The sequence below is a fragment of the Schistocerca gregaria genome, chromosome 7, assembly GCF_023897955.1.
Source record: "Schistocerca gregaria isolate iqSchGreg1 chromosome 7, iqSchGreg1.2, whole genome shotgun sequence".
NCBI classification, from domain to species: domain Eukaryota; kingdom Metazoa; phylum Arthropoda; class Insecta; order Orthoptera; family Acrididae; genus Schistocerca; species Schistocerca gregaria.
Window position 1 is genome coordinate 88532643 of NC_064926.1, and position 138067 is coordinate 88670709.

The 138067-nt window shown below is 42.5% G+C and overlaps 1 protein-coding gene and 1 non-coding gene across 4 annotated transcripts; one reads left to right on the forward strand and one right to left on the reverse strand.

Moving 5' to 3' along the window:
• Positions 1-7601: 7601 nt before the first annotated feature.
• On the reverse strand, positions 7602-7673 carry Trnai-aau (transfer RNA isoleucine (anticodon AAU)). The gene has a single exon. It is a non-coding gene; the product is annotated as a tRNA-Ile (tRNA).
• A 9127-nt stretch (positions 7674-16800) lies between these two features.
• LOC126281587 (leucine-rich repeat transmembrane neuronal protein 2-like) lies at positions 16801-99341 on the forward strand. Of its 3 annotated transcripts, none has more exons than XM_049980669.1 (3): positions 16801-16898; positions 77482-77788; positions 95203-99341. In XM_049980669.1, the coding sequence occupies exons 1-3, from the start codon at positions 16876-16878 to the stop codon at positions 95911-95913; spliced, it is 1041 nt and encodes a 346-aa protein (XP_049836626.1). In that variant the 5' UTR covers positions 16801-16875; the 3' UTR covers positions 95914-99341. The 3 variants fall into 3 exon arrangements, 2 of the variants coding, with proteins under 2 accessions (XP_049836626.1, XP_049836627.1); XM_049980670.1 differs by having other exon boundaries at positions 95285-99341; XR_007551287.1 differs by lacking the exon at positions 16801-16898 and adding an exon at positions 43331-43397.
• Positions 99342-138067: the final 38726 nt, after the last annotated feature.

Sequence of the window (138067 nt, forward strand, 5' to 3'; positions counted from 1 at the left end):
TGCCTGTATGCAAATTTTATGTTGGTGTGTGTCAGCAATGAACTGGCATGTGTGATATTGTTGCTAAATGTACATAATTTTAGTTTTGTTGTCAACACTATTTTCTTATGTATGGTTGCTTCTATAGGCTTAGTGTATTTATCAATAGGTATGTGACATTTTTAGGATCAACATTTCGTTCTGCCGCATATTTTAGGATTTGAATCTCTTGTTATGTGATATCATGCTACAAAGGTAGGTTCATTAGCCAGTTAATTATAGAATGAATGTGGTGTCAAGGAATCCTGCGTCCTCGGTTCGTTAGCAAACAATCAAACAAGCCGTGTTAATGAGTTTTATTACAATAAGAAAAAGATATAATACTTAATACTGTAACTACACAGATGTGTCGCTAGTAAAAGGCGACATACGAAATATACAATCCCCTTCAGTATAGACAATTCCAAATCTGTGTTACATAGAGCACAAGCGAAGCGATATGGCAGCGATGCTGCTACCCAAGTCAATAGTCTTGAAGCAGCTATTGAACTGCCGTCACCAGTCGGTCACGGCGCTTATGTCCTCTTCACACAGGGGCCACTGCTGTTGCTTTGTCGTCCTGGAGGGAGGTCTGGTCAGCGTGCGATTGGCTGACTTCTTCTGACAGCCTTCCCTTCCCTGTCGTTCCCGACTGGCGTGCCGGCGCTTAAATTCACGCCGTAGCAGTGAAAATATGCATATTTTTGCGATTTTGGATGACAAGGATGTGCACTAATAGTTTTGTTTTGCGCGGCCGGTTTCCGACAAATCTCGAATAGTAATACATAGTAATGATATTATGAGAGATGCTAAGACTTGGGATGAACATATGAACTACTGGAGCAAGTGAAATGCTTGGGGCATATTGTTAGTGGAATAGCTATAGAGCCAGTTTCAAGAACAGAAGCGATTGCAAACTATGCTCCTCTCGCTTCTAGGAAACAATTAAAGATTTTCCTAGGGTATTTAGGCTTGTATACGCTGTATTTATCAGCCCTTGAAGTCATCCAACATGACATATTAAACCTGTTAAAGAAACTAAAAATGGTACTAGGGAGGTAGGGAACAAGTAGCATTTGAAAATATAAAAATCGATGATGGTATAAGCTAGAATTTTACGCCACCCAGTATTCCGAGAAGTCTTTAAGATGGCAACAGACGCAACGTATTATGGGATAACTTCTGAAATATTTCACTGTAAGTTTGAGGTTTCAGAAAACCGTTGGAGCATTGTTTTCGCACTCTGTCTTTTAAGTAAACGTGGTATCAGTTATACTGTTAATGAGAAGAAGCATCAGCTGTTGTTTGGATTTCCAAACGTTGCTGTTATCTCCTTGCTGGACCAAAAAAAAAAAAAAAAAATCAGATCATAAAGCCTTGTCGCAGTTAGCTAATAGTAAATTGTTGCACGAGAGATTACAAATATGGGTACTGTTCCTCCAGGAATTGGATTTCTCTGTAGTGTAGTAGAAGTGAAATAAAATGTAATTGATGATATGCTTCCACATTTACCAGTAAGTTTTGGTTAATAAAAACGTGGGGAAAATGTTTCACATCTGTTTTATGACGCAACAAATTGAAAATGTCAATGAACATACCGTAGCTCTCAAGATAACGACCGAACAAAGAATGGATCCATATTTGTCACAATTATTTCAAGTGTTGGAGTGGGGTAGCTGGCCGTGTCAAGGATGCGACATTGGTTAATAGTTCAGGGCGTGTTGTTTTGGAGAGAATATTTCACCTGTCTTGAAATAGGAAATTTGTGTTGTTTTCCAGCAGCTTTCATTTCAAAATGTATCTGGTTTGGAACTGGTTTTTAATAATACTGGTGGCTCATTTGATTTCTATGGTTCAAATGGCTCTGAGCACTATGGGACTTAACATCTGTGGCCACTAGTCCTCTAGAACTTAGAACTACTTAAACCTAACTAACCTAATGACATCACACACATCCATGCCCGAGGCAGGATCCGAACCTGCGACCGTAGCGGTCACGCGGTTCCAGACTGAAGCGCCTAGAACCGCACAGCCACACCGGCCGGCTCATTTGATTTCTCATAGTGAATGTTATTGGACCGTAGTAGGGTAATAATGTAACAGTTGGACTATTAAATACCATATTCAAAGATTTCCACGACTGCTACGCTTTTAAATTTCAACTGAATATTTATTCCCAGGTACAGACTCATGTGAAACATGTTTTCACATTTGGCTAAATCTTAATTTTTTAGCACGATTTTTGTAAATTCGGAAAAAGACTGCAGCACGTAAAAAGAGATGCTGTCTTTAAAAAAATGGAGTGGTACTGAGACCGGCACGACGAGAAAGTCTGAAAGATATAAGAAGGTACAATACCCCTCCCCACGTTGTCACCCACTGTGCGCGTAGTTGGATGAATTAATCTATCATGTAGAGTGAAATTTTCACTCTACAGCGAAGTCTGAGCTGATATGAACTTCCTGGCAGATTAAAACAGTGTGCCGTACCGAGACTCGAACTCGGGACCTTTGCCTTCTTTCTGGAAGAAGTGCTAGTTCTACAAGGTTCGCAGGAGACCTTCTGTGAAGTTTGGATGGTAGGAGACGAGGTACTGGCGGAATTGAAACTGTGAGGCCTGGGCGTGAGTCGTGCTTGGGTAGCTCAGTTGGTAGACCACTTGCCCGCGAAAGGCAAAGGTCCCGAATTGGAGTCTCGGTCCGGCACACAGTTTTAATCTGCCAGGAAGTTTCTTAATCTATCATGTGCCAGATTTCTAGCCAATACCTTTTTGTCGGTGTGCTGTGATGCAGTGGCGCATGCCGTGCAATGTGCTGCCGTAGTGACCACGAGGTGTCGTGGTAGGGCGCTCAGCGGTTCTCACCTGCCGGATGGCTGTTGGCACATGTGGATGCGCTGCCGTGGTGCTGGATGGATGTAAGTCGCCAGAACGGCCAGGGAAGTTCATTCGCCGAGTATCCCCTCATTCCAGGGGTCCCCCTCCTGCGCTGTCCGACGCGATCGCGTCCTTAAAGACGAAGTCAGAGCCGGGTGCAGCCGTCAGACAACGCCCCTGGGGGACGTTTACAGTGTCACAACAACGTTGAGCGACCTGTGTGTACTGTGTTCAAAGATTTGGAAGTCAGCACGCCCGTGCCACACTACGCCTCGTCGCACTACAGCACCAGGACAACAAAAACGACCGTGTTCGGCATCGCTGGGCGTACCGTCATGTGGCCGGAGGTACGAACAGGTAAAGCACCCAGGAACAAATCGGGTGACGAATTATACTGTGCGTTAATCCTTCGTGCCGCATCGTGAGTACTTCTGTCCGCTGGAAGAGATCACAACCTTTTAAAAGTTCCCTTACTCTTTATGTTATGTTATCAATGCTAACCTCCTCTTGCAACTTCGACATTCACTTCTTTCGACCGAAATATGGATATATCTAATTACATTTTCCACCTCGTATTTAGGGGTGCGTAGTTTTCAGTATTCGGCATTTAGACAAGGCCTTCGATTCTACATTTTCATCTTGGTTCTTTGATATTATCACCTTAAGTATCTCATTCCTGTTGGTCTTAATGTTGTGTAGAAAATTTTTAATCTCTGTTTCGTCTTCTGTTGCGCTCACAAATTTAATTTTAATTTTTGTCACTCTTGGACTTTCTCACCTTCCGTCGATCCCAAAGAACATTCAGACGAATAGTGCATCGGGCACGACATCAGACACGCCCAGAAAACAACGAATTTAATAATCGACTTCTTATAGCGCCAGCGCACGTCTAGAGAGGCAGTTGTGCATAAATTTACATTTGTACAAGACGCTATGGCTTCACGACCCGTCCCGACAATTGTGTCTCCCAATAAGAAACACTCGCAATATGTCGAAACCCCACACGATTACTAAGATTGCTTCTCAGTCGCACTATGTTTTCGTTCCCATGAAGATAATACTCAGTGTACACAAGCGGTAGCATGCTGGAAAGTTGCACAAGTCACATCAATATTTAAGAAAGGTAGTAGTAGTAATCCACTGAATTACAGGCCCATATTATTAATGTAGATATGCTACAGGATTCTGGAGCATATTTGTGTTCGAACATTATACAGTACCTTGAAGAGAAAGGTTTATTGACACACCATCAACACGGATTTAGAAATCACTGTTTTCGTGAAACGCAACTAGCACTTTACACACACCAATTTTTGAGTGTTTTTTACAAGCGATTTCAACCTGATTCCGTGTTTCTAGATTTTCAGAAGGCTTTTGAGATTGTACCACGCAAACAGCCTGTAGTGAAATTAGGTGCTTATGGAATATAGTCTCAGTTGTGTCACTGGATACCTGATTTCCTGTCAGAGGGGTCACACTCCGTAGTCATCGACTTAAACAGAAGTGATTTCTGCGGTCCCCATGGTAGTGTTACAGGCCCTCTGCATATCTTTATCTATATAAACTATTTAGGAGACAATCTGAACAGCCGTCTCAGGCTGTTTGCAAATGATGCTATCGTTTATCGACTAGAAAATTTATCAGAAGATAAAAACAAGCTGCAAAACGATTTAGAATAGATATCTGTATGGTGCGAATTGCCACCTAATCCCAAATAATGAAAAGTGTGAGGTCATCCACACGAGTGCTAAAAAATCCGTTAAACTCGTTACACGATAAATTAGTCATAACTGAAGTTTCTAAATTCAACTAAATACCTAGCAACTACAATTACGAACAACTTAAATTGGAAAGAACACATAGAAAACGTTGTAGGGAAGGCAGATAAAGGACTGGATCGTATTAGCAGCACACTAAGAAAATGTAACAGATCTACTAAACAGAATGTCTACATACGCGTGTCCGTTCTTTTGTGGACTACTGCTGTGAGGTCAGATCCTTACCACACAGGATTGACGAAGTACATCGAGAAAGTCCAAAGAAGGGCAGCACGATTTGTATTATCGAGAAATAGGGGAGAGAGTGTTGCTATCACGATACGGGATTTGATGTGGACATCACTAAAACGCAGGCGTTTCCCGACGCGGCGGGATCTTCTTACTATATTTCAATCACCAGCTTTGATCCGAATTCGAAAACATTTTGTTCGCGCTCAGCTGCATAGGGAAAAACGATCATCATGATAAAATAAGAGAAATCAAAGCTCACACTGAAAGATATAGGTGTTCGTTTCTGTCACACGTTATTCGAGCTTGGAATAATAGAGACTTATTGTGAAGGTGGTTCTATGAACCATTTGTCAGGCACTGAAGTGAGACTGGCGGAGTATCCATGTAGATGTAGAGGAACATGTCGCCAATAGCTGCTGGTGACATCGAGACTGCTGAGATACTTTGTGCCAGTGAACTGCTGAAGAATCTCTTCACTGTTTTTAGGTTTGCCATGCGGGCGAGAGATCCGCACCACCATACTAGGCAAGATGCTAGTGGAGGTGGTTTGCCATTGCCATTCTCCGACCGTAACGGGGATGAATGATGATGCAGACGACACAACAACACTCAGTCATCTCGAGGCACGAAAAACTCCAGACCCCGCTGGCAATCGAACCTGGGACCCTGTGCATGGGACCCGAGAACGCTACCGCAAGACCACGAGCTGCGAACAGCAAAGCAAAGGAAAATATGGAATAGGAATTGAAGTCCAGAGAGAAGAAACAAAAGCCTTGAGATCTACTGATAACACTGTAATTCTATCAGAGACAGAAAATGACTTGAAAGAGCAGTTGAATGGAGTGGACAGTGTCTTGATAGGAGGATATAAGATGAATATCAACAAAAGAAAAACAAGGATAATGGAATGTAGTCGAACTAAATCAGGTTATGCTGATGGAACAGAAAGAAAACGGAACTACCAGCAAATATTTTGTGTGCAGCCTCATCATATGTAGAATAATCTGAACCACAGCATGATCATATTTAAAATTCATATATTATAGAGCATAATTAGGCTGAACAATATTTATTTTCATTTCTAAATCTTTATTAAGAATATTTAAATTATTTTTACTTTTAACGTGCACTGGAAAAGAGTAAATTGATAGAGTACAAGTTAGTTCATTTATAAAAATTAAAATGTAAAAAGATTAAAATTACATAATAACTTTTTTTTAAATACCCAACTAGTATTAGAATTATCAAAACCAAGCCATTTAACTAAGACTTTATGATCTTTCTTCTTATAACTTTTTCTACAAAATATACATCTCGATACTTTGTTTTTCGTTGTTCTTGTCCATAAAACTTTTCTTTCACGTCTTCTCCACCTAGAGCTTTTAATTTCTATGCGATTGGATTAGAATGAATAAAACATTAGATTTCAAAAATATCCCCCAAAGGGGATGTGTGATGAAAGCACATTCTACGGTTCGTCCGTTGCTAAAAGATTTTTTCAGTGGGTTGCTTTAATGTCCTGTAACCCCCTCCCCCTCTCTTTGAGTCCAGAATCTATTTACACTTTTCTAGCACTACAATAACTGGAGCCAAGAATTCTCTGCACAATTAAATATTAAAATATGCATGCCATCAGGTACTATCAGATGAGGAAATACGTATAATTCATCTTTTGTTCTGATGCATTTTATTTTATTTGGAAACGATGTACAACAACCAGTTTTTCCAATTCCTCCTCGGAGCAGGATAGGTCTGCGCCTTGAGGTGGTGAGACAGGAATCCCTGGGGTTAGGAGGCGAGGTGTTTCGCATCCGTTTGTCGGCAACCTTCAAAACGGTTTTCTGTGGTTTCCCATTTTGAATTTAGGCAGGTGCTTGCGTTGGTCCCTTACCGTAGGTCACAGCAAATTCCTTCCGAGTTCCTTTCTCTTCTGACGGATTACACTCCCTTGAGACTGCAGTCTCTCAACTTAAATGAAAAGAGCTGCACGAAGGCGAGTCGAATATTTCTTCGGAGACTTCTGGCACTAAAAGTCATATTTATATTGGAAGGCTGCTAGCGACATTCATTTTTTACTAGGTATCTGTGCGTAAAGATGGCTCGCTTTTGGGACGACTAAATATCATGTGTTCAAGTTTTTCTATAAGAACGATGTTTCACTGTGAAATGCTTTATTCGTAATATCCTTGGACAGTGTGACTTAGCGTCACAACAGTAACGTATCTGTTAATAAATATCATATGGAGAACAATCTCTGTTGTACGAGTATATCGCACAGGAGTTTATTGGGACCATAGGCACTAAGCCATATTATCATGTGCAAATACAAAATTATTAATGAGGTCACATACATGAGAATGAAATTAATGCGTGATTCAACTGTTATATCCACAGATTAACACACGCGCGAACAAAAAAATTTTATTAGGTGGCGCAAGGCCACCGCTTAATTGTACAAAAAGATAAACTTCCTTCAATAACCAAAAGGCTTCTTCTCCTACCAAAATTTTATAACAAGTCAAAGAATTATGCCACCTTATTGAATTGAAATATTAGCAACTGAACTGAAATTAAGTTGAAACTTACTGTCAGATTAAAACTGTGTGCCGGATCGAGACTCGAACTCGGGACCTTGGCCTTTCCCGGGCAAGTGATCTGACCAAACACGCTGAGCTACCGCGTGCCGGCTTAATTTCATTTGCCTCCTGTGAGGATCGAACTCACGACCTGTGGTTTATTAGACCAACGCCCTGCCACTGAGCTAAGGAGGCGCCTCCTAACCAACTAAGCTACCCAAGCACGTCTCCCGCCCCGTCCTTACAGCTTTAGTTCTGCCAGTACCTCGTCTCCTACCTTCCAAACTTTAAAGAAGCTCTCCTGCGAACCTTGCAGAACTAGCACTCGTAAAAAAGAAAGGATATTGTTGAGACATAGCTTAGTCACAGCCTGGGGGATGTTTACAGAATTTAAGTTCCTTTGTCGGGTTTTCTCCCGACGCTTTCCGGCGGATGCCGAGGAAGTAGAAGTTGTGATCATTTTATAAAACCAAAAGGTTTTTAATGGAATGAAATATATTAATTTGGTGTATAAGTTGGTAGTGTTATGGTTTTGCATGTTGGTATTCTGGTTGCTATGGTTTTATTTATCGATTGTTATTTTATATTTGTAGTTCACTTTTGCTATCTGAGCTTACATATTATCATTTTGTCATTTGGAGATAGTGACTGGAGCTGTGGATGCGAGGAAATGGAGTACCAAGTGAAGAAATCGGAACATTTCAGACATATTCTTCTGTTTGAGGTCAACAGAGGGATGACAGCAGTGGATGCAGCCAGAATCATTTGCGCCGTGTGTGGAGACAGTGCCACTGGGCAGAGAACGGCTAGGAAATGGTTTTCTAGTTTGAAGGAGGAACATTTTGACGTAAGTGATTTTTCCGTGTTCAATAAGAACTTCTGGGCCTGGTGATGATCATTCTAACCCGTTAATCAGCAATGATCCACATGAGTGTACTCGAGAACTAGTAAATGTGGTGAACTGTGATATTCGATCGTCGTGCGGTATCTGCATGCAGTGGAAAAGGTTCAAAAATCGGGTGTGTGGGTACCGCATGCTCCAAGCCAAGATAACAAAAATCAGCGAGTGGTCATACGTGCATCGCTGCTTGTTCGTCCACAGTTGACTCGCGAAGAACGCCGACCATTTCTGCCCTGCCTCGTTGCTGGTGACGACTAGTAGTGGTTTATGCTAACGTAAGCGAAAGAAAGGAATGGTTTAGCCCATACAATGCAGTTACTCCCCGACAAAGACCTACTCGCGTACACAAATATAAAATAGCGGCGGTCTTGTGTGCTACGTAGTGCTTCCTCGAGGTATAACTATTACTGCTGAGTTTCATTGCCGACAACTAAGACGTCTTGCAGACGCAGTCCAAGAACAACGACAAGGAAGACCGTGTGGAGTGATGCTAAGCCACGATGACGACTTCCAGCTGGACTTCTGCTGGGCTAACGAAAACTCAGGATATGGCTTGGCAAGTCACTCCGCACCCACCTTATTCGCCTGATCTTGAGCCCTCAGATTTTTACCTCTCCCGCTCTCAATCGAACAGCCTTCAGAGAAATTCTTTTCCAGGTCAAATTCGCTCCGAACGTGAGTCGTCTAGCTACCTCAAAACGAGTGGTTTCTGGAATCACGGAATCGAAAAGTTACCCTAGCGTTGACAGACTGTTGTAAACAGTAAAGCATAATTTAGTATTGATGACTGAAAGCTATGTTATGTGTATTCGTTGTATTTATTAAAATTATTGAAAAACTTTACGAACTTACGCACCAAACTAATACTTCAGTAAAATTTGAGATTGAATTGAGGACTTTGGGATGCTTTGACATGCTGAAAAAATTGTGACTTAGTTTCAAATAAGTTGTAAATTTAAATATAAGACTGCACCAGGATAAATATAGCTACTGTAAAAAAAGGATTTCACCCTTTGTATGTTATTCAATCTAAGGTTAATATTCTTCTGCTCTGCGGTGATGAACCTTGTATTAGAACACAAGTGTAATTCATTATATTCGAATTCTAAGTTGTTTACCAACAGACAGGAGTTATATTGCCAACGAAAGAAATACTGAATTGAACATCTGAGTTTTTCTTGTACATGGACAAGTGTTTCCTTGTGGCCTTGGTGTGATGCAAGTATCGGCAAATGTATTGCTGGTAATAAGTATCCATTTTGTAGCAGTAATGACTTTCGTTTTATTGTTTCTTAAAAATAATTTCTCTCTTATCTTAAGAGATTACTAAGTGGAAAAGTGGGTAGTGTTGTATAAACCGCAAAACCGGTTTGGCCGAAGTTTGCAAAACCACCATTGGGGCCATCTTACTGATATAACTACGAATTGTACTAGTTGTTTGCGAATCTGCCCTTAATTTAATTAAAAAGTTTGATTTCCCAGTGCGAAATAAATTATCGCAACTAAACGTTTCAAACAGTCACGTTCACGAAAATGCAAAACCAAGCCAGTTATTCCGAAAGAAAAACATCTTGTGACCCAGTATTTTTAAACTCGTGGACCTTTCGCCAATTTAACTCTCCCAGTTCTTAGTAAGGTGAATTAAAGTGGCGACCATTCGCAGGACTAAGTTACTAGATCAATAATATGCTGTATATGTAATTTTATTTCAAAATATGTATGTATATGTCATGATTGTTTCTTTTACATGTAACCCAACGGGACATTTACATCAGTATTGAAAGACCATAAAAATTAAAAAGGGAACGACGTTTACCGAAAATTAGTAACCAATTAATGGAAAGGTCCAAAATAAGGAAATGTCATGAAACCTCTATAACTGATAAATTTTTCTCTTACCTCGTTGTTGGCGGCTACATTTAAGGTAAGACAATACCCACTCATGCCACTTAGTTTTGCTTTCCTACTTGTTAAATTATTTATTTGAGACTTTAAACGTAAAAAAATTGCTCAGTATTAAAACTTGTAGTTACATAGTCTACTTTGCAAAATAAGGCCAAAAGTTGGCGAATTTTAGTAGTTACGTGCGTCCAGCTTGCAGTAGCCATACTGGCTTGCCTTTGATTCATAGCAGTAATTTCATTTTTCAATTCGAGGAGTAGTTCCGTAATAGAATCTGTTGCTACACTAATAAGTTCAGCAATATTCTCGTCTAAAGCCGGCGACATAATTTCATTTGTTGCAGCTATCACGGTATTTAAATTCTCAGTGGTGAATTCACCTTCTGGTATATGATTAGGCTCGGTTTCTGTATGAGAAGAAGCCATTATAAAGTGCTCAAGGGTTATCATTATACTACAGTACAATTCAATTTCACGAGTCTATTACTTATCGGGAATGATACATCCCATGCAGCTCAGATAGCCGAGACTTGTTATGTCTACCATAGTCTAGTATGCAATGGAAATACCAGAATGATATGCACTGTAGTAACCTGTCACCACAGAACCATACAACTAGGAGCATACCTGCGGAGCCAACTATTTCAGGGCAAACACAATCAACTTCAACTGTTCACTCTTGTGACAAAGTACCATAATAAGAATGACAAAAACTATAATAACCGCAGCGGCGCAGATCTTTTCTCGCAGCTGCATGTAATGTTCTGTCGGCGCCCTGCATCACGAGACCGGTACGTCAGTTCGGTGACGCAGGCAATGACGCCTCCGCTACGCTACACTCGTCACTCTGAGCGTAACCCTACTTGTTTCAAAAAACCAGATTGATGGAAACCCTAACGATTATGACAATTACAAACGCTATGAGACATTTAGTCCCCTAACGTTGACTATTGCATACAGGCAATTTAATTCCAAAGCAGTTATTTGTTAGCATATGCAACTACCGGTAGGATTACAGGATTTTATTTTCACCGAGACCTTAAGAAATACTTGTCCCAAGCACATGTAAGTCTTTAACAGTTGAAAACCAAACGGCAGGCACACTGCCTGCAGTTTAGGTGTTCAGTTAACCATCCCTGAATACATTCAAACTACGACAGAACTAAGGTAAAATAAAAGAGAACTAATGCTCTCTGAAAATGAGTGATCTTGTATGTATCTACTTAGGCACATGGCTGCCAAGGAGGGGAAGAAAGCCAATGTGCACTCCGTGAGCAAAGTGGGTGAAGTTATTCCAGATGTGAAACGGTTCCTTCCGGGTGCCATGAAGAGGACAGGGTGCACCCAAGTGCAGGTGATGGTTCACGCCGGTACCAATGTTATGTGTCGGTTTTGAGTGGAAGACATTCTCTTTGGTTTCGGGCGGCTAACAGAAGTGGTAAAGGCTGCCAGTCTTGCTTGCTAGATAAAAGCAGAGCTGACCATATTCAGTATAGTCGACAGGACCGATTGCAGACGTCTGGTACAGAGCCGAGTGGAGGGTCTGAACCAGAGGGTCAGGCGGTTCTGCGACCGTGTAGGCTGCAGATTCCTCGGTTTGCGCCATAGGGTGGTTGGGTATCGGGTTCCGCTGAATAGGTCAGGAGTCCACTACACGAAGGAGGCGGCTACACGGGGTTGAGCGGTTTCCTTTAGGTTAGATTGTCTCGGGGAAACACAAAAAGGGCTTCAATCTCACAGGGTGCAGGGGTGAACACAGGAAGAACATAGATACAGGAACCATTGGTATAACAATTGTAAATTGTCGTAGCTGTGTTGGGAAAGCACCGGAGCTCCCAGCGCTAATAGAAAGCACTGATGCTCTAATCGTTATAGGCACAGACGAGGGGTATAGTCGGAGATAAGTACAACCGAAATTTTTGCGAAGGGCCTAACGGTGTTCAGAAAGAATAGATTAAACACAGTTGGTGATGGCGTGCTTGTTACTGTTAGAAGTGGTCTATGTTATAGAGAAACTGAAGTCGATAGTTCCTGCGAGTTAGTATGGGCAGAGATCATTCTTGGCAACTGGAATAAAATAATAACTGAATCCTTTTACCGACCTCCCAAGTAAGATGATAGAATTACTGAAAGGTTCAAAGAAAACTTGAGTTTAATTTCGAACGCGTACCCGACTCATACAATTGTAGCTGGTGGTGACTTTAATTTACCCTCAATATGTTGGCAAAAATAGATGTTTAAATCGGGCGGTACACATAAAACATCATCCGAAATTGCACTACACGCTTTCTCTGAAAACTATTTCGAGCAGTTGGTTCATAAACCCTCGCGAATAATAAGCAGTTGTGAAAACACACTTGGCATCTTAGCAACAAATACTGCTGCGCTAATAGCGAGCATTAAAACGGATGCAGGGATTAGCGAACACACGGTTGTCGTAGCGAGATTAAATATTGTAACGCCCAAATCATCCAAAATTTGACGAAAAATATGCCTATTCAAAAGAGTAGATAAAAATTCACTTGACGCTATAACGAGAGAAAATCTCCACTCCTTCCAAACTGACAACGTAATTGTAGGCCAAATGTGGCTTCAATTCAGAGAAATAGCATCGACAGCAATTGAGAGATTTAGACGAAATAAATTAACAAACGACGGAGCTGATTCCCTTGGTACACAAAACTGGACAGAAGACTGTTGCACAAACAACGAATAAGACATGCCCAATTTAAACGAACGCAGAACCTCTAACATTGGAGATCTCTTACAGAAACTTGAAATTTGCGCGGATATCAGTGCGAGATACTTATAATAGTTTCCACAAACTTTGTCTCGAAACTTGGCAGAAAATCCAGAGATTCGGGTCGCATGTAAATTATGCTAGTGGCAAGAGAGCAGGAGGAACAGGGTCTATCAGTTCTTCCACATTTGTCGGTGTAGTAGAATACACGAGCTCCGTCAAGTGTTCCCAGAGGAAGATATCCAGGGAATTTGGGTCAGGTGAAAGCGGAGGCCATAGAACACCCCGTCCAAGAAACTTCCCTGCAGATATTCTGTCTAAATAAAATCGCATTTTATTTCCAAAGTATGTGGGTGCACCATCGTGTTGGAACCATAACCTCTGTCCAACACGAAGTGGAACATCTTCCAGTGCGCCAGGCAAATAGTATGAGAGGAATGCACAATACCTTCGTGCAGTCAACCAGTCAGGCAAGAACTAGGGGCCAAAACTACTGTTTCCCAATATTCTGGCCAATACGTTGATGCCAAAGCGAACCTGATGTCCACGGTCGCAAGTGTCAGACGGCTTAACGTCGCAGCAATGACGAGTATTGTGCATATGGAAGACATCCACATGCGTGAATGCTGCTTCATTCGATCATGTTACAGTGTATATGAAGTAGTTGTTGGCCTCTTGTTTTTGTTGGAACTTTCACATCTGCAGAGCTTCCTCAGTAGAGTATGGCGAGTCCGTGGAAGACCTCTGTCACGCTATGGTGGAAGGAGAGAATTTGTGTCCCAGCATAGCACCAGAGGACGAAATACATGACTATCTGGATGACGTCGATCAGGACATCTAGCGGTGTATTTAAGAGTTGCAACACCAGATGGTTACCAGATGCACCAATGACCAGAAACATACCCACATGTTCATCGTTTGTGTATGCCACTGTTTTAGAATAATACAAGAAGAAACTGTGATACATGTATGAATGTACGAGGGTTGCCCAGAAAGTAATGCACACCATTTTTTTTTCTTCAACAGTTCTTTATTGAACATCAGGAGAATTACACACAAGAAGGAATGGTGTTCTATCTACACACCCTATTTTTCCATGTAACCTCCATCCCATTCTATGGCCTTCCTCCAGTGCGAAACAAGGGCGTGTATGCCCTGTCTGTTACAATGCTTGTGCTGGTGGTGGAGCCAATGCTTCACTGTGTGAATCACCTCCTCATCGTCCTCAAAATGTCTTCCACGAATGACATCCTTTAATGGCCTAAACAACATTAGCTCGTTGTAACATGTCACGTGTGACAGCCGTGGAATGTCTCCCCGACCGCTGCAAATCGTGAAGCTCCGCCGAACCGCCTGTTGATGCTCTCACCCTCCGTGCCCAGCGACTAAGTGTGTTTCTTTCGACAGCAGGTGCTCCACAGACTTTGCGCAAGCGTTTGTGAATATTCCCAACAGCTTATTTCTCTGTAATGAGAAATTCAGTGACGGCACGCTGCATGAGACGTACATCACCTACAGACGCCATTTTGAAACTGTCCTGCAGCTACGCTATCTGTCGGAAGTGATGGAAACTTGGCACGCTCACTGAGGAGACTTAAAATAATTTATACCTAACGTTTAGCATTCATAGCCTTGTTTTCAGCCGAGAAAAAGAGTGCGGCGCATTACTTTCTGGGAAAGCCTCGTAAATGGATTCTGTCACCTGCGCGTTAGTCCGATAGATAGCAACTAGTCCCCGTTTGGTCAACATAGCATGCAGTATAAATACGTCATTAGTCGGAGCGGGCTGTTTCACGTAACTTACAGCTTCTGTTCCGCATGATTCATCCGATATCGCCACTTGTAAAATGTTCGTTGTCGAATTACACTATTCCGCTAACGATAGTGGACGTGGTGTTCCCACATTTTCATCGATAACAATAATAATAGTAACCCGTGGATATGCTTACTAAGCAGCTTGCGCTTATCAGATTCAGTGTTGTAAGGTGTGAGGCAAATCTGAAACGCGATGATTTTTCTGTTATATAGTTATTGAGAAGGCACATCAGCTACTGTAATTTACGACAAGTTAGATAAGTAATTAAAGATAATTGAGGGTCACTGTAGACCATTTTGATAGTTTTCTCTTTTGGGAAACTTAATTTAAACCTAGATAGTAGATGTGATATGTCATAGGTCACCTTCGATCCATTGTAGAACTTGGAAACCCACTCAGGGAATATTCGTTCACATTTCTGTTGAAGGCCATTGGTTTTTACCACCCTGTATTAAAAAATTTCCTTTTATCAATAGTGCAATTTATAAACTATGTTTTGTGAGTAAAATAAAATTTCCAATGGTAAACTTAACTGCTTTTTCGACGTTATTTTACCAGCTAACTAAAAATAGGAAAGCTTTGAACCCCTTCCATTAAATTTAGTTAGTATTAAGATTCTTTTACTGGGAGTGCAGTGGAGCTGACTCTGAAATCATTAAGTATTTGGTTATATCATCGCTAGTCTCACTGAATTCTTCTCAATTCTACATGTCATGTGTGGTCTGGCGTCTCCTTACCAGCAACAGGCCCCAGGTTCAAACTAGTCAATTCCCTATAAAACACGCGCAGAGCGTCGTTGCGCGAAAGTGGTAGGGAGACACGATATAGAACAAACAGACACCACCCAGAATGTTTAGAGTGTTGAAAAACATAATTAGTGGTTCGTGGAGACAACACATACAAACAGCAACCGAGTTTGGAAATTATTTGCAAAGCACAATGCTAGCCCTGCTGGTGATGTAAGACTCAAACGAAACGTAATGAACCTGAAAGTGGCATTTATAATAGTTGGTACTAATCGACTGGACCGTTAGGTGAGGGTTAACAGAAAACAGGTTTGGAAACTAGCAGATGCAGTGGTGCGAAATAAGACCCGTCCACAGCTTGCAAAAAGCTTCTTTCAAAGATGACAAATGAAAGCGATTGTACTTCTGTATTCGTAGTACGTAAGCGCAAATGTTTTTTAGAAGACCTCCAGTAAGTGTTGTATGACTATTAAGACGACAGACACCGTACCACTCAGACTACGTCAGGAAATAAAAACAAATACTCCGCGAGCCAGAATCGAACGCTCGACCTCCCGCATGCTAACCCTAAGCGTTGTCCACTGCATCAACTGCAGAGCAGTGCTGCGATGTACTGACTAAGGTAGTTACCATAAGTGTGATTAGAATGTTGCCAAGTTGCCAACCTTTGAGGTCCATTTACTATCGGAAATATGCACAGGACGATGTTTCGTGAAAGACATTGGGTATTGTGAGTTCGTGAGGGATCACGCTGCCAAGTCCGAGTGCGCGAAATTTTCTTTGCCCTTTATATTGACGTGGTACGACTACGGAAAAATTCTTATCAAAGGGATGTAATTGCTTACATATTCAGAAAATGAATTATATGGTTCTCGTAAGTCAGACATCACGTGGAAGTGAAAAGATTTTTCACGTTGTGTTAACAGTGGTTACATTCGATAGACCTTGAAGCGTCACTAGTTCTGCTTTTACTGTTCGCCAGTGTTCTGTTCTTAACTTTCAAGAAAGCGGCTGTAAAGAAAAACGTGACTGCAGTACGGGTGGGGGGGGGGGGGGCAGTGCATACAATTGACGCCCGCTCTTTGTTCTACCGGTGCACAATGCTGCGATTGCCAGTAAACTCCACTCCAATCTTATCGCTTCTACGAGGAAAAGATTAAAACAATCTACCGATAAAATGAGCCAATAAAATACTCCGAAGCGATGAAGTTCGGACGTTTTTAAGACTTACTGGCACGTGTCATACACCGGGCTGAGAGGAATATTACTACCTCAGTCCATAGCGCGAGCAACATGCTGTCTTGTGGGAACGAAAGGTATGTAAGCTGTTGTAACATGCGACTTATCTGCATGACCTTTGTTGTCTATGATCTCACCCATTTCCTCCAACTCCTCAACTTTATCTCCTAAATCTCACTATCCACCCCCCCCCCCCCCCCCTCCCACACACACACAAACACACATACATCTCGCATTCACTGCGCACATCGTAGAACAGTCGACGGTAGCTGAAACTCCTATGGTTTGTTCAGTTGCCGAAACTCGTTTTTTACATTTCTGGGTAAGGCAGCTCACGTTCCGCTTGCAGAAGCAGCGTTGTTGTGTTTACGTCAGGGGAAGAAACGGAAAGAGTGGAACATAAACCGTGTTATTGCAATTGAACTTTGTTACGACCGTCCCAAATGAATTTACGGCGGAGCTGCTATTAGATTAGAAACTGAACTCACAGCTGTAATTATTTATTTGTTGCTTACTTTGCCAGTTTCTATTCTGTTTTTCATTATTTTACCATGACCCTCATTAGCCATAACAGGCTATATCTCTGCTGTTGCTAGGGGATATGGTGACGTTTCACTTTGTGACGTTCTATAGTAATCTTTACAGACTTTTCTGACAAGTTGTACCGCTTATTTAAAATCACCCAACTTAACGACAGTATACTTTGGGTCTGTCGTTTGTAGCCTCTTAATGGCGAATGGAAGATAGGAAAAGCTATGCTATCGGATTAACCTGCTTAAAAGAAACAAAGTAAGTTGTTTCCTGTTTCAGTCATACACTGTTTCAGTCAGGCGTATTTCGGAGTGATTAAATCGTTTTTAGCGCAATGTTGACTGCTACTGACAAGACAACATATAAACGTCTATTCGGGTTGCAGGGTTGCAACGATATAGAGTACTGTCTGTCTTTCCGGCACTGCTGTACTATTTGTGTGTTAATACCAATCTTTCGTGCTTGACAACCTCTCCACTCTGGAGAGAAATCAGATGCTATTAGCCACCATGTCTTACTGTTTATTTCATACGTTGCACTTGGTCGTCTTAGTTTAATGTGATAGAAGAGTAACCATTCAAAATGGTTCAAATGGCTCTGAGCACTATGGGACTTGACATCTAGGGTCATCAGTCCCCTAGAACTTAGAACTACGTAAACATAACTAACCTAAGGACATCACACACATCCATGCCCGAGGCAGCATTCGAACCTGCGATCGTAGCGATCACGCGGTTCCAGACTGAAGCGCCTATAACCGCACGACCACACCGGCCGGCGAGTAACCATTCGTATTTGCAGTCGACAAGTTTCTTTTTTTCTTCTGATTATCAATATATATATATATATATATATATATATATATATATATATATATATATATATATATATATATATTAATAATTCTAACAGTAAGACGTTGCTCTTAGCAGTGAGCTCATTTTCTGCTAACAATTTCTGCGAATAAAAATGTACAACATTTTGCAGTTGAACCCGACTCTTACTTGTCAAGTAGTTTATCTTATTCCATTCAATGGTAGGGATAACTACCGATTTGTCTTTTAGTACTTAATCATTCACAGTGTATGTCTGAAGCATCTTAATTGTAGCTTTTCAGAATGGGCGGTTCTAATAAGCTTGTATAGTATATTATATTATGTATGCATTATTCAAGACGGAATAGGAAGAAATCAGAATGTAAATTGTGACAATGTCACGTACACTGTTTGAATAAGCAAGCTCGCAGCGAACCACTATTCCTTACGATCGTAACTGAAACACGAGCTCCTATTTTCTGTTGTTCCTGAGGCTCTCAGGAGAATGCAAAATTTAAGCAGCTGAAAATGGAGGTCACAAGCTCTCTGCTCCTTGCTGCCCAAATCCTAGAACTGAAAACTTCTTACATGTTGAGCATTCGAACAAGCTACCTCTGGAGAAGAAACCCGATCGCATTTAAGGAACCGGATAGGATAGATGTTGAAAAATGGCGTTTTGACATTTCAAAGTCAAATAATTCTCAGTTATCTTCTGTGTTACATATTGTATATTTTGTCGTATTTGCGTAATTACCGATGAAAAGTAATTTAAATACGTTGCCATTCCTTGAAAAACCGTATTTTACACGCTTCTTTGTTTAAAATGGAATATCTTCGGCAGTTTTTAAGCTGAATTCATTGGTGGTATTTTGTTTTACTTTTACATGTTAGATGTGTGGCTACCCTGTTTGCCGGCCAATGTGGCCGAGCGGTTCCAGGCGCTTCAGTCCGGAACGCGCTGCTGCTAGGGCCGCAGGTTCGAATCCTGCGTCGGCCGTGGATGTGGGTGATGTCCTTAGGTTTAAGTTGTTCTAAGTCTAGGGGACTGATGACCTCAGATGTTAAGTCCCATAGTGCTTAGAGCCACCAATTTTTTTGCTACCCTCTTTTACGCAACACGATGTTCGCTCGTTTCAATACAGTGTCTGTGGTTTCTTTTCAGCTTTTAAAGAGAAATGTGTTGTATTTCAAATCCTACTCTGGCCCTTGTTTTCCATGTGGATATGTTTAGTGCTTCATAATGGCCTTTCCTCTTTTAAGCGATTTTAATTGTTTTCCTATTCCTATGTCATCTGTTTCGATATCTACCATTTTGTCATCTCTGTGACAATCTAGAGAAGCTACTACAGTGCAGTCTTCCTCTGTGAAACAGCTTTGGAAAAAGACATTTAGTATTTCGGCCTTTAGTCTATCATCCTCTGTTTCAGTACCATTTTGCTCACAGAGTGTCTGGACATTTGAGAATGGTTTATGGCATGGGTGCACTGGCAAAAGAGAGAGTAGTGCAAAATTGTTATGTGGAACGCAGAATCTGCCATCACCACCTTCCAAGTTTCCCAGTTACTATGATGTAATTTTAAGAAAGACGAGTGCGAAGAGAGTATGAGAATGTCTACACGCGAAGCTGTGTCAACATATGGCCTACATCTGCATCTACATCGACATGGCTGCTCTGCAAATCATAAGTAAGTGCCTGGCAGAGGAGTCATCAAACCACCTTCACAATAATTCTCTGTTATTCCATTCTCGAACAGCGCGCGCAAAAAACGAGCTTCTACATCTTTCCGCGAGAGCTCTGATTTCCCTTGTTTTGTTATGATGATCGCTACTCCCTTTAGATTTGATTGATTTATCGTCAAACCGAAGTATAACGGATTCCTTTTATAATTCATGTGGATGACCTCACACTTTTCATTATTTAGGGTTAATTGTCCATTTTCGCACCACGCAGACATTTTATCTAAATCATTTTCCAATTAATGACTCTGATGACTTTGCTAGACGATATACCTTAGCAACAACTGTAAACAGCCTATGACGGCTTCTCAAATTATATTATAAGGAACAGCAGAGGGCAAATGAAACTACCTTGGGGAATGCCAGTAATCACTTCTGTTTTATTGAATGACTTCCCGTTAATTACTACGAACTGTGACCTCTCTGACAGGAAATCACGAATCCAGTCGATAACTGATGCGATATTCTATAAGTACGCAGTTTGATTACAAAGCCGCTTTTGAGATACAGAGTCAGAAGCTTTCTGCAAATATCTCCTTGTGAGTAAGGAGCTAGTTATGTTTCACAGCAACGACGATTTCTAGATCCATGTTGACTGTGTGTCAATAGACTGCTCTCTTCGATGTGATTCATAACGTTCGAACACAATATGAGTTCCAAAATCCTGGTGCATATCGACGTTAAGGATATAGGCCTATAATTTTGTAAATTACTCATATTGCCTTTCTTGAGTGGTGTTGTGATACGTGCAACTTTCCAGTCTTCGCATACGGATCTTTAGTCGAGCGAGCGGTCGTATATGATTGTTAGGTGTGGAGATATTTGATCAGCACAATCTGAAAGAAACCAAGATGGTATACATTCTGGGCTGGAAGACTTGCTTTTATTAAATGATTTAAGTTGCTCCATAACTTCGAAGATATCTACTTCTAAGTTGCTCATGTTGACAGTTGTTCTTGGTTCGATTTCTGGAATATTTACTTCGTCTTCTTTGGTGAAGGAATTACTAAAAACCGTGTTGAGTAACTACTTTAACATTCCTGTCATCGATAGTATTTCCATGTGCATCGCGCAGAGAAGACATTGATTGTCTTCTGCTTTAAAAAGGGCCAGAATCTCTTTGGATTTTCTGCGAGGCTTCAAGACAAAGTTTCATCGTGGAAACCATTATACGCATCTCGCATTGAAGTCTACGCTCAATTTCTAGCTTCTGTAAAAGGTTGCCAATCCTGGGTGTCTTCCATTTGTTTAAATTTGCATGCTTTTTTCGTTTTTTTCTTCAGCAGTCTCCAGGCTTGCCTTGTGTACCATGGGGGATCACCTCCGTCGTTTGGTAATATATTCGGTATAAGTCTCTCAATTGCTATCGATACCATTTCTTTGAATTCAAGCCACAGCTGGTCTACACATTGTTAATTTGGAAGGAGTGAAAATTTTCTCTCAGGAAAGCACCAAGCGAATTTTCATCTGCTTTTTTTTTTAATAGGCATATTTTTCTTTTACTTTTGGAGGATTTGGGAGTCTCGCTACGACAACCTTGTGTTCACTAGTACCTGTATCTGTTTCGATACTCGTTATTAACTCAGGATTATTTGTTGCTAAGAGGTGAAGTGTGTTTTTACAACGGTTTACTATTCGCGTGGGCTCATGAACTAATCGCTCCAAATAATTTTCAGAGGACGCGTTCAGCACAATATCGGATACTGTTTTTGTGTACCTCCGGATTTAAACATGTATTTTCGCCAACATATCGAGAATAAATTAAAGTCGCCACAAACTAAAATTGTGTGAGACGATTGCGTGTTTGAAGTTAGACTCAAGTTTTCATCGAACCTTTCAGTAATTGTATGATCTTAGTTGGGAGGCCGGTACCACGATTCGATTATTATTTTATTCCGCTTGCCAAGAATACTCTCTACCCATTCTAACTCACAGGAACTATCTACTTCAATTTTGCTACAAGATAAACTACTTGTAACAGCATCAGACGCACTACCGCCAACTGTATTTCGCTTATCTTTTCTGAACACCGTTAGGTCCTTCGATGGTGTGAAAGACATCTGTGTAGCTGTCGATGGAACCTGGCAGAAACTTGACCACACTTCTTAGCATGGTGTTGTTGTTACAACATTTGATATCGGTAAAATTACTAATGTATAGGTCTTAACAAACTGTTGTCGAGGGTGTAGTGATGAAGTGTCTAACCAAATCGTGAGAAAAATTGGAGTTGTGGAGGTCCAGGTGCTGCAGAGATTTTCATATGAACGTAGTGTGCGTTGCTGACACAACCCTTTGGTAGTGGATCTGAAAGTGTAAAATTGGAGTGTGTAGGGTATGTCCAAAATGATTGGGAGCAAGGCTACGATGGCTGAAGTCTCAACTACGTGACCAAAAATTTAATGACAAAAAGGTATTCTGTGGGGCTGGCCGACTTACAGAAAAATATATTATGAAAATATATTATAGTAATGCCATTGAACGTAATATGAATGATCTACAAGCTATGAATATGCAGTGTGGGCTTCCTTGTTGCATAAAGCTTCAACAGATGCAAAACCTTAGCGTATTCTTGTGCCCTAAAGGAAGTGAATCTTTGTGTGGTTTTCAACGAGCTACAGTTGCTGGTGAAATGTATAAGCATAATAATTCACTTCCTCTTGCTGTCATTCAGACAGTAACACCTGTGCATAAGGAACTGAGCGACGAGAAATTGCTGAGAAATGTCTTCACGGACGAGCCCAGAACTTGTACGAAAGTTTCAATGTAGGGAAGCGCGGGGCAAAAACTGTGTTGCTGAAGTGGAAACTATGCAGTTTCGAGTGTATGATGCAACTTTGTGCTTCAGTAGTTGTGCCATAAGCAGGAAAAAATTTTCTACGAACTTGGAACGAAGGAAAACCACACATCACAGAACGCATTTATACTCCTTAAGGAAACTTTGTAAAACGAGAAAACATTGATGCTATGATGTCCGACTCATCCTTAACAATTCGTTGTGCTGTTGTACGATGTGTGTTACTATTCTCACCAATCACAACGTTGAATGCACCAGTTGCATGTGCCCGTAAAGCAATCAGAAGTCTGTTCACCGGCGAAATTGGGTTATTTCGATTAGTACGAAATACTAACATATCATTAATTTGATTTAATAACCACCACACCTTTTCTCTCGAGTGACGAAATCCCTCTTAAAACCTCCTGTCACCATAATCTTCAAAAGGGTTTTCCCTTTCCACAATCACTTCAACACGGTTTCGGTCACGATTTAAATGGTCAATGAATAACAGTTCTTCCTCAGTGCCATACATAACGTCAAATGCGCCGCCATATTAATAGTTTATGCCTCCAAAACCTCGGTTATCTTGAGAAAACCGGGAAAGAGCCACGGTTAAATGTAACCGCAGTCAATTCCCTCGTTTAACTTAGATCGACGATGGTGCACCTGAATTTTGTACTGAAAGGGGTTGTATGGCGACTTAACCGTGGTTAACTTTTCATCAAAGCTGGTTCACTTGGCCATTAGGGGTTGAATTTCCAAAAACAGTGAAAAATTTATTTTTTCATTTCTAACTGAGAAGCCAGACACCAGTTTTCAACGATGTAGCTTTAAAGTGCTTTCGCTTCGAAGTATTTTCATAAAACGTTTCACTACCTATTTCACTCACTTGATTGAATTTCCAAAAACAGTGACATACATTTTTATTTCTAACGGGGAAGCCAAACATAGACTTAGCTTCAAAAAAATCTTGCAATGAAAGATCTGCATAAAAACTTTCATCCCCCTTCTTCCCTCATAGGGGTTGAATTTCAAAAAACAGTGAAATAAAGTATGTTCACAAAAAAATTCATCCCCTGGGGGTCCAGTTTTCAAAAAACACTGGAACTTTTTTTTGTAATTGAGAAGTCAGTTCATAGTAGCTTTAAAAATACTACAGCAGTTCTTTAGTAATGATTTATTTTCAAAAAGTTTTCACCCACTATTTCACCACCATAGAATCAAATTTTCAAAAATGCTGAAAAATGTATTTCTTTATTTCTGACCGAGAAACCAAATACCAGTTGTCGTAGGTCTAGCTACAAAATTGCCTTAATAGCGACATTTTCCAAAAAAAAAAGAAGAGAAGAAAATACCTTTACCCCTTATTTCACGCCCTTCGTGTTGGAATTTCGAAAAATTCCTTCTTAAACCTCGTCTACACCTTTTCCAAATTTCAACTTTCTAGCCTTAGCGGTTTAGACTGGGCAATATTGAGTCAGTCAGTCAGTCAGGACGTTGCCTTTTCTACATAGAGATTGTGCTTAAACAGTGTAGTTGGAAGAATAAATTATTAAAACTGTAGGTGGTTTGTGGGCTTACAGGACTGCCAACTGTTAGTGGAATGATGGACAGTGAGTAGAATTGGGATTGGATGATAAATTCATGTACTTCATTCCATGCTGGCTCACCTCTATGGACACCAGTTGTGTTGGTTGGCGTGTGATGGCATGCAAGACTCTCAGAAACCCGTGACCAGATGCTCTCAGTGGGCCACAGATATGGGCAACGTGCTGTGTTGATGTTGGTCAGGACAGTATGTGCAACACGTTGGAAGGAGATACCGTTCAATGGCAGCTGTTACTGGTGCTGCTAGGGCAGCCAGGAGAAACAATAAGACATTTGCTTTTCGTAGTGATGAGGTTTCCTGTAAAGTGGTAATCATCGACGGTGGATGTACCATGTGATTTCGATGTTACAGGCATAACGTTGAGACATTTCAGGTCGGAACGTCAGAGAAAGCTCATCTTAATTTCCTCGACGGTGAATGGGTAGGGGACCAGAATGATGTCCTCTTACATTGGTGTCAATCCTAGGTATGTGGGCTGGTCCACAGAACTGTTTGATGGCTGCATTTGGGATGCCCTTGCATTGCGTCTTTGTGCCATCTCCTGAAGCTCCGTCTCTGGAAAAAGAGTAGTTGCTAGTCCATCTGTGTTTGAATTTCGGCCTTTGTGGGATGGCATTTGACTTGTGATTCTGGTAGATTATACCGTTTTTCAGTATGACTTTAGCCATGAACCTTCCATGTTCGTGTCTCCTAGAAAAAACAGTGGTCCAAAAAGGATCTTAAAGGGTGCAAATGTGGTGATAGCTATTGTGACCTGACGAAACAACTACCGTCTGGCCATTAACTGTGGTTTCTTTTATTGCGATAACAGAAGCCTCATCAAACTTAAACACTTCATAAGTTCTCATTATTGCATAAATGCCTAACAGCTCATGTAACCTGGCGTTGTTAATTAGTTCAAATGGCTCTGAGCATTATGGGACTTAACATCTATGGTTATCAGTCCCCTAGAACTTAGAACTACTTAAACCTAACTAACCTAGGAACATCACACAACACCCAGCCATCAAGAGAAAGAGAAAATTCCTGATCCCGCCGGGAATCGAACCCGGGAACCCGGGCGAGGGAAGCGAGAACGCTACCGCACGACCACGAAATGCGGGCTGTTAATTAGTAGATCGCTTTGTTGTCACACTCCCACTGCTATGGAAACCTGTAGCAGATGGAACAAAAACATCTGAGAAGAAGTAGGTAGAGGCTGTCATGTGCCACACTAACCTCACCTTTGTCCAGGATAAAGTAGTGGATACCTGGCAAATTCCCAGGTGTTGATGTCTGTAAGATTGATTGACTAATTAATTAAATCGATACCCTTTGTGTGCGGCGAGTTTTTCCTTGCAACCAACTGGGGGATACCAGGATTGGTATCCCCCAATTTAACGTGATTCAATCCCATGTTTACCTAGTTTCGGAACCCTACTCTTCCCCTTTCCCTCCCTCCTATTTATGGGTACTGGCGAAGTTCATTTGGCAGGAAGATCCATTACATTGAAGGTAACTGAAAATTCCAAATTTCAGCTAGATTGCATTCTAAGTCTTTAAACAACTAGAAGGAGGGGGTGGACACGTGTGTGCTTGCAATACCATTACTGGAAACAATAATTGTATCAGTTGGGAATTTGACGTCTCGATTGGAAGCAGTATTGTATAAAACGATATTTGGAATTTCACTTTCGGCGTGAATTTATACCTTCAGGGATGTTGAATTCCTGATAACTAAAGGTCTGCACAGCGTATTTTACAAAGCAGTACAGAATACCTAAGTTTGTTCTCTAAACTACCCCGGGACGAAGAAGGACAAGGAAAGGTTCTACATGATAGGGTAATAAGTAATAACAACTACAAATACCACCATAAGACAGAGTGCGCCGGTCGGAGTGGCCGAGCGGTTCTAGGCGCTTCAGACTGGAATCGCGCGACCGCTACGGTAGCAGGTTCGAATCCTGCCTCGGGAATGGATGTGTGTGACGTCCTGAGATTAGGTAGGTTTAAGTAGTGCTAAGTTCTAGGGGACTGATGACCTCAGACGTTAAGTCCCATAGTGCTCAGAGCCATTTGAACCATTTTTGAACAGAGTGCACTGCAATGTGTTGACAACCACTAAACCAGATCCCTGATCCCTGAAAACATTCGTACATACAGCTCACTCACGTACCACATATCCACACGCAGCAAGCCCTCCCAATGTACACCATCACTACGAACCCTCAGAGACCGGAGAAAAATGAATGCATCCGCAGCTGTGGGCGCACGTGGCTGCCAAATGTCCCACCCCAATGACGAAGGACATTGGGGGATAAATGGATTGGTAAGAATTCGGATGTCCGGTCCTTACACTTGGTAGCGATTGATACTGAATCACTCAATTTCCACAGAGAATAACTGCAACACACGCAGTCACGGAGATGGCCCAGCACATGCTGAGTATTAGTTCACTACTCAGATATCAAGACGGCACAGCCGCCAGGACTCCTCCCCGCAGCTGTGGGCAAGAACTGACTAGCCAACCGGCAGAACTTTCCTTTGTACCCGACGCCCATGACACCGTTAAGCCGGAAATGTCAATTTGTTCCGACCACCAGCACCTCGGCCACACGCCCTGCTCGCCAAATGGTATCATCCTAGGAAACCACCCACATATTTATCACTCTAATTACAATTAAATGTTACGATTGCAGAGCCAGTCTGATTGCATTCGACAATGAACTAAGTATTGGAAATACCTCCTCCTGATAGCCGTGGCTTTATCCTTTTTAAGACTGAGCATAATTTTCGACGTGAAATCTTTTATCTCCCTGATGGCTTTCGCTGCGTTGAAATTGCAATTTCTCACTCCAAATCCACACCTCCCTTATGACTGGACATAGTAATAATCTTTGCACATGTCAGAATGGCCACAGCAATTTTACACCTCAACACACACTTTATAAGCCTGCCGATCATAGCGAATCTATCACACATCCCCTATTAAGTATAATACTTCGCCAGTAGCTGAATAGTGGTGGCACCAAAGAATAGTGAGCGAAAGTCGGCGATGGGTGGGCATGATTGATTTGTTTTCCTTGCAAGTGGTACCATTGTTCTTAGAAAGAGAGACAAAATCTTCTTATAAGCGACCAGCTATTAAAAACACACTTGCTACCACTATGTTACTTATGAATAAAAAGTGGTCTTCATTCTACAGGTACACACAAGTGTCATTAACGATGTCGATGATAAAAACTGTACATGTTTGATAAATCGAGGTATTGTATTGCATCCTAATGTAGTGATCTCCCACACGAATACCGCGCATTTAACATAGACAATGATTGATGGGAAGGAGGGGCGTGTATATTAACAGACCGAAAGTTCAGGTGCACGTCGCCAGCAGTGTAAGCTCGTAATGAAATCACCCTTCTTACCGAATTTACAAAATAATTCAACTAAGGAACGTGGTATTGAGCTGCTATTTGCAACTCCCTCATGTCGCTGATAGATATTTCCCACATTAACAAACAGTATTTTTGACACATTCTGCCTTGGTATCATGTAGACAGTGTAAAAGAGGTTCTGTGGTATATCCATGGGGTTACAGTCGGAGGAGGGTGAGGGCTGATTGAGAATGATCACATACAGTAGACGGTGTGCTATGTGAGAAACCATTAAAATACGCAATGCTAGATTGAAACCATAAGAAATGTACAAACTTCTAGACCAATACACTGGTTTTTCACATCTATGGTCTCAAGCTGTCTGGTGGAAATTCTGTCTGCAATTTGGAATGAAGTTTCTCTGTTTAACAGCACTTTTGGATTGGGTCCTATGGGGACGCCTTTTAATGATTGCAGCCACTGATGAATAATATTTGTGGCACTCTCATATCTCGAAAAAGTCGCCTCTGCTAAAGGTCCCATACAGCAAAACTCCAGCTTAGATTCAGACAGTCTGTCTGCATCTTGCCACTGTTCCTCAGTCTCCGCCATGCCCTCCCCGCAGATTTCTCCATGTGATCGTGGCAGTCTAAGTCAGAACGGAGTGGAAGTCAGAGAGTGGTATAACTACCACCTTCTGCATCCCACAGAGAAACAAGTTGAGCTCAGTTAATGCAACAGGACAGCGTTTTGACCACACAGTGGGAATGGGAACATGTTGTTGTGGCTCCTCCAATTGTCTACAATGTGTAAGGCCAGTGCCAAATGAAAATTTCTTCTACAACACAAGGTAGTAGTGTTTCTTGTTGAAAAAATTAGGAAGACTTCACATCATATGGCAACTGGGAGAAGTACGAGAATTTTGCGACTGCATTGCAGTACATTTCCAAACTACATAAGGCACTGCAGTCCGAAGGAGATTTGGGTCTTTCAGGCTTGTGAGTTAACGAGCATTGCGCTCTCATTTAAATATATGGCCAAAAGAGTCCGCCTACAGGAATTGTGAAACGAACGCTGTCGCCCAGGGCCACATGCCACAAAGGGCGCAGATTCACTACGAGATGGGGAAACTCACAGGCGTCTATTGTCTATTGAGGCCTAAGCGCTGTAGTGTGCGAGTGAGACAGACGAGAACCAGCGTCATAGGGAAACCCAGTAAAAGGATTTTGTGGCCACGGAGACGTAGCAGTGTTAAATATGGCGTACCTAAGATCAGCCATAAAGGGAAACATTTATGAAAACCATTTAATTCTGTAATAGTGCAGGGAATGAAGCCACAGTAATTTTAATCTGCCATCGTCCACAAATTTTCATGATGATCCCAATAAAGCTTGAATATTGATGATATCTATAATAGTTTAGGATTTACTGTTAAAGTGAAATTAACAAGTTTTGTAACAAAGACCTGAAAGCTAAAATCTGAACGCTTTGGTCGATCTTAACTATCGAAGTTTCATATACGTGGTGCATCATGAGAATGAGAAATGTTGTAAATATCAACTCAGTAACTTTATTTGTTTAAAACATACAGTAAATTTAAACTATCAGTATTTGCAGTTAAGCATCAGATCATCATTTCCTCCACACAAAACACATTGAACGATGACAGCATGACACCTTAACGAATCATTAGGTAATAGAATATTTGTTGTAAGGATTAGTACATAATAGTTACTTTTGTTCTTTGTTTATTTATCAGAAAGCACATTGGTGCAAGGCTACTGGCCATGGCATTCAAAGCTAAGAAGGAAATTGCATTGGTTTTATGTAAAAGAATTTAACGTTTATTATGTAATTGATATTATTGTTACTTTATTTATAATGTAACCTTATTGGTGTATAGTAGATGCAATAGAAGCCTGATACATTTGAGAGCATTGTGGTGATATAACAGACGATTAAGAAGAAGAAAAAGAAGAAACGTTTGAGTTATGCGTGATGGAGCTCCAGACTAAAGGAGTTTGAAATATTTTACATAAATCACTTGTACTATCTGTAGAATGGTTGTAGTGCCGGCATTCCATACCAAGTAAGTGCTGGGAAGAGAGAAATGATCGTAGAACATATTCAGAGTCAAACAGATGTGGTATTTGGTAAGTGAAATTATACGCCATGCTACATTAACGTTGTGAACAGAACACACTCTCTTCCACACATATAATACTTGCCAAGTAAATGTATAACCAAGGATTGCAGTACCTCACAAATCCCTGTCACTAACTTAGAATTGCTGCAGTAATGAGGCTGAAGGCTCGATTTATGTTCAAGATGTAGCAGAGAAATGGAGTAGGCCTACTTCTCATACATCTTCGTTCATCTAGAGGATGGTGCTGAAACAGGAAATGATTCGTCACACATGTGTTGAAAGTCCTCTGCTGACCATTGTATGGGGAAGTTTGCTGTTAACGATTACAAGTAGATAGTTCTGTAACTCACACATAGAACAAGAAGTTGTGTATGAGCTGAATGCAAGTGGTAGCAAACAACTGATGGGACCCAAGAGCACAACAGAAGAAAAAGTTAAGTGTATGATACCTGACCTGCTGCAACATCTGCCTCTCTCTAGAACGCATCGTCACTTTACCATCAAATTATACTTCGTCACAGCTCCTATCAACTCATCGCTCTATCTATTTCTATCATCCTTTAACGCAGATTCGTGTCAGTTTAGAGGCAGATGGTTCTCTATTCCAGAAAAGCGCAAACACAGCAGTGAACTTGCATGTATCCTTATTATCTCAGTAGACATATAGCAGAATGTTGTTAAAAACCATGGGGAAACTGTTCTGTAACGTATGTGTTAACTGACACCTCATGGTTGTGTCCGGTGGAGAGTACAGAGATGCACATTGTAAAAGCTGTTCGCTAGGGTTTAAAACACCTAGATAGTCTTGCACAGGATTAAACTCGCAATCCATTTTGTAGTTAAATGTTGCAGTCCCCCAGCTGGTAATACAATGCTCTTTAGCTTAGGACACTTCATAAAAATCTATCAGGTGGTTGCTCTGGGCTCACACTCTACATTTCGCGGTCATCCATGTTCAGCAATCTATTCCAGCCGTCTTTACGCTGTCAAAGAAAAATGAATGTTTCCCTGGTACGTGGTGCTCCTATGTCAACTTTTCTTGTATTTATGTTGCTGTCACATACTCATTCCCATATACAAGAATTTCCTGCACCAAGCAGAGACATACAAGTACTTCCTCATTCCCCCTCAATTTCCCCGAAATTTTGCGTAATTTCCCTCAATTTATAGGTTTTTTCGTCAATTTTCGTAATTTTATCCGTTTTATGTCACTTCTGCCCATGCGATGCTGACATCACTTCTCGCCACGTAATCTAAAATTGCTTGTAAATGTGGTAAGTTGTCAACACCTATCGCAAATGCACTATTTTTCAGAATTTTGTGCCTATATCGGTTTCATATTGGTACGAAAAGGTAGTCGCTACGCTTTGAACTACCTAGTTTAAACTACTTTTCAAGGCCAAATAGACAAGCAACTAGGTAGTTGAAAGTATACTAACTCTCGTTTCTTACCCATTGCTATATCGCAGAACGTCTGTTACTCTGTCTAGTTGGTATAGAGATAGAATGCGTCACAAATAGAGTTTTTTAACGTGGTAAATAGATATCAGTATTGTTTGGTCCCACCAGCATTCACTTATTGACGAGGTATTGTGCTTATTAGGGAGTGTTGGATAGAGTTTCTGTGATCAGCAGGCTTATAAAGAATGTGTTGAGGTGTAAAGTTACTGTGGCCATTGCTCCAACACATGCAAAGAAAATGACTATGTCCTGTCATAAGGGAGGTGTGGATTTGAATTGGGAGAGTGCAATTTCAGCGAAAGCCATTAAGGGGATAAAAGATTTTATGTGGAAAATTATTCCCAGTCTTAAGAAAGATTCAGATATTGATATTTCCAGAACCACAGCCATGAGGAGGAGGTATTTCCAGTTCTTACCTCATTGTCGAATGTCATCAGACTGGGGCTGCCATCGCAATATTTTACTGTAATTACACTCCTAGAAATTGAAATAAGAACACCGTGAATTCATTGTCCCAGGAAGGGGAAACTTTATTGACACATTCCTGGGGTCAGATACATCACATGATCACACTGACAGAACCACAGGCACATACACACAGGCAACAGAGCATGCACAATGTCGGCACTAGTACAGTGTATATCCACCTTCGCAGCAATGCAGGCAGCTATTCTCCCATGGAGACGATCGTAGAGATGCTGGATGTAGTCCTGTGGAACGGCTTGCCATGCCATTTCCACCTGGCGCCTCAGTTGGACCAGCGTTCGTGCTGGACGTGCAGACCGCGTGAGACGACGCTTCATCCAGTCCCAAACATGCTCAATGGGGGACAGATCCGGAGATCTTGCTAGCCAGGGTAGTTGACTTACACCTTCTAGAGCACGTTGGGTGGCACGGGATACATGCGGACGTGCATTGTCCTGTTGGAACAGCAAGTTCCCTTGCCGGTCTAGGAATGGTAGAACGATGGGTTCGATGACGGTTTGGATGTACCGTGCACTATTCAGTGTCCCCTCGACGATCACCAGAGGTGTACGGCCAGTGTAGGAGATCGTTCCCCGCACCATGATGCCGGGTGTTGGCCCTGTGTGCCTCAGTCGTATGCAGTCCTGATTGTTGCGCTCTCCTGCACGGCGCCAAACACGCATACGACCATCATTGGCACCAAGGCAGAAGCGACTCTCATCGCTGAAGACGACACGTCTCCATTCGTCCCTCCATTCACGCCTGTCGCGACACCACTGGAGGCGGGACTCCGATGGAGCTCCGTATGCCAGGGCTAACTGGCTGACACTGACGGCGGCGGTGCACAAATGCTGTGCAGCTAGCGCCATTCGACGCCCAACACCGCGGTTCCTGGTGTGTCCGCTGTGCCGTGCGTGTGATCATTGCTTGTACAGCCCTCTCGCAGTGTCCGGGGCAAGTATGGTGGGTCTGACACACCGGTGTCAATGTGTTCTTTTTTCCATTTCCAGGAGTGTATGTGGCTGGTTTCCTCGGCTGACAACGTTTACCATTCGGGGTGCGTGACGGAGGTAGACGGTAGATGAACGAATTTTTATTGCTGGCTTAAGGTCACCGTGAGCAGCAGGTGCAGCGAAAAGTTCTGGCCAGACGGCTAGTCGGTTTTTGCCTGCATCTGCGTGGACATGTATTGCCAGAGGTGCTTTATGGATATCTGAATAGTGAACTAATACTCAGTATGTGTTGGGCCACCTCCGCTATTGCGTATGTTGCATGTGTTTTCTGCAGAAAACTGAGTGATTCAGTATCGATCACTGCCAAGTGTTAGCACTGGACATATTGAAAACATCCAGATTCTTACCACTCCAATCATCCCCAAATGCCCTCCATCGTTGGGGTGGTGTGCACTCTGGCAGACTCACAGGCCCACGACTGCGGCGGCAGTTTTCTACGGCCTCTGAGCATTGGTGCTCATAGTGTATGATGGGATAGGCATGCCGCGTGTGGAGATCAGAGAGGTGAGTGGGGTGTATGCACGAGTGTTTTCAGGGATTTAGGCTCGCGATTTAGTGCTTCTTAATACATTGCAAAGCAATCTGTCTTATAGCGATATTTGTTGTTGTTACTACCCTGTCACGCTGTAGACCCATTCCTCCTCCTTCTTTGTTATGGGGTAGTTGACAGAACAAATTTAGGAATTGTACAGTGCTTTATAAAATACACTTATCAGGCCTGCAGTGGTCAGAAATTCCACAACTGTGATAGTATAAATTCATGCCGAAATTGAAATACCAACTATCGTGTTATACAGCATCGCTTCCAATCGAGACATCGAATTCCAGATTAATCAATTTTGCAATCATGTATCTGTCTAGCCCCTCCCGCAAATTGTTGGAGGACATAACATGCACGTAATCTGAAATTTGAGACTTCAGCACCTCCAACGTAATGGACTTTCTACCAGATGACCTAACTGTACCAATGTCACCAACAGGAGGCAGGGGGAAAAATATGGAACGGAATAGTGGGTCTGGAAACCGGACAGTTGTGGGATCGAAACCTGCCAAATCGAATCAGCCCTAGTATCCACCAATAGGATGCAAGGAAAAACTGGCCACACACCAAGGGTATCGATTTAATTAATTAGTCAGTCAATCTGATAGAGTGTGGGAATATTTCCAAGACATACACAGCTGGGGATTTGCCAGGTATCCAATACTTCGTTCAGAACAAAGGTGGGGTCAGTGTGACACATGGAAGATTTCCATAGAAGTGGAAGTCTATGTACAATGGAATGTACCGACTATCAGCGCCAGATGTGCATGAGCGACGAGTAGGGCAGGGGGATAGAAGAAAGAAGGCATGGGGGATCTCTTGGTCTGTTGGTGTTTGCATACGTTGGTTCACACAAAGATGAAGCAACCACTTGAGACAGGGAGAGGGGAAGAGAGAGAGAGAGAGAGAGAGAGAGAGAGAGAGAGAGAGAGAGAGAGACAGGTAGCGAGTCTGGTATCAAATTTCAAGAGGATGCCGCTAGCTGATACTAGGTTTGTATAGGATTCGCATGGCTACGAGCTTCGGGGTCTCTGACTGGTGGAGATGGTGCACAGGGTGGGGTGCGATTGACCTGGTAGCCAGTGATATGATCAGGTGATTTTTTTCGCCAGATATGTTACCGCGATCTGTGAATGTGTAATTACGCGTGATGACTGATTCATGACGGTATTCGTTGTGCAATTGGAATAAAAAAAGCGCTGAAATTGTTTAAATACTTCATACTGCATTTCAGCTGCAAATTGTTTAAATAAACAGAATTACACACACTGCAATCATTTCCTGACAAATTGTTTAAGTAAGTGAACAAACTGTGTTCCATACATTGCTTTGTAGCCCATAAATTGTTTAAACAAACAAAGCTCCACACATTGTCTTGCCTACCAGAAACTGCAAGAATATTCCATAACTGTAATCGATTTCCCGCCAAACTCTTCGAATAAATAAATAAATTATGTACCATACACTGCGATGTATCCTATAAATTGTTTAAATAAACAGTATTCCGTACACTGACCAAGGCTACCAGAAGTTTTTTAACATGGCACAGGGAAATTTCGAGATAGGATCAGGATAGAGCTTGAAGGTGAATCCACAGCAGGTGTAATTACATAACTGGAACATGTAGTTGTTCAATGTGAGCTTTTCCTGCCAAATAAATGAGAGCCCCAAACCCTGCAAATTGAATTTTGTAAGTAAAGAATATATCCTCTTCTGTGTGACAGTGATTTCAATCTTGTGTCATGAGATCCTTCCTCTTCAGCACTGCTTCAGTCTTTCTCCCATCAATTTCCAGATTGGGGTGGGGGAGCTGAGGGATTTTCCAGGAGGGGGATGGGGGTAGTTAATTGATCAATATAATTAGTCAATTAATTTTATATCAAAAATGTGCTCATATCAGTGAGGGGGAGGGGATTTCCCAGAGAGCTGGAGGAAGGAAACAGGGGAGGGGTAGGGGGGCTTGTCATAGGCTCATAAATCAACACCCTGGACCTCATAAACCACTTAGCAGAACTGTAGGTTAGGGTCGAAAACCAATCATGTTTTCCCATGAGTATGCTTGCCCCTGATGAGGCAACCCACAAAGTGGGGTATAGCGGACCTTGTCTCCCTACTCTGATGATTTGCATTTCCGCTGTAGTTGCCTTTTGCGACTTCTTTTTTTGCTGAAAAGATGGTTCATCTGCCCTTTCCATCGTTGAGATATTACATATTGCTCTCTTCCTTCGTTGTAGGCCATCCAGCTTGAGAGGGACAGGTTGGAAAATAAAAGATGCAGTAGCCTTCGAGACCTAGTAGCATTGGGGTTGGAAAAGGACAAGAGGAGGCAGATAATGCCCGGATAGGGAAGGTAATAAGAGAGGAGGCTTGTATAAGTAAATGGTGCTATACCAAACAGCTCGAGACCCCATGGTCGCCAACCACATACTCCCTGGGTGTGAGTACCTGAGAGATTGTCCACACACTCTATCAATAGACTAATTTTATTTTGACTTTCGTAAATTTTACCTACCGCCTTGTCTATTTCACTGTTCGTTCACACGAGTCATGCTCAAGTGTAATCGTAGAGTTTTCTAGTCATTCACTAATATTAATTGACTCCTGCCTGAACCAAACAGGCTCTTCTTAACACACTTCTGTTATCTTCTCCTTTTTATTGATCCTTTCGTCCTGCTGTTCGAGTTTACTCTTTTGTTTGCTGAATCGCTGATTAATCATCTGATTCTGTTCACTGATTCCTTCTTCAAATTTGGAATGGCCCCATTACTCTGTAACTGTTCACGTTTTACTTCGTCTGTCTCCTGCTCCTGTTCATTGAATCTCTGCTTTGCGCTTGCAGGCTCTGTCAGGTCAGCACTGCCACATCGCCCTGTGAAGCACTGTCAAGAAACGCAGGCGACTGAAGGGAGCCGCCCATCTGTTCTTGGGGGCAGGCCCCCCTTCCCAAGGCTAGCCGCCTATCCCAAAATTCCATTTCACTCTCAGTACTGTTGAGTCGCCATGCCGTGTCCGTTTTGTCTATAGTACAACGGTCCCTGCTCCTCACTCGCGTCAACATTAAGGAGACTCAATTAACCCATTTGCGTCTCCTCTCTGCAACACAAGTGCTGACACGATGAACTATCTGATTTAACGAAGATGGGTAACAAACCAATTTACAAAACAATACAGAATACACAATTATCCCCCAAAGTAAACCAAGTAAACATCAAAGAAAATATAATACGCAAGTCAGTTGGCTTTTCTTCTGCAATCTTTCAGTATTACCGAAAATTATTTTACTGAAGACAAGTCACTGTTGGTATAAATGCAAAGCAGGAGAAAGAGGGGAACGTCCTACCTGCTTTTCACAAGTGTCTACGACTGTAACAAATCCTAGGCAGGACCGTCTATGTGCAAACTCATCGCTACTTGCCGTTTCATTTTATGATCTGTTATTATCGAATCTGGGTTAGATCCTCACCTACTACAGGCGCTTGTCTGTGTCATTTGTTAATAGTTTTGGTGGTTATAGCTTGAAGCTACTTCCCGCAGTTGCTACGGGTATTACTTTCCAATTATGGATCCACTAATTAAATGAATAATACTAATTATTCGCTCAGTTTAATATAAATAATGCACAACGGACAATGCTACGTCACAGTAGCAACAGCCAGAAAAATCAATATAGATGAGGGGAGGGGGTAGAGATTTGCTTTTGGTCTAAGCTATTTTAATTCCTTACCATTATGACTTTCATTTCTGTTATTTAATTATCCTCCGGAATCAACCGTTACCGGAATTTACTTTTACTGGGAATAAATGAAGATTTCCTCATCAAAAGCAACACGGGGACATTGATATAAAAATTTATTTTTCAAGTTTTGTCACCTTTATATTAGACCTTTTACATGTGCAAGGGTACATTTTATAATCTATAGTTATGATTAAATTGGCCTTGGTTTTATACAATGGAAATAATTTACTCTCACAAACAGTTCTCACCGGCATGCAGGTGTATTAACGACTGATATCGGAATATCACTGGCAGTCGGAAAGTTAAGCATCAGAGATCAACAAAGTACGGTTCAGGCTACCAGATCTCATAACAAAGTAAGTGAATTAAGAAATTCTACCGTGCTACTTCAATGATTAAAGAACGCATCCGTCAACGGAAAACTGCTCTTGAATAAATTAACAAGGAACTGAATGGACTTTAAGATTAGTAATCACTTCAGAGAAAGTATTGAAACATGAATTGTCTATAGCATCACTCTCGTGATTTATGTTAAATATAACTAATTGAAATTGTCAAAACTGAATTAAATGTGTGGGCTCTTCTTAGACAATTTACTGTGGTGCTTTACGGAATCGACACAAGCATTATAAGATTCAATTTTATGTCAACTACCACAACGATTTTTAAATTAAACTAAAATTCAAGCAGTCAAAATTCAAGCACAGTTCACCACACAATAATGGTTGCATAGCTTCCACACAAAACGTTTCCTCTAGCTGCTTGTTTCACCTTCTGCTCATTGACATGCATTATGTAGGAGCAATATGTTAATACCGTCGATTGAGTGTCATCCCTTTTGCATTACATACTTATAGGCAAATCTACTCATGACAGCTGAAGTAAGTTAGATGTCATCTGCACCTTCCCGTTATGATGTATAAAACTCTTATGTGAGGTGCGAAATTGACCTTCATTTATCCTGCCACCTTACACCAGTAATCATAGAAAGCAAAATTATACTCAACACCCAATAATAACAGTTACAATCACGATCATTACATGATTCAGTACTGAGATGTTACTGCAGGAAGCGTCGAACTAAAACAGGACATGGAGGGTCTTCATACTTAACTGACATAAAAATAACACAACTAAAATTAAATAAGACTACAGTTACACTCTTTATATTCCCATTTATAGCACTGCAACAGATTTCTTTAGCAGATATAATATTCCAATTATCTTTCTAATATGAGAAGAATATGCTGGTGACTCATAAACTGATACTATATCACTAGTCAAACTCTATGAGTATTTCAGTACTACGATTAAATACAAGAAAGTTTAATTCTTAGCCTCACTTCGAACAGTTTATGTTTTCATCCTTCAAAACAAATTACCTAGCACTGAGCTCGACTGAACGATAGCAGTCAAAGCTAAATTATGTTTCAAATAAGTTTAGCTTACGTGCCTTCTTCATGGCCTGTGAAGCAGGTTTTATAGAAAGCAACATTTACAGTTTCTGGCAGTGAATTTTTCCACATTTAATAAACAGAAGTAAATTACTAATTTCTTTGAAACAGGATACTCGGTTTTCTGAACACTTAGGAGGGTATCCTGCTTATGTTCATGATTAGGATAAAAGATACGGTTCTAAACACGGGTTTATAGCACGTGGATTATTATTAAATCAGTCACACAAATTAACTGGTCCATGCTCTGATACATATCTGTATGCATGATGCTGTGGCGACGTAGTGGTGGCAAGCGACGTGGCGGCTGACTGTACTCACGGCTCTTGATGTTTGAATGCTCTTTACAACTTTAACGTGTTAGAGCCATTCCTTATTGCCGAGAGTACCATGCAACAGCAAATTCCACATCCGAGGCAAAATCCCTTGCAAAACGCCTTCCAATTGCCTCCCTTCGCATCGATGACGTGTACCTCGCACCGGCTAGTCACTGACTGCATACCGTTCCCACCAAGAGGCCGCCCAGTTCGAGCGCCAAAACCACCTTTTACGTCGTACCAAGCCAGTTCCGGTGCGGAGGGAGTTCCCTACATCTTTTATGTTATACAATACAAGTGTCCTAAGCATGAACCAGCTTCCAATACACAATGTTTTCTTTATAAACATACATATATTATAAAATTTCATTACTTTAAACACTATTTATCTTTTTCTAAACATACAGTACAAACTTAAAATTTCCTGTCACAAATCAATGACCTTAACTAACAAAGAACAAACACTTCATGATTACAGATAAACAGTAACATAATATAAACCTACTTCTAATCGATATAGGTGTTACAAGTTTGAACCATTGGAGGAGGGAGAGGGGAATAATCTCCCATTGGATGAGCTACATGATGCACTCTAAACTATCTATACGTTGTGGAAACCTCTGCAAACCTCTTTGCTCAACGTTGTCCACAGATTTATCTTCGCAAAACCACCACTCGTTTTTCATCTCTGATTAGTCCTATTCTTTCTACAACCCAAACAACCACGTTTTGGTTCACTCATAGGTATGGGAAGGTAAAGAGAGGACTAACGAAATGTGACTAGTGAAAGAAAACATTGTTTAAATGCACTTTCAAATCCAAATAGCCACGGTGTGAACGAATTACTTCGTTTAGCTTCTCCTTGTGCTACCACACACTCCGATCATCAGTATAACGATATGTTACATTACGAGTCCAAATGGCTTAAATGTGTACACAAACAGAACTGCTTCAACTGCTGTAGCTGAGGTCACGAATTGCGGTAGAGCTCTTGCGCGCTCGACACTACGTTGACCTCAGTGGGAGGGCGCTGCTATGCTGGGGGACTGGTGTGGTCTTCAGGAGAGCCTCCTCTACCTCAGTGCAGACTGCAGTGAACTCTCTCTATTGTCTGTGCTGACTTGCTGTAGCATATGTGAACGATATCAAAATAAGTTTTCTGTGATGGCTGCTGACTGATCGACCAATGCACAATTGAAAGTTGCAATCCATGTTGTCGACCGTGTAATTTTTCTGCTGGTGTGACTCCATCTTGTGGAGTGAGACGATATGAAGCTAGGAAAAAGATTAAGGATTCATCCGGAGATTGATGATGGTGTAATACAGAAATTTGATTTTTAAACATGCAGACAATCTTCCTGGTAAGCCATTGTAAGGCAGATGGAAAGGTACTGCTCGTATTTATTGTATGACACTCTTTTCACGAAAGGAAGTGAATTGTGGCCAATTACAAGTTTCTTAGGTTTCTGGGAGCTCAGCAGTCGAATTTTTTTTCCCATGGTTTGGATGGTTCTGAGAGGTCATGCAGACATTTAACTAACCCATTCACACTAAAGGTTAGGCCAGAGATGATTGTCTTACCTTATCACAAAAAAATGTCGTTAAGCATTGAAATTCTCTGCCTCAGAGATTTTGTTACCCTGGCCCAAGCATTCACAGTGATATAAATAAATATTATGGCAGATTCTAAACAAACGTTCAGTAAATCTAGGTATGTCAAGAGTGTGTCCTTCAGACATGTATCATCTCTTAACCTTATTTCATAGTAAGGTGTCTTTCTGTTCTATTAATACAACAGTGTAAATAGTGTTAACATGAAGTAAACAAACATTTAAACGGCATGTGAAACATAGTGAAAAACTACACAAATGACAAAGAAAAAATAAAAACACGAGTCAGTTTCAAAGAGTGGTTTGAATATTAGTGTATTTTTTTGTGTGATCTTTTGTCAATCTTAAATTTCAGGTGAGAGTGACCTTTTACCGCAGTACACATCTGAAAATGGTTTTGTTCCTCATGACGAACATAATGGGAAAGCAAACTAAAAAATTACATTTAACTTAATAAAATAAATACAGCAAGGTATGCCGGCCGAAGTGGCCGTGCGGTTCTGGCGCTACAGTCTGGAGCCGCGTGACCGATACGGTCGCAGGTTCGAATCCTGCCTCGGGCATGGGTGTGTGATGTCCTTAGGTTAGTTAGGTTTAATTAGTTCTAAGTTCTAGGCGACTGATGACCTCTAAAGTTAAGTCGCATAGTGCTCAGTGCCATTTGAACAGCAAGGTACGAAAAATGAGAATAACAGAACTCAAACATATTTTAAGTGTCGTGCTGCTACCGAGCGAGGTGGCGCAGTGGCTAGCACACTGGACTCGCATTCGGGAGAACGACGGTTCAATCCCGTCTCCGGCCATCCTGATTTAGGTTTTCCGTGATTTCCCTAAATCGCTTCAGGGAATGCTGGGGTGGTTCCTTTGAAAGGGCACGGCCGATTTCCTTCACCATCCTTCCCTCACCCGAGCTTGCGCTCCGTCTCTAATGACCTCGTTGTCGACGGGACGTTATACACAAATCTCCTCCTCCTCCTCTCCTGCTGCTCCCTTCTCAAGGCTTTTTAGGGAGTCCAAAAATTAACTTTAAAATAGTCACATGAATAAACACAGCACTACACTCACGACGTGTGTAACAAGTTGGACATGGTATCTACAGGGTGTTACAAAAATGTACCGCCAAACTTTCAGGAAACATTCCTCACACACAAATAAAGAAAATATGTTATGTGGGCATGTGTCCGGAAACGCTTAATTTCCATGTTAGAGCTCATTTTAGTTTCGTCAGTATGTACTGTACTTCCTCGATTCACCGCCAGTTGGCCCAATTGAAGGAAGATAATGTTGACTTCGGTGCTTGTGTTGACATGCGATTCATTGCTGTACAGTACTAGAATCAAGCACATCAGTATCTGGCATCAACAGGTTAGGGATCATCACGAACGTGGTTTTGCAGTCAGTGAAATGTTTACAAATGCGGAGTTGGCAGATGCCCATTTGATGTATTGATTAGCACAGGGCAATAGCCTTGGCGCGGTACGTTTGTATCGAGACAGATTTCCAGAACGAAGGTGTCCCGACAGGAAGACGTTCGAAGCAATTGATCGGCGTCTTAGGGAGCACGGAACATTCCAGTCTATGACTCGCGACTGGGGAAGACCTAGAACGACGAGGACACCTGCAATGGACGAGGCAATTCTTCGTGCAGTTGACGATAACCCTGTCAGCGTCAGAAGTTGCTGCTGTACAAGGTAACGTTGACTACGTCACAGTATGGAGAGTGCTACGGGAGAACCAGTTGTTTCCGTACCATGTACAGCGTGTGCAGGCATTATCAGCAGCTGATTGGCCTCCACGGGTACACTTCTGCGAATGATTCATCCAACACTGTGTCAAACCTCATTTCAGTGCAAATGTTCTCTTTACGGATGAGGCTTCATTCTAACGTGATCAAATTGTCAATTTTCACAATCATCATGTGTGGGCTGACGAGAATCCGCAAGCAATTGTGCAATCACGTCATCAACACAGATTTTCTGTGAACGTTTGGGCAGGCATTGTTGGTGATGTCTTGATTGGGCCCATGTTCTTCCACCTACGCTCAATGGAGCACGTTATTATCATTTCATACGGGATACTCTACCTGTGCTTTTACAAGCACGACACAACATGTGGTTCATGCACGATAGAGCTTCTGCACATTTCAGTCGAAGTGTTCGTACGCTTCTCAACAACAGATTCAGTGACCGATGGATTGGTAAAGGCGGACCAATTCCATGGCCTCCACGCTCTCCTGACCTCAACTCTCTTGACTTTCACTTATGGGGGAATTGGAAAGCTCTTGTCTGGGCAACCCCGGTACCAAATGTAGAGACTCTTCGTGCTCGTATTGTGGACGGCTGTGACACAATACGCCATTCTCCAGGGCTGCATCAGTGCATCAGGGATTCCATTCGACGGAGGGTGGATGCATGTATCCTCGCTAACGGAAGACATTTTGAACATTTCCTGCAACAAAGCGTTTGAAGTCACGCTGGTACGTTCTGTTGCTGTGTGTTTCCATTCCATGATTAATGTGATTTGAAGAGAAGTAATAAAATGAGCTCTAACATGGAAAGTAAGCGTTTCCGGACACATGTCCACATAACATATTTTCTTTCTTTGTGTGTGAGGAATGTTTCCTGAAAGTTTGGCCGTACCTTCTTGTAACACCCTGTATATTTTTGCCGCTCAGTGAAAGACACTGTCGACTTCCTGGCGTCAGGAGAGGGGCGCGGGGAGGGTGGAGTTAGAATCCTACCGCCACTAGACATGTGTGCTTGCCCCTCTGTCCGTATCGTCCCAGCTTCTAAGATGAGAATGTACAGAGCTTTATGACCTTCCTACAGTCTGCACAAAAGCTCAGTTTACCAACAGTCCCTCTTAAATGTCTTTCTCCACTCACTTTCAGCCATCCGTTTATCTTCCATGATGGACTGGTGTATGGTCAAGGTAAAATGTTTTGCAGACTGGCGCTCCCGTCCGACCCTAGGCAGAAGGGCGAGAGAGCTTTGGCCAGAAGTCCCTCTGCAGGTAAGAACCACTGAAAACTGTTTTCCAAAATCACTAGTACGGCCCACTCACTGTGCTCAGTATTTATGGCCTCCAATTCAGCTCGCTCTCTGTTCTTGGTGGCCTCCACTAGGGCCTTGGCCCACTGCCCACAACTTCCTAATATAGAAAAAGTCTTTAACCACACAATGCAAATGTAGTATCGGGGAAAACCTAGATCGAGCCCTAAAATATGGAAGTTAGCCTAACAATGTTGTTAAAGTGAGAGCTCCAACGTTAGGCGGGTGATGGAGCCCCTTAGGGAAATAGCGGAAAGGTCGGGGAAGAAGGCCAGTGTTCACTCTGTCTGCTTGCCGGGGGGTCTCATCCGAGATGTGGAGGAGGCCCTACCGGCGGCGATAGAGAGCACTGGGTGCACCCGACTGCAAATTGTTGCTCATGTCGGCACCAATGACTCTTGCCGTCTGGGTTCAGAGGTCATCCTCAGTTCGTACAGGCGGTTGGCGGAGTTGGTGAAGGTGGAAAGCCTCGCTCGCGGGGTGGAATCAGAGCTAACTATTTGTAGTATCGTTCCGAGAACCGATCGCGGTCCTCTGGTTTGGAGCCGAGTGGAAGGCTTAAACCAGAGGCTCAGACGATTCTGCGGAGAGCTGGGGTGCAAATTTCTCGACCTCCGCTATCGGGTGGAGAAATGTAGGGTCCCCCTGAATAGGTCAGGCGTGCACTACACGCCGGAAGCGGCTACGAGGGTAGCGGAGTACGTGTGGAGTGCACATGAGGTTTTTTTAGGTTAGAGAATTCCCTCCCTAGGCCCGACAAGACGCCTCCTGAGACGCGGCAAGGCAGGAGTAGGCAAAATGCAACAAGGAATAACAATATTAATGTGCTAATAGTAAACTGCAGGAGCGTCTATAGAAAGGTCCCAGAACTGCTCTCATTAATAAACGGTCACAACGCCCATATAGTACTAGGAACAGAAAGTTGGCTGAAACCAGACGTAAACAGTAATGAAATCCTAAACTCTGATTGGAATGTATACCGCAGAGATAGGCTGGACAGTGAAGGGGGAGGCGTGTTTATAGCGATAAGAAGTGCAATAGTATCGAAGGAAATTGACGGAGATTCGAATTGTGAAATGATTTGGGTGAAGGTCACGGTTAAAGCAGGCTCAGACATAGTAATTGGATGTCTCTATAGGCCCCCGGGCTCAGCAGCTGTTGTGGCTCAGCACCTGAAGAATAATTTGGAAAATATTTCGAGTAGATTTCCCCACCATGTTATAGTTCTTGGTGGAGATTTTAATTTGCCGGATATAGACTGGGAGACTCAAACGTTCATAACGGGTGGCAGGGACAAAGAATCCAGTGAAATATTTTTAAGTGCTTTATCTGAAAACTACCTTGAGCAATTAAACAGAGAACCGACTCGTGGCGATAACATATTAGACCTTCTGGTGACAAACAGACCCGAACTATTTGAATCAGTTAATGCAGAACAGGGAATCAGCGATCATAAAGCGGTTATTGCATCGATGATTTCAGCCGTAAATAGAAATATTAAAAAAGGTAGGAAGATTTTTCTGTTTAGCAAAAGTGACAAAAAGCAGATTTCAGAGTACTTGATGGCTCAACACACAAGTTTTGTCTCAAGTACAGATAGTGTTGAGCATCAGTGGACGAAGTTCAAAACCATGGTACAATATGCGTTAGATGAGTATGTGCCAAGCAAGATCGTAAGAGATGGAAAAGAGCCACCGTGGTACAACAACCGAGTTAGAAAACTGCTGCGGAAGCAAAGGGAACTTCACAGCAAACATAAACATAGCCAAAGCCTTGCAGACAAACAAAAATTACGCGAAGCGAAATGTAGTGTGAGGAGGGCTATGCGAGAGGCTTTCAATGAATTCGAAAGTAAAGTTCTATGTACTGACTTGGCAGAAAATCCTAAGAAATTTTGGTCCTATGTCAAAGCGGTAGGTGGATCAAAACAAAATGTCCAGACACTCTGTGACCAAAATGGTACTGAAACAGAGGATGACAGACTAAAGGCCGAATTACTAAATGTCTTCTTCCAAAGCTGTTTCACAGAGGAAGACTGCACTGTGCTTCCTTCTCTAGATTGTCGCACAGTTGACAAAATGGTAGATATCGAAGTAGACGACAGAGGGATAGAGAAACAATTAAAATCGCTCAAAAGAGGAAAGGCCGCTGGTCCTGATGGGATACCAGTTCGATTTTACACAGAGTACGCGAAGGAACTTGCCCCCCTTCTTGCAGCGGTGTACCGTAGGTCTCTAGAAGAGCGAAGCGTTCCAAAGGATTGGAAAAGGGCACAGGTCATCCCCGTTCTCAAGAAGGGACGTCGAACACATGTGCAGAACTATAGACCTATATCTCTAACGTCGATCAGTTGTAGAATTTTGGAACACGTATTATGTTCGAGTATAATGTCTTTTCTGGAGACTAGAAATCTACTCTGTAGGAATCAGCATGGGTTTCGAAAAAGACGATCGTGTGAAACCCAGCTCGCGCTATTCGTCCACGAGACTCAGAGGGCCTTAGACACGGGTTCACAGGTAGATGCCGTGTTTCTTGACTTCCGCAAGGCGTTTGACACAGTTCCCCACAGTCGTTTAATGAACAAAGTAAGAGCATACGGACTATCAGATCAATTGTGTGATTGGATTGAGGAGTTCCTAGATAACAGAACGCAGCACGTCATTCTCAATGGAGAGAAGTCTTCCGAAGTAAGAGTGATTTCAGGTGTGCCGCAGGGGAGTGTCATAGGACCGTTGCTATTCACAATATACATAAATGACCTGGTGGATGACATCGGAAGTTCACTGAGGCTTTTTGCAGATGATGCTGTGGTGTATCGAAAGGTTGCAACAATGGAAAATTGTACTGAAATGCAGGAGGATCTGCAGCGAATTGACGCATGGTGCACGGAATGGCAATTGAATCTCAATGTAGCGAAGTGTAATGTGATGCGAATACATAGAAAGATAGGTCCCTTATCATTTAGCTACAAAATAGCAGGTCAGCAACTGGAAGCAGTTAATTTCATAAATTATCTGGGAGTACGCATTAGGAGTGATTTAAAATGGAATGATCATATGAAGTTGATCGTCGGTAAAGCAGATGCCAGACTGAGATTCATTGGAAGAATCCTAAGGAAATGCAATCCGACAACAAAGGAAGTAGGTTACAGTACGCTTGTTCGCCCAATGCTTGAATACTGCTCAGCAGTGTGGGATCCGCACCAGGTAGGGTTGGTAGAAGAGATAGAGAAGATCCAACGGAGAGCAGCGCGCTTCGTTACAGGATCATTTAGTAATTGCGAAAGCGTTACGGAGATGATAGATAAACTCCTGTGGAAGACTCTGCAGGAGAGACGCTCAGTAGCTCGGTACGGGCTTTTGTTAAAGTTTCGAGAACATACCTTCACCGAAGAGTCAAGCAGTATATTGCTCCCTCCTACGTATATCTCGCGAAGAGACCATGAGGATAAAATCAGAGAGATTAGAGCCCACACAGAAGCATACCGACAATCCTTCTTTCCACGTACAATACGAGACTGGAATAGAAGGGAGAACCGATAGAGGTACTCAGGGTACCCTCCGCCACACACCGTCAGGTGGCTTGCGGAGTACGGATGTAGATGTAGATGTAGATGTAGAGTGGCGCGCGACCTCTGTTTGAGTTGATGAGGTGTTTTACTTTTGGGAGCATAAGGATAACTTGTGTCTGCATCAGTGGCTATGAACCAGGTCTGGCCGACAAATGATCTGGCAAAAGCCAGGTGTACTCTCGACCGTGGTGTGAAAGTGACTGGCCATGGGAAGAATCGGTGAGGTGGCGGCTTGCTTGTTCTGGCAGGTCGTGGAAAATACAACCACCTGTGTGTTGGCGGCCTCGAGACCCCACCACTATACGCACTGGTGAGGCAGCCTTTTGTTAAGGACAAACCCCTAGTGTCCCTAGTGGAGTAGGGCCAGCACCCATTGCTGTACCGTTGTCGGAACAGTCGTTATATTGCAGTGGTTCTCGATTTTGTAGGAGTAGCACGCTGTGGAGTGTTGAAACTCTTGTCTACTGTGCCAGTAAGCCTGGGTTCCTGCATTCGTAATGTATCATGGATAGGAGGGCCACCATAAGTGGACCAAAGATAGAAGTTCACTGATAACTGATTTGTATGTAGAGAGTTGGTCCACCGGCATTGTGTCCAGTAGGAGGCTGGTTACTCCTTCTTCTGCTGCGTTGCCTAAGTGGAAACGTACTTCGCGGTCCTCATCAAATCCTAGGTCCTGAACTGATGGTAATTGGACAGAAGACTGACAGTATCACTTTGTGTGGTGGAATGGAATTGTATGTCACACTTATATGCAGATAAAAGTACGGCACACTGCTTTAGGCAAAGGGCCATCTTGGTGGGGGTGGATGCTGACACCTTGCAAATGGACTTATGATCTGTCAGCAACGAGAATTTTTTTCCATGTATGTAATTATGAAATTTTTAACGTCAAAGATGATGGCCAGTGCCTCTTGTTCAATTTGTCTATCATTTCAATGGCTCTTGGAGATGAATGCAAAGGATTGCTCCACCCCATTGCATTGTCAGACCCATGTACTGCTAAAAGGAATGGTTGGAATGGATCATAGTGGGTGAGACACATGTGGCAGAGGAGTGCCTGCTTAAATTCTTCGAATTTCCCTGTCACGCGCACTGGTGTCCACCTTACTTTTTTCCTGAGCAGTTTATGAAGAGGATGTGCGACTGATGGTGGCTTTTTATGAATTTTCGCTAATAATTCAACTGTCCTTGTACTGACTTGAGTTGTGCAATTCTGGGCAATTTTTGCACCACCTCCACACATCGAAGTGTGAGACAAATGCCTTTTGCAATGTGTATGTGTCCCAAGTATTCGACCTATTCATCAAAAAAAAAAAAAAAAAAAAAAAAAAAAAAAAAAAAAAAAAAACTACACTTCTCCTTATTGCGTCTAAGAGTTGCTTTCCGGAGTACTGAATATGATGTTTGAGTTCTTTGCTAGATTCTCAGCATTGTTTCATGTGATGATGATGTCATCTGGTTAGTTTGTCATATCTGACATTTCACGAGTGAGGTTTTCGAAATGCCTTTGGAAGACAGCCAGAGAGTTAGCCACTCCAAGTGGCAGAAATGGCATCAAAATGAGGTACAGTGCCCACACTATCAGGGCCTACAGCCTTGTAGTGGATACTCCAAGAGTGGTAAAACTGTTGGGATTCTCTCTTCAATGTGTTGGGGCTAGAGACACATGACTCTACACCCACTGTGTACTTTTCCCTTAGCGTTTGCAGTTTACTTGACAAATCCTTTCCAAAATTAAGATCCGTTTTTTTTCAATCAGGATCTGGCGTCAGGAAGTTGGAAGCACATATATCCATACTCCGATGCGGCACGTAATGTGCGTTTTGCCTTATGAGATAAGCTGCAGCTTCTGTTAAAACGATTACAGGATGACGGCCCCCTTACCCTGTCTCAAAAAATCTGTGGGCCAAACCTATAGTCATAACAGAAAAACCAGACAGCCCGCTTCACATCTGTAGTGATCTCAAAAACACAATAAACTTCCAGTTTGTGGTGGACTTATACACAGTGCTGAAGGTGGAGGACATCTTGACCTGTTTAGCAGGTGCAAGAATGTTTGCTGCAGTTGAACTCACAGATGCAATGACTTCAAGCCTTCATTGATGCCGAATCTGTTCAGACTGTAAGTTATCCTGATAGTGAAAACTTGGGATATGTATTACAGAGTTTCTGCTGATCACAATGACTGTTCAAAGGCCCTTATGATGAACAAACACATTTCTAACGAAGGGTCTGTTAATTTAATGAAGTCTGCCCAGTTTCCATCACTCACTGCGCACACTAATATCGTGGCTATGAAGCTACATAAGACTATCTGCAATCGTGATTATTGCAAATAATAGGCCTTGTATCTGTGACATCCATTCTCTGTATGATGTCCACTGAGATTGTGACAGCTGAGAAACTTGTGTCTAGTTGCACCTACATGAACATGAGACTCAAAATTTCAAGCAAACTGGATTTGACCTTATCTTATAGGAGGGCGTGGGGCTCTCCCTCAGCGGTAAGTTGTTGTACGAGATGACATATTGAAGCTTCTTTATTAAAATATTTTACTTAAACTGCTGAGTGAAATTGAATGCAAGTGAACCTACTTTCTCTTTACTTATTCTTATCATGTCAACACTGACCCACAATATTCTAGCACAACGCAATCTGACTGCTCAAAAAAATTACAACCTGACGTCAAATAATTAATTTTAAAGAATGGCTCTGACTAAAAAGAAATCTTAACCATAAACTATACATTTCATTAAGCACTTACCTCTCCAAAATCTTCATTACGCGAACTACTGCAATACAGCGAGCGTCAATACTGCCAGCTAAATAAAAGATTCCAACTACTAAAGCCACTAACTGCTAATAGGCATGTGGTTAGTAAAGGAAAGATTTTGTTGCAAACCAAATGATGTATTTTTTACCTTAATATTGTGACATCCAGTTCAGACACGAATCTAAATCGTCATCGACACCCAATACAAAGATATATAATCGTGAATAATTTTCAATCTCCAAGTCGGATACTTCCAGGTCGTTAGTTGCAGTTGGCCCAAGGTTCCCCTTTGTGGTCGAATGTCTGGAATGAAGGGCCTTCCATGCCGGAATGTGTTGTCCACAGTGCCAGTTCTGGAGAGACAGTTGAATTCCTCCAGCACTGAAACTGTAACTGCAGCTACAGAGCGTACTATGGCATTCAGAGCGGGTTGCATATGCTGGAGTGAGAGCAACACGTATGCAGTAACATTGGGTGTTGCGATTCTGAAAAAAACAAAGAAATAACTTGACACAGTATGAGAATATACACAACTCCCCGAAAGTTGCTATTGGCACACACATGAAACTTAACTATCCTCGTCGCCACTGTAGAATCCGACATCTGCGTCACCAAAAATATCAAAGATTGTTTTAAAAAAATAATATTCGCTGCTCGTCTCCTCCAACGAAGAATTATACAAGATTTACGAGTCGAAAATCGCTGGCTAAAGGCTGAAATTTAGAGAATAAGTTCGTCACATAAAAAACTCTCTCTCTGAGACCCTCTTGAAGCAACAATAGACTAAGAGTTAATTTCTTCCATCAATGCGTGGAGTTGAGGTTCAACAAATGTTTTAAGTTCATCCACCTATCACGGGTTTCAAATTCCTTTGGAACAGTCCTCAGTCAGTGTTGTACAAGAATACTTTGAACAAAGTTTTACAACATCCACAACCACGTACTCAGGTACATCAGAGGTGTCGCGGTGACCCACAATGTTGTTCACAGCGCTTGTGGCCGGTCGCCGGCAGTGACAGCGGCGTCAACATGGGGCCGAATGTCCGAACTGGAGTGTAGGCCTAGTGTGAACTGCCGAAGTACCGCAGTGCTCCGCCCTAAATACTGTCCAGCTGCAGGATACCTTTCGTTTATCTAGTCAAATGGATAGCAGAAGCAGGCAGGTTCCAGCACGACCTCTGGCGGCGCTGCTATGGCAGCCTTGTGGAACAACACGACATCTGCTTTCTGCGAAAAGTGGTTACCTGGAAAGCGGACAACCACCCCGCTGTCATGAATGATGTGTTGTTGACCTTGCCAGTTTAGCGATCTGACGTGTCACTGCGTCCGTAGGATCGTACACAGCCGAGCGCACAGTATGCCTCTCCTCACACGTGATAGTAGGCGCGCTCGCTGAACATGTCATTCCAGATTCGCAACCCTGACCAATGACAACTGCAACATTGCGGAACGATAATCCGCATTTTGATATATCATAATCATGCCGTTATTAAATTCCGTTAAACGTTTGTCCCGCTTGGAGGGGCATAACACCATCTTCTCACAACCAACCATAGACAAATGCGGTTTCTTATATACTGAATGTAGATGACATAGCTCCTATCTACTTTCTGCATCTGCATTGGAATGATAAACATCTGCATATTCAGTTATGTCCGCAACTGGCCATTAAAATTGCTACACCAAGAAGAAATGCGGATGACAAACGGTATTCATTGGACAAATATATTATACTGGAACTGACATGTGACGGCATTTTCACGCAGTTTGTGTGCATAGATCCTGAGAACAACGACCTCTGGCAGTAACAACGGCCATGATACGCCTGGGCATTGAATCAAAAAGAGCTTGGATGGCGTGTACAGGTACAGCTGCTCATGCAGCTTCAACACGATAACACAGTTCATCAAGACTAGTGACTGGCGTATTGTGACGAGCCAGTTGCTCGGCCACCATTGACCAGACGATTTCAGTTGGTGAGAGATCTGGAGAATGTGCTGGCCAGGGCTGCAGTCGAACATTTTCTGTATCCAGAAAGGCCCGTACAGGACCTGCAACATGCGGTCGTACATTATCCTGCTGAAATGTAGGGTTTCGCAGGGGTCGAATGAAGGGTAGAGCCACGCGTCGTAACATATCTGAAATGTAACGTCCACTGTTAAAAGTGCCGTCAATGCGAACAAGAGGTGACCAAGACGTGTAACCAATGGCACCCCAAACCATCACGCCGGGTGATACGCCACTATGGCGATGACGAATATACGCTTCAAATGTGCGTTCACCGCGATGTCGTCAAACACGGACGACACCATTATGATGCTGTAAACAGAACCTGGATTCATCTGAAAAAAAAATGACGTTTTGCCATTCGTGCAGCCAGTTTCATCGTTCACCATCGCAGGCGCTCCTGTCTGTGATGCAGCGTCAAGGGTAACCGCAGCCGTGGTCTCCGAGCTGATAGTCCATGCTGCTGCAAACGTCGTCGAACTGTTCGTGCAGATGTTCGTTGTCTTTCAAACGTCCCCATGTGTTGACTCAGGGATCGAGACGTGGCTGCACGATCCGTTACAGCCACGCGGATAAGATGCCTGTCATCTCGACTGCTAGTGACACGAGGCCGTTGCGATCCAGCACTGCGTTACGTATTACCCTCCTGAACCCACCGATTCTGCTAACAGTCATTGGATCTCGACCAACGGGCGCAGCAGTGTCGCGATACGATAAACCGCAATCGCGATAGGCTACAATCCGACCTTTATCAAAGTCGGAAACGTGATGGTACACTTTTCTCCTCCTTACACGAGGCATCACAACAACGTTTCACCAGGTAACGCCGGTCAACTGCTGTTTGTGTATGAGAAATTGGTTGGAAACTTTCCTCATGTCAGCATGTTGTAGGTGTCGCCACCGGCGCCAACCTTGTGTGAATGCTCTGAAAAGCTAATCATTTGCATATCACAGCATCTTTTTCCTGTCGCTTAAATTCGCGTCTGTAGCACGTCATCTTCGTGTCTTCGTGAGGAAGCAATTGTAATGGCCAGTAGTGTTGTTAACTTGCTGCGAGTTCGACTACATTGTCTAAATGGTGTTTTCAGTTGTACTACCCACTACTATCCTTTGGTTCATGTGGTTTTTGGTGTACTCTTAGCCTGCTCGTGGTATGTACCATCATACAATTGACTCATCAGTTCCATGACCTTCTGCCAAGTTCTGTGCCTGATAACGCGTTTTTATTGTTGTGAGCTTTATGCCTTCTGTGTAAGTCTGTCTGTAAACCGAGGAGCGAGCTGGCGAAACTCCAGTCTCTCTACCAACATGCACCCCAACGAGTACCCATAGGCTGCTACCCAATGTTATTGTGGCCTTTTCACAAAACTCATTTTACATGTCAGTGCTCAGACATGACTAGAAGTGTTTATTTTCCACTAAATGTGTTGACTATATGTGGAATACATGTATTTGTAATTGATATAAATAACGCAAGAAACACAAATCAACAATGTACGTCATCACGCTACACTGCTCTGCTGGATGGGAAACTGGTTCTTAGTGACCCTGTGTCACAGCTGTAGTGCTGTTCTGAGAAAGGTCACTTCCCCCCTAAGAACTCTGTTCGCTCTTCAGCTTACCAACAGTTTATACACTGAAACACCCTGTAAGATTAAAACTGTGTTCCGGACCGAGACTCGAACTTGGGAGGCGTGGTACTGGCAGAATTGAAACTGTGAGGACGGGTCGCGAGTCGTGCTTGGGTAGCTCAGTTGGTAGAGCACATTCTCGCGAAACGCAAAGGTCCCGATTTAGAGTCTCGGTCCGGCACACAGTTTTAATCTGCCAGGAAGTTTCATATCAGCGCACAATCCGCTGCAGAGTGAAAATCCCTTTCTAGATTATACACTGTACTGAAGAGGTGGCTGTAGACAATAGCGCTCGTTTACTTAGTGTTACTTTCCAGCAGTTAACTAACGGTAACAGTAGGTTACAGTGTTGCCCTTCACGGTATATTACAGCCGTCTTACCCGTCAATACATGCCAGTGTACCTCGGTGGCGGCCAATTTTCCAGAATCGTGTAGCGCACAGAGTAGAAAGTAGATTGCAGGAGCGCCAGTCGCCAGGGAGCAAGGATATTGCGCCTTGCAAAAATACAACAGATCCGACTCGCCGTTGCTAGGTGAGCCAGTCTGGCAAGGTGCGAAAACCACACAGCAGCAACTAAGCGGAAGAAGGTGGAGGCCCTGCCACACACGCATCCACTGAGGTGTTTAGCGTACTTGCCACAAGGCAGGGCAAAAGTATATAAACACTTATCCATTTTGTACTTAAAGTAACTCGCAGTAGTATCGCAATGTGATATGATCTTGCCGTGGTGGATGGGCTTACGTAACTAACGGTATCACACCTATACACCCATGTACACTGCGTAGTACAGTTTATTTAACATCAAACGTACACCTTAGGCATTCATTTGTCATTTGTAGTCGACCACTATTAAATTATGAGGCTTACAGCGCCATCTATTCCTACATTTTGCAGCTATTTGTTTTTTTATACAGCCGGCGGAAGTGACCGAGCGGTTCTAGGCGCTACAGTCTGGAACCGCGCGACCGCTACGGTCGCATGTTCTAATCCTGCCTCGGGCATCGATGTTTGTGATGTCCTTAGGGTAGTTAGGTTTAAGTAGTTCTAAGTTCTAGGGGACTGATGACCTCAAAAGTTAAGTCCCATAGTGCTCAGAGCCATTTGAACCATATTTTTTCTTTTACCATTTGTTTTCCCCCCTTCTCCGATAATATTCCGTTGCAACTTGACGTCATTCTGACCAGTGGTGCTATTTCTACAGCGGTTTGAAAGTTTAACTTTAATTATAATCACTCTGTATGCACTGCTGTCCTAAATTAAAGTAACAAACTGCTGTTTCCCCGTCCTGTGTCCAATTCACGATACAATCATACAAACTGTTAACAGACGCCGTTGCCATCTTGTTCTGCACGGAAGATGGCATTCCTGTCAACGGACAACGGCGGCAACAAAGACGTCAGGGCACCTATCAGGCGGGGTAGTGTTTTCATGGTAGACCGACATCCACAATAACTGTGTGCACACAGACAGTCTTGTGTGACACAGAGAAGACGCCTACAGACTCTCTGTTGTGGAGGGCGACAGGAAGAATGGAAGAAAGAGAGTCGGAAATTGATGTGGCTCGATGGCTTAATGTGAATCATTCTGTTGTTTCTCGGATGAGGCGACAGTTTATAGACACCGAAACTGTATCCCGGAGATAGCGACAGGGCCGATCATGTTTGACATCAGAAAGAGTGTACCGTTATTTGGCTATAAGGGCACGACGGTACCTCGCTACTGCACTCCAACTGGCATCTGACCTCGCAGCATCCCCTGGAAGTGTTGTATCAAGGCAGACGGTGTACAGAAGGCTTCATCAGAGTGGCCTTTATTGTTAGAGACCTGCTGTCTGCTTACCTCTGGCGTGTCTTTACAGAAGGGAACGTCTGGATGGAGCTGTCAACATGCCACCTGGACAGTTGAACTGTGGACCAATGTTCTTTTCACAGATGAGCCCCGATTAGGTCTGGAGAATGATTCTCCGTGGATTCGCATCTGGAGAGCACGTGGTACATGATTTCGGAATCCAAACATTGTGGAAAGAGAGCGATATCGAGGAGGATCCGTAATAGTGTGGGCCAGGGTTATGTTGACCACTCGAACATCTCTTCATGGCATTATATGGGCGAATCAGCAAGATTTAACTGCTGTCAGGTACCGTGAGGAGTTCGTGGGATCTCATGTGCAGTTGTTGCGTGGTGCTGTGGGCCCAGACCTGGTGCTGATGGACGATAACGCTCGACCTCTTAGACCACAGGTGTTTTATGCTTTTTTTGGAAATGGAAGATACTGCACGCATGACGTGGCCAGCTCTCTCTCCCAATTTGAATCTCATAGAGCATGTCTGGGAAGCGCTAGGAAAATGGGTTACATCACATCAGCATCCACCAACCATTCTCCAACACTTGTGAGCAGCTCTGCAGGAAGAATGGGCGTTATTGGCTCAACATGAGACTGATGACATCATTCACAGCATGACCTGTCGTTACCAGACCTCAATTGGTGCCAGAGGTGGTCACATCCCATACTGAGTGCTTTAATCAGTTGTCAGAATGTATGTACAAATCTGTTAAGTTGGAAAAAAGAATATTTTGTCTACCGTTATGTATGTTACAGTTGATTACATTCTGTATTGTTTACATTGCTTCTACTTTACTGTCACCTGTTTATACTGTTTTGTGCAAAATATACGCAACCTTGAAGAATTTTTGATTATTGCTATAATATTTGACACTAGCATATTATAACTTCCTTGGACTCTACCTGTGAAGGTTAAGCGGGGTAAGGACGCTTCAGAGGTTTGCGAACAGTAGCTGCAGGTTGCAACGATTTGGTGCTCCAACACCTTTCAAGTGAACCATGGAGGCGAACTTTACAAGAGGTATTTCCAAGCGGTAACGAAACCATATGGAATAAATCACTGCTCACCATTGTTCCAATTGGGACTTAATATATTTGAACGGTGGAACACAACGATCAAACACCGTGATTGCAAGCAATTTAATCTTCAGGGGATGCAGAAACGGCTAAACATCCTACCACAAATGACTACTAACATACAATTATAAACAAGCTTATTGATCTCTGTGATAATAGACTTATATCTACAGTATACAACCATATAAAGATGTTGGATCCACACAAGTAGAAGTTTAACGTATTTGTGTATATTTATAAATACAGAACTGCATTTGAGACGTCCTATTTACTGAACTGGTCAATGGAGACATATACAGCTTCCTAAATGCAGCACACTACCTCAACAACAAACATCTTAAAGGACAGTGATGGTGAAGAAATTACAGGGGTTTTTGCACGGGGGTAGAACAGAAAAGCTCAAAATCGGACGTTTTATTCATAGAACCGGTCGTAATACGTCGAGGGAACAAATTATTAGTGAAATGGCTCCGCTTCACATCAGAACAAAAGTTCAGACCAATATCTGTGAATCGGCCTGCTACAGAATCCTTAATATATTCTCGCTTAGGATACAATAAATTTCTTTGGGAGGAAGAAGCCTCTGTCCGCAGATCAGTATGGTTTCAGGTAGCACTGCTCGTGCAAAACTTAGTTTGCCCTTTTCTCACGTGAAACCCTACGACCCACAGATCAAGGGCAACAGGCAGATTCCGTGTTCCTAGATTTCCGTAAAGCATTTGTCACAGTGCCACACAGTTGCCTGTTAGTAAAGGCACAAGCATAAAGAAGACCTTTTAAGTAACGTAATCCAGTACGTTGTCCTCAACAGCGAGTGTTCATCAGAGAGAAGGGTATTATCAGGAGTGCACCGGGGAAGTATGACATGATCGCTGTTATTTTCTATATACATAAATGGTCCGTCGGATTTAGTAAGCAACAGTCTGCCCTTATTGGCTGATGATACTGTGGTGTATGGGTAGGTGTGGTCGTTGAGTGACTATAGGAGGATACTACTTAGATGGAACTTCTTGTTGCTGTGATGAACAGGTAGCTCTAAATGTAGCTAATATAAGGTGATGCAGATGAGTAGGAAAAATAAAACGTAACGTTTGAGTACAGCATTAGTAGCGCGATGCTTGACACAGCCACATCGGTTAAATATCTAGGCACGTAAGTATTCTAGTAGGGAAGGCGACTGGTCGACTTAAGTTTATTGGGAGAATTTTAGGACAATGTGGCCCATTTGCGGAGACCACATATGGAAACTAGTGCAACCCATTGTTGAGTACTGTTCGCTAGTTTGGGATCCACACTAGGTCGGATTAAAGGAAGACATCGAAGTGCAATGCTACGTTTGTTATCGGTATCACGGAGATGCATCTGGAACTCAAATAGGAATCACTGGAGGGAAGGTGCCGTTTTTTTCTGAAGAGCTCTATTGAGAAAATTTAGAGAACCGCAGTTGATGCTGAGCGCAGATCGATTCTACTGTCGCCAAGGTACAATTCGCGTAAGGACCTTGAAGATAAGATCAGAGACTTACTACGGAGGCATACTGACAGTCGTTTCTCCCTCGCTTTATATGCGAGTGGAACAGGCAAGAAATTGACTTCTAATTGTATGGGGTACCTTCCGCCATGCACCATACGGTGGACTGCGAGTGTGCATGCAGATGTAGATGTAGAAAGCACAACAACTGGGTGAACGATATAAAGCTGTCGATATATGATACCTCATCCCAATTCGAGTGAAAAGTATATCTAGAAAAATATAGTCCCGTCAACAGACTCGATAAGAATGTGATTTAAAAACGAGGCTCTCGCAACGCTGTAACTGCATGCAGCGTGGCCGAGGAAAGGTAGCATAACTCCTGCACTGTGCCAATACTATCCAGTTGGGCCAATGAAACGACGAATGCCATGGGAATCATCGATACTAGTGGTGCGTTCTTTTTTTTATTTTTTTTTTAAGCTAAGGCATGAAATTGTATCCAGACCTCTACAATGTGTTACCAAGTGTATTTGTTTCTGTTAATTTCACCTTTACTTAAACGTTAAGACACTATCTGTACTTCTTACAGACATGAACGACCACTTTGTTTCGTTCATGACACAAACAAAGCCAATAAAATATAACACTGGATACAGTAACACAGTCTGTAGCCAATGAGGTAGAATAAACACAATTGGTAGGCTATAGTAGACTGCACATTATGCTACACAAACTAGTTCCATTTTGTATGATTGTCATCCAGGGTACCTTCACAGAGCCGGTAGATACACATACGAGCAACTTTAACTTTAGAGAAGATGTCCAAGGCGATCACCTAATATTTTCAAACATTTATTCGCAACTACTGGACCCTACACAACACACCTACATCCACCATTGCTGAAGAGATATGCACGTGAGCTATTGGATCGTGTACATCCATGGTTGGAGTACTATAAAACTGTTGTGTTACGACAAATAAAAATCTAGTGGTTTATGATGCGGGGACAGTGAGCGGGCAGAGGGGAGGTGTGGAGGGGGGTGGGGGGGTGGTAGGGGGAAGCTTCATTTGAATGGTTACACACATTCATTCTAGTGTATGGCAGTGCACCGTCATGCTGAAACACTATCTGTCACCGAACACTAGGTGGAACGTTTTCTCATGCGTCAGACAAAGTATTGAAATGAAACGTATAAGGCAGGGCTGCATTCAACTTCTACAGCAACAGGTGACGTCCCAAAAGCACTCCTTCTACGATTCCAACCTACAGGGTTATGTGAAAGCTTGCCCGAAAGCCTAGTACACGGTGACATGTGATTGTGTCTGATCAATAATGGCAGTTTTGAAGGTTGAAAATAACTACATGGGTGAAGCTGGATTTGCCTCTTTATATCATATTTTTATAAAATGTTCGTTATCTTTACTTGGTACAAAAGGCGTTCACAAAACGGTACTCATCGAATGTGGTCTTCTGGCCACTGACATCGAGTTAATGTGTAGTTATACAGATACAGTTCTTCATCGTGCAACATTTCAACAAAGGACGAAGAAAAAGACGTGTTAAAACTCCCAGGGTTCTGCCAATACCAAAGACATCTGACGGAATAATTCTGTTTCTAGTCCTTGGGTTTTCTGGGTTATCACCCATTGGTTCATTAGCTGTGAGAGCCGCTGCCACAGATCAAACCGCAAAGAATACGCGAAACGCTGAGAAGCGCCTACAAGACTCTGAAAGGCATAATATGGCCAAGGCACTCTCATAATCGGTAAGGGACTACATTTAAAAAAATTACAGGAGAGGGCTTGCGCCGTACATAAACAACAAGAAAAAGCCTGCAGCGCTACTACCGGACAGATCGCTTAAAACATAGAACTGCTTAAACTCGCCAGAAAAGTAAAAATCCCCAGATTTCGCTGCGTGCTAATGCGGAATACGTTGCCAGAGGCGATGTGGAAATCCAGAGAACATGAAACTGTAAATTTAGATCCAGGGTAGGGGGGGTGGATATATGTAAGTAACTGGTTTGCATACGTTAGAAAAAAAAAGAAAAAAAACGAAATACCATCTACTTTCGATTCTTCATTTGTGTAGCCATATTATCCATAGTTGCTTTACAGTTCTTTAGGGTATTTTCGTTCTGTCGTTGCAACTACAAAAAATTCACGTTTTTTTCACCAGATGCGTTTCGCTTTATTGAGGTAAGGCTCCATCAGCAGTCTGTAATTAAGTTATTTACATTTTGATTTAAGGTCGAAAAACAGTTCGTTAACAGTATGTTGGCTTTTAATTACGGTCATTTATTCTTGATTTCTCACCTCCATCGGGAAATGCCGTCTACAAGCACATTGTTGATGTTTCTTTCTTTAGACACTGATAGTAGGGCTCCAGAGCAACTGAAAATTAGACCCCAAAGTTGTGGAGGTACCTCTTGGCTCTTACGGTATTGACGCTTTTAATCTGTATGTAAAACGATTTGTAAAGGTATGAGCAAGATGCAACATGCAACTGTTAATACATTTAGAACAGGGATGAAAACAACAGAAGAGACAGTGTAGTCACGAAGGTTCAATAGGACTCCTACTAGATTTCTTGAGGGGACAAATGCTGATACAGAACACTGATAAAATTTGAAAGTCGAATCCGCCTGTGGACATACTGCCAGTCAGTACGATTCGTGCAGAGTGTAATATGGCGGAGAATTCATACACTGACAGATTAGTCCATACTGTATATAGTCATTTTTTCTACAGTGGGCACTGGTTATAAAATTGCGAGGTTCCCAGTAATCCAATATGCCTTCCGGTGACATGTTAGACCATCTCGAGCTGAATATCGTAGAGCACAATGAGAGTCTAGTGGAAGTAGAGTGTGATAACACTCGAGAATTAAGAGTTTCTTAAATTCATTGGCATGAAACTTCGCAATGACATTAACTGATATAACAACTCCACTTCAGTGTGACGGGCATATAATCAGCCAGGAATATTATTTCCGTAAGCACTTCGTCTCCACAACATTGAATAAAAATGACGAGATACGAATTACTATTAAGCATGAAGATAGACCGACTCTTTAAAGCAAGAGTTTCGTATATTTGTAGGTGGTTTTTACACCGAAAAAGACTTTCGCGTCACCAGAAACATTGTGCTTTACATGTAATGCATTTTCCTTTCTTTTTGAAGATATAAGATACGAACTTAATGGGGTCGAAATCGACAGTACCAGAAACGTGTGATCACATCGACACTGAAGATGACATCGGATCTGAATTCCCTACAGAATGGAGAATGGTTCCTAGACCGATCGATAGATATCTTCTTTACCGAGTGCTTTCCATTCAATATATTAATGGGTCTCTTTGAAGATAGCAGTTATACTATTATGAGCGCTAAGTAGGGGCGGATTATGGTTCAAAGTGCTACAAATAATAACTTGTACATTATTGGACACGGACAAGAAGAGTATATCATTGTGCTGGATGAATTGGTATGGAAAATACTGCACCTATCGCTATCGGACAAAGAGGATCTGAAACTTTATATGTCTTGAATTCAGCGTTTAAAATTTCAATACTTCGATAATCATCTTGTCAAGCATGGAACATTAAGACTTCTGTCCAGTTAGAATCATCCCGCTTTATTATTCTGGCGCTGCAAACAGACAAAATGGTTCAAATGGCCCTGAGGACAATGGGACAACATATGAGGTCATCAGTCCCCTAAAACTTAGAACTACCTGAACATAACTAACCCAAGGACACCACACACATCCATGCCGAGATAGGATTCGAACCTGTGACTGTAGCGGTCGCACAGTTCCAAACAGAAGTGCTTAGCACCACTAGGCCACACCGGCCGGCTGCAAACAAACAGGAAGGGGAATCATGAAACGGATTCAAGTACAACAACTGTATACTAACCAGTGTTAGAGTTTATCGAAATTCCCTGCTTCTTCCATACGATACTTTGTAGCTCTACTGGGACAGGAACGTATATGTGATGTTGTATGACATGTACGCAAGACTATACACATCATATTACGAGACTAACGATGGTTTCGGATGCACGCTTATCCCAAGCAGTTTAAGGAATTATCAATAATAGATGTTTTGCTTTGTTTCGTTTTTGTTTTAGGGCGCAAAAACAACTAGGGTCATACGCGCCATGTCAAAACTGTAAAACACGAAGACAAAGAGAGAAGTTAAAAACGATTACACGTCAGTCCCAGTCGACGGAAGAGAAGATAGCTAAAATCAGGGATGTGGAGAAAGGTCTATAAAATACGCCATAGAGAAACGGAGGTCCAGAACTAAAAATTAAATGGTCTTCACCATATTACTAAGACGGATAAAAATTAAAATGCAGTCGACAGCCCGCGTGTAGTTCGCTAAAACGGCCGATAACTCAGCTAGCAAACAAACGGGAACGTAAGTTGTTAAAATGTAGGCATTCCGTCAGGAAATGGCCGACAGTTAAAAGTGGGACACAAAGTAGAGAGGGAGCACCATTTAACAAATGGCGATGGCTAAAAAGACAGTCCCCAATACGCATCGTAGTAAAAATGAACTCCTTGCGGCGAGAGGGCCGAGAAGAGGTCGTCCAAGCCGCTGGGTTAGGTTTAATAACCCGGAGTTCGTTCCCATGAAGGGAGGACCAGTGGTGATGCCAAAGTGACACCACCTGCTGACAGACGGCAACATAGAGATCATCGGAGGGAACGTAAGAACTACTAGGCTGAGGTGCGAGGACTGCAGCCTTGGCAACACGAGACGCTGAAAACTGGAAATGCGCACATACTTCATGAAACCGAATCACTACAAATTTTCCTGTCTGCACTGCAGCATATGCATTAGTAGTACACGACTGTCTTGTAAACTACTCGCCAATGACAGGAGCCATCCACCCTGCAGTATAAATGTAAAGGCATTACACAACTTACAACGCATTGTACAATGTGGCTCAAAGAGCGAAGGTGGTCGAAAACACTCAAGGGTCATACGACGAGTGTGGAAGATTTGTGTATACAGATGTTACAGTCCTTGCATTCTCTGACGCCGGACAAGTAATAACGAGATATTCCACAATAATTGCTTAATCCACACCGTTTAACTCAGTGCAGTGTGTTAAAACTCGACAAATGGCGGCATGTTGAGATGATGAAGGGGTGGCGCATGAAGATATGGTGTCATCACTCTCAACATATGATAATAGAGATAGCATAGTTTAAGTCGAAGCTAGTGAGAAGGTTACCTGGTTCCAAGAAATCTAAAAATCTGTGTCTGATCAGAATCTGGAAGCGGAAGGATGTCCTGAAGAAGAGGTATGGACAATACACGTTTATGAATGCTTCAGAAAATGTACGACTATGATCACTGAAGAAGCAGGGGCCTGTGCTCGCATATGCAATCTAGGTGTGGCTGATAATCAGGGATCTCCACCAGCAGGTGCTAACAGGCAGTGCGACCTTGGTTAGATTACGCCTGGAACGTTATCGCTGTACATCGTATGCACTTGCAGTAGCATCCGAAGGCACGTTGGATTACAAGTACCATGTTTGTTCAAGTAATACCAGTTGGCAATACTCCTAGCATCTTGGATTTCACATATGTATGTGTGTGAACTATAGCTAACTTTCGCTCTCACGTAAAGCATGAACTAATGGTGGTGGTGGTGGTTAGTGTTTAACGTCCCGTCGACAACGAGGTCATTAGAGACGGAGCGCAAGCTCGGGTAAGGGAAGGATTGGGAAGGAAATCGGCCGTGCCCTTTCAAAGGAACCATCCCGGCATTTGCCTGAAGCGATTTGGGGAAATCACGGAAAACCTAAATCAGGATGGCCGGAGACGGGATTGAACCGTCGTCCTCCCGAATGCGAGTCCAGTGTGATGAACTAATGGTACGTGCAGACAAGTACTACACGTACATAGAAAAGCACAAATGTCAGCGCTGCGCTAGATTCACACGAGTGGAGACGTCTTCTGATGATTTCTCTCTCTCGCTCTATCGTTCTGTCTGTCTGTCTGCCCCTCTCTCTCTCTCTCTCTCTCTCTCTCTCTCTCTCTCTCTCTCTCTCTCGTTCTGTCTGTCTGTCTGTCTGTCTCTCTCTCTCTCTCTCTCTCTTTAATTGTACATGTTTACCGACATCCAGATGTGTGTGCCACTTGCGTTGTAAATAATCAGCACAGAACGGCCCCTTCTTATTTCGATCTTATCCGCCATGAAATGTTCTGCATAAGGTGATGACGAAGACATTGGTACTTGGAGGGCGATGAGGATCCATCACCACCTCTTCTGGACGATGCTGAACTACAACAGGATGATATATTGATACGTCATCCAGATCATCTAAGCGATGATGTAGAAATTATACAACCACTTCAAAAATATGACTTACTGTCTCTACTGTCTCTGCATTGAGCACCTACAATAGGACTCTTAGACTGGACGAAGACTGCCAGTAAGGTGGAGCTTTTTACTAATTATATGTCTACGTCTACTTGTGTGTGTATGTGTGAGTGTGTGTGTGTGTGTAATCCTACATGATGCTTATAGGTTGCAGTGATTGCATGTGTTTCAGAATTACTCAATGACCTCGTATTTCCATGATTGTGTGATGTGTCTGGATTCGTGCTTACAACATCACAGTCATCGATGCCTGCATCACCTCGCTATAGCAACAATGGAGTGTTACCATCGACGTTAGCGTCACTTTGCGTGGGGCTGTCAGGTTACCATCTCCAATCCAGCGGTAGCAGGTTGGCACTGTCAAAGTCGTCACCATCATCTTCTCCCTGGTCTAGAGGTGTCAGCCCCATAGCCCAACTTGTTTATACTGAGCCACTTTACACTACCATGTGGTTCCTGGTACCTTCAAGGATAGGATATTACTATCCCACATTGATAATGTCCAAGCTGGATTTCGGTACCTGGCTACTTATCTTGAAGCATGCCAAACAGTTTTGGGAAGAGAGCTCCCTGATATCGTCAGTTCCCAGCAGGTGCAAAATAGTTCCCTACTGTGAGTAGCTGCACCACTGTAAAGACGGCAGTAATGATGCTACAGAGAAAAACATTTTGAAACTTTTGGTAAAGGATGGTGTGATACTGCACGAGATGTCAGTTGCCGAGTGGTATGGAACTTTTACTCAGCCTTACTGAAGCCTTTTTATAATTTGAATGGAAAGGCTCTGGTAAGGTGCTCAGTTGCATACTCCACGTTGATATGTAGTCGCACATTTTTTATCCAGTTATTTGGTGTCCTGTTTCATCCCTGTTCCATATGCTATTGGTGCTTAAATGGTTTGTATTAATGTCCAGATTACCAAGAAAATGGATAAATATTGCGATACATGATCTCTTCTGGCTTGTCATAGAAATTACCTGAAACATGATTATTCTACAAATACGTATGGAACATCTAACGTCTGCAGGCATTATGACTTTGAAGGCATCTCATCCCACATCACAGTTTCAGACCTGCCAAAATTCCGGAGACAGAACCGTTATTATTCACATATGTGGTTTGCATGAAGATGAGAATAGAAACAAGCCAGGAGATGTGAGGTTACTTTTCCAAAGCAGCCAGTCAGCATCCTCACCTGCGGATTTATTGCCATTCACCAACATCAAGAAGCAACACTATGTCTGAATTAAAAGCATATTCTGCCTACTATCTGCCAAAGTGAGTGAAAATAAGGGGCAAGGCACTTTTTCTGAGCTTGTCTCAACTCTTTTACTTTCTGATTTTGAAAGACATCTGGTTGATTGCTCGACCGAGGGACCGGTATGTGTGGAAATGCCCGCTGAGCTTCAAAAGTATTCAAAGTTCAAGAACGCCTAGCACCAGCAACGACGTCCGTTTGTTGTACACGCTGACTTTGAGTGCTTCCTCGTTCCTGTGGCCCATTGGAAGGTGATCACAATGCCTCTTACACAACTGTCACACAACGACGCATACTGTACTTGGCCGCGTATCAGGATGTGTACTCGTATGATTCCAGTCACAACAAATTTGGCTTATATGTCACGGATAATCCTCTGAGTTGGCTGCCTTATGAGCTCGAAAAACTTCTATACGAAGTTGATGGCCTTTACAGAAGAAACAAACTAAATATCTCGTTTGCGACTTGCCTTTGGATAGAAAAGAGGAAACTTCACACAGTGAGCACCGTGAGCTAATTGTGAAGTTCTGTGATGCAGCTCACAGTGCATGCAACTTGGAAGTACAAGCTGACATGGCACATACCCGTCTTGTTCTATATTTTGACCAAATATGATGCTCGCTCTCTTCTTGAGCACTTGGACGCTTTCGAGTGGGAGAAACGTAAGGCCAACATCAGAAGCGACAATGCAGAAAAATACATTCCATTCTCCTAGCAAATGACGCCAAAAATATCGCTCCACTTGCGGGATTCCTTACGATTTATGCAAGCACCTCTTCAGAAGCTTGATGAGGCCATATGTTGAGAGGATATGCGCATCACTTGAGTTGCATTCTCTAGCGAAGCAAAGTGACTTTCTGCAATATCCAGAGAGCCTGGTTCCGCCAAATGGTTTCAAGCTGATGACAACGCTGGGGAATAAGCACAGATGTATTCTACAGTATAAAAACCTCTACTAGTGTCTTAGGTGGGGTATGCGACTTCTTAGTGTCACCTTCATCATCTCCTTCAACAGCGTCATAGGGTGAAGAAGTACAGTGACTTAAACACTAAACAGAAGGCTCTTATGACGTGCGATTTTGAAAAAAGTTTATAAAGTAATGAATAATTCAATGTTCGGCAAAACCATGGAGAATGTTAGAAATGTCGCGATATTCATTTAGTTTACCGTCAAGATTGGTGTTATGGTGCAACAGATTATTTCATCAGGCAAAATTTTAAGTGTGGCACAGTCTTCAACGAAGGACATGTCACTGTGGAGATAGTTAATATGTTAGTGGAGCTCACGAAGCCTGTCTACATCGGCATGTGTGCTCTGCACCTCTCAAAACCCCAAATGCACCGATTCTATTAAAAATTTCCAAAACCAAACTATGTTGATGTCAAGTTATTTTATATGGATACAGATAGTTTCATCTACTATGTGAAAGGCTACGAAGAATATGAAGTAATTCGTGCATTCCAAAGGAATTCGATACATGTTGATATGTGGCTGATAATCCTTACAGCATAAAACTTCAGAACTGGAAGGTTATCGACCTGATGCAAGATGAGGCTAATGGCTTGCTGATTGAGGAGTTTGTAGGGCTCAGATCGAGGATGTATGCATCCTGTGTAGATTCAGGTGTCACTTAGAGATGGGCTAAGGGTGTGCATTGTGCAGTCTCATGGGCGCTCTTCCATTGTGAGTGCCCATGAGGCTGCACAATATAAGGAGTGACTGCTATTGATGAATGTCCTCATGTGGTCTTTTTGTCAATGGGCCATTGGTGACTGCATTGCAAATGGAAGCTGACCTATCATGTCGTAATGAGAAATGCTACATCAGTGTGGATGGAATCAGGATCCTCCTGTTCACTCACTATTTACTTGAATGATTGTGTGTGTGTGTGTGTGTGTGTGTGTGTGTGTGTGTGTGTGTGTGTATGTGTGTGCATATGTAATAACTAGATGAAGCTTTTATCATAATTGCGTGCATGATTGTGTATGTGTGTATGTGTGTGTGTGTGTGTGGGGGGGGGGGGGGGCACACTGTGTGCTCTTGTAAAACAAATATTGTGTATATAAATGTTGTTTATGTGTATGTGTGTGGTTCTTCATCTGCTGCTGCTAGCACTTATACACTATAAATATTGTAAAGACATAAAATCATTCTCCTCTTCCCTTAATATAATTTATCTCTTCTGCTGTAAATAGTTTATAGTTGATTAGTTGCTGTTATGTAAATAAAATCCGTATGTACTCATGCAATCTCTTTTTGAAAACCTGAGTTGTTACTGGTATAATGTAACCTGCTTCTGTAAATATAGCGTAGCCGGTCATCTGCTGATATGTAAATAAAATCATGCTGCATTCATACAATCTCCTTTTTTTTAGAAATTAAAAGGTAATGTTTCTGATAGTAAAACATGAGTTGATTTGCTATGTTTGTGTTACTAATATTTGATCGTTTCATTATTCAAATTATTGTTGGATGGAAGCAAACAGCAAGAATTTTTACAATATTTTTCTTATTACATCAATAATTCAACTTTACAGAAATATCGAAACAATTGCCTTTTTATACATGCTTTGAATCCAGTCTGATTCATATTCAGGCATGTAGGTGCAGCTACATACATGCCATTCAGTGTTTACACTGTTATAACTGAAATACTTCACAAATTCTTAGTATGCCCCTCTCACCTTTGGACACCAATGACACAATCTATCAGAGGCAATTGATAATGAGCAATACAGGTCTTTCAGTTTAATAACACTAAGATGTTTTAGATATATATTCATGTCCCATTCTAGTATTGCCTCATAATACATATCCACTAAAAACGCTTTAGAGCCAAACATGTGAATGTCAATAGGAGTGTGAGATGATTCATACTCATCTACTCGTATCTATATATTCCATCATACTGCATAGACAGTTCCGCTGATATCACGAATAGCGCACTTCAGTACCTGCTTGTTGTGCATTTTTACCTCTTTTACTAGTTCAAAGTTCTTTTCAGATGCCAAACCTACATTTACAAATTTAGAACCACTGACAACCACATTGTATACGTTAATGAATAACAATACCCTCATGGGACATGGCTTCTGTGGTTGTGCTATGGCATAGTCAGATGACACCAGCCCTGATAGTTCGAAAAGAAATTGTGTGGGCTGTGATTGTGAAAATATCTGAGTGTCCTTTTCCCTCTTTCAGCACTGGATCAGGCGCTTTTTACAGCATAGTCTAAGAACGCCAGACACCCTGTTGCCCGCAGCTGCTGTTGTGGATCTGTAACAATTACAGCAAAAAAGGCTATGTACAATGAAGTATACATATGTAATGATGATAATAATAATAATAATAATAGGATTGGCAAGATGACCATTGCAGTGATGTTAGTGTCCAGGATAGGTGGACTAGGAAGCAACTGTTCCCTTCCTTCGTTCCTCAGTTGCCATAACTCTGCCAGCAACTGAGCTACTTCATTTATCGACTGCCGAATAGCTTCCTGAGCCTAAACTTGCTTATTCATATTGCCTACGTTCTACCAGACCAAGAATATTGTATACACAAGATAAATATGAAAAGGAAGAAGAAAGAATAGGAAAACCATTATACGGGCTCAAACAAACATTTCTGAATTTGTCACTTGGTATTGGTGTGTAGGGCGTCCCTGCTGCTTAAGGTCCAGTTTTGGCTGCTGCGTGGATGCCCATCTTGATCTTCAGCAGTCGTTCTCACGCGAGTTGTACCTGGCTAGGCATAGAGAACAGTTCTGAAGTAATTCTAACATCATATTGCGATGGCTTAGTGTGACTCAGGAATCGGCCGAGGAAGGTTATCATGTGCAGCTGAAGAAGAACCGACAGTGGCCACAGCGGCTTCTGTGTTCTCCTGAAGTCGGCGGTTAGTGGCTCAGACAATACCAGTCTACAACAGCAGTTCGCTGTCTCATCATCACGGTGCTACCAGAGGCGTAGGCGTCCACAGCGTAGAGGCGGCGCGGAGCAGAGGGTCTCGACGTCCGCAGCTGCCCAGCTGTTGCACAACTGCGAGCTGTTAGTGCAGTCCATTGAATAGTCTGGAGTAGAGCGGCGTCCGGTCCTCTTCCCAGTCACCCAGCTGCAACACTCCCTGCTGGGGGAGGGGGGGGGGGGCGGGGGGGGGGGCGACTGGCCAGTTCAGCGACGTTGCCAACTCGCTGCCCACACTGCCCACTGGCGATCACCACATGACCTTGGAGATGTTCTAATTTTCGCTGTGGCGATGCACTGCCGTTCCAACTTTGTTTGTAACTTTTCGCTTTACGGTTCAGAGAAACTGGGAAGTAAATCATTGCATCATCAGTACTGGACAGCATTACATGACTGACACATAACTTTTCACCAGCCATATGTCGTATGCATAAACCAATTTCTTGCTGGAAATAGAGAGAAGAATTTTCTTCTAACTTAATGCAGGAGGTGGACCAGTGCAGTGCTGCTCTACACAGAGGCAGGCAGTATGAATTCTTGTGGGCCCTCCAATTTTCAACACAAGGCTAAATGGAGCATGAGTGGAATCTGATCTCCACACTGTACACCTACAGTTTTAATATCATATCACTCTTCCCGCCGGCTGGAGTAGCCGAGCGGTTCTAGGCACTTCAGTCTGGAATCGCACGACTGCTACGGTCGCAGGTTCGAATCCTGCCTCGGGCACGGATGTGTGTGATGTCCTTAGGTTAGTTAGGTTTAAGTAGTTCTAAGTCTAGGGGCCTTATGACCTCAGATGTTAAGTCCCACAGTGCGCAGAGCCATTTGAACCATTTTGAACACTCTTCCGATTCTCTGAGTATGTATCCCAAAGTATATATCACTGTAGACGGAGTTTCGTCATAATTATTTTAAGGAAAACTGATGATAATAAAAAAGGGGAAAGCCATTTGTGTGCCTGTCTACTTTCATTAAAAAACTGTCATTAACAAACAAGTACACGAAAAGTCAAGATTTACTCACAAGGGATGTAATTCGTGAGGGGAAGATGTTCAGTGCGATTCAACATTTTTGAGTTTCCTCGACAATGATGTCATCTGACTACTTTAGTCATTGTTCCAAGGATCCTTAGCATAGGAACTGTACCGCCATTTACCTAAAACTATTTAGAACTTAAATCTCTCCCAGAATATGTGTCACATGCAGTAACAATAGCACAGCTTTATTTTGCTCCTGTTCCGAGATGTTGGCAGCTTATGAATTTTTCGTAGAAATTACAACCTTTGAGTGCTTCCCTTCTCTCGGACTATGACAATGCCAGTTTCCGAAGCACCTGCGTCAAACAACCGTTGTTCACAGTCTATCGTCATTGAATGTGATGTACCTTCCGCTTTTTTTCCACCTGTGTCTCGCCAATCATACAACTGAAATGTAACACAAACGGACTTTTCTTCACAGTAACGAATGATAGTAGATAACACAGCCAAAGTTTAATAGGTTGTTTCCTTGGAATGTTAGAGGACGTTTAGCTATATTGTTGTATATTGCCCTAATCTACATTACAATGCTACTTCCGCATCTGCTTCACTACTTGCCAAGCCAGCTGGCGGTGTGTCAAGGACAGCTCTTCCAGTTGCCTCTTCTCTGCTCTGTTCCCTGGCGCATGGGGACAATGATTCTGGGAAAACCTATATTAGCTATAATTTCTCGAATTTTCTCGTTGCGGTCATTTCGCGAGATGTGTGTGAGAGATGCCTTCAATTTAGTAGTTATTTGAGCCCTCAGGTCTTTGACGAGTTATGCATAATGTTGAGCTTCAGAAAGATTTGTGTTTAGTGAAGACTATTCTTCTATTGACATTCCGTTTTGAGGAGTCGATAATTTAAATTCAGCCGACCGTCTGGTGTACCGTAACATGTGTGAGTCCTTTCTGGTGGGTCTGCTGAACAGCATCAGAGGCAAAAATCCAGCCTCAGCTTTCTGACTGATTTGAAGTGACCCACCACAACATTCCCTTATGTGATAATTTCTTCACTTGACAGTAGCGCCTATACCCGCTTTGCTCAATTAATTACTGGATATATTCCAGTCTATATGTCTATCTTCCAGAAGTATCTCTTCAGTTCTATGCTCCAGAAGTAAGTACTCAGAAATTTTTTCCTCAGATTAAGAAACATATCTGATACTAAAATTCCTCTTTTGGCCAGTAACACTCTCCTTGCTTGTGGTAATCTACTTTTTACATCCTTCTTCCTTCGTCCGTTATGTGTCATTTTGACTCCTAGGTGGCAAAATTCCTTAACCTTGCGATCTGCAGTTTTTAAAGTTACGTTTATCGCTTATCCAATTTACACTGCTCCTCATTAGTTTCTTCTTTCCGTGGTTTACTTTCAATCCATGTTCTGTGCTCATTGTACCGTTCAGTCCATTCAACAGTTCCAGTAATTCATGCTCACTTTCACTGAAGATCACAGATCTCATAACCGAATCTTGTCATTGACATCCTTTCAGTCTTAATTTTAATCCCACTCCTGAAACTGGTGTTTATTTTCATTATTTCTTCTTCGATGTACAGTCGTACATCACTACAAACTCGATCACTTTGTTTTTGGTTTGGTTCGAGTCTTACTTTGCTCTCATAGTTGTGGTATCTATTGTATATTACCCGTCTTTCTCTATAACTCATACCTGTTTTAAAGATAATGTAAAGAATCTTGCAGCATTTTACGTTGCCGAACGCTTTTCACCGTCGGCAAATCATACGAAGGCTTTTTGGATTTTCTTAAGTCTCGCCTACCTTGCCAAGCGCATCATCAGAACCGCCTCTCTAGTACCTTTGTCTGCCAAACTGGTCATCATCTAACAGATTCTCAATTAATTTACTGTCCCATTCTTTTGTACTTTATTCGTGTCACCAATTGCGATGCACGGTTTGTTAAACTAACCGTGTGATAGTTCTTGTACTTACCTGCCTTGCTATATTCGGGATTGCATGATATTTTTCTCAGAATACGATGGTGTGCCTACAGTTCAATAAATTAAACATTCCTACTTGAATATTCATTTGGTTGCCACTTCCTCCAATGATTTTACAAATTTTGAATGAACAATATCTCTCAGTTCTGCGCACTCTGTTGGGAAGCCCATAGTTCTGTCAGATTCTAATACAGTTATCGTTAGTTCTTCCTTACCTACCCAACACCACTCGTGTTCTGTCGGCATTTCTGCTTAGTGGGCCGAACATACAGGGAAGGAAGTAAAGCAAGGTGGCAACGAGGAACCAGGATGGTTTCCATGTGAGTCTGTAGAATTGGCGTCATTTTGGTCATTGTATGAGTGGAGCTACATGGGATTTATGTTCTGCATTATGGAATTTACACTGTGGCCTTTTAAAATCGCAACACGAAGAAGGCGAGATGCATAAACGAGAAAATGGCGTCAAATGTACTAGTCGCACAGATATGCGAATGATTTGCATTTCAGCTGTCGTGGCCGAGCGGTTCTAGGCGCTTCAATCCGGAACCGCTAGACTGCTACGGTCGCAGGTTCGAATCCTGCCTCGGGCATCGATGTGTGAGATGTCCTTAGGTTAGTTAGGTTTAAGTAGTTCTAAGTTCTAGGGGACTGATGACCTCAGATGTTAAGTCCCATAATGTTCAGAGCCATTTGAACCATTTATTTGCATTTCAGCACAACCGCACAAACAAGTTAGCAGTAAGCCCATCTACATTCCGCATACAAGGAATGATTATGCAGTGGATTTTCCATTCAGAAAGCGTATCTGAACGTTGGTTGTTTGGGAGAGGATCGTGTTACGCCTCGATGAAAAGCCTACACGCATGTGACGGAATTCGACAGCACCAGCAACGTGACGTATTGATAGTGCACGTTGCTGCTCGGCACGGCCGTGATCCCCGACTGTTACCCGACTATGCAGCCGACAGGTTCAGGAGGGCCACACTCGACGCCACTTGGTGTCTCAAAGGCACCCCGTGGCTCACACCCAAGAAAAGGACATAGCGTATCGTTCGCTCGGCCTTGCAGGATCGCATAGACACGTCGTGTACCTCGCATCAGGAAATGTTCTTCCTCGGAGCAAGGCAAGTATCCACGCAGTGAGAAACATGTGCAGCAGTGTCGACATGGCGATTACGTTTTCGTGTTCTCTTGAGAAGAGATCAGAGAGAAATAGCGTACCCACCGACAGCACCGGCCACAGGAATGGTACCACGACGTTTCCTCAAACGAGTCGCGGTTCTGCGTACAGGATCACGATTTACTAACCCTTGTGTGATGGCTCTGAGGAGAACGGATGTTGCTAGACTGCATTTATCATCGTTATTTGTATAGTTGGAGTACCTTGGTTGGTGATGTCGTGTATAATACATCACTTTCGGTTTGCATTTCTCTTCTCTGTGGCACTATCTTTCTACAAGATAACGCAAGACCGCATGTTACTCGGCTGTCCTGATAAATGTCGACAAATAGGGCCCCGGCCAACACGTTGTCCAGATGTCTGACACCTCGAAAACACTTGGCCACCGTCTACTGACAGACTGGTACGTCATCAGTCATCAGCCGTCTCCACTGACCAGCTCTTTCACGGAGTTAGGCGGCACGGAATGGCGCACCCGTATTTCTGATTCACGCTCCGGTTCACCAACAAATTTAGCCGTGTATTCCTCAACTAAACTGTACACGCATAAAAAGTAAAATTTCGTTATATTCTTTCCTTTTTGATGTGGCAGTTTTTATGTCCAGCAGTGTGAATTGTTCCCTTACGCGCCCTTATGCAAACGTCACCAGTACATCTCTAGCAGGGGTGGCGGCATTAAGTTCCTTGTCAACAGACTTTGCGCCACTGTCCTGAATTAAATTTCAAACTTGTCCTCAGTGTTTCACGAAGTGAGTGCATGTGACACCGTCAACGTCCATCCCCTTGTTGCTATTTTAGCAGAGTGGGCTGCATGCTGGCTGTGGACTTTACCCCCTCCCTTCTCTCACCGTTTCACAAGACAAGCATCACACTACACGCAACCATTAGTCACCAAATTACCCGTTCCCTTCTCTCACCATGGTACAAGACAAACACGGTATCATACTACATACAACATTTCATCGTACATACAGGAGATAACGTGTATGCTTTCGAGCAGTAATAAATACTACTGAAAAATCAACTTCATATTTGTTCCAGGAAGTATTCAATTTTCAGAAATGACGCGAGCCAATTTATATACAGACACGATTGCCTGTTAATAACTGAGATACAGTAACTAATATTTTTTTCAGAACTCCCGATCCTCTTTTCCAATTACGTTTTCTCGATGTGTTGTTGGTGCCAATGGTATGTATGAGGCGCTCAATAGCAAGGTTATCAGCGCCTGTACTCAGATAATGGGAAACAAATGTTTCGTTTCGTGACAACTATGAAACAGGCGGTAAATGTAGAATGTAACCCTCATCCACCTTGGGACACTCTGTGTGTCTCACACACCCACACTCATACTTTTACACAGAACACCAACAAATTCATGCCTCGAGACAGTTCCTCTTTAAAATGCACATAATAAAACTACACAAAATCTAAAATGGTTTAAGAGTGAACTGTGCCTGGTAGTTGAGTGCTTGGAAGATAAAATATGAAACAATCCTGGAAGCACATTAAAATCTCCTACCTAAGATACCATTGACGAGACTAGACATCACACAGGAACACCTGGCGCTCGCCGCTAAGACCGAGCGGTTCTAGGCACTTCAGTCTGGAACCGCGCGGCCGCTACGGTCGCAGGTTCGAATCCTGCCTCGGGCATGGATGTGTGTGATGTCCTTAGGTTAGTTAGGTTTAAGTAGTTCTAAGCTCTAGGGAACTGATGACCTCAGATGTTGTCCCAAAGTGCTCAGAGCCATTTGAACCATTTTTGAACGCATGGCCGTTTCGTTGGTTTCACCAGCCGCATCTCGTTGTTCCTGAACCTTTCCTACAAACGCAAGACCCGCTCCCTCAACAGTGAGGTAACGGCCTGTACAGGAGCAGCAAATTCAAAAGTCTTAACTTCCAGGCAGGCATCGTTAGCTTGCTGCACCTGCCGCTTCATTACCTTGAAGGCCCTCGAGTCGTCGTTTCTAGTAAATTGATACCCACTTCCATACCCTCTGTACACAGGAACGGTACTCGTAGATCAGGTAAAGATACTTACTTGTGAAAGGTGGGCTGAAGGGCAGTTAAAGAGTCGGTGGAGACAAGGAATGTGGTAGCAAGAAGACGCTGCACCTTCTCCAACGCCCTCAAGATCGCCTGTAATTCGACGTCAAACACAGTGCGCGTAATAGCTTCTCGAAACTTGAGGTTACATTCTGGAAATAACGCAGCGCAGCCGATGGAGTTAGCTTGCTTAGAGTACCTTGCTTAGACCCGAACAGTTACAGTGCTCGGATAAAATTTTGTAAAATATCGATTCAAAAACGTAACCCGGAGTGAAATTCTTTTTGCACACTGATGAATCTGTGTCGCGTTATTAACCAGCCGATAATTCTAACGATGATACAAATACAGTGTTATATACAACGTGCTTATACACTACTGGCCATTAAAATTTCTACACCACGAAGATGAGGTGCTACAGATGCGAAATTTAACCGACAGGAAGAAGATGCTGTGATATGCAAATGATTAGCTTTTCAGAGCATTCACACAAGGTTGGCGCCGGTGGCGACACCTACAACGTGCTTGCATGAGAAAAGTTTCCAACCGATTTCTCATACACAAACAGCAGTTGACCGGCGTTGCCTGGTGAAACGTTGTTCTGATCCCTCGTGTAAGGAGGAGAAATGCGTACCATCACGTTTCCTACTTTGATAAGGGTAGGATTGTAGCCTATCGCGATTGCGGTTTATCGTATCGCGACATTGCTGCGCGCGTTGGTCGAGATCCAATGACTGTTAGCAGAATATGGAATCTCTGGGTTCAGGAGGGTAATACGGGACGCCGTGCTGGACACCAACGGCCTCGTATCACTAGCAGTCGAGATGACACGCATCTTATCCGCATGGCTGTAACGCCTCGATCCCTGAGCCAACAGATGGGGACGTTTGCAAGACAACACCCATCTGCACGAACAGTTCGACGACGTTTGCAACAGCATGAACTATCAGCTCGGAGACCATGGCTGCGGTTACCCTTGACACTGCATCACAGACAGGAGCGCTTGCTATGGTATAGTCAACGGCGAACCTGGTTGCACGAATGGCAAAAAATCATTTTTTTCGGATGAATCCAGGTTCTGTTTACAGCATCATGATGGTCGCACCCGTGTTTGGCGACATCGCGGTGAACGCACATTGGAAGCGTGTATTCGTCATCGCCATACTGGCGTATCACCCGGCGTGATGGTATGGGGTGCCATTGGTTACACGTCTCGGTCACGTTCCCATTGACGGCACTTTGAACAGTGGACGTTACATTTCAGATGTGTTACGACCCGTGTCGCTACCCTTCATTCGATCCCTGTGAAACCCTACATTTCAGCAGGATAATGCACGACCGCATGTCACAGGTCCTGTAGGGGCCTTTCTGGGTACAGAAAATGTTCGACTGCTGCGCTGACCAGCAAATTCTCCAGAGCTCTCACCAACTGAAAACGTCAGCTCAATGGTGGCCGAGCAACTGGCTCGTCACAATACGCCAGTCACTACTCTTGATGAACTGTGGTATCGTGTTGAAGCTGCATGTTCTTCTGTGCCTGTACACGCCATCCAAGCTCTGTTTGACTCAATGCCCAGGCGTATCAAGGCCGTTATCACGGCCAGAGGTGGTTGTTCTGGGTACTGATTTCCCAGGATCTATGCACCCAAATTGAGTGAGAACGTAATCACACGTCAGCTCAAGTATAATAAATTTGTCCAATGAACAACCGTTTATCATCTGCATTTCTTCTTGGTGTAGCAATTTTAATGGCCAGTAGTGTATGTGGCTGGGAGCAGGTATGTATGCTAAACCGTCAACCACAGTCTTTATGTACCGTGGCTGGTTGTTTTTCACAGAGGACTGAAGTGTGACCTTCCGTTTTGGCGGACCGTGGCGAGCTTGGTGGGGATCCTGCTATCGGCGGTTCGCGCGACGTCGCAGCCTGCGGAGGTGTGCGCTTTTTCGAGCAGCTGCAACTGCTCCAGCGACGGCACGAGAGTGGAATGCCAGACGGCTTCCTGGCCCTCTGTCCAGCCGGCCGACGGCCGCAAGGTGCTGTCGCTATCCGTGACGGGGCTGCAGCAGCGCAGTCTCCTGCCGGCAGACTTCGCAAACGTGTCTGCTCTGGAGTTCCTCTCCGTCACTGACGGGCTCCTTCTCGAGGTCAGTATGCAGTCATCGCGTCTTCTATGTGCTCAGCTGGCCTTTCCGACCTCTTCGTAACGCACAGGTATATCTGCACTTTTTTTTTTTTTTTGCATGCAGTGTCTCGAGTGGAAACGGGTTTGAGGAAATGAACAGTAAATACAGGGTGGCGCACGAAATGTGTTACCATTTTGTTTTTGAATATAAAGTTTATTGTCAATACACTCTGAAAGGAACATATACTAAAATGAAGAGCCGTCCGTGGAGATTTTTTCTAACTCAACACATGTTCAATATGTCCACCATTTCGTTTTCTAACTTCCTTCAAACGAACACTGAAGTTAATGATTGCCCTACGGCACAAGTATTCCGTAATTTCACTGCAAACTTGAAGAATAAGGGTTCTGAGCTCCATTAAATCACGTGGACGTTTCGGGAAAATGTTTTCCTTTAGGTACCCCTAAAGAAAAAAGTCACATGGATTGGGGTCTGGACTATTTTTTCCGTCATTGGAGCGACCTGAAAACCTGAGTGAAATGATCCGCATGTCAAAATACTCGTGTAAAAACTCCAACACAGTTTTCGCAGTATGTGGCCTTGCTCCATCTTGCACGAACCACTGCGTGTTGAAGGGCAAGACAGTAGCAAAAAGCTGTGGAATGAAGCTATTGCGAAGCATGCTCAAATAACGCTCGTTGTTCACACAGGGTTTATACGTAGCCGAGGAAAAAAATTTCCCGATTTTTCCCGGATTTCCCGGTTAAAAATACACTTTCTCCCGGATGAAAATACACTTTTTCCGTATTAAGTAACGGTATACTTTTCCTCGGAATTGTAAAACTTATCAGTCCTTTCAATGGTTGTGGTTTTATACACCGGCGTAGAATCTCACGGCACTTTAGAAAATGAAACTCAGGGGGAAAAACACGTTTTGGAAAGATGTCTGATGGTTCAAATTTCTCTGAGCACTATGGGACTTAACATCTGAGGTCATCAGTCCCCTAGAACGTAGAACTACTTCAACCGAACTAACCTAAGGACATCACACACATCCATGCCCGAGGCAGGATTCGAACCTACGACCGTAGCAGTCGCGCGGTTCCGGACTGAGCGCCTAGAACCGAGAGACCACCGCGGCCGGCAGATGTCTGATGTGCAGCAACACGTACACTGCATATTTTCCTATTACGATAGTATAGATTCGAATTCCACCAAACACCACATGTTACTTTCCGACAAAAATAACTTCATTGTTCTGCAAGGCGATTAACGCTTGACTGCCAGAAAGGTGGAAACAAAATAAAATCTGAAACTAATAACATACTTTAGCCTTCCGTAAATGTGTGAGTGTATTTTAATTCACTTCATAGCTCCCGCCCACAGAAATCCGTTTTGTTTTCATTTGATGTGAGAGCAATAAAAGAAGAGGAAACAGCAAAATCACTTAACGTAAACACTGGTCACGTGGAGACTAACACCTGCGCACTACAGCTCAAACTGATCTGTGCATCAGGTCCGGATCTACGACATTTCCGATCCGGGGCAGTATTAGATGTTGGCGGTCCGCCTCCCTCAAGCGTTTGATGTAGGACGCCAAAAATTTAAAAAAATTGACTTTTGAAAAATATCTTCATTTTGTAGCGCACATCTTTCTGAAGAGTCTGATAAATAAAACATATATGTTCGAGGGAACGTAAGACATGTTATTTGGCCTGTGTGCAGAAGAGCAGTGCCATGCCTGTTCACACAGCATTCTTCCATCGCACGTCTCTGCATTTCGCTCTGTGGAATTCAAACGTGTAATATTTTGTAATGGTTGCCATCAAACTATATTCAGGCCAGTGGAAGTTAAAATGTCCTGTGGTGCCTCTCCTGCTACCAGTCGTCCGGTTTGACATCCCCCCCTCTTTAAAAAATCTCGCAATTAATACTGGATAGGATTATCGGCAACCGGCAGAACAAGAACACTTCAGAAAATTTGCAGTCTTTACTGCCTATTAGCTAATAACTTGCTGTTTTGTGTGACATAAAATTAAATATAGATACATAAAACGAGTAAAGACATGAGACAAGCAAGACGGTACACATTTCTTTAATCCTCAAGTCCATGATTTTTTTTTCTCTTTAATCTTTTCACAGCTTTATATGGCGTACTTTCCTTTCTGGAAAAGAATCTATTAGCTCATCAAAGTTCGTCAACGTTTTGCTACATGAAAAAACGAAATGTCGTTGTCTAATACTAGAAAAGCTGTTCATACAAATAGTACCCAAGAGTGGTGTGGTTTTCTCGATCTGTTTACGTGTATTTTGTCACTGCTACATAAAACGAAATAAGCCGGCCTAATATTGCAGCAATTGTTACACACACCAAATACACGAAACTCTTTTGGCACAAATGGTCATTTTTATCACACGACAGAATATAATGAACGAAGTACCAATATCAAATGCCTATCAGGCCTACCACAAGCAAAAAGTTTGATGTTAGGAAATAGTTTCACATTTCCTCCATACTCTCTAGCTTCTGCAGAATAATATGAATTTGGCACCCGAAACTGCCACCCGCGGCAGATACCTCGGTTTGTCCCCGCCCCCTAGCTTCGGGCCTGTTGCGCATACGTGGATCTGGCAGCTCAGGCGCATCAGTAAAATTTTTCCGGATAGCATCTGCCTGCTTGCTGCTATTGTTTATACAGCTAACTGCCACACTTCTGTAGCCAGAAGCGGGTGAAGGTACTACTCATACGCGACTCAACTGCACATGCGCATAAGATCGCTTGCAACCGCTCAAACGAATCTAATGTAAAAAGTAGTGACGTCACGCTCATCGGAGGCAATTTGTTGTTATGAAACACTGCATAGTCTTCCTAAAGCCTTCGACACATTTTGCTGCTGGCAGACGCTTGTGTGAGCACTGTGTTTTGTTCTTGTATATGGTAGATTCCCCTTGAAACTTAAGTTTTATTTTCGTTTTTTTTTCTCTCGTTCGTGTTTTATTGGTCCAGTATCATTCCGCAGTAGCGAGATACAGTAATGTTTTTTCTCAGAGTATTGGTTCTTACCAGCCAAAGTTACAAAAATTTAACGGGAAAACTAAAGCAATGAGAAATTCGCGGAACTCTAAAAATATTCCCGTTTTTTTCCGAATCTCCCGGGTCGTATACACCCTGTCACAGTTTCTTCAAAGAAAAACGCTGCATTAAGTCCGTGACTGGAAATTGTTGCCCACGCTGTAATCCTCGTAGCATAATGTTGTCGTTCATGAAGCACTTGTGGGTTTTCAGTGGCCCAAAAGCGTCTAAATGAAAATGCGCCACTTCTGAAAACCAAACGTTTTGAGAGTTTCTTCCCTATCCTCCGCCCACTGAGCAAACAGTAGTCTCTGCTGCTTGTGTTCAGTGAGCTTCTGTGCACAGGTCATCTTGTATGGATGCATACGGAGGTCACTTTTAAGAATGCGTTGAACGGAGCGTCCGGATATTCGCAGTTGCTCTGCTGTCTTTCTACACGATTTCCCGGGACTTATCTGTACATCAACTCGTACCGCTTCAATATTCTCCGGCGAACAAACAGGCTTAGGCCGAGGTCGCTTCGCTTCCAATACTGTTCATTCCTGTACAAATTTATCGTACAACCTGTGGATGGTCTTCTTGTAAGGGACCCATCGTGTGTTAAACTGTTGTCGAAAACGCCTCTGAGTCACAATAAGGATTTTCGTTTCATGAAAAAGTAACACAATTGCCGATCATTGCAGTGTCGTCAGTCTTCCATTGTCAGCCATTATTGTTTACTAGTCTCGCAGCGGCAGTATCGTGACTTACAAGTCATTTCGTAACTCATTTGTTTTTCCAAGCTCTGTTGGTACTGCTGTAGAGATCCCAGCGGGATATCTAATGTGCGTCGTAAGTTGTGAAGGAAACAATTGGTAACGCATTTCGTGCGCCACCCTGTAATATTTCTAGGCGATAATCTTCTCGATACCAGCATTTTAACACTTTATCGAAGGCATACTGTTTAAACGCTGTGCCACAAACCTTTACCGAAACTTAAGAAACACTCCGGGATTTTTTCTGCTGCCTCATCTACGACACTACTTGTTAATTGTACTCACATACGCACTACTTCACTAGTTTTCTGGAAATCTGTTGTCAAAATATGTCTGCCTGAACTCTGTTAACGTACACTGTCGCAAGTCGGATAGCTTATAACGGGTACAGACGAGACCGTCCTACGATAAGAATAAAAAAAAATTATAACATGGTTACGCAGTGTTTACGTGTCCTTGCAAAAACTGTTATCTTATTCTCCTCTCTTCAACACTTCAGCACAGCTGTTCGAAACTCGTGTATTTACCACTTTTCCAGTCCTGTGAATAGACTGTTATCAAAGACGGTAGAACTCTTCTGTCCATGTCTGCTTACAAACAGATTTATTTTTGGAGAGCGTGCGCCTTCAACAGAACACCCTTTTTCTTTTGCTTTTTATTTCCCAGACATGTTTCGCTGAACTTTCAGCATCATCAGTAGGTCTTTTATTATCTTTCTGTAACACAACAACAACGTCCTTTACCACTTGTACACATATTTATTTGAGATTTTAAGACAGCATTTACGTATTTGAAAAACAGAAAAATTTCTGTACATATACCTCGTTACCACAAGCTGTGGATTTTTGGATTTTTATGTTGCTTGATGCTGTCGTTTCGTTTCACAGTTTGTGATCTGCAATCATACAGAACTTAATGTAGAGCAGTTACTTACTTCGAAATTGTTTGACAGGCATATTGTAGTTATGCGTATCATCAATTAATACCATGTGGAAGGACACACACACGCAGACACACACACACACACACACACACACACACACACACACACACACAACCTACCACATAATTTTAGTTAATGGTAGGCACAGCCATAACATGCCCGGTCGTACAATTTCGAAGTAAGTAACTCCTCTACATCGGTGGTCGTCAAACTTGCTTGATAACCAATATTGACACTGAAAGGCGACACTTCAGGCCAAATAGTATTGTGTGGCCTGTTATGGTGGTGGTGAGGGGAGGGGAAGGCGGAGGGGGGGGGGGGGGCTCTAAAGTGGTCTCTCAAAGAGAGGTTCAATTTTCACCAAACAATGGTTATCGATTAAACCTTTTACATTTTGAATCTACATGGTACAAGATTTCTAACAAATGTATCTCAGCTGAAAAGAAAGTACATGCATTTTTCTGAAGCCTTACATACTAGTAGAATCCAGTTTTCCGTACCTAAGCTGGTACTGCGGTCAGTCCCAAGATCTCGTGTTTATTTTTATGATGCTGGACATATTTTCCAGGCATGTTGATACCCTACTATCTGAAACAAAACAAAGAGGCTGCAGCAGACCGTATTCAATCTTACTTTTGTATTATACCTAATATAACAGAGCAGACACAGTTATAAATAATTCAAAATTGCCACAAAAGGATACATAAAAGTGTATAAAAGGGTTTATAGGTCAGTTTTATCTGCTCTGCTGTGCCTTCTTTTTGGAAGAACGAAATTCTTATTGGAGTAAACATTTTGGCGACATTTCCCGACGTGATCCGGAGAAGAGACTATCGAACTGGAACAAATAAGAAGGAACTACATCTGTAGTCCAAAAGACGTTTGATATTGTAAAAAACCAATAAAATATTCCGCCTCTCATTTCTATCAAACCCACAGTGGTTGCGCTACGCACCACTCTGCCCCTGACGTAAGCGGCATTTCACCAACGTCAGTTAAAATTAAGCGCGTTTTAAAATATTACTGTCTGTGCAAGGCTGTTTGTTTGTTACTGACATGGGGATCGCCCCATCGCACTGCCCTCGGATTTAGTTATAAAATTGCCCAGGAGACACTCCATCAAAAACTGAACACAGATCAAGCACGAAAACTGGAAGAAGGTGAACTGAACTGTGAAATAAGAAGCAAAAGATAAACAGCGAACGGTAGAAGCTTGAGACGTGCAACATCGAGCTTGTTGCAGGAATAGCGGCGCCGTGCTTGTGTGGTTATAGTGTTGGCCAGCACCGTGGGCGATGCGGGTTCAGATGTTCCTCCTGCCCAACTTCTTTCATTCTTTTTTGTTCACAAATTTACGAACTGTCTGTGTGGTCATTGACGTGTCTGTTCTCCCTCTGTAGTCTTGGCAATTGTCGCACTACAACGTTGGTTATAGAATATGAGTCATGTGGTAAGAATACGTTATCGTCGCTAGTAAATGTGTTACATAATGAGAGCAGGCGAGATGCCGCATACACCTCCCACAGACATTTATGTGGGCTCCTGGCCATATCGGTATCCCTGGGAACAAAGCTGCAAATGCCGCGGCCAAGGCTGCGGTCCTCCAGCATCGGACAGCTTCTTGTTGTGTGCCTTCATCTGATTTTAGCAGGGTCATTTGTCAGCGCATTTTATAGCTGTGGCATGCCGATTGGGCTACACTTACGGACAACAAGCTTCTGGCCTTGAAACCTCTTCCCACGGCTTGGACTACCTCTTCACGCCCATCTCGGCGGGAGGAAGTCGTTTTGGCCCGGTTACGAATTTGACACTGCCGGTTCAGCCATCGCCATCTGCTATATTTTTCGCATTGATCTGCCCTTGCTCTATTTGTACTTGTGTGGATGATGTTTTTCGAAAGTCTGATAGTGCATCGCCAGTCTCGTAGATTCCACACATCATCTTGAATAGTCGGTGGTTTCCACGACGCTCAACGATTTTAGAAATTCTGTACTTTCGAAATAGTTATCTGTTTACTTACTCTTCCAAGTTTCCATTTGACAGGCTGTATACAGAGTCACGTGTCCGCAGCGACGCCAAGAGACATTCGACATCGCGGCGCGGCGGTAGACGGTGATCATAAGTAATGCTCTGGTACTTCAGTGTAAGCCAGACAGAGGGCATTCCAGGCAGTAACGCAACCCGTTCCGCCGATCAGAAAACTGGCTCACCATCAAGCCAGTCTTGCTATTCTACGGTAAATAAAGCACTCCGTAGGAGCCTAGGATGTCCTCAGATCCGTGGACAGCTGCCCGTCGTTGCCACTGTTGACATGCAGCGAACGAAACTTTTGGCAGCGCTATAAGTGGTGCCTCTATAGCAGCCAAGCACGGTATTGTCACTTCTAAACCACTTGTAGACCAAATCTAAAGGCACGGTCATCAATGGAGTACAACACTTAGAACTGAGAGTACGTTTACTACTGGCACCAACGTGTCGAAGAGGATTTAAATGAAGGAGAAATGGAGAACATTAAGAAACAAACCACGCAGTTAACACACGTAATAAATATGTCACAAGTACTGGTACAGTGTCTTACAGTATCACCGAGGCAATGCAGAAGGTATTTTGTCAGCTTGAACAGTGAACCTCAGGGAATAATTACTGCTGGAAAAGTAAGTGATACATGTGAATCACTCAAGATGTCTATCTGAAATTGTCAGGAAAACTGTTAACGATCCAAATGAAAAAAACTGAAAGAAAAAAACAGTATCTCTTGCTAGCGAACCTGAAATAGATCTTTGATGGGAATTTTAATTTAAATGGGTGTCTTACCAATTTATTTATGTTGAAAATATTTCAGTTGGATGATAAAACCAATAGGGCAGGAAAACTTGTTAGTGACAAATTTGGGACGCTGCTTAAAGTATTTGGAGAATTGAATGTAACATTCTCAAGATATTTTGGAAGTGAGCTCAAAATATTATTGATGGAATGCTATGTCTGTTCACAGTATTCCATTTAAAGTTTTCCTCAAAGACATGCCTGGAAAATACGGTATAATTGTTATAACCTCAGTCGTGCAACTGAACAATACAGGGATAATTTCAAAAGTTCTGCACACTATAAGGTAGAATTGAAAAAAAATAATAATTTGTTTTACAAAATACCTTTACATACCTTCAATATAATCTCAATACTTTCTTTTGACAGTTTCCCAAAATATTGGCAACTTCTGTATTTCGAATAGAGCACCTGCATTGTTGATCTGTGCTTGAACCTTCATTAATTGTATCAAAATGTTTTCCACAGAACTGTTCCATCAATTTGAGATACAAACCAAAGTCATCAGGCCTCTATGGTGGCTGGGGAAGGATTTCAGATCCATATTTTTCAAGCGTTTCTCTCACTGGTAGGGCAATATGCTGTCTCGCATTATCGTGCAAAATGACACCAGCTGAAAGCATGTCAGGTCTCCTTTGACGAATTTTCGGACGCAAAACGGTTTGCAGAAACAGCTTGTAGTACGCACCTGTTATGGACGTCACCTCGTGCACTCTGTTCGTACCTATAACTCCATTCCTGTAATACTCAAAGATCGTCATCAGTTTCACCTTTGGTTGCTGGCGGCCGCTTCTTTCCTGGCGTGGAGAGTCAGAACTTTTCCATTGTGAGGATGAGACTTCAGTTCTGGCTCTACATCTCGTATCAACGTTTCATGTAGTGGACGAATCCTTTTCAGAAATTTCTCCTTTTGTTCGGTAACGTTCAAGCGATTCTTCGGCCATTTTTATGCGACATTCTGCCCGCTACTCACTTAGACCATTCGGAACGCATCTGGAAGCAACTATTCTCATCTTTAACTTTTCAGATATGAGTCTGTAAAATGAACTGACAGACATTGTGGCCTCATATGAAATTTCCTCACATGATTTTGGTCGATCCTTTCTCAAAATGTCATTAACAATAACTTGAGAGGTGTATCCTGTTGCAGTTGATGGCATTCCACTATTCGGATTGTCCTCAGTACTCACCCGACCTCTACGGACGCGAGCAGAGCACCGTGACGCCGTGCTACGATCCGATAACTGTCCCTACACTCCTCCCTTGAAGCGTCGTAAGTTTCCGTTGGGTTCTTTCCACGCAGGGTTTCGATTTTGAACTGTGAACGCTGATCACTGCGTGTAATCCGACATAACTTGAATTCAGCTTCCTTTTAAAACTCACGACACAGACATGCGATCCCGAAAACACCGATCAGCAAATAGAACCGTCACCACTAAAGTCTTTCTCACAACCGGCCTGAATTTAAACTTGACCACGTCTCCGTAATGGTCGCATATGAGTGTGCATGAATTTTGAAATGGCCCTGGCACACAATAAAAATTGAATTGTGTGGTGGAAATGACAGTTGACCAGACTGAACCAGGTTCCTTTGAGATTGTGAAGAGACTGGAGCCAATGAAGAATGCACGCTACAAACATCATAACGGACCGTTTCTACGCTTCTGTGGAACTGACGGTATCCAGATTACAAACTTACCTCGGTTTAGACACTCTCACACAACAGAAAACACATGTCCTAAGACAATAACAGGTGGAGAGCTGCATTCCTCCAAGTTTGCACTCACAGATCCACCCATTAAGAACCTGCGACCGTAGCAGCATCGTAATTCCGGACTGAAGTGCCTAGAACCGCTCGGCCACAGTGGCCGGCGCTGCATATAATCAATAAACTCAAATGTGCCAAAGTGGAATGGAAAAGATAAAACACCATTGTATCTGCATGAATTAAGCCTTGAACGTTTGCAGTCATATGCTAATGAGCGATCTCGGGGCTTGGAAGGACTCCAGTTACCTGTCATTTACGCTATGGGAGACGTTCTTCGACAGGAACTAAAAACAACCAAAACTACTCCAAATGAAGAACCAAGTATGGAAGCAAGATGCTAACAATCCCGACAAAAACAACTAACCATAGAGCCAGAGATAACATCACAACAACCAAATTAAAGCTTGTTAGAAGCAGTGCTCCCCGTCTGTATAAGAGTCACTCAGGTTCAGTGATTTTCTGTGCATGCTTTCTGTATATGACGGTATACTTCTCCTCTCGAAGAGTCTGTCTTGAAAGTTTTCGATACACTGTAACCTATTTTGATGAAAGTGTTTCTGTTTAGCCTTTTGAAGCTTTTCGTCAAGGACAAAAAGTTTAGGCAGCTTGTATATTCGAGTACTGACTGGTTGTTTTATCGAATCTTTCAGTATCCAAGATTTTACCACTATCGCTTGTTATATTTCATCAGAGAAAAAAAGTATATTATAAATTTCTGAGTACCTTGTATATTCTAAACGCTACATTTTTAGTCACAATGTAACTAAGCACTTTTAAACTGATCTCACACCGGAAACACAATCACGTAAAATAAATAAATATTACAAGATTTATAATCTGCTGTAACACAGAAAAATTTTGCTCTTGGTTGGTGTTCTATGTAACCTAAAATGAGTTGGTGTTCCTAGGATTAATCAGAAATCTATTAGCATGATCTAAGCTCTGAAATTACTTTTACAGCGGCCTTTGCACTGTGTTGATTTCTGTGTACAAAAAATTTATGTTATTTTTCTCCAGTGTGCTATTCTCTCCATGGCAATGACAGAGCAATCTAGTGACAGCTTTCGGATCGATGAAAATATAACCTACTAGCTGCTGATCGTCTCCGGTACCCACCACCGCATCAAGAGAAGCCCTCAGCGCGCTCAGTGTGCCGTCACCAAGAGCGGGCAGGTTTGGCGAGTCGCTGAGCTGACAGAATCGACAAGCACGTTCTGCAGTCTCAAACGGTTTTGCAGAATATTTGGCAGAAAAACTTGATTTATACTTTTCTTGTGGCTCTTTAGATGTCAGCTTCTTGGTGAAGTTCCCATCATTTCGGTAATGGTCGCAGTGACTGTGATATTTCCTATATAAATAACACATTGAAAAACTTGCCATTGAAAAACAAGGGTCACTGTAGTTTTGCGTTTTGTGCGCATTACACCATATGTTGCTGTGAATGAAATTCAGCTGACATATTGAATTTTTCTGCAGAGTTGGGAGGAGGTCTCTGTCTGCTTTCTCGGAAAAACGGGTTTTAAGTAGCATGTTCACGTCCGATCGACGATCGCGTGGATTCATAACATCCCCCATATCTCGTAAACTGCTCAATATACAGAAACGAGCTTTTGGCCAATATAGCACACAAAGAGGAGAGTGTTTTCAGTATGGTTAACGATATGTCTGCGTAAGCAGAAGAAACTGACGATCAAAGTCTGAAAACAATTTATTGGACTTCAATTAACCAAAACAAATTTTCCAAATACACTCCTGGAAATTGAAATAACAACACCGTGAATTCATTGTCCCAGGAAGGGGAAACTTTATTGACACATTCCTGGGGTCAGATACATCACATGATCACACTGACAGAACCACAGGCACATAGACACAGGCAACAGAGCATGCACAATGTCGGCACTAGTACAGTGTATATCCACCTTTCGCAGCAATGCATGCTGCTATTCTCCCATGGAGACGATCGTAGAGATGCTGGATGTAGTCCTGTGGAACGGCTTGCCATGCCATTTCCACCTGGCGCCTCAGTTGGACCAGCGTTCGTGCTGGATGTGCAGACCGCGTGAGACGACGCTTCATCCAGTCCCAAACATGCTCAATGGGGGACAGATCCGGAGATCTTGCTGGCCAGGGTAGTTGACTTACACCTTCTAGAGCACGTTGGGTGGCACGGGATACATGCGGATGTGCATTGTCCTGTTGGAACAGCAAGTTCCCTTGCCGGTCTAGGAATGGTAGAACGATGGGTTCGATGACGGTTTGGATGTACCGTGCACTATTCAGTGTCCCCTCGACGATCACCAGAGGTGTACGGCCAGTGTAGGAGATCGCTCCCCACACCATGATGCCGGGTGTTGGCCCTGTGTGCCTCGGTCGTATGCAGTCCTGATTGTGGCGCTCACCTGCACGGCGCCAAACACGCATACGACCATCATTGGCACCAAGGCAGAAGCGACTCTCATCGCTGAAGACGACACGTCACCATTCGTCCCTCCATTCACGCCTGTCGCGACACCACTGGAGGCGGGCTGCACGATGTTGGGGCGTGAGCGGAAGACGGCCTAACGGTGTGCGGGACCAAAGCCCAGCTTCATGGAGACGGTTGCGAATGGTCCTCGCCGATACCCCAGGAGCAACAGTGTCCCTAATTTGCTGGGAAGTGGCGGTGCGGTCCCGTACGGCACTGTGTAGGATCCTACGGTCTTGGCGTGCATCCGTGCGTCGCTGCGGTCCGGTCCCAGGTCGACGGGCACGTGCACCTTCCGCCGACCACTGGCGACAACATCGATGTACTGTGGAGACCTCACGCCCCACGTGTTGAGCAATTCGGCGGTATGTCCACCCGGCCTCCCGCATGCCCACTATACGCCTTCGCTCAAAGTCCGTCAACTGCACATACGGTTCACGTCCACGCCGTCGCGGCATGCTACCAGTGTTAAAGACTGCGATGGAGCTCCGTATGCCACGGCAAACTGGCTGACACTGACGGCGGCGGTGCACAAATGCTGCGCAGTTAGCGCCATTCGACGGCCAACACTGCGGTTCCTGGTGTGTCCGCTGTGCCGTGCGTGTGATCATTGCTTGTACAGCCCTCTCGCAGTGTCCGGAGCAAGTATGGTGGGTCTGACATACCGGTGTCAATGTGTTCTTTTTTCCAATTTCAGGAGTGTACGATGGGGTACACCTCCTCCCAAGTCTAAGGAAAAATTAGCTAAATTTCATTTCCAGTACCAAACGCAAAACCCCTATTATTCATTGCAACGTTTCTCGATTTGTTATTTATATAGGAAACATCACAGTAACTATGACCGTTAGCAAAATGACGCGCATTTCACTATAAAGCTGACACAAAATGCTGAAAGTAACTTAGATATCAAATTTTTATGCCAAATATATTCTGTAAAACGGTTTGAAAAAGACTGCAGTGCGTGCGCCTCCATTTGGATGGGGTGGTGGTGTAGTTGGTTAGCAGTTTCCCGACGGACAAGCTCATCATTGTCCGTGGAAGAAAACGTGTTTTGTATTTGTTCTTATCCGCTGATACTCAGATTAGTAAAGCTGTTTGAATTCATTTAAAAAATGGACTTAACTATTGTTTTGTTACTGCAAATACAGACGACAGCATACCCAGGTATCAGTGGAGCAAACCTATGGTAGAATCAGTAACTTAAGCCAACTTCATTATAATATGCGATGTAGCCAACTACGTCAGAATACAGGCTCCGCATTGTGAAGTCACACTGTTTCACTACATCACTCTTCCCTGTTGGTGGAATACACTGGAAGTAAATTTGAGCTATACTTATTTATTGTTGTAACCACTAGATTGTCATATTGCAACTAAAATTGATTAGAATCATTCAGCAAGCTGATTTCCATTCTAATTTAGCAACATGATAATATTACTGGTTACTGACTATGAATTAAGCAAAAAATGGCAGACGGTCTACATTATTGCTTAGATACGTTTCCCAAAGGACAAAACAGTACAGGTGATAAAGGATGATATAGGTGGGTACTAAACGCTTGAAATTCGTTGATTAAACACATTGAAAATCTCAGGTGTAATAATACCTTGGTCTACGTTCACTGTCTTATGTATGTTGTATCACACATTACTTCCTTTTTCCGGAATGAGAGAAGTTTGGAAGGTAGGAGAAGAGGTCCTGGCAGAAGTAAAGCTGTGAGGAGGGGGCGCGAGTCGTGCTTGGGTAGCTCAGCTGGTAGAGCACTTGCCTGCGAAAGGCAAAGATCCCGAGTTCGAGTCTCGGCCCGGCACACAGTTTTAATCTGCCAGGAAGTTTCATTACTTCCTTTTGTCTGAGATACCATAAAACGCTACATTAGATAGCACTTATCCACCCTGAATAGCCACCCACACTCGTTGTTGTTGTGCACTTCAGTCCTGAGACTGGCTTCATGCAGCTCTCCATGCTACTCTATCCTGTGCAAGCTTCTTCATCTGTCAGTACCTTCTGCAGCCTACATCCTTCTGAATCTGCTTAGTGTATTCATTTCTTGGTCTCCCTCTACGATTTTTACCCTCCACACTGTGATTCCTTAGTGCCTCAGAACATGTCCTACCAATCGATCCCTTCTTCTTGTCAAGTTGTGCCACAAATTCCTCTTCTCCCCTATTCTATTCAATCCCTCCTCATTAGTTATGTGATCTACCCATCTAATCTTCAGCATTCTTCTGTAGCACCACATTTCGAAAGCTTCTATTCTCTTCTTGTCCAAACTATTTATCGTCCATGTTTCACTTCCATACATGGCTACATTCCATACAAATACTTTCAGAAACGACTTCCTGACACTTAAATCAATACTCGTTGTTAACAAATTTCTCTTCTTCAGAAACGCTTTGCTTGCCATTGCCAGTCTTCATTTTATATCCTCTCTACTTAGACCATCGTCAGTTATTTTGCTCCCCAAATAGTAAAACTCCTTTACTACTTTAAGTGTCTCATTTCCTAATCTAATTCCCTCAGCATTACCCGACTTAATTCGACTACATTCCATTATCATCGTTTTGCTTTTGTTGACGTTCATCGTATACCCTCCTTTCAAGACACTGCCCATTCCGTTCAACTGCTCTTCGAAGTCTTTTGCTATTATGAAACAACATATTTAGCACATACACTTTTCGTGCCTGAATTTTTAATTAAATTCTTACAGTAACTGTTACGACGTGTTAGCGAGCGTCTTCGTACATGGTACAGCAGCTGGCTTCGTCTCAAAGGTCGATTACAATCGTCTACAGCTGTCTGGCGTGAAAAGGACTGTTGTGATGATTGACGTCTTACGACGTAATGGTCGCGGAACACTCGTCTTATCTCTCTGCAGCAGCGTACAATGTGTCCAGGGCGTGTTGTTCTCTATCCCCCAAATGTCTGCTTTATCCGCAGGGCTTTGTACTTGGAGCTGCAGTTGGTGCTATCTGCGTTGGTCGGATGCTGGTTTCTCGTTCGACGGCTGCGGCATAAGGTCGACCTTGCCGAGTCCGTTCCGCATTGCACGTTCGACTAGTAGCGGAGACTGGTTCCAAAAATCGATGCATCTCCTCTTGGAAATTCTCTGTTGCCTCTTGACGTATGGGCTCTGCCATCTCTTGCGCACTCGGCCGACATTTCTGGCGGCCAGACAGACGTCCTGCTCTATGGCGTACGAGATAAGCGACGTTGTGCTGGTCTTTCACAAGTGCCATAGGGACCACATTCGGCAGTCGGTCGAAGCTCTTTAGTTCCATTCTTTTTCTGTTCATTTCCTCGATTTGAAGACACCACTTTGTCAATTCCTCTGTTGGTCTGCATCCTTTACTAGAAAAGTTTGGTACATGCCTTCCGTGAGCCCTTTCATCAAGTGTGAGGTTTTGTTGACATCTATCATATTCGGATTTACGATGTGGCATAGTGGCAAAACATTCTGTAAGTACAGCTCTGTTGTTTCAACAATGACGCTGGGTATTGTTGTTCAATGTTGTTCCGTTATGCGGTTTTGCTGCTTTTTATCATTTCTCTTCAGTTTTCTTCAGTTTGACCAGGAATTTGTGTCAGCTATTGAGTTTCTTTCGTTGTTCTCATACTACTGCTGGCTTGTACCGTCCAAGTAAAAGTAAACGAGCACATTTGACAAACACATTATGTCATCTCACTGCTGTTTCTGGCAACTGGGTCGAATCCTTTGTGACATTTCATCAGGTCCTGACCAGCGCCTGCAGAAAACATTGATGAATGGCTGACGTGTAGCTGACTTACTCCTGTTTCGGAATCCATCTATCTCCTGAAGACGCAGACCTTAGAATGATGTACTGTTTAAATTCTAGTTCCTGTCCATATAGGCTTTTACGTTGCCTAATTGATGCAACAATATACAAAAATTTTGAAGTAGCCGTCGTTTCCAGCAAACAACGTCGCGTCAAAACCTCTAGCAGGCCCAAACCCGATGGCAGGTTCGTCAATGCAGTACAACACTTGGAAGCGAAAGCGTATTTAGTGACGACACCAAGGTGCAGCAGCCAGATCACAACTGAACTCTTGACGGAGAATGTGGAAAATATCGAATATTCCAGAATGTCGGTAATTTTACACACATCGAATATTTCAGAATGTTGAAATATTACGTGCGTAAGAGCCTTCCAGTAACAATAAATACCATCCAACTGGGTGATGTTCTCTGATTTTCGGAATTAAACTAAAGTACATCTGAAACCATTGAAATTAATGGTTTTTGTTTTAGAGCGTGGGTATTGAGCCGTAGCAACGAAATTTTTGGTGTTTATTACCTTTAGCTCTAACAGACCACAAAATGTAAAAAAACACTGTTGGTCATCTTTAGAATGAAGTTGACTGATTGTTTGTTATGTGATGATTGTGTATAGTTTATGACTGTAGGGTAACTTTAACTGTTCTGCTGAAACTTTATCAGTAATTGAAAAATAAAATCTCGTATGATAATTAAATTTTAATACCAATTTCAAAGTAAAGTAAGAAAAAAATTTAAGGAAAAATTGTGATCACATATTTTCTTTATGAAAAACTGAAGAAACACACACTCTTCTTTCTTAGCACTGGCTGACAGCTTTGTGCTTTACCATGAAATCCATGAATCCTTTTCATTAGAGTTCCTTTGGAACTTTTATACTCTCAGCTACCCTTGTAATAGCTTATTTTTCTATTTCAAATTTCTGTGAGCCCTATTCTGAAACCTTCATGTTATATTTCTTCAATTCAACTTTTCACACAAATGGCACTTTCATACTGGTAACTCCTACATTATCAGCTTTATTGATGCAACTGCAACCTAGGCCTACATGACAAATAATGAGTCAGAATATAGACACTTGTTATAATAAATGCCTCACTCCATCACTAAACTGTTATAGAAAATTGTTGCTGCATCCACCATGGAGCACTATTGCTACGTTCATTGGCTCACATTCTGGCAACATTCGTGACTGTTAGCTCCTAAAACATGCACTTGAAACAGATGGTCAACTTCTCTCGGATTCCACCATGAATTTGCAAAGTTTTATTTACGTATTTAAAAGCATAAATTTATTACTATTCCCATTGCGATTATGGAGGACCAAAAGCACGGCATACATAAGACCTAGCTACATGAATTTTTTAATGCCAGTTTCATGAATAAAAGTTTTTGATCATTTAAAAAGTTAAAAAACGAGTCCTTCGGAAAAAACGACTAATATTTAGATAAAGGTTCGGTTGTATTTGCGACCAATTAAGGACTGCCGAATAGTGCATGAAATAACTAAAATAAAAGAGTTTTCATCATCAACAAAATGTTTAATGAAGTTTTCTGTTAACTTCCCCCACCCCCATTTGGCAGTACTAAATAAAAAGTATACCCTCGAGGCCAAATTTGAAATGGCGATCCGCAACACCCCAGTCAGCAGTGCTAACTGCTATCCCACGCCGCAAACACCCCTTCTCTTGTCAGTGTTACAGAAACTGATTTTCATTTTTGTTTATAGGTGAGTCCTCCTTCGATGCCGTGAGTAATGCTTTTCCTTCTTCAGTACGCATTAAACATGATGATTATTATAATTTCAGGTCTCTCGAGACGTCTTTTCTGGTCTGTTACAATTGGAAACTCTTGTTCTATCAAGAAACCAGCTGAAAATATTTCCTACAGATGTCTTCGTGGACAACTCACACCTCAAGAACCTAGTCCTGTCTGGGAATCCGATCACACTTCCAGTATCTGGAACGTTCCTTCGAAGCGAGCCTCTGCAGTACTTGGACATCTCCAGCTGCAGCCTGTCCAAGCTTCAGCCAGAAGTCTTCGCAGGTCTTCCCCAACTCCAGGAGCTGCACCTCGGGAACAACAACCTTGTCGCGTATCCAGGCGATGCCTTAAGGCCCCTCTCTAACCTGCATACCGTTTACCACGACATATTCATCGCAGGCGACAGCTCACGTTCTTACACGCGACATTTTATCTATATTAGCTGCATGGCTGCCACTATTGTCATCTTGTTGTTCGTCTCATACAAAGCTGTCACACTGTTGATTATGAACTCCTGGTGCAGGACATGCATGCCCCAGTTTGATGATGTGTACTTTGAGCTGGGCAGCGGTAAACCGCTGGCCCTATCCAACAGACTGGACGAAGTGAGGCAGCCGCCTTTGCTTAACATTAACCGCACACAGCAGCGGAGACTTCCTGCACCCCCTTCTGGATCCTGGACTCCCACAGACAGCCCACAGTTCCACTCCCTATTATCAAACCAACCTCTTTATGAGACCATATCTCCTCCTTAGCAGAGAGCTCCCACTATCAGAGGATTAACATTGTGAAAAATATGTATCAGATTAATTACCTTACACTACTTAGTTTATAATTTAAAGTATAAGTATTGCTAAATATAAGAAGTATTTGCATTATAGCATTTACTTATTTTCTTAAGAAACACTCAAGAGGTTTTACAAGAATCATATAATAGCATTACAAGTAAAATCAATTTCATACAGAATGTTCAACACTGTCTTTAGGTAGAATGATAAGAAATTACAAATTTAATCTTTTAACAAATTAATCATTAACTGAATAGCAAGATGTAATTAAAAGAACTTGTTTTAATGTGAATAATAAAGATCGAAGCTGTCTTCTTTAGCCTCAAAATCAACATTATTTGCTAAAAATACAAGGAAGGTAATCAAGGAGTTAGTAAATACCGATGTTTAGGATTATACATTGATTAAAAAATAAAAACATTTGAATATCCAATTAAAATGGATGAAATTGGAAAAATTGATTCAAACATTGGGTTATCAATTGATATACTTCCTTAATAATACCTATGTGCAGCAATAAGTATAAATCTATCATTCTGTGATACTTTATAGTGAGTTATAGATCACATTGCTCTTGGATTAAATTTCACTGAAGACTAGAGTCAAGAGAAATTAAAGAATGTGTGTGATATACCTTTACCAATAAGAATCATTTATCTTATAATACTAATTCAAATATTAGATAAACATGTATAAGAGTGCGCAAATTATAAATCTTGTGGTTTAAATATCGAGAGAGGAAGAAAGAACAGGATTTCAAATGAATTCTTACTTAAGGCCATTTTAAGTTATAAATTTAGATTAGCTCATAAAATGCAGTGGTATTGAATTCATATTTAGTCAAAAAAAGGTTTAAAACTATTATTTTCATAAATATGGCAAGTAGCAAGTGTGTTATATATTTTAGTTAAGTTGATATGTATTTCGGTCTTTCACTCATCTTCAGTAACATAATATATACATGAGCCTTGAGTCAATAAATAGTTATGACATTTACAAAAAATTCCATGCTTCAGCTGATCTGTTGCAATTCCTATTTTCACATTTATGAATGTATCACAAACACTTTTTTACTTCTGTTTTGCACAAAAACAGCTCTGTATCCATCATGCTGCCATCTGACATCTTTGTTTACGTCTGAAAAATACATCTATACTCAGAGATTGTATTCTGCCTAAGAGTTCTCCTGTGGCCAAGGCTATAATTTGCTTACAGGTTTTTTATGGCTAAAAAGAAATGAAACTGTTTAGCATGAATATACTAGATGCTCTATATCGTTATTAGCTATGTGCATTAGTGGTTGTTTAATTATATCAAATGAAATATTACAAAAAAAACAATTTAGTGCATTTTATATAGAAGAATAAGTATTACATTTTTTCATTTACCTCACAGTTGAAATGACATTTTTAAATGATAAAGACAGAATAGTAAACCCACATTATGTGGTAATATTTTATATGTTGGATACGCTCACACTTATTTGTGTTTGGTCATAGCTGTACTTAGTGTGTGGCTGTATGAGCAATTTATGGAATTTCCTGAGAAAAATTTTGTTTGATAGCTTATTTCGTCATTTAGAATGTCATTTGGGGACGCACAATTGTAACCACAAATTTTGGTTTCTTCAAGTATGTCCAGTTTTTTTCCTCTGTTGACGAACTGGAGTACTTGTACGTTGTGAGCTATGTCTTTCACTCGATGTTATCTTGAGCTACATGTAGGGCAAATGTAATTTTGCTTAAATAAAAAGCAATCGTATGTACTCAGAATCGGATGTTGATATTTCATCCTTGTTGGCCAATGTATATTTTTGAATATGCATTGCAGTTACAGTTTAGTCTTTGTGGTTGGTTAAGTGGGAATTTATTTCACTGTTTAGCTTATCTGTTAGTTCTGGGTGATAGCCACAACTGTAAGCAACTACTGCAATGGTGTTTAGTTTATCACATTGGTCATCTGCTTCTAATGAGAAATTGCTTTGTGTGAGGCCATTTTGTGCGTGTCTGGGTATATGAGGTGTTATTGATTGTGAGATTTGCCTATGTTGGTTTCTTGTATACTTGAAAGGTATGGGATATTGTTGGGGCTAATTATAGAGGGATCCAGAAAACTTAAATCTTTGGCTGTATGATTTTCAACAGTGAGATGAAATTCTAATGTATTTCATTGATTTCCTTCTGTTGTACCATCAAATAAGATCACTATATAGTCAACACATCTTTTATAATATACTTTTTTTGCTAACTATCTTGTTGTTTTTGTTAAAGAATTTAAACTCTAAGTTGATGATGAAAATATCAACGTGCAAACTGGTAAAGCAGCTTCTTACAGCTAGGCCATTTGTCTGCATCTTTCAGTTAAAAGAATGGGCTTACTTGAAGAAATCGAAATTTATTCTCTCATATTTGCATCCCCAAATTACATGTTAAATGAGCAAACAGCATTACCATATAAAATTTTTCTAAGGAATTTTCATAAATTGCTCAAGAAAAACACACATACAGACCACCTATGGAAAAACATAATCCATTGTGACCCCTTCCAGTGCATAAAATACTGCTACATAATGTAAGTCTGCTGTTCCATCTTTGTCGTTTATAACATAACTCCAGCTGTGGCAGGAAAGGGAAAAATATAGTGCCAATTCTTCTCTATAAAATGTAGTATATTATTTCTGTTTTTGTATTTGTGTAATCTAATGAAAGTCACTAAGACACTTATTTAAGAACCACATAGAATGCACAGCACATTCATAGTACACAATTTCAGTTCTTTTTAGCCATAAAGAACCTGCAAGCAAAATATAACTTTGACTATAGCACTATCTGTAACCAAAATACAGTCTTTGACCATAAATGTATTTTTCGTTTGTAAAGAAATCTGTCTCTTGGTAACATAGCAGATACTGGTCCAAAACAGAAATAACAACAAGAAGAGTAGAAAGCAAATACTCCTAAAATGCAGTATACTATGACAATAGAATTTACAAACTGTATTAGCTAATCAAAATTATTATCTTACACAGGACAGCAGCAGCACCAAAGTTGCTGTTAATGTTGCAACTATGTACTGACTGAAGATTCAAATTTGTTTGATGCTAACTGAAGATAAGTGAAAGCCAAAATGTATAATAGGTTAAATAAAAGTACATAACAAAGTGGCTGGTTGCTGTATTTAATAAAATGATATAACTCAAAGCCACAGAGTTCAGCAGACAGGAAAAGGGATAAATTATTGTTGGAAACTAGTTTATAGAATGAAATACCAAAACACTGAACTATGTCCATTATGGTAACATTTGTTTGCGTACATTATAAGATTCCTCCTGTATACAGAAATAAAAATGCAAGTAATGAATGTGTACTACTGATAATAAAGCGGTTCTGTCTGTCTGTCTGTTTGTCTGCCTGAACATACTAATCTCCAAACTACTAGACGAAAATTTATAGGGTTTCTACAGGCAGCTTTAGCATAGCTTGGGGCAACATAAAGAGTTATGTCATTAACATCAGATCTCATAAAAAAGATACTGTGAATCAATGTTTTATCTAAAATCTTGTGCTCAACTTCAATGTTTAATCATCACAGTATAGTACACCAAAGATCCAATAAATGGTGCAGTTAGTTTCACAGTAGGCTTCACCATAGAACCAATAGATGGCACTCTTAATTATTTTAACTCAGTGAATGGTGTTTTTCGGCAGGTTACGTCAGTGACAGGATTAAGCACAAAAACCTCACTTTGTGAATACAAACTAACAGCATTGCTAACTAAAGCAATGCTTTGCATCTTTCGATAGGTTTTATTCATATTCATTACTAGCATCAACTAGTTTATTAAGTTTGATTCGCAAATCTGGTGCTTACTCTCTACATTTTAATTTCATTTTATTTACAGTTAAACTACACTCCTGGAAATGGAAAAAAGAACACATTGACACCGGTGTGTCAGACCCACCATACTTGCTCCGGACACTGCGAGAGGGCTGTACAAGCAATGATCACATGCACGGCACAGCGGACACACCAGGAACCACAGTGTTGGCCGTCGAATGGCGATAGCTGCGCAGCATTTGTGCACCGCCGCCGTCAGTGTCAGCCAGTTTGCCGTGGCATACGGAGCTCCATCGCAGTCTTTAACACTGGTAGCATGCCGCGACGGCGTGGACGTGAACCGTATGTGCAGTTGACGGACTTTGAGCGAGGGCGTATAGTGGGCATGAGGGAAGCCGGGTGGAGGTACCGCCGAATTGCTCAACACGTGGGGCGTGAAGTCTCCACAGTACATCGATGTTGTCGCCAGTGGTCGGCGGAAGGTGCATGTGCCCGTCGACCTGGGACCGGACCCCAGCGACGCACGGATGCACGCCAAGACCGTAGGATCCTACGCAGTGCAGTAGGGGACAGCACCGCCACTTCCCAGCAAATTAGGGACACTGTTGCTCCTGGGGTATCGGCGAGGACCATTCGCAACCGTCTCCATGAAGCTGGACTACGGTCCCGCACACCGTTAGGCCATCTTCCGCTCACGCCCCAACATCGTGCAGCCCGCCTCCAGTGGTGTCGCGACAGGCGTGAATGGAGGGACGAATGGTGACGTGTCGTCTTCAGCGATGAGAGTCGCTTCTGCCTTGGTGCCAATGATGGTCGTATGCGTGTTTGGCGCCGTGCAGGTGAGCGCCACAATCAGGACTGCATACGACCGAGGCACACAGGGCCAACACCCGGGATCATGGTGTGGGGAGCGATCTCCTACACTGGCCGTACACCTCTGGAGATCGTCGAGGGGACACTGAATAGTGCACGGTACATCCAAACCGTCATCGAACCCATCGTTCTACCATTCCTAGACAGGCAAGGGAACTTGCTGTTCCAATAGGACAATGCACGTCCGCATGTATCCCGTGCCAGCCAACGTGCTCTAGAAGGTGTAAGTCAACTACCCTTGCCAGCAAGATCTCCGGATCTGTCCCCCATTGAGCATGTTTGGGACTGGATGAAGCGTCGTCTCACGCGGTCTGCACGTCCAGCACGAACGCTGGTCCAACTGAGGCGCCAGGTGGAAATGGCATGGCAAGCCGTTCCACAGGACTACATCCAGCATCTCTACGATCGTCTCCATGGGAGAATAGCAGCCTGCATTGCTGCAAAAGGTGGATATGCACTGTACTAGTGCCGACATTGTGCATTCTCTGTTGCCTGTGTCTATGTGCCTGTGGTTCTGTCAATGTGATCATGTGATGTATCTAACCCCAGGAATGTGTCAATAAAGTTTCCCCTTCCTGGGACAATGAATTCACGGTGTTGTTATTTCAATTTCCAGGAGTGTAGAAAGTGGTGGAGTCTTTTTTTTCGAGTACACCAGATTGGCTAAAATAGTAATTACTGTGTGGTCTTAAGGATCCATTGAACATATTTAGGCAAGACAGTATGGATCGTGAACATCAGGCTTTAATTTACTCTTTGGAAACTCCTTTCGAAAGTGAGGGACAAAATAACGCTGGATGAAAGCATCATACACTCTCTTGCTGTTTGGAACCATTCACTCGCTGATTCTTGATGTTCCCTCACTCCAACATAATATCACAGTATGGAAATTTTGATCTGAAGTGGCACAGGTGAGCGAATTTTTACACCTTGAATCCTGCTTAATCCTATCATTTATCATTTCCCTTTAAATATGTACTATTTCCAGCAAGTTAATGTAGCGTCATGACAATAAATAAAGCACAAGGGCAGATGCAGCATGTTGCAGGCATATCAATTCCATTTCACACAGCCAGCTCCACTTGACTCTCTCCCATGTTAGTGAAGCAAACACGTTCTTTGTTCATATTCCCAATCATACTACTTAAAACACTGTCTACAAAGAAACTTTATTTATACGTCAAGAATAAATTCTACATGTATGGTCTAGGTGGCAGTTATAAATAAATACCCAGGCATTTCAAGGTTTCTCAACTAGATTTTAAACATGATGAACAACGAATAAGAAGAAATAGTAGAAATATACTCAGAAATATGGTAGAGCTCCATTAACATAAGATCAGATATTATATACTGAAGCTATAACTGGAAAGAGAATTTAATGAAACACTTCATTCTACAGCTAACTCAAGAATAAGGTGGTCCACAAGAACAAAATTGAAAAAAAAAACTATACACAAATGGAGCTGATTGTACTGAAAGTTAAAAAAGACTAAGAGTATTTAGAAAGATATGATCCATAACTCAGAAAAAAGAACAGATTCCGAAGTTATGGAAGTAGTATTACAGACAAAAATTTGGTGGGGGTTTCAAAAAGAAAACAAAAAAGAATTAATAAACCTCTCCAGAACGAAAAACAGTAAAAAAAGTAGTTAGAAAAATATCATCATGTAATAGGCAGTTGCAGTGTCCTGCACACAGTCATTGTAATTTGAATTATCTATTAAAAAACGTTACACCCATATGTTTAGAAATCATATATAGAAATGACTATCTCCTACTTGTTGAAGAAGCGTTATATGAGAAAAAGATAATGTAATCCCTAATGACAGCAAAAAAAGATTTAAAAATAAATTGAAACCAAAAAATGTGTATATATTTACATTTATGACTTTGCCATTAGGTAATCATTAAATCTGAAGGAAGATCAAATGAAAAACATCAAAAGATAGCAAAATTCAATTTAGATATAACACCACCAGAAAGTGTGCCTATCCCTATGATTACATGGACAATTGGGACAGATTCAAGAAGTCTTAGCTAGTACTAAACATAAATTCCATTGCATATTAAATAAATACTATAACTATACAAAAGTAGTATGTGAAAAATTTAATATTCAGAATAATGTTGATAATCATTATTACTATCTGAAAAGAGAAGTGTAAAATCTATTGGCTTCGATACAGAACAGATTTATACAGCTACTGGTTTAAAATGTGATGTATTGTGGAAAAGTACTAAACATTCATTACATTTAATGCAGAATTCAGAAATGATACCAATTTAGAAGGGAATCAGAGGTACATCATATGTGACAGTGAATGTTGATTATATAAAGGATTATGATGAGGGTCGTGAATCAAATTATTTAACATTTATAGGTGTTAATAATTTAAATGTATATGTGTTGTCTGAGTGTCTTCCGTATGGAGGATTTCAGTTAAATTATGCAAAATTTGTTTCAGATTATTAGAAGAGATGAGTAATGATTATGAAAGATAATTATGAACATGGGTATTTACTTCACACTGATTTAGAATATTGTGCAGAATTACAAGATTCATTCAAATTTCTTCTTTTCACATTGGAAATTAAGATAATTCCTGAAGAAAATGAATCCAAACAATTAACACCATTGTACAATAAAAGTAATCATGTAGTAAAAACAGAGATTTAATTGCATTCTTATAACTCAAACTTAAGTTAAGGTTCAAGGCAATAAGTGACTTTGAGAATGAATTTATAGGTTATGAAGAAAGTCGGAGTTTGAAAAGAGCTGTGAAAATATAAGAAACAAAAGGACAGAAAGTTAGTATGTTATTGTAGAAAATACGATAAATTACTAGCTGTAATAAAATTTTAAATTGGAGTTATCTTTAATAAAATTTCCCTGTAATACATTTACAAAAGACAGATATATTTCTAATAAACCAATTTATGTAGGAACGTGTGTATTACACTTGAAAGTTGTATTTTTCACTCAATGTGGAGGGTCAGTATACCTGCTGCATGGGCGCTGTGGAACCGAGAAGTGGTGATTTGTTGGATATGAACGTAGTAGAATCTCCTACAAGCAGTTTGCAGGCCTGAGTTTCGACATGTCTGGTAAGTGTAAGCAAATTTGGATAGCTTTGAATATAATGTAGATAACAACAACAATAGTTACTTCATAGACGAAAGCAAATGTTGTTGTCGACATCTACAGATATACCTGTAGCATGTGTCTTATTGAATTATGAAGTCACCTGCTCAGTAGTCATACCAAGAGCTGTTTAATGGGTGCTATGACTTAGCGTAAATATATTCATGTATCAATAATCAATTTTGTAACGCAGTTTGACTTCAAAAATAACACTAGATCACACTGACAAGAAGCTATACAACTACAAATTGACAGCTGTATCTTGCATAATCAAACAGTACAAAAAGACACACATGAAACCTCATCAATACTACAGTGTGTAGAACTTGCCAGATTATAGCCAAACATCATGCAGTAAAATGATTGTCCTGCACAGTAATTGTAATAGGTCACTATGAAAAAGGTTAATTATTATTGATTATTTACCAAAGCAACGAAACAATTATGTGTTTCAATACCACACTGTATGTGTACTAATAAGAAACGTTGATAGCATTAATATCATGGTTTGTGCAAGCTATTTCGTTGAGACAGAAGCACTTATACACTGTAGAAAATCTGCAACAGAAACACTGCAATCCTGAGCCATGCACCCTAAAACTTACTTTCCACAACATGAAAACCATGGAGGCAACAGAACGGTATATTTGCCACTCTTAATGTGGGAGAACTGTGTACGAACTGCATGATTTCTTTACCTACAACAGTGGCAGTTATTGAGTAGACATGGATCACAATGACAATTGATAACTCGATAAACGGCTCTATGAAGCGGAAATGAGTAACAGTAAATTCTAACTGATTGACTTCTCGATTGACTTACTTCACTGAGAATTTTGCACGTAGCAATAGTGTCATTATTTTGTCTAGAGAGGACACATCCGCTGTTTATATCTGTAAGATTTAAAGATGGCCATATACATTTATTCATGCTATTCTGTACTAATACACAAATTTCAGTAGTGCATTACATAACCTAAAGTGCAGGAGAGAGTGACAAAATTGAGTGAATAGCACTTCGGATTGAATAACTGTGACCCAATACTGTGATTAGTTTCCCACTTAAGGAAAATCATCAGTCCCTGAGCCTATGTGGGATATCACGTATGACTGCCACAATACATTTGCAGTTCATCACAAATTCGTAAAATAACTGTGCGAATCCGAATCTCACATGTGTGAAGGGACTGAAAATGTCGTCTATTAACAAGTATGGAAAATAACTAAAAAATCTCATAAAATCTCCAACAGCTCCAGCAGCTAACTGCAAAGATCTCTCACCAGCCTTGATTGTTTGGAAGCGACACGGAGTCTCCCGAGGTCCGCGTTTTATCACTGCTCTCTACCAAAGAGACATAAATACTTTATGTCAGTACCACATATCGCTATTGGTTACAGAATGTCTTTGCAAAACTTTTTCAGGAACTATTGTTGTGTGTATTGAAACAAATTATAGTAGGATTGTATGTGCCGTTTGAAAACTGAGCTTGCACTGTAGATATTCACAATAATAATCCCATTGTGTTTATAAATTTTAGAACATTACATATGATCAACAGGAATAATTATTACCGTTTTAAGTTAACATTATCACGCATTATTGGCACAGTTGACATTATTTGCACTGGAATGCACAGTTTCCTGGAGAGGGTAGATCCATTGTTCACGTCTGCAAGATCTAAAGATGGTGATATACATTTCTACATGCAATTCCGTACAGTTACATGTACATCTATGTCCGTCTTATTAACAACACCATTATATCTGAATCATTAGTGTTTTGATTCTTTTAACTACTCTGACTTGCGCAGTTTCGGAACACTACAAGGCTGTTCCAGGACGCTCCATCATTTGCAGTCTTAATTCCATGTTCGAAGTTTTGTCAGTAGGGTAATTATCTCTCGTGTTGAGATCTGTTTGTTCTTGCCCTATTTCCTGACTGATATGTTAGGAGGGCGGAATCCGCGATGGGCGGCGCATGCGCCGTGTGCTGAACCGTGGCCTATATAGGACGTCGATTTGCAAACTGGCGTCAGTTCTCAGCGGGCCTCATCAGCAGAAGCAGCATTTTCCTGAAGATGACGACCAGCTGGATCGCCGAAATATCGAGTCAAGTTGATTTTAGGATCCGACAGCAAACCCGAATAGACTTTCAAGACTTATTACGCTGGGAAAGCCTACATGATCACATAATATGTTAGTATTTTTTATTTAGAGATGTTATATAATTATTTACACAGTAAGGTTGACGAGTTTTCGTGGGGCAGCTGATGATAGTGACTGAGTGGAAAGGAAATGAAATAAAAAGGAGAGTTGTTTTTGTAAACTTAACGAAGTTCTTAAATTTTCACTTCCCACAGGACTGAAACGAAACATTTACACTAAATTTCTATTGTTAATTTTGGCTAACAGAGGTGAGGCGTGGAGTTTCAACTGAAGACATAAAGTCTGTATCTTATTTGTAAAGGAGTCCAAGAAGTTTTTGTTGCTATGTCATACAATGGTGAAATTTCCGAGAGAATTGCATAAGCCGTTAGAAAAAGGAAAGTAAAAATTGGATTTCTAACGGAAGCTGCAGTTAGTTCTAGGCTCCACCTTAAAGCTGTTAATAACAGCAACAAGTATTTAGAATCTGGTGTGTACAGTATCACCTACCAAGACTGTGAGAAGTGTTACGTTTGTCAAACGGAAGAGAGTTCAAGACATTTTTTAGAGTACACACATGTAGCCATAACAAGAACGCATTCGGCACACATTTTGATTAAGAAAACCATGTGGCAGTAAGTGCACAGGATCATATGGAACTGTTCCATAAGGCATCAAATGTACAATTATTAAACCTACTGGGGAAAAAAACGGAAATTTACGTACATAGAAAACGGCACCTGGGATTACTGCTGAATGAAGGGAACGAGTTTAACCAGAATCCTTATTTTGGTGTGCACAGAAAGTAGCGCAGAGTGCCGCAGCAGTTTGGCGTGCGGTTGTGCTCGCCAGCGGTCAGCGGCGAGGGGAATGAGTCTCCTTGCGCAAGTTCCACCACGGGAGGACAAAATATTACGGAAAAGCCATGAGGCGGCGCCACTGAGATACCACTCCGCATGTGTCATCTACTATCGGGATTTTAAGCAATAATCACTGTTTTGTTAATTACCTTACATTTAGAGTTATGCTTAATTTTGCTGTCATGCCGTCAGGTTGCAATTTGTAGATGTGATGTTACTTTTAAATTTTTTTATCTGGATTTTTCATCGTTGGGTGTTATTTATTTTGTCAGACTAATAGCTCCCTATTATTACTCTTTAGCTTTCTATTATAACTCTTTACGTGTGTCATGTGGATTTTAAGTATAGATTTTATTTCCACACACGCTCATTTTATCATACAAAGTAATCTTAATTAATGACTACGCATACTGCGTTTTAACTGTTGAATTTACGATAGTGGTTGCCTATGTACCATAGCATTAGTGCACTCTCCTGGCCTCAATTATCTGTGTGAATACTGGGCATATTCCAGCTGTCACCATCAATTCCCGTGTATCTAGATATATGGATTTTGACGCTAGTACCTACATTAAATACTTTTATGATTTGTATACATGGTTGTTAATCACCTTAATATTTTTATTTTTTACGTCACTAGGACTCTTGCAGATTTTGCTTCAGCTAACTGAACTTAGTTAGTCACACCATTGCTTTTCTTTTTGTAACGGATCGTGATCTAATTGAATCGTGGAGTTATTCTAAGCACCATTTAAAAACTGAGGGCCTTTCAGTGGAAAAGGAGAGATGCGTTAGGAGAATTTCTTGGAGATGCAGGACAGTAACAAATAAATCGCTAAGGAACCCCTGAGCAGTCACTACCGCCACCGAATTATGGTTCATATCCCGGTGATTAAATCAATTTCTACTATCAGTGACTAGGAAGGCTAGGGGATAATTTTCACAACCAATCTCTGTGCCTGTGTCCTGCATTACATTACAAATCCCTCCAGAGAATATCACTTACTGAGATCATGTGACAGTTTTTATGGTAATTCGTCCATTGAATGTAGGTGCTGAACTCAGTGGCCTCATTGTTGCTAGTCCCTAGGAGTTAAGTTTTGTCTTTTCATCATCATCAACAACACGAATATGGCACTAACGTTCCCCAGCCTTAGATCACAGTAACGAACATTCGACAGAAGCAGTATGACACAACACTCAAACTTTGCATAGAAAATACTATTGCTTGCAAAGAAATTAAACTCGCCAATTACACAGTAGGAACCACCTTTCGAAATACCGAATGACTCTTTTTTGGCTCACAGACTGGAGTGCGCGACCTGAGCGTAATTCATGGGTGCCTCTAAACAATAGTGGATGTCAAGTAGCTGATTATGACGATGATATATGCACATGGTGCCATTAATAGGGATCATACGAGGTGCATTCAAGTTCCAAGGCCTCCGATATTTTGTTTCCAATTAACTACTCACCCGAAATCGATGAAACTGGCGTTACTTCTCGACGTAATCGCCCTGAAGACGTACATATTTTTCACAACGCTGACGCCATGATTCCATGGCAGCGGCGAAGGCTTCTTTAGGAGTCTGATTTGACCACTGGAAAATCGCTGAGGCAATAGCAGCACGGCTGGTGAATGTGCGACCACGGAGAGTGTCTTTCATTGTTGGAATAAGCCAAAAGTCACTAGGAGCTAGGTCAGGTGAGTAGGGAGCTTGAGGAATCACTTCAAAGTTGTTCCCACGAAGAAACTGTTGCGTAACGTTAGCTCGATGTGCGGGTGCGTTGTTTTGGTGAAACAGCACACGCGCAGCCCTTCCCGGACGTTTTTGTTTCAGTGCAGGAAGGAATTTGTTCTTCAAAACATTTTCGTTGGATGCACCGGTTACCGTACTGCCTTTGGAACGCAATGAGTAAGAATTACGCCCTCGCTGTCCCAGAACATGGACACTATCATTTTTTCAGCACCGGCGGTTCCCCCGAATATTTTTGGCAGCGGTGAATCTGTGTGCTTCCATTGAGCTGACTGACGCTTTGTTTCTGGATTGAAAAATGGCATCCACGTCTCATCCATTGTCACAACCGACGAAAAGAAAGTCCCATTCATGCTGTCGTGGCGTGTCAACATTGCTTGGGAACATGCCACACAGGCAGCCATGTGGTCATCTGTCAGCATTCGTGTCACCCACCTGGATGACACTTTTCGCATTTTCAGGTCGTCATGCAGGATTGTGTGCACAGAACCGACAGAAATGCCAACTCTGGAGGCGATGTGTTCAACAGTCATTCGGCGATCCCCCAAAACAATTCTCTCCACTTTCTCGATCATGTCGTCACACCGGCTTGTGCGAGCCCAAGATTGTTTCAGTTTGTTGTCACACGATGTTCTGCCTTCATTAAACTGTCGCACCCACGAACGCACTTTCGACACATCCATAACTCCATCACCACATGTGTCCTTCAACTGTCGATGAATTTCAATTGGTTTCGTACCACGCAAATTCAGAAAACGAATGATTGCACGCTGTTCAAGTAAGGAAAACGTCGCCATTTTAAGTATTTAAAACAGTTCTCACTCTCGCCGCTGGCGGTAAAATTCCATCTGCTGTACGGTGCTCCCATCTCTGCGACGTATTGACAATGAACGTGGCCTCATTTTAAAACAATGCCCATGTTTCTATCTCTTTCAAGTCCAGAGAAAAAAAATCGGAGGCCTTAGAACTTTAATGCACCTCGTAGCGCAAATTCGACAGACAGGCTTTACTGCTGGTTGATAAGTCACAACTGTGTGTACCAGATTACAAATTAGTACAAGTAATGTAATAAATTTATGAATAACTGGCTATGAAAGACCTTTGTTAAGGCCCAGAGTGAAGTATTTATCTTAATGTGGGTTCTATAACATCAACAAAAGTAGAACACAAGGGTAAGTCAAATTAAATCAGGTGATGCAGAAGGAACTAGATTTGAAAATGACTTTTAAAGTAGTAGATGAATTTTGCTATTTGTGTGTTAAAATAACCGATGATGACCAAAGCAGACAGAACTTAAAAGAGGAATCTATTATATACGAATGTATTAAAGAAACTATTCCAGAGATATTTCAATGGAAGTGAAAGATGGACGATAAGCATATCGGAGAGGAAGCGTAGATCGAGTAACTACACCCATACTCATAAATTAAGGATACATGGTGAAACATGGTGAAACAACACTCTGGTGGGCGGTTTGTGGGTTTAAATCACTTCGGGATATCACCGTGCGGTGCATTTGACCTGTGGTCGTCGCACGGTGGCGCTGGCAGCAGTCCACATATGCAGAGGTGTTTTGGTGCGTGTCAGAATATGGTGCAGCGAGTAAGTGTGTAGACGTTTTCAGACGTGCTAATGATGACTGTGTGTTGAAAATGGTTCAGAGGACACATACTGATGACATTATGAGGGGTAGAATACTAGGGCGACTGCAGGCTGGTCAAACACAGCAGATCCTAACACGGGCCCTCCGTGTGCCACAAAGTATGATCTCAAGATTATGGCAACGATCCCAGCAGACAGGAAACGTGTCCAGGCGCTACAGTACGGGACTCCCATAGTATACAACACTAGAAGAAGACCGGTATCTCACCATCTGTGCCCGCAGACGGCCACGGAGTAGTGCAGGAAGCCTCGCTCGGGACCTTACCACAGCCACTTGAACAGTTGTCTCCAGACACACAGTCTACAGACGACTGAACAGACATGGTTTATTCGCCCAGAGACCTGCAAGGTGCACTCCACTGACCTCTGGTCACAGGAGAGCCCTTAAGGCCCGGTGGCAAGAACACAGTACTTGGTTGTTGGAACAGTGGTCCCAGGTTATGTTGACGGTCGATTCCAGGTACAGTCTGAACAGTGCTTCTAGCCGGGTTTTCATCTGGCATGAATCAGGAACCAGATACCAACCTGCTAATGTCCTTGAAAGGGATCTGTATGGAGGTCGTGGTTTGATGGTGTGGGGTGGGAGTATCATTGGTGCACGTGCACCCCTGCATGTCTTTTACGGAGGAAACGTAACAGGTCAGGTGCATCGGGAGGTCATTTTGCATCAATATGTCCACCTTATCAGGGGTGCAGTGGGTCCCACCTTCCTCCTGATGGATGATGATGCACGGCCCCACCGAGCTGCCACCGCGGAGGAGTACCTTGAAACAGGAGATAACAGGCGAATGGAGTGGTCTGCCTGTTCTCCAGACCTAAACCCAATCGAGCACGTCTGGGATGCTGTCGATAGACTTATCGCTGCATGTCTTCAAACCCCTAGGACACTTCAGGAGCTCCGAGAGGCACTGGTGCAAGAATGGGAGGCTATACCACAACAGCTGCTCGGCCACCTGATCAGGAGTATGCCAACCCGTTGTGCAGCCACTGTAATGGCCGAGTGCACCAACCCCGGTCAAAAAGCATGATAACCAATGTCCCGCGATCATGGTCAAAAATAAATCGCGTTTAAAATGTTTCTGCAGTGCACCAACGTTAATCGCTGGTCAGCAAACCGTCGTCAGCCAACTGTGCATTTGACCGCGTTAAACTCTCTACATTGCAATGGAACGTACCCTGGCAACGCAAAGATGTTAGTAAACATGAAATTGCACAGATAATTGCTGGTGCTACGTTCTATCTTTGCTGTTTTTTCCGTCGACAAGCAGAAGTGTGTGTACGTACCTCGGTACCTATTTCTGATCTGTTGGTTTCTTTTTGGAGAATAATTGAGAATAAAAGAAGAACACCGAATTTCTCGAAGTACGAGATATATGTACTTCTTGAACTGGTGGGTGCAAATGAATCCGTTCTTGAAAATAAGAAAACCGACGGCTGCAGCTTAAAAGAAAAACAGGCAATGTGGTCCCATGTGGAGGCGCAATTTAATTCTACTCCTGGTAAGTTTACTCATAAATGAATAACTTTTCTATGTTCATCGTAAGCGTAGGATATGGCACACACTGCTTTTAGTTTGAAATTTGAAACTACTATTGGCGTACCACTGAAATACGTGATAGGACTCTGTACATTTATGGTTGAAATTATTTTGTTAGTTTTAAATTTAAAATCCAATGCCGTGCTACTGTTAACTAAATATTATGTGACTAACGGAAGCTTTTATGTTAAAAATTGTGAACATACTTTTCTCACTTAGCCCTGTGCCGTATTCTTCATATATGCCTATACCACTTTCTTTTTAATGAACTGATATGTAAACAAAAGCCATATACAGATCTTAGATTTTTATTGCAGTTATAAGTTAAGAGCCTCAGAATGCAAAATGGACTTATGAATTAAATAATATAAGAATTAATTTATGGTACTACAAACTACATTTATTTAATTTCAGGTGTGACAAGAAGATCCTGTGACAGGCTGAAAACCTGTTATGAAAATATGAAAAGAAGACTTCGAAAAGACCTTGCAGAAGAAAAGGTGGAAGTGTATAAAACAGGTGGGGGGGAAGCCTACCCAAAAAACCACGATCCATGATCGGCCTAAACTATTAGAAATTGTTGGTTCCTCAATGAAACCGTTAACAAATGCATATGATTCCGATGCGCAGTTTAGCATTATTGTGGATGTTGTTAACATGGAGAGCAGTGCAGTGCAGTGCAGTGAGAACACGCCACCTGCTTCAGTTGTCGAGTTGGCAGAGTGCACACAACCTAGCACTTCCCACACACCTGTCGTAATACTAAGTAAAGAGACACCATATAATGTTCTGGTGGATGTCACCCAGCTGCAATCTGTTTCACAGACTTAACAAAGAGGTAGACTGTTAATGAAACAAAATAATAGTAATAAAGTATCCTTGTTACTCTAACTTTGGAATGAACATATGTGCTGTAACAGTTATATACATGAGGCCCAATGTTATCATGTTTTGCATTGTTTGTACCAGAATATCCTAACATATTAAATTATGAGGGAAAGTGCTCCAAATCATAATTTTGTGTGTGCCATTTTCTGTGCAATACTCTGCACCAGGTAATGTTTATAATGGGAACCTATACCTTTTATGGCAATACCATTTGAAGTGAGGCATGTTGAGAAATAAATTGCTGTGGTGGGTTCTCTTTTCTGCAAAAGTAAGCATAGCATATGTGGCTTTCCTAGTCACACCACTTGGTAATGTGTGTGGTGGATACCTGTAACATTTATTGCAACAGTATTTGTAGAGAGGTATTATTGAATAATACATTGCTAATATGGACAGTAGTGAGATTAGCATTGTGTGGCTTCTCTAGCAATACTCTGCACCTGTTAATGTTTACAATGTCAGCCCATAACTTTTATCACAGCAAAATTTGTAGCAAGATATTTTCAGAAATGCATTCCTATGATGGGTTACTGTTTTCTGCTATAGTAGTCATAGCATGTGTGGCTTTCTTAGCAATACTATGCACCTGCTAATGTTTATGATGGCAACCCATAACTTCTGACACAACTGTATTTATAGTGAGGCTTTTTTCTGTGGCACTATGCAATGACAAGGAATTCCCTTCTCTACAGGTGAGCATTAAATATGCGAAAAAACTGCATCAATATCAGTGACAGAGTGAGGGAGGGAGTTTCCCTCAGTAATAACTTAAGGTATGACACTTCGTACCGTCAACCCACAGCATTACAGTTCTGCTTTCATATCTTCCGAAGTAGCACACTCCTTAACTAATTATTGCTCTTGCACTGATCCCCAAATTATTAGACATTGCTGACAAAATTCCATTGCCTTTTGTAGCAATGAGAACTTGGTTTTGGTGGCAATTTCTAAACACAAATTTGTCTTCAATTTCATGTATTTTTTTAATGCCATACAGTTGTATATAATACTGTGTAAAGTGCTGCTACACACATGACTGACTAGAATTTACAACGTAATTCAATTCTTTGCACAACCTTATGGCCACACACACATATGTTTAAGAAAATCATATTGTAAATAAAGTGTAGTGATTAATATGGAAAAAATTTAACAAATAAACAATCCCAATCTGACATTTTATGTTATTATACAAATTATTATTTATTTTGTGCCCATGTGTGTACTGCATATTCACAATTTTAAGCTAATCTAGGTGATAAGACTGCATTAATATTGAGGAGAAGTGCAGTAAAATAATCTCTAAACTGAAAGGTTCTAATAATGAAGAATGTGTTCTTTCAATATTGCAAAACTTTTGGTCATTCACATATTTCTTGTAACAGTAGAAAATTTAAGAGACGTTTAGGATCTATAGTGAACATAATACAGAAATATCCATTATATTTTATTCCATTCGCTTTTACTCTCACACTCTCTAAATGTAATGGAGTCATTTGTTCTCAGAAACTGAACTGAACGTGTATATAAATAACGGAGTACTGCATTGCTTTCACAACCAATGTGATGCAAGAAATATATCTTTAATAATGAATTAGCAACAGTTCCACACTAAAAGAAATATCTCAGAAAAGCAGCAGTTGGGTAATTGTCTGTAGGCAGCACATCCTGTCCCTGGCACAACAAAACCTCAAATTTCGCATCACACACCAAGTTCAGTGAGCACTTTTATGTTCGCTAGACAGCAGAAACAAAATGGATTACATGCTGAAATAATCTAAAAAATTGAAAATACGGCGAAATCCCATAACTATAATCATAATTTGTCATTACGAACAATGTCTGAATTTATGTTAGATTATCGGAAATGTTCATTAATTATAGCACATCGAACTGCTCTTCCAGGTAATGTATCATCTCGATGCATCTGCTGTCCAGGTAGCACTGGTTCGTTGTCTTCAATGTTGGGGCCTCTCTCATCACGTAACTGATTTAAAAATCGAGAAATTTCAGGATCTTCTGGTGGTTCTTCGCTGCTTGTACTCCTCGCAATATTATGCAAGACAGCCGTACCCACAATGATTGACGTTGCTTCCTGTGGATTACATCTTATTCCTACAGATAATATGGGAAATCTTCTCTTCCACATACCGTATTTTCTCTCAACAGTGTTTCTAGTCTTAATATGAGACCTGTTATATCGATGCTCAGCTTCATTTTGCGAATTTAATAGTGGAGTTAACAAGTAGGATTTACATGCATAACCACTATCTCCCAATAAGTAACCTTGTAGTATTTCTCCGTTTTCAAATCTAGCTCTGCGAGCGCAGTTGAGAAATTTGGTACTGTCGTGCACAGAGCCTGGCCATCGAGCGACAATATCTCTTATTAACAAATTGTGATCACTAATGGTTTGACAGTTAAAGGAAAAATATGATTTCCTATTGCGGAAAAGTTCAGCATTATGTCCTCCAGGAGACTGAATTCTTATATGGGTACAATTCAAGGTACCAAGAACGCCAGGAAATCGGCCCAATTGACTAAAACCGTACATCACAGAGCGCACTTCTCTTGTAGGAAATTTTATAAAGCGAGGAGACAGTGATGCTATGATGTCTGATACATCACTGATGATTCGTTGTGCTGTTGTACGATGTATATTACTGTTGTCCCCAATAAGAATATTGAGTGCACCTGTTGCATATGCTCTTAAAGTAATCAAAAGTCTGTCTATCGGAGAAACAGGGTTATTCCGATCAGTAGGAAATTCTAACCTATCATTAATTTGATTTAATAACCACCACACTGTTTCTTTTGACAGACGAAATCTCTCTTCAAATTTCCTGTCACCATAATCTTCAAAAGGGTTTCCCCTTTCCACAATCACTCCAACACGATTTCGGTCACGATTTAAATGGTCAAGGTATAAAAAATCTTCCTCAATGCCATCCATAACATCAAAACGTGCCGCCATTTTAATAGCGTATGCTTCTAAAACCGTGGTTATGTCGAGTAAACCGGGGAAGAGCCTCGGTTAAATATCACCGCGGTCGATTCCCTCGTTTAACTTAGATCGATGTTGGTGCACCAGAATACTGCGCTGACCAGGATTATATATCGGCTTAACCGCGGTTAACTGTTAATCGAGATTGGTGCACTTGGCCATAAGTGTGCATGGTGATCATGGCCAGCCGGTGTGCCCGAGCGGTTCTAGGTGCTTCAGTCTGAAACCGCGCGACCGCGACGGTCGCAGGTTCGAATCCTGCCTCGGGCATGGATGTGTGTGATGTCCTTAGGTTAGTTAGGTTTAAGTAGTTCTAAGTTCTAGGGGATTGATGACCTCAGATGTTAAGTCGCATAGTGCTCAGAGCCATTTGAACCATGGTAATCATGTCCCATATTGATGACAGGTTCATGCGCAGAAAACAGTGGCGTTTTGTAGCACATGTGTTTTAGGGGGGCTTTCTCAACTTATCACCAATACCGTGGAATTACAGACCTGTGACGTGTGTATTCCCTTTGTGCCTATACTATTAGCGCCAGTTTCGTGTAGTGCCACGTTGTGTGGCACCACATTCTGCAATTATTCTTAATTTATGATCATGAGTGTAGTAAGGAGGCAGTGCATCGAGTTTAGAAAGTATCAGCTTGAGTAAAGGAAGGGGTCGTTTCATGAGACGTATCCTGAGACATGGAGAAATCGTAAGTTTTATAATGGATGAGAGTGTATAAGAGGGCGAGGAAGGGGGGCAGAAATTGTACAGGGAGAGCGAGGGATGAATACAATAATCAAGGTCAAATGGATTTAGGCTGCAGTAGTTATTCGGAGTTGAAGAAACCTGCACAGGAAAGAGTGGCGTAAGGAGACGCATCAAACCGGTTTTCACATGAAGACAAAAGCCACAAAACAATAATTGTCTAAGAGAACTATTACGGAAAAGCACTTACATACCTTGGAATGTTCAGTGTACCATCCTAAGGCACCGGCAGTATCTGACAAAAATCCAAAACTATAGCTCAGTAATCTTCTTGCTGATTCCTACATTCTCCAGACTTGTGCATGTAACTCAGCTTATTCAAACTTTTGCTGTAACCTATACTTGCCGACATTTGTTCTCCAACAACAAAAATGTGTCTATCTTATTTCCCTAAAGCCATTCGCCGGCCGTAGTGGCCGAGCGGTTCTAGGCGCTTCAGTCTGGAACCGAGCGACTGCTACGGTCGCAGGTTCGAATCCTGCCTCCGGCATGGATTTGTGTGTTGTCCTTAGGTTAGTTAGGTTTAAGTAGTTCTAAGTTCTAGGGGACTGATGACCTCAGCTGTTAAGTCTCATAGTGCTGACAGCCATTTGAACTCTAAAGCCATTCTCTCACAGGATGTGAAAGCGTTGGAGGGCGAGGTGCTGCTGAGATCACAGCGTTGGATTTCACGTCCTGCTAAGCCAAACTAAATGCCAAACTCTGGTATTTCAGGTTTCTGACTTGTGTAGAGAAAAGAGGCCTATGACATGCGACATCTTTTTATGTCACAAGCAGAAGTTTGGAGTCGCTATGTTGAATGGCGTTAAATGTCGTACTGAGTGGGTTTTCATTAACAAAGAATATTTGGTATGAATATAAGCTGTTTCAAAGCATCAGAAAAAAACGTGTCGTTTTAGCTACTATTTGCTATAATAAAATGACGGGAAACTATATTTCGGTAGGTAAGGGCTTCCTGTAGTTTTTTTAGTCTTATAACTCGTCTGCTAAGAAAGCATACAGTTTGATTGTTACCGCACTATGATGATCCACTAAAAGCACGTCTTTTGATACAATTTTCGTATTACATATCAAATAATGAGATTTCTAGATACAATCTTTTGGCATTAGAGCCCTGGATGTCATATCGAAGGTCTACTGTAATTAATGGCATTGTGAGCTGTGAACGGTGAAGAGAAAAATGGCAGGTTCATGTCCAACTCATACCAATTTGAAACTTCCTGGCAGATTAAAACTGTGTGCCGGATTGAGACTCGAAATCTGGACCTTTGCCTTTTGCGCGCAAGTGATCTGCCAACTGAACTACCCAAGCACGACTCACGCCCCGTCCTCACAGATTCACTTCTGCCAGTACCTCGTCTCCTACCTTCCAAACTTTACAGAAGCTCTCCTGCGAACATTGCAGAACTAGCACTTCTGAAAGAAAGGATATTGCGGAGACATGGCTTAGCCACTGCCTGGGGGACGTTTCCAGAATGAGATTTTCACTCTGCAACGGAGTGTGCGCTGGTATGAAACATCCTGGCAGATTAAAACTGTGTGCCGAACAGAGACTCGAACGCGGGACCTTTGCCTTTCGTGGGCAAGTGCTCTAGCAACTGAGCTACCCAAGCACGACTCACGCCCCGTCCTCACAGCTTTATTTCTGCCTGTACCTCGTCCAATACCATCCAAACACAGTTTCAATCTGCCAGGAATTTTCATATCAACGCACACTCCGCTGCAGAGTGAAAATCTCATTCATTCCTATTTGTTTCACCTTTCTTTTCCGAAGAGGTTGTGAGACTTTCTTATTAATCTAACAGAAGTTGATGTGTACAATTTGTCTGTGTAGAATGGATCACACACGTTGTATTACGTTTAGGTGCTCCAAGGTGGATTGAGGAACTGTGACAGTGCAAACAAATTAGTGACAGACCAACGTACGCTTAATGGTGCCGCGATACTTAATTGAAGTTGTACAGCACTCACTGGACGTGCTTTCAGACAGATACAACTAAGCAGTGAGATGTCAAGGCGTGTGTTACTGAATACGAGATCAGCAAGTCTTTGTCCGTCCTGGGCGACGCTCTGTCAAATCACTGTAGTAAACACTTGTGCCTATGGGAAGGGCATACGCGACTCCACTTGTAGACAAAGTCTCGCAGGCTGATAACCCATTATGGCCTATCACACGCCAACGCCGAACATGAACCGTCGTTGCTCCCTGTGGCCTCCGCTTACCACAACGCGGAAGTCCGTCCCATTGGTGGCGGCGCGGAGACTGCAGATTGGGCCGCGCTAGTGGCTGGCGGCGAACTTCAAAGCGCCGCCCGTGGCGCCAGTCGGAAACTGTCTCGTCCGTCGAGGCAGCTCCGCTTCCGCACATTGGCGAGAACACAACAGAAGTGTTATCTGCAAAAGTCCATGTCATACTTTAAACAATGCAAGTGCGGCAATTTCTGCTGCAACGGCCAAGGACTGGAATGTTTCCTCAGTGGCCAGAAATCACAATGTGGCTGTCAGTCAATGTCAAAAAGTAAACAAATTACAGACTGCAAATATTTGCTATTATGGAACTTTCTATAAAATACACTCCTGGAAATTGAAATAAGAACACCGTGAATTCATTGTCCCAGGAAGGGGAAACTTTATTGACACATTCCTGGGGTCACATACATCACATGATCACACTGACAGAACCACAGGCACATAGACACAGGCAACAGAGCATGCACAATGTCGGTACCAGTACAGTGTATATCCACCTTTCGCAGCAATGCAGGCTGCTATTATCCCATGGAGATGATCGTAGAGATGCTGGATGTAGTCCTGTGGAACGGCTTGCCATGCCATTTCCACCTGGCGCCTCAGTTGGACCAGCGTTCGTGCTGGACGTACAGACCGCGTGAGACGACGCTTCATCCAGTCCCAAACATGCTCAATGGGGGACAGATCCGGAGATCTTGCTGGCCAGGGTAGTTGACTTACACCTTCTAGAGCACGTTGGGTGGCACGGGATACATGTGGACGTGCATTGTCCTGTTGGAACAGCAAGTTCCCTTGTCGGTCTAGGAATGGTAGAACGATGGGTTCGATGACGGTTTGGATGTACCGTGCACTATTCAGTGTCCCCTCGACGATCACCAGAGGTGTACGGCCAGTGTAGGAGATCGCTCCCCACACCATGATGCCGGGTGTTGGCCCTTTGTGCCTCAGTCGTATGCAGTCCTGATTGTGGCGCCCAACTGCACGCCGCCAAACACGCATACGACCATCATTGGCACCAAGGCAGAAGCGACTCTCATCGCTGAAGACGACACGTCTCCATTCGTCCCTCCATTCACGCCTGTCGCGACACCACTGGAGGCGGGCTGCACGATGTTGGGGCGTGAGCGGAAGACGGCCTAACGGTGTGCGGGACCGTAGCCCAGCTTCATGGAGACGGTTGCGAATGGTCCTCGCCGATACCCCAGGAGCAACAGTGTCCCTAATTTGCTGGGAAGTGGCGGAGAGGTCCCTACGGCACTGCGTAGGATCCTACGGTCTTGGCGTGCATCCGTGCGTCGCTGCGGTCTGGTCCCAGGTCGACAGGCACGTGCACCTTCCACCCACCACTGGCGACAACATCGATGTACTGTGGAGACCTCACGCCCCACGTGTTGAGCAATTCGGCGGTAGGTCCACCCGGCCTCCCGCATGCCCACTATACGCCGTCGCTCAAAGTCCGTCAACTGCACATATGGTTCACGTCCACGCTGTCGCGGCATGCTACCAGTGTTAAAGACTGCGATGGAGCTCCGTATGCCACGGCAAACTGGCTGACACTGACGGCGGCGGTGCACAAATGCTGCGCAGCTAGCGCCATTCGACGGCCAACACCGCGGTTCCTGGTGTGTCCGCTGTGCTGTGCGTGTGATCATTGCTTGTACAGCCCTCTCGCAGTGTCCGGAGCAAGTATGGTGGGTCTGACACACCGGTGTCAATGTGCTCTTTTTTCCATTTCCAGGAGTGTATATTCACCTATTTCTTGGTTTTATGGACTGCCTTTTGTTTACATTTTGCCAGAACGTACGTTTTTCAGTGAAGGCGAGAAGCTTTGGAAAAAATCTTCTCTTCCAGTCAAAAGAAATTACGAAACGAATACCGACCTTGATATCTATGTAAAGAAGAATGTTACTTCAGAAATGATGGTAGCCTTACAACATCGAGAATATGTATATTATGCATGCATGAACAGACGTCGTATGCTGTGGTGTGCGTACTGTAAGACCTTCAGTACACACACCATCACATTATTTGACTTGTCGCTCTAACGAAGTAGGCGAGTGTCAGCAATATGTCTTGTGGTCTTATCGTGGCGTGTTTATCTTCTACCATTAGGTCAGACGATAGAAATGCCACTTGCATGCTTAGAGTAGCATATTGACAGTGACCAACTTTAAACAGAACTTGATTAATTTTCACACACATTTATTAAAATAATAAAAAGCATAGACATTACGTAACTTGATTCTGGATGCTGTTTACAATTGACAATCTGAAGTTCCTTTGGTCTTGGTACGTTAATCTTATTCTCACGTATCTCTGATACTTGACAAAGTGTCTATACATTTATCTTCATGGCTATGTACATGAATATGATAATCTTTTTAGGTGCAGACTGAAACTTGACTAGAGATGTACAGACTAATGCAGACTGGTACAGACTGGTGCAGACAAATGCAGACTGAGTAATCGGAGGTCTGCACACGTTCAGGTATCACTGTGCGAGTGTGATACGCAAGGAAGAAAGGTTCTACGTTAGCAGCAATCTCATTGGCTGCGTTACATATTAATACGTGGATCAGCGGAAGTAGAATTTAGCCCGTTTCTAAGACAGCGCCATCTCGTAGTGTGGAGACGGGCGAGCGCTGCGCCTGCGCTGTTGTGCTTAGCAGGGCGCGCTCTGGTGGGAAAGTTGTGTATGCACTGACTACGCGGAACTATGTACACAACATATGCATTCGAATATTATCGTTTAACTATGTTCTATTTAAAACCAGAAATCTAATGAACATCCAACTGAGTTTACGAATAACTTCCAACAGTACGTATCTCAGATCATTGTACAGCATCATGCAGTGTTCCTCCACCAGCAATTCGTTGCTCAAGCCACCAATGAATCCAGAATGTTCTTTGCGATTTTCTTCGCTCTTCTTCGACGATGGGTAAAAGAGTTAATGTAGCTGTTCACGCGAGTCCGATTTTGTAAAGTAACTGTGTTATTTTCACGTCAGATGGAGCCGGAAACTGCCGCTCGAAAGGACTAAGAGCGGAAATAACGATTAGGAGCACATTCCTCGAGAAGTAGCAGGTCGTTTTAGAGTGTTGACGTAGTGATACCTTTGTTGTGCATACCTGGACCGGCAAGCTCCGCGATGAGGAATATGTTCTGTATGAGGAGGGCTTAAGCGTGTCTTCCTATGACGTTCATATATTTTCTTCATCTATGTGTTGTCTGAAGCCACTAGTCCTGCTAACTACACAGCTTTACAGCATGTCATTCTTGAAAATGTCCATTTCACTTACCTGCAATGCATTATCCAAATAAACGAGGAGCAATTCTTTGCTCATCTTCTGTGAATGAAACTGAGAATCATAACAAGTATCGGCGTTCTACTGCATCTTTGTATAACAAGTGAAAGCTGAGGTCGTCTAGAATGCAATCTCCACACTTAACAAACTGCTTAAAGTAAATGAGATAAATGAGGGTGGAGTTTCATGATACAGGAGTGCAATATTTACCTTAAGTTCGGTGAAGTATATTGCAGTACTCAATGTTCAGTCCCAGATTGGAAGCTACTGTAAGTAGCATACGATTTGTGAGCAATCCCATCTGGTACGCTTCTGTTATGCATACCCAGGAGTTTAATTTGTAGTGATAGTTTTATTAAAGTATCCAGTTTGAGCAGGAAATTTATTTCAGTTACATTTTATTAAATGTGAATATTGCTGTCATGTGTGAAATTGACGATAAACAACAAATTCAAGGAACAGGTGCAGGTGCAGGTGTACTAGCTATAAAATTCAATTAAAGTGTATTAGAGTTGCCTTTATTTCCTCAAAATATGTTTGTTACAGATCATGGATATCTTACTACAACTTCCATTTACAAAACGTATTCTGAAATAATAATTTTTCATTGCATTCCAACACTAAGTGGGAAGCTATAATATGCATTTATTACAATTAATTTTCTCACGTCCTCATTCTAGGGTGTAAGTGGTTAGTATGAGTTAAAAAAGAAATTTGCTGGCTCATATTTTTGTTCTACTCGTACAGTAATTTTTTTACCAGGTGGTGTCTCGATGGTTATTTGATGATATTGCAGTGCCTGTGTTATTCAGAAATATGATGCATGCATGTCTGAGGAAACATTGCACTAGATTTATCAGTAACATGCATACACAGCCAAATTGGGCTACTTCCGCTAACCTAGTTCCCCAGGCCTCCGCCGCCTACTCCTTATGATGACACTAAGGCTCAGTCACCTATCCTCCACTGAAAATTTCGGAAAACAGTCAGTCCCTGTTCAGGTGGTAGAAGAATTGTTAGGCTAGTGTAATTTATTTATAGGATACTCCATTCGTTGACAGGTCGATATAGATCTCTCTGCTTGACTTTTAAACTGACAGGAATAAGACTCTGTTTAAAACGACAACTGAAACCAACCCCTAAACTGATACACATCTAGTAATTACGAAGAAATGAGAACTGAGGCGATATTTAAAAAAGTCGTACTGCACAAATATCTGCTATTGTGATGTTCATCATTCTTCTGAAACTCCGAATGCGCTTAGTTGATATTTCTGCTGGAGTCAGGGATGCTAAGGCTCTTATATTTTATTTTCCTCACTTTTCGAAACACTGTTTCACAACAGGAAATTCATATTGGTGTCGAAGTAGAGACAGGAAAATCAGAACAACTACATACTAAAAGTTCATGACATATTACGAAACACACAACTGATAGCAAGAAGAAAAAAAATCACAGACACACACAGCAGACCGGATGTTTAAAAGATTCTCATAGAATTCGAAGCACTGTCCTGCAGACGAGAAAAATGGCTGTAATTTCCGGAGACTTTTCGATGTGTTAGAACTGTTGGTCTGGAGCCACAATGGCGTGTGGGAGACAGCATTCCACCTGTCGAAGCAGGAGGAGGCTGGTCTGCTTGGACTTGTCTCGGATTTACCTGTGGAGGCTCGAACAAAGAAGACATCACGTGACTCTGTGACGTCACGGAACTTTCCGTAGATGCCTTGTTTTGCCCCTGTCATGTTCGGAACAGTCTATAGGGACTTCCATCCCCCCACAAAGGTTGGATGTGACTCTCTGTCGTCATGGAATTCCCTGTGAATGGAGTATTGTGACTGTTTCTTACTGCATTTACTCGTCATAATGCTACTGCTGGTGTTGGAGCACTGTCCGTCACATTCTATAGACGGAAAAATTACGATAATTTCAGCGGAAAACTATTTTTGCAGAGATCGAAAAAAACATGCAGCAGACGAAGAATGGAACAGCTTGCAGTGTATTTACTTGAACGAATTTCTTAAGGAGCATGTGACGATTTCGTTTTCTTTCTCATTTTTCTCGTTTGTATGACTGCGCCTAACAGTGCAACGCGCGCAGGTGCTGAAACTCGTGGCCACTTTAAACCTACAAGAATGGTTGCGAACATCTTCGTCTTATAGTCGCTGTGCACTCTGCCACAAACAACGTGCACGAGATGGCTGCCCTAATGCACGCTGTCTCAGTACGAAGAAAGCCGTGCGCTGTTGTAAATGCACAGTACTCTTACGTGAATCGTAAAACGTGACGTGGTTCCGTTGGTTCCGTCTGGAACGAGGCCAGCTCAACGGTGACGACAACGGCAGTGTAAGACATACGCCGTATGTGCTGCCAAAGAACTTGTGCGGTGTAATGAGATCAAAAGATTCCACTCGATTTCTAAGTCGAACGTGGTAATACGAGAGCAAAGCATAAACGTGTCTACATAAATCAGAAAACATATGAGATCTACTGTCAGTTCTTGAACAATGTAAATGGCTGTCGAATATCATCGGCACACACTACAGCGTCTCTGACAGCGTTGATACATTTCGAATTTGTCATGCAAGACGTAAAAACCATCCGGTTTTATGGTGTGCCCCTTAACATCAGACTTCTACATAAAATTCCCAAATGACGTCAGGTTACACACATACTTTCCATGGTAAAATCGGGGAACTATATTTAACACTATGAAATCAGCGAATAACCAGTTTTCCACGTAAATCGGAGAATTTCCTCGTCAAACCTGAGATTGAGTTCTCGACCTGTCCAGCGATCGCGAACTTTGCGATCGCGGAGTAGGCACGAAAAGGTATTAGCTTAAATAAAGATGCGAGTTTCCTGCTGTACAGCTTACACCACTTAGCACTTGGCGAGTTGCAGCGGTAATCAGCCGTTCTTTGTTGCGGGACGTAAGAACTAAGAATAGAGTTCTTTTTTTTCCGGGTGAGACAATACTCGGAGGAAATATAGCTCACGAAATACTGCTGTACGGTACTTTGACCATACTTTAGCGATGTGAAAACGTGTTTCCACAGTCGCTACTAATACAAGGCACGATATAGTTTAGAAAGGGGTGGTCAGCCAACAGGTACTTTGCTACTGTTCATAAGGCCAGGATGTGTCGGTTTGCAGGAACCATTTTCCCTCAGGATGTGTGGTGTGGATACTATAAGACGTTTGGTGCACACACCATCAGATTATTTGACTTGTCACTCCAACGAAGTAGGCGAGTGTCAGCAATATGTCTCGTGGTCTTATCGTGACGTGTTTATCTTCTGCCGTTAGGTCAGACGATAGAAATGCCACTTACGTGCTTAGAGTAGCAGATTGACGGTGACCAACTTTAAACAGAACTTGATTAATTTTCACACATATTTATTAAAATAATAAAAAAACGTAGATATTACGTAACTTGATTCTGGATGCTGTTTACAATTGACAATCTGAAGTTCCTTTGGTCTTGGTACGTTAATCTTATTCCCACATATCTCTGATACTTGACAAAGTGTCTATTCATTTATCTTCATGGCTATGTATAGCAATATGATAAACATATTAGGTGCAGACTGAAACTTGACTATAGACTGGTGCAGACTAATGCAGACTGGTTCGGACTGATGTAGACAAATGCAGACTGACTAATTGGAGGTCTGTACACTCGCTATAATACCTCGTGCATTCAGGTATCACTGCACAAGTGTGATCCGCAAGGAGAAAAGGTTCTACGTTAGCAGCAATCTCAGTGGCTGTGTTATATATTAATACGCGGATAGGCAGAAGCAGAATTTGGTCCGTCTCTAAGGCAGCGCCATGTCGTAGTGTGGAGATCGACGAGCGCTGCGCCTGCGCTGTTGTGCTTAGCGGGGCGCGCTTCAGTGGTAAAGTTGTGTACGTGCTCACTTCGCCGAGCTATGTACACAACAGATGCAAGAATTTGTTTGAAGCCAGTACACTTAGTGGTGCATAAGATAATCTAGACAGAAAGTTTGTTTACGAAGAACTGTCTGGTGTCGGCAGGTATTAGCTATCTCTCTCTCTCTCTCTCTCTCTCTCTCTCTCTCTCTCTCTCTCTCTCTCTCTCTCTCTCTGTCTCTCTCTCTCTGTCTCTCTCTCTCTCTGCTGAGACAGCTTTTAGCGCTTCAGTCTCGAACCGCGCGACCGCTATGGTCGCAGGTTCGAATCCTGCCTCGGGCATGGATGTGTGTAATGTCCTTAGGTTAGTTAGGTATAAGTAGTTCTAACTTCTAGGGGACTGATGACCTCAGATGTTAAGTCCCATAGTGCTCAGAGCCATTTGAACAGCTTTTAGCGTGAATGGTAGAATGGTCTGAAAATATCCGCTGCTGTCTCTCTCTCTCTCTCTCTCTCTCTCTCACTCTCTCTCTCTCTCTCTCTCTCTCTCTCTCTCTCTCTTCTGCTGAGACAGCTTTTAGCGTGAATGGCAGAATGGTCTAAAAATAGCTGTATTATTGGAGGCTGCTGTTGAAAGTTTTGACAACGGAGAGGTTGGAGAGCTGTGTCTAACTTTGTCTGTGAAGGCGATCGACAGAGACCGTAATTTACTAACAGGGAGGGCCGTTGCCTGCATACCGCACACACACCAGGTGTTGCGAAAGTATGCTATTATTCTCTACCGGCTACGGCTGATCTTAGATCTCGTCAATCTATATAGGAGAGGCCGAGTAGTGTTTGGATCCCACGCCACTCCGCGCGCCGCCTCACCCGGCATCTGAGACCACGCTCGCCGCGCGATCAGCACAGGCGGAGACGTTTCTCGCGCCAAGACTGGCGCAGCGAGTCAAGTGCTTCGTGTGAACGGTCACCTTACGCGCCGTCTGGTGGCGTGCCACCGCGCTGCTAGTAAATGGCACGCAACCGAACGAAGCTACATTCCGCGCCATATGGCTGCCATTTGCGTGCATACGTCTGTTTCTTTTTGCTATCGGTAGTGCACCGTGTGATAATGAAATGGTCTAAGGAAGCTATAGAAATTCTTATTGAGGCATACAGACAAGAAAGATATCTTTATGACATAAAATCACCCACATACCATAAAAACACCCTAGGCAATACTCACTCGGCAAAATAGTTGATTCATTGAAGAAGGTTGGGTTTTCGTCTCATTCTGAAATTGTAGCGTAGACGAAACGTTTGCGCACGACGTTTGTGTCAGAACCTAATAAAATAAAAGTTTTGACTAAGAGAGGTATGGAATCTGCTGATGTGTTAGAACCCACATTGTGGTATTTTAAGAAACTTATGTTTTTGCGCCCCCCCTCTCCCACCCAAATGAAATATGAACCTTGCCGTTGGTGGGGAGGCTCAGCAATACAGATGGCCGTACCGTAGGTACAACGACAACGGAGGGGTATCTGTTGAGAGGACAGACAAAAGTGTGGTTCCTGAAGAGGGGCAGCAACTTTTCAATAGTTGCAGGGCAACAGTCTGGATGATTGACTGATCTCGCCTTGTAACACTAACCAAAACGGCCTTGCTGTGCTGGTACTGCGAACGGCTGAAAGCAAGAGGAAACTACAGCCGTAATTTTTCCCGAGGGGATGCAGCTTTCCTTTATGGTTAAATGATGATGGCGTCCCCTTTGGTAAAATATTCCGGAGGTAAAATAGTCCCCCATTCGCATCTCCGGGCGGGTTCAAATTGCTCTGATCACCCCTAGAACTTAGAACTACTAAAACCTAACTAACCTAAGGACATCACACACATCCATGCCCGAGGCAGGATTCGAACCTGCGACCGTAGCGGTCGCGCGGTTCCAGACTGTACCTCCTAGAATTAGTCAAGTTCGGTAGCAGGAGGAACAAGACTTTTTGTCAGGTGAATACAGGGTTATAAATACAAATCGAATAGGGGTAATGCAGGAGCAGATTTCATAATGATTAAAAAAAATAGGAGTGCGGATAAGCTACTATAAACAGCATAGTAGTACAAGTTCATATGCCAACTAGCTCCGCAGATGACGAAGAGATTGATGAAACGTATGATGAGACAAAAGAAATTATTCAGATAGTGAAAGGAGACGAAAATTTAATAGCCATGGGTGACTGGAATTGGATAGGAAGAAAAGGAAGAGAAGGTAACGTAGTAGACAAATATGGAATCGAGGTAAGGAATGAAAGAGGAAGCTGCCTGGTAGAATTTAGCACAGAGCATAACTTAATCATAGCTAACACGTGTTTCAAGAACCATGAAAGAAGGTTGTATACATGGGAGAGGCATGGAGATATTAGAACGTAACAGATAGGTTATATAATGGTAAGATAGAGATTCAGGAACCAGGTTTTAAATTTTAAGACATTTCCAGGGGCAGATGTGAACTCTGACCACAATCTATTGGTTATGAATTGTAGATTAAAACTGAAGAAACTGCAAAAAGGTGGGAATTTAAGGAGATGGGACCTGGATAAACTGAAAGAACCAGAGGTTGTACAGAGTTTCAGGGAGAGCATAAGGGAACAATTGACAGGAATGGGGGAAAGGAATACAGTAGAAGAAGAATGGGTAGCTTTGAGGGATGAAGTAGTGATGGTAGCAGAGGATCAAGTAGGTAAAAAGACGAGGGCTGGTAGAAATCCTTGCGTAACAGAACTGAATTTAATTGATGAAGGGAGAAAATATAAAAATGCATTATATGAAGCAGGCAGAAAGGAATACAAACGTCTCAAAAATGAGATCGACAGGAAGTGCAAAATGGCTAAGCAGCGATGGCTAGAGGACAAATGTAAGGACGTAGGGGTAAGATAGATACCACCTACAGGAAAATTAAAGAGACCTTTGGGGAAAAGAGAACCAATTGTATGAATATCAAAAGCTCATATGGAAACACAGTTCTAAGTAAGGAAGGGAAAACAGAAAGGTGGAAGGAGTATATAGAGGGTTTATACAAGGGCGATGTACTTGAGGAAAATATTATGGAAATGGAAGAGGATGTAGATGAAGATGAAATGAGAGCTATGATACTGCGTGAAGAGATTGACAGAGCACTGAAAGACCTAAGCCGAAACAAGGCCCCGGGAGTAGACAATATTCCATTAGAGGTACTGATATCCTTGGGGGAGAGCCCTGACAAAACTCTACCACCTCGTGAGCAAGATATATGGGACAGACGAAATACCCTCAGACTTCAAGAAGAATATAATAATTCCAATCTCAAAGAAAGCAGGTGTTGGCAGGTGTGAAAATTACCGAGCTATCCGTTTAAGAAGTCATGACTGCAAAATACTAACACGATTTCTTTACAGACGAATGGAAAAACTAGTGGAAGCTGACCTAGGGGATCAGTTTGAATTCCGTATAAATGTTGGAACATGTGAGGCAATACTGACCCTGCGACTTACCTTAGAAAATAGGTTAAGAAAAGGCAACCCTACGTTTGTAGCATTTGTATACTTAGAGAAGGCTTTTGACAGTGATGACTGGAATGCTCTCATTCAAATACTTAAGGTGGCAGAGGTAAAATACAGGGAGAGAAGGGCTCTTTACAATTTGTGCAGGAACCAGATGGCAGTTATAAGAGTCGAGGGACATGGAAGGGAAGCAGTGGTTGGAAATGGAGTGAGGCAGGGTTGTAACTTATCCCCGATGTTATTCAATCTGTATATTGAGTAAGCAGTAGAGGAAACACAAGAAAAATTCGGAGAAGAATAAAAACTTTGAGGTTCGCCGATGATATTGTAATTCTGGAGGAGACAGCAAAGGACCTGGAAGAGCAGTTGAACGGAATGGACAGTGTCTTGAAAGGAGGGTATAAGATGAACACCAACAAAATCAAAACGAGGATAATGGAATGTAGTCAAATTAAATCGGGGGATGCTGAGGTAATTAGATTAGGAAATGAGACACTTAATGTAGTAAATGAGTTTTGCTATTTAGCGAGCAAAATAACTGATGATGTCGAAGTAGAGAGGATATAAAATGTATACTGGCAGTGGCAAGGAAAGCGTTACTGAAGAAGAGAAGTTTGTTAACATCGAGTATAACTTTAAGAGACAGGAAGTCGTTTCTGAAAGTATTTGTATGGAGTGTAGCCATGTTTGGTAGTGATATGTGGACAAGAAGAGAATAGAAGCTTTCGAAACGTGGTGCCATAGAAGAATGCTGAAGATTAGACGGTTAGATTACATAATTATTGAGGAGGTGTTGAATAGAAGTGGGGAGAAGAAATATTTGTGGCACAACTTGACTAGAAGAAGGGATCGGTTGGAAGGACATGTTCTGAGGCATCACGGGATCACCAATTTAGTACTGGAGGGCTGCGTGGAAGTTAAAAATCGTAGAGGGAGACCAAGAGATGAATACACTAAGCAGATTCAGAAGGATGTAGGTTGCAGTAGGTACTAGGAGATGAAGAAGCTTGCACAGGATAGAGTAGCATGGAGAGCTGCATCAAACTTGTCTCTGGACTGAAAACCACAATAACAACAACAAGAACATCTTTTTGCGAGACCTCTTTCAGGCGAGGAAAGGAAATTGATGCGAGCAAAAAACAGTAACGCCACAGTAAGTAATTTTTTACCCTTCAGTTTTTTTGCCCGCCTGGTTAGCCGCGCTTTCTTACGCACGGCTTTCCGGATTGGGAAGGAGCGCCTGGTTCCTGGCACGAATCGCCCGCGGAAGGCAAAGTTCTCAAGTTCGAGTTCGGTCCGGCACACAGTTTTAATCTGCCAGGAAGCTTCATATCCGTGCACACTCCGCTGCAGAGTGAAAATCTTATTCTGGAATCATCAGTTACAGTTATAAAAGGCACTGAAGTTTGAATGTCTGATACTGTCTCTCGTGTAGGAAATTAGTAATGTTCATTACATTATCAGCATCAGTAAGAATTTCACAGAGTGGACTGCTCTGGAACACTCCTCCAACACTAATCCTCCCATTGCAACCTACAGCCACACGTGTAAATTTATACTGTGCACCAACAGTTCCCAGTAACACAATGCTCTTACGTTCTTTGTAATTGTGGTAGTATGATCCCATACATCTTGGTGGTCAGAATTTTACATGCTTTCGTCTAAAGCACCAAGACAATTTGGAAAGTTCCACATATTTTGGAGCTGTTTCTATATACGTTTCCATTCACTTTCTGTTGGTATCAACTGAAAGATAGAAAATGTGGGGTGAGTGAGTCAATGTGACTTTCATACACATGAAATAAAAAATTAGTGCGATCTTACAGGCTGGACATATTTTCCCTAAGAACTGAATGTGATTAATTACGGAGTGCACTGATTTTGTATGAAAATTTCGCAGGTAGGGGAGAAACAGTTTCGCCCTATAAATTGTAAGGTTGAATTCTTAATATAAACTTTTACAGTGTAGGGATAAATTTTCAATATAATTGCCAAACTATAAAAATATGTGACAATACCTGGACATACGCATGGCTGAAGGTTAGATCTGAGATACATCCTTCCCCCAAAAAAATATTTTTTTGGAAATTGTTAAGAATTCCACTTTAAAGAATTTGTTGCTATTTCTAATGAATTGAGCAGGATAAAGGGAATGCTAGGGATTTGCCGACTAAGTAAACGTAATAAACGAAACTGTGTCAAAAATTTGTGGCACACCCCCATCTCGAAATATGTTTCTTGCAGAAAGTAACACATCTGAACAAAAATGTTTTCTTTATTTCACTTTTCAGCTTATTTAAATGTGTTATTACATTAACTTATTTTGGTTATTTCTGATGAAGTTTAACAAAATCAACGTACTTTCATGGATGAACCCTGAAGCACTGGTAAACTGCGTCACAAGTTTCAGGAATAATTAAGGATATCGTGCTTACAGGTATTCTGAATGAAAAAATTGGGCTAATATAGCTTTCTCCAGCAGCTAGAAGCCTCAGTGTTAGAACTAACCTAAAGACTACTATGGAATTAGTTACAGCTTACAAGTATGCACCGTACGTACAGCAACCTCGTAATATTAGGCTTATATAAGGGCACCTACTCACCTCTTTGAAGCTGAGATACATTCTCGCATAACTGTGGATTGCTTCGTTATTCTTGAACCTACAAAACGAAGCAATGTCAAGAATTCCGTCTTGCCCATTCTCATAAAATTTTAGTATGATTCCCTGTTCCTCAACCTCCATTCATCGTGTAATAAACTGTGCAATTCTCGGCCGCCGTCGTCACGTCTTAAACTCCAAGGTCTACTCCACCAACTTCTATTATGTCAGCGTAAATTCCTTCGTCGACGTCGCCGATGTATTACTGCAGTAATGACTGCTTAAGCGGCAGCTCGTCATCGGCCATTTTATAAGATAGTGTTGCGCCACCTGCAGTCGTTGTGTGTTCAAACGCAGCTACCAGACAGATGCTAGCTCTTGGAACATGGAGTTGCACCATCTTATTGCACAATTAGCGGCGCAAGATGTGTCCTCGTGAGTACACGGCTTAAGCGTGTAGAGAAAGGATTTCTGAGTGAATTCTGTCGTCAGACTGGTGTGACAGCTTCCCCGTCAACTTTTTATCGAAAAGGGTTTTGTAATCATCTCTCACAAAACATTAAATCCAACAAACGACAGACCATAAAAGTTTCTGGCAGGTAAAGGTATGAAGGTATCAGCAGTAATAAGCGTCAAGAGAAGCCCTGACCAGTCTACATCTACATCTACGTGGATACTCTGCAAATCACATTTAAATGGCTGGTAGAGGGTTCATCGAACCACCTTCACAATTCTCTATTATTCCAATTTCATATAGCGCGCGGAAAGAACGAACACCTATACCTTTCCGCACGAGCTCTGATATCCCTTATTTTATCATGGTGTCTCGCTTCTCCCTATGTAGGTCGGTGTCAACAAAATATTTTCGCGTCCGGAGAAGAATGTTGGTGATCGAAATTTCGTGAGAAGATTCCGTCGCAACGAAAAACGCCTTTGTTTTAATGATGTCTAGTCCAAACCCTGCATCATTTCAGTGACACTCTCTCCCATATTTCGCGATAATAGAAAACGTGCTGCCCTTCTTTGAACTTTTGTGATGTACTTCGTCAATCCTGTCTGATAAAGATCCAACACCGCGCAGTAGTGTTCTAAAAGAGGATGGACAAGCGTAGTGTAGGCAGTCTCCTTAGTAGATCTGTTACATTTTCTAAGTGTCCTGCCAATAAAACGCAGCCTTTCGTTAGCATTCCCCACAACATTTTCTATGCGTCGCTTCTAATTTAAGTTGTTTGTAATTCTAATTCCTGGCTATTTAGTTGAATTTACGGCCTTTAGATTTGATTTATTTATCATGTAACTGACGTTTAACGGATTCCTTTCAGCACTCATGTGGATGACCTCACACTTTTCGTTATTTAGGCTCAACTGCCAATTTTCGCACTATTCACTTATTTTTTGTAAATCATTTTGCAGTTTGTTTTGATCCTCTGATGACTTTATTAGTTGATAAATGATAGCGTCATCTACAAACAACCTAAGACAGCTGCTCATATTGTCTCCCAAATCGTTTATACACTCCTGGAAATTGAAATAAGAACACCGTGAATTCATTGTCCCAGGAAGGGGAAACTTTATTGACACATTCCTGGGGTCAGATACATCACATGATCACACTGACACAACCACAGGCACATACACACAGGCAACAGAGCATGCACAATGTCGGCACTAGTACAGTGTATATCCACCTTTCGCAGCAATTTAGGCTGCTATTCTCCCATGGAGACGATCGTAGAGATGCTGGATGTAGTCCTGTGGAACGGCTTGCCATGCCATTTCCACCTGGCGCCTCAGTTGGACCAGCGTTCGTGCTGGACGTGCAGACCGCGTGAGACGACGCTTCATCCAGTCCCAAACATGCTCAATGGGGGACAGATCCGGAGATCTTGCTGGACAGGGTAGTTGACTTACACCTTCTAGAGCACGTTGGGTGGCACGGGATACATGCGGACGTGCACTGTCCTGTTGGAACAGCAAGTTCCCTTGCCGGTCTAGGAATGGTAGAACGATGGGTTCGATGACGGTTTGGATGTACCGTGCACTATTCAGTGTCCCCTCGACGATCACCAGAGGTGTACGGCCAGTGTAGGAGATCGCTCCCCACACCACGATGCCGGGTGTTGGCCCTGTGTGCCTCGGTCGTATGCAGTCCTGATTGTGGCGCTCAACTGCACGCCGCCAAACACGCATACGACCATCATTGGCACCAAGGCAGAAGCGACTCTCATCGCTGAAGACGACACGTCTCCATTCGTCCCTCCATTCACGCCTGTCGCGACACCACTGGAGGCGGGCTGCACGATGTTGGGGCGTGAGCGGAAGACGGCCTAACGGTGTGTGGGACCGTAGCCCAGCTTCATGGAGACGGTTGCGAATGGTCCTCGCCGATACCCCAGGAGCAACAGTGTCCCTAATTTGCTGGGAAGTGGCGGTGCGGTCCCTACGGCACTGCGTAGGATCCTACGGTCTTGGCGTGCATCCGTGCGTCGCTGCGGCCCGGTCCCAGGTCGACGGGCACGTGCACCTTCCGCCGACCACTGGCGACAACATCGATGTACTGTGGAGACCTCACGCCCCACGTGTTGAGCAATTCGGCGGTACGTCCACCCGGCCTCCCGCATGCCCACTATACGCCCTCGTTCAAAGTCCGTCAACTGCACATACGGTTCACGTCCACGCTGTCGCGGCATGCTACCAGTGTTTGCGATGGAGCTCCGTATGCCACGGCAAACTGGCTGACACTGACGGGGGCGGTGCACAAATGCTGTGCAGCTAGCGCCATTCGACGGCCAACACCACGGTTCCTGGTGTGTCCGCTGTGCCGTGCGTGTGATCATTGCTTGTACAGCCCTCTCGCAGTGTCCGGAGCAAGTATTGTGGGTGTGACACACCGGCGTCAATGTGCTCCTTTTTCCATTTCCAGGAGTGTATGTCCAACACACTAGCTGGAGGAATGCAATGAAATTTTTGTGGACAACCTTAACACAAAATAATACTCGTTTACCACATGATACGAAAATTGACGAAGGAAACATGCACAGAACAACATATTTCAGTGCTACAACTTTCCGGCATGTATAGCTATCAGGGAGGGATAGAGGTGCCAGCAGTGAGAAGCATCAAGATGTACCTTTCATCAGCCTTACGTTTTTACTACGTGGGTCTGATTTTACTTAGCTGAGCACCACTTACAGACAGTGTCAGCACATTCAGAACGTTTGGAAGCATCACTATTGACCATTCAGCTCTTCATCCGTGACGAATAGCCAGGTATTTCGCTACTGTTCTCTCTTTCCCAGAGATACTTTTAACTGCTTGCAGGAAGCTTCCTGTTCATGAGCCTTTTGTCCATCTGCGACTGATCTCTGCAGACCGGAATCAGAAACCTCTTTTTCAAATATGTGGTATGCTGCCATTCTAGTCTTTGTTTGGTTGAGACAACATCGATTGTGATGTGTTGTTTGTATCGAGATGGTGAAACACCAATGGAACAGATATTTGCTGGTTTTCTAGACATGCGAAACATGTAACTTTTTAAAGTACAAGGATGATGTCCCATGCTGAATTTTCGGCTCTGTAAAGATATAATTTCCACTCTCATAAAGATACTGTGCAGACGATCGTTAGCGGACTACTGTGCGATTGATATTGAGAATAATCGCGTAAATGGTACGATATTCCGCCAAACACACGAAATTCTGGACATTTTCATACGCTACTCGATGATTTCTATATAAAGGTGTCTCATCATCGTTTTTGGCGTGTAAAATCGTACATGTGAGCTGATATCGCTAAATTAATTCGTGATTGACAAAGCATTTCTCAGCGATGGAACTCAGAAAGTAAATATTCTTGTAATCCCCGAGTCCGGAGATGGTCGCAACTCGTTGCAGAAACCACGGCAGCAAGCAGGTCCGGCCGGAAACGGTGCTGTTAGAGGACGCCTTCGTGCTGGAGGAACCAAGCCAACCTTTGTACGCGTTTGGAGAGTGACCGCGGTCTGCGGAAAGCGCCAGTCCATCGCATGCAGAACGCAGTTGCATAGTGACCGTTGGCCGTAGTGTGTTGTGGTTAGCAGGAGAGCCAACCGTGTTAGTAAAGGAGGCCGAAATCCACGCGTTTTAGCTCACGCAGGTTGGCGTGAGGTCTGGAACGTGACAAGGGAATTAGAATTAAGAAAAACGGACGTAGCTGGTGGAATACTTAACTTTAATCCATTAATGACGAACGTCGCTCTTTATGGTACATGATTCACAATATCAATAGTACGGATACTGGCGCCTTGCTAGGTCGTAGCAAATAACGTAGCTGAAGGCTATGCTAACTATCGTCTCGGCAAATGAGAGCGTAGAAGTCAGTGAACCATCGCTAGCAAAGTCAGCTGTACAACTGGGCGAGTGCTAGGAAGTCTCTCTAGACCTGCCGTGTGGCGGCGCTCGGTCTGCAATCACTGATAGTGGCGACACGCGGGTCCGACGTATACTAACGGACCGCGGCCGATTTAAAGGCTACCACCTAGCAAGTGTGGTGTTTGGCGGTGACACCACATGGTGGATAATCGACAGACGTCACTGGCGATATCTAACACTGCGACTATATACAGCGCATGCGCTTCTGCGTTTGGGATCTGCGTATCTTCGTCGTATATGTAGGAGTGGTTGACGGTCGATAGCTACATGAATTGTGTTTACTTCGGCGACAGAGTGATATGGCATGGTGGAACAATCATTTGTGGTGATACATCCTGGTTGCAGATCGGATTCGAGCCGAAAAGATTCAACCTTTTTTCCACAGTAGCAGAGCAACGTAAGTGACCAAGTGTCTTTGGCAATGGCTTCCGTATTTCACGACCTGTAGACCGCTTTGGCAGGGCCTAACTGTCAGTGGAATATGGCGGTTGTATATTTTTTTCGATCTGTTCAAAAATAGTTTTCCACTGAAATTCTCGTAATTTGTCCGTGGTTTCTCCCGGACTAGCAGCAACATTTTGTCTGGTAAATTCAGTAAGAACCAACCAGGAAGCTCTATTGCCTCTGAGCACTATGGGACTTAAGCACTATGGAACTTAACATCTGAGGTCATCAGTCCCCTAGAACTTAGAACTACTTAAACCTAACTAACCTAAGACCATCATTCACATCCATGCCCGAGGCAGGATTCGAGCCTGTGACCCTAGCAGTCGCGCGGTTCCAGACTGAAGCACCTAGAACCGCTCGGCCACACCGGCCGACGAAGCTCTATTCACAGCAAGTTCTATGACGTCAGAAAGTCACATGATGTCTTCATGTCAGAGAGAAGTCCGAGCAGACCAGCTTCCCCTAGTTCGGACAAGTGGAATGCTTTCACCCACCCCTCATTGTGGCTCCAGGCCAGCAGTTTTAAGACGATGAAAATTCCAGCCTTTTTTTTGCCTGTAGGACAGTGCTTCGAATTCTAGGAGGACGGTAGAGCACTTGCCCACGAAAGGAAAAGGTCCCGAGTTCGAGTCTCGGTCCGGCACACAGTTTTAATCTGCCATCGGATCTGCTGTGTGCGTCCGTATTTTTTATCACGATGTGGTGTGGATTTCGGAATAGGTCATGAAATTTTAGATAAGTAATTGTTATGATTTTCCCGTGTGTTCAGAAAACTGAGGAAAATAAAAAATAAGTGCCTTAACATCCCTGACTCCGGTGGAAAATATAAATTAAGCCCAATCAGCGTATCAGAAAATTGATGAGCACGACAGTAGCAAGTATGTGTAGTGCAATTTTGTTTTAGCATCACTACAATCCTAGTTTCTCCGTAATTTATTAATACATATCGGTTTGTGGGATTGGTTTCGTTATCGCTTTAGGTTGAGTCTTTTGCCCACCAATTCTGAAGTGGAGCAGAGAGATTTATTTTGACTTGTAAGTGAAGGTATTGGGTTGAGTTGATTTGCTAGAAGAGACCAAACAGCGAAGTCATCTGATTCATTTGATTAGGGAAGGATGGGGAAGGAAGTCGACCGTGCTCTTTCAAAGGAACCGTCCATCCTGGCATTTGCCTGAAGCGATTTAGGGAAATAACGGAAAACCTAAATCAGAATGTCCGGATGGGGAACTGAATCGTCCTCCTCCCGAATGCTAAGTG

Bases quoted from the DNA above. Each gene is read 5' to 3' on its own strand.
- LOC126281587 (XM_049980669.1), top strand. From the start codon at position 16,876: ATGCTGTCTTGTGGGAACGAAAG. The intron at 16,899-77,481 runs GTATGTAAGCTG...TGTTTTTCACAG, and splicing joins CTGTCTTGTGGGAACGAAAG to AGGACTGAAGTGTGACCTTC. The intron at 77,789-95,202 runs GTCAGTATGCAG...TTATAATTTCAG, and splicing joins CTGACGGGCTCCTTCTCGAG to GTCTCTCGAGACGTCTTTTC.